We start from the raw sequence: 111,749 nt of genomic DNA on the forward strand, positions 1-111,749 counted from the left end.
TATAATGGAATACTTTATTACAATAAAAAAGAAAACTGCCGTTGCGTGCATCCACATGCAAAAACATGGATGAATCTCACAGACAGAGATAGATGAAAGAATTTGGACAAAAAGAGTGCAAACCATCTGATTCCATTACTAAGAAGTTCAAAAGCAGGCAAAACTCATCTATGATAAATCAGATAGAAATTAGAATAGTGATTACTTTTAGGGAGAAGAGGCAGGGGGAGATTTCTAGAGTGTGGGAAACATTCTACGTCCTGATATGGGAAGTGGTTATTTGTATACATCTGTAAAAATTCACTGAGCTGTACACTTGAAATGTGTGTGCTTTACCATACGCATATTATACCTCGATTAAAACAAACTTTTAAAAGAGAGAGAGAAGAGAAAAAAACTTAAATAATAAATAGCTTGAATTAATTTCACATGAGAGACATGAAAAAAATAAAACCAGGTAACATGGAGAGATTCTTGAAGGTAGGAGTAAGGTGTGGGCAATAATAGGTGGGGGGGGGGGTGCAGAAAAGGCCCTCTGCAGAGGGGGCTTAGATCTGGCACCAGAATGTCAGGAAGGAGGCTGCCCTTGTGAAAATCTGAGGAAAGAACATTACAGAAGGGAACCAGCAAGAGCCAAGACCCTGAGGTGGGGGCGTCATGGCATGTCTCAGGAACAGCATGGGGCCCGGAATGGGTGGAGAGAGAGAGCAGTGGAAGAAGGGCCAGAGAGGCTGTCAGGAGCTGGTCAAGGAAGGTCCTGGAGAACCTGCTGTAGAGCACAGGGAACTCTACTCAGTGCTCTGTGGTGACCTACATGGGAAGGAAATCCAAAAAAGAGGGGATATATGTATGCATATAGCTGATTCACTCTGCTGTGCAGTAGAAACTAAAACAACATTGTAAAGCAACTGTACTCCAAAAAAAATTTTAAAAAAGAAGAAGAAGAAGAAGAAGGGCCCCGGAGGCGGAGGAAGGGTTTGGATTTTATTCTAAGTGTGATCTGAGCCATCGGAGGGTTTAAGTAGAGGAATGACATGACCCAATTGACTTGATTTTAAAAATCAAGGCCACACACCTAGTCGAATGGGAAAACAAAAAACAAAACAAAACAAACCCTGATAATACCAAGGTGGTGAGGACGTTGAGCAATAGGAACTCTCACACGCTGGTGGTGATGTAAAACGGTGCAGCCGCTCTGGAAGGCACTTAGACCGTTTCTTACAAAGTTAAACATACACTTATCAAACTACCCAGAAATCCCACTCCCTGGTATTTACCCAAGTGAAATGAAAGACTACATTAAACCAAAGACCCATATGCAAAGGTTTCTATCAGCTTTATTTATAATCATGTAAAACTGGAAACAACCCAAACATCCGCAGTTGAGGACTGGATAAACCAGTTGTAGTACAGACACACAATGGATGCAGCACAAAGAAGCAACAAGCGATTCATACCTGCAACAACTTGGATGAAGCTCAAATGTGCTGTGTTAAGTGAAAGAACAGACACAAATAGTTACCTAGTGTGTGATCCCATTTATAAGACATTCTGGAAAAGGCAAGCCTATGGTGATGGAGGACAGGTTAGTGGTCACCGGTGGTTGAGGCGGAGAGAAGGGTTTGACTACAGGGAGCTACTGAGGGAATCTGGTGGGGATGATGGAACTGTTCTGTATCTCGGCTGTGGTGGTGATTCCCAGTTCTGTGCATTTTTTTAAACTCTTAGACTAAACACCAAAAAAAAAGAGTGAATCCAACTGTACATAAGTTTTAACATAATTTTTAAGTGTAAAAAGTAAATACAGGGCTTCCCTGGTGGCACAGTGGTTAAGAATCTGCCTAGCAATGCAGTGGACACGGGTTCAAGCCCTGGTCCAGGAAGATTCCACATGCCGTGGAGCAACTAAGCCCGTGCACCACAACTACTGAGCCTGTGCTCTAGAGCCCGTGAGCCAAAACTACTGAAGCCCGAGTGCCTAGAGCCCATGATCCCCAACAAGAGAAGCCACAGCAATGAGAAGCCCACACATCACAACAAAGAGTAGCCCCCACTCACCACAACTAGAGGAAGCCCGTGCACAACAATGAAGACCCAACGCAGCCAAAAATAAATAAATAAAATAAATTAATTTTTTAAAAAAAGTAAATACATTGGGTTATACTTTCCTATTAAAACATAAAGACTATCTGAGAAGTTGAAGCCATATTGATTTAGGGCATCCATCCAAGAGTGGGGGTCCAGGCCTCCCCAAGCATGAATTGGAGAAAGTGTCACACACTCACATTCTGCTTTGCCTCTGGACGTTAAATGTTTCTAGAGCCACTTATCTGCTTCATAGAGGACTGTCTTAGAAGCAGCTCCAAAGACAAGGATTCACATGCAATTGGCTTGTTAAGGAAGTGTTCGTACAGGAGCTGGACAGGGGATGAGGCAGGAAGGCAGGGAGGAGAGAAAGGCAAGCAAGAGCGGGATTTCAGAAGAGTCTCAGCGTCAGCCTGATCCCACCGGGAGCTGAGGAATGTAAGTGACACCTCAGAGTTTGCACCTGGAGGCATGGGAGCTGGGCTTTCACACTCTTGCACCAGGTGGTCTAAGGCTAAGAGCCACCAGGGGAAAAACTCCCAGACACTTCTAGGTCCCTGCACGTGCTGGTGAATGGCTCTAGTAGCCCAAGGGCAATCTGCTGATGAAAGTCTCACAGGAGTCCTACCAGAAGAAAGCACCCAGAAGCTGGGGATGGACACACAGAAATGGGAAAGGCAGACCTGAGGGGGTTTGGTGGGGCATCAACAATGTCCACTCCATGGGCAGCATCCACCAGATATTCACTCCCAAGTCTAGAAAATGTCAAACCTGAGAGCATAGACCTGTAACAGTAGCCAAACAATCTGGGTTCGAATGCTGGATCAGACTAGCTGTGTCACCTTAGGCAAGCTGAGCCTCAGTTTTCTCATCTGTAACATGGGGATAACAATAAATCTCCTCAGAGTTGTTATAAGAAGCTTTGAAAAGTATTTAGCTTGGGCTTTCATTCTATTTTTCAAAAATTATTGGGACTTCCCTGGTGGTCCAGAGGTTAAGACTCCACGCTCCCAAAGCAGGGGGCCCGGGTTCAATCCCTGGCCAGGGAACTAGATCCCATGTGCCGCAACGAAGATCCTGTGTGCTGCAACTAAGACCCAGCACAGCCAAATAAATTAATTAATTAATTTAAAAATTTTAAATTACTTCTTCCTGTGCTGGTCCCCACACTTTCAGAGAGACAAGAAATCACTTGAACTTGTTCCATGGGTGATGAAGCTGGCGTGAGTATCCCAAACCATTTTGTGTGTAATTGGCTTAATATTTGGAAAATTTTTAAAAAGATCCACTTAGATCCTCTCCTCATAATGTATACAAAAATAAATTCCAGGTAGAATACAGTTACTCAGCAATCAAACATTTAAAACTTAGGAGAAAATAGAAATGAATATTCATCAAATGGGGAAAGATGTCCTAAATTCAAAAGCAGTAGGGAAAAAAATCACAAAGGTAAAGATTGATCGATTTGATTCATGAAAGTTAAACCCCCTCCACAGAAACAACTCACAAATGAAACATATAGGCAAACAACAAATTGGGATGTTGGCAGCAGAAACATCCCTAGTGTAGAGAGAGTTCTTACAAATCAACAAGTAAAACACCAAGACCCCAATAGATAAATGGACAAAGAGCATTCACAGTGTATCCAAAGAAAAAATACAATGGCCAATAAGTATTAGATTAAAAATGTTCAGTCCTGGGCTTCCCTGGTGGTGCAGCGGTTAAGAATCCGCCTGCCAATGCAGGGGACATGGGTTCAAGCGTTGGTCCAGGAAGATCCCACATGCTGCAAAGCAACTAAGCCCGTGTGCCACAACTACTGAGCCTGTGTGCCACAACTACTGAAGCCTGCGTGCCTAGAGCACATGCTCTGCAACAAGAGAAGCCACCACAATGAGAAGCCCGTGCACCGCAACGAAGAGTAGACCCCGCTTGCCGCAGCTAGAGAAAGACCACACAGCTACGAAGACCCAGTGCAGCCAAAAAAAAAAAAAAAAAAAAAAAGTTCAGTCTTACTAAAACATAAGAAATTTGAAGAAAATTAAAAAATGTAGTATTCATTTTTACCTAACAAGTTAGCAAATATTTTAAATAAGTAATACAATGTTGGAAAGGGTACATATAATGGACACTCTCATACAATGTTAGCATGAGTAAAAATTGGTTTTAAAGAAATGGATTGCTCTTACAGGTCTTTTCGAGAAGATTTTTCTGCCTTCCCCTTTTGTCCTTCTCGGCGCACCTCAGTCCTAGATGCTACCCTTGGGATCTCTACCACTGTTACGTGAATGGTAGGGTACAAGTGACATTACGGTAAGGGCTCTGTAAAAAAAAAAATTATAAAAGGACACTGAGTACATTTTTAGAGTCTGGCTATCAGTTTGACATATTGAGGTCAATATGTTTATTAATCTGCATTAATCATTTCATCAAAAATTTTAATGTCCCCCAGGAGACAGGAGTATTTAAGAGGAGTATTCATCTCTAAAATGTTTGCAACCCCCAGACCCAGTAGTTACACTTCTAGGATGTGAGTCTAAGGAAATAATTTGAAATACAGTAAAAAGACTTTCATACAAGGTTTGTTTAATCACAGCATTGAGATGTAATAGTAAAAAATGTAAAACAACCCAAATGTCTAATTGGGAATGATCAGTAAATTGCGTAGACAATGGTGTATTACTCAATAATTAAAAGTAAAAATCATGTGGTGAGGTGGATGGACCTAGAGTCTGTCATAGAGAGTGAAGTAAGTCAGAAAGAGAAAAACAAATACCTTATGCTAACACATGTATATGGAATCTAAAAAAAAAAAAAAAAGTGGTTCTGAAGCACCTAGGGGCAGGACAGGAATAAAGACGCAGACGTAGAGAATGGACTTGAGGACATGGGGAAGGGGAAGGGGAAGCTGGGATGAAGTGAGAAAGTGGCATGGACATATATACACTACCAAACGTAAAATAGATAGCTAGTGGGAAGCAGCCGCACAGCACAGGGAGATCAGCAGTGCTTTGTGACCACCTAGAGGAGTGGGATAGGGAGGGTGGGAGGGAGACGCAAGAGGGAGGAGATATGGGGTTATATGTATATGTATAGCTGATTCACTTTGTTATAAAGCAGAAACTAACACACCATTGTAAAGCAATTATACTCCAATAAAGATGTTAAAAAAAAATAACAACCAAACACTGGGGGGGAAAAAAAGTAAAAACCATGTTTGTAGGGAGATTTTTCTTTTTTTTTTTTTAATAAAGTTATTTATTTTATTTATTTATTTTTGGCTGCATTGGGTCTTCGTTGCTTCACGCCGGCTTTCTCTAGTTGCGGCGAGCGGGGGCTACTCCTTGCTGCGGGGCGCGGGCTTCTCATTGCAGTGGCTTCTCTTGTTGTGGAGCACGGCTCTAGGTGCACGGGCTTCAGTAACTGCAGCACGCAGGCTCAGTAGCTGTGGCTCGGAGGCTCTAGAGCGCAGGCTCAGTAGTTGTGGCGCACGGGCTTAGTTGCTCCGTGGCATGTGGTATCTTCCTGGACCAGGGATCGAATCCATGTCCCCTGCATTGGCAGGTGGATTCTCAACCACTGCACCACGAGGGAAGCCCAGGAGCTTTTTCAATAGTGTGGGGATATTGTATATTCACTATGCACTCAATTATGGGAAAAAAATGAATGGGAAAGACAGAAGTAAAAGGTAATAGTGGTTGTTTCTAGGAAGTGAAATTACAGGTAATTTTTATCTTCTTTCTACTTTGCTATACATTTTCCAAACCTTCCATAATGCACATGGATTACTTTTCTACTTTAAAAAGCGGGGGGCGGGGGCATATTCTAAAAAGGGAATTTTAAAAAAAGAAATGACAGATACCTTGTCCTATAAGGAACAATTTATCCTTGTGGGCGTAGAGATATGGGAGGAACAGATCACTTCTGGATGATCCCTGGGGGCGGACCCAGGACTGGGGGCAGGAGGTGGCCTTAGAGAGACAGATGACAGCTATGAATGTAAGGAGAACCTCAGAGGGACAGAGCTGTCCTCTGGTGGAGCAGGCTGTTCCAGGAGAGAGGAAGCGCCTCGTGGCCAGGGGTATTCAAGCAGAGACTGGATGATTCCTTGTCAACAGTGCCATAGAAGAGATTCAAGTGTCTGAAGGAGGATTAGAATAGATGAGGAACGTTCCAGTCTACAAGCTGGGGAAGTGTGGGTGACAGTGGCAGAATCTCAGTCAGTGGGGCAAGGTGGCCAAGGAGATGTTTTTGCTCAGACAGGGAAACTTGATTGGAGGATCAGGGTCCTCCCAGGTCCCAGCCTGGGAGCAGGAATGACCTGGGATGCCCATTTGTGCTTTAGGCTTTCCATCCTGGAGTCTCAGCTGGCTAGAGAGGGGCTCTGAGTGTGGACTCTTAAACTTGCTGGGCAGGTTTCAACAGCAGGTTTTTTTTTTTTTTTTTTTTGCGGTACGCAGGCCTCTCACTGTTGTGGCCTCTTCCGTTGCGGAGCACAGGCTTCCGACGCGCAGGGCCAGCGGCCATGGCTCACGGGCCCAGCCGCTCTGCGGCATGTGGGATCTTCCCGGACCGGGGCATGAAACTGTGTCCCCTGCATCAGCAGGCGGACTCTCAACCACTGCGCCACCAGGGAAGCCCAACAGCAGGTATTTTTGAGGGTGAGCAGTATTACTCTGCCCTGCCTCAACTTCCCCCTGTGCAGAGGGTGTGTTCATTTGAAGCCTGGGCCTCAGGGACAGGGTGGGTATTGAAACAGGTGGGAAGGAGGCAGGGCACAACCTTTGAAAGAATGACATAACCCGAGGACATGACATAAACTGATTAGAGCCAAATGGGTCCAAGATGGCAGACAAGTCGACTTTTTCCACGAGACCTTGGGCCTCAGTATACGCTCAATCAGCAAACTAAATGTCACACCCACAGGCGCCATGACAGTTCCAAGACCAACTATAAGGATCAAAAAGTGGGCGGTGGCCCAATTCCTGGAAATCCCCACCCCTTCCTAAAATAGCTGGAATGCTCCTCCCACTCATTAGCCTATGAAATTACCCACCCCTATAAAAACTGACAACTCCCTACCCTGGTGCATTTCTCACCTTCTGAGATGGCCCACACTCTGTGGAGTATGTTTCTCCCTAAATAAATACACTTCTTACCTATCACTTTGTCTCTCACTGAATTCTTTCTGAGATGAGACATCAAGAACCTGAGCTTCATTAAGTCCTGAAACCAGGTGTGTGATCTCAGTTGGAAGACTGAGTTTTGGCTGGGTTCAAGTTCCAGCACTTGGACTCAAGTCCCAATCTGAGGTGCACGGTTTCAGCTGGGGACCACGAAGGCACAGTGATAAAGTAAGAAGATGTTGAGAGATAGGTCTTGGTCCTAAAGAGGCCTGTGGGACGCCACAAGCCAGGCATACTGGGGAGGACGCTCTGCTGATGTCTGCTCATTTTTGACTGGCGGGTCAACCCTGTATGCTCATGCACATCCAACAGCAGGTCCAGGACAGAACTGTTCATCTCTATACTCTTCTCCTTGACTCTGAGGTTTTTCTCCTACATTCTTGCATTCTTGTTCATTCCTGCTCTATTTCTTTCTTTCTTTCTTCTGTTAATCCCAGAAGACCTGTGTGACCACCAAGGTGTATACTTTTCATGCTTTTACTCCCCTCCCTCTGACCCTTACAAATGCTGACGCTTTATTCCCAACTTATAGCTAGACCATCTCCCACTCATAGTCAACACCACTGGGGACGTCTTCTGTGCCATTTCTTTGCGACTTTTGGGGCACTAACACCTGGTTGGGAGACTACCTTGGAAGGGATAGCATCTAAAATTGTAAGTGCAAATATTGACTAAATTGCGTGGTGGATTTTGACTTAAGAGTGGAATTTTGAATAGCTCGGGAGTTAGAGACGTCACCTCAGGCTTGTCTGAAATGGGTCAGGCTGCATCAATCCCAACCAGTACCCCCTGGGTCATATTCTCCAGGACTGGGAAAGATTTGGACAACAGGAATTAAAAGGAAAAAACTTAGTAGGTTATATAATCAGGTTTGGCCACAATATGAGTTAGGAAATTTAAAACGGAGTGAAGTACCCTATGTTCAAATTTTCATGGCCTTGTATCTAGGCAATGGAACCCAAAAGGAATTTAAACCATGTGTAGCTCAGAGGGATAACTCTAGGAAGGACACAGAGGACATTTTAACTGACCCATCCTACAGGGCCATGGATCCTGAACGAACGTGGATCCCTCCTCCCGAGGTACAGGCCCCTTTTGGCTATGCATTTCATAGCCCAGTCTGCCCCAGACTTCAGGCGAAAAATTCAGAAAGCAACTGCTGGTCCTCAGACTCCAATGAATGATTTGTTCCAATTGGCTTATTTGGTTTTCAGTAATAGGGATATGGCCAAAAAGGCTGAATGCACCCAGAGAAATATGAAAAATGCCCAAATGATTTCAGTGGCTTTGTCTGCTCACAGACCACCAAAGGGGAAGCCAGCTTTTCTGGGCCCATCTGGCCCTGGCAGACCATAAGGTCCATGGGTACCCATACAAGGCCAGTGTACCCTGTGTAGACAAAAGGGGCATTGGAGGGAAGATTGTGATCGATGTGCCCTTTGCAAACAGCCAGGGCATTGGAAAAGGGAATGCCCCAGATGCCAGAGAGCGAGAGGGGTCCCTCGGCCATTGATGGTTTTGCAATCAGAAGACTGAAGGGGCCCAAGGCGGAAAGTGGCTCTGCCTAGAGGTACCATCTACATAACTAATATTGAGCCTCAGGGGGTCATTGATGTGGCAGGCCACTTGATAGAATTTCTTATAGACACTGGTACAACCTTCTCGGTCTTAACCCAAAGGATTGGAAACCATAGCAATCATAAGGAATACATAACGGGATTGTTAGGAAAGAGACAGGGGCACACTTTCCTGGAACCCCTTTTGTGCAAGATCAATGGCCAGCTGTTTTTACATTCCTTTCTGTTTGTGCCTGACTGTCCCATCCCTTTAAAGGGAAGAGATTTGTTAACTAAATTAGGGGCTACTCTGTTTCTCGAGGGGCAAGGGAACACCCCCTCATCACCAAATGGTTCTAACAAAAAGCAAAAAGGAACAGATAAAATCTGAAGCTAAAATAGAAGCTTTAGTAGACCCTGGAATGTGCAATATTGAGGTTCTGGGCTTGGCCAAAGATATCCAGACAGTGATTATTAAGTAAAAAGGCTTATATAGTGTCTAAATATAAGGTACAAATTTCTTAAACCTATGGAAGATCCTCAAAAGTGTTTGTAAGTAGATTACCAAAATAGGAGGCCACTATTCTGACTAAACTGACCATAGCTGATATTCAAAGCCTGATAGGAATTTTGGAAGAGGCCTTCTCCCCTAAGCTAAATGACGAAAAGTAAAACTTTCCAACATAGGTGAATGGGTATGTCAGTCCTTCAATATCATAGAGGCAACCACCTAATTCTTTGAAAAAGAAAACAAAACTGTCCTTGTTTTACAAGTGTAGTCTTTACAGGACCAGAGGTGTGGCTCCAAAAATAATCCAAAGCCCACCAATCCTTTTACCACTCCTCAAACCTTTCCTATTTATTTTAAGAGGCTTGTAAATATTAACAAAGGGGAAACAAAGTCAACCTAGGAGGAACGTGTCTGTACCTTTGAGATGCAAATGTCCTGTCTTGTCTTCTCAGGAACCCTTATCTCTGCCACCTTTTTAAATTTTAAAAAGAGGGTACAGTAATTTGGAACTTGTCAAGGATAAATAGAAATCTTAAGTGTCTTTTCTATAACCACTAATAAAAAGGGTTTAGCCGTCCAGGTAGGTGACCTTGATTTGTTCCATCTGCTAGAAGCCCAGTTTGAATCCAACCCCTTGTAACTGATGGCATTTATATTGTACCTGACTCAGGGCTGAAATTTTGGAATGGGAACCATGAGGGCTCTGTGTTTGTTTGTGTGTTCATATGTATCTGTATGTGTGTTGTAGGTGTATGATATTGCCAAAAATGAATTCGTAAAAGAGCTCTACCTAATTGGCTTTTTAAAAAGTTAAGCGCTTATAAAATACTCAGAAATAGAAAATAATCTGGTCAGAATGAATTTCAGGTTCATGTCATCTGGAAAATATTCAGTACTAAACTGATATCTGGTATTGAAGGTGGATTTAGCTTGTTGTTTTGATTAATACAGACAAATTAGAGTCATCCATGTTAAGTATAATACTTCTGTTGTACCTAGGTTTATTACAGGTCAAAAAGACTATTCTATCTGTTACAAATTTGTCAACAAGAAAAGTAACTCAATGTGAGAAAAACTTTTAAGAAAAGTAAGATATGTGTTTTTAGTAAAAGAAGGTGTGAAGAATGAAAAAGAGTTATGCATGATCAGGATTTTCTAAGGTTGGATTGAATTTAGTTGGGTAAATGGATTTTGTTGGGAATGGGCTAGAACAAGACTGGATTTGCTTTCTCCTTCTAAAGTATTCTTGAAATGCTGCTTTTGACAACAGATTGCGTGAGTTTCTTTGCCTTTAAGTGACTTGTATTTGCTTTTGAGATCTTTTGTAACTTTGGTTGAGGAATACTTATTGTCTCACAGTGACCTATGATCTTATTTGACCAAGTGTTTTAAAACTTTCTGACAAACTTCCCAAATATCAAATTTTAATTAAGTTTCTTTTGATTTCCAGCTAACTTTGGGGTACTTTAGAGGGTCCCTGAGGGCCCCTGAGGTATCTTAAAGAGAAATATTTAACTAGGATTATTTGGTATGTTAAGTTAAATGTAATCATTCGTAATTCTGGTTATTGTAACCAAGTTTCTTTATCGATTACACTGTAATCAGATGTTTAACCATGCCTTTAACTCTTTTATCATTTATAGATATTTTTGTACTCTGATGCTGTTACAAAAAGTGTTTCATCATCAAGGAGATTCATAGAAAGGTTATGGAAACAGTTACAACTGTTCCACACCAAGATGACGGCTATGCGAGGATTCCAGCCCATATTGACTTAAAACAAGGAGCTGTCCTGCCCCTGGGGCCCCTAGATCAGGCATCCAGAGATTTTTACTCCCTGACAGGCAGGGTCAATGCCCCTACTCAGCCTTGAAGCAGTTACAGAAGACGGACCATCGCCCTTCTGCTTCCCATAAGAATACGGAAGTAAAATCTCTGCGAGGGTAATGAAACAGGAGGGAAGGAGGCAGGCACAACCTTTGAGAGAATGACATAACCTGAGGACATGACATAAACTGATTAGAACCAAATGGATCCAAGATGGCGGACAAGTTGACTTTTTCCACTAGACCCTGAGCCCATGTATCAGCAAGCTCACATCAGAAAGCTAAATGACACACCCACAGGCGCCATGACAGTTCCAAGACCGACTATAACGATCAAAAAGTGGGTGGTGGGGGCTTCCCTGGTGGCGCAGTGGTTGAGAATCCGCCTGTTAATGCAGGGGACACGGGTTCGAGCTCTGGTCTGGGAGGATCCCACATGCCGCGGAGCAACTAGGCCCATGAGCCACAACTACTGAGCCTGTGCATCTGGAGCCTGTGCTCCGCAACAAGAGAGGCTGCGATAGTGAGAGACCCGTGCACCGCAATGAAGAGTGGCCCCCGCTTGCCACAACTAGGGAAAGCCCTCGCACAGAAACGAAGACCCAACACAGCAAAAAAAAAAAAGTGGGTGGTGGTCCAATTCCTGGAAATTCCCGCCCCTTCCTGAAATAGCTGGAATACTCCTCCCACTCATTAGCCTATGAAATTGCCCACTCCTATGAAAACTGACAACTCCCTACCCTGGTGCCTTTCCCACCTCTGAGATGACCCACACTCTGTCTGTGGAGTGTGTTTCTCTCTAAATAAATACACTTCTTACCTATCACTTTGTCTCTCATTGGCCGGGTTCGAGTCCCAGACGCCTGGGCTCAGGTCCCAATCTGGGTTTTGCCGAGTTCGAGTCCCGGCCGCGTGGGTTCAAGTCCCAATCTGAGGTGCACGGTTTCAGTATGGCTATGGCTCCATAAGAACAGAGAAGGTCCCAGCAAATAGGCACAGTGCACTACACTTTAGTCAGAGCTTCCCCCTCACCTCCTCCCCAGGCCCTCACATTCCCCCTCAGCCATAGCCAGTAATGTAAGTAGATAGGGTAGGGGGTCCCCAGAGAAAGAGAAACAGGCATGGCTTTCTTGACATAACAGAAGCTATTTTTGTCCTAAGCCATTTTGTGATCTAAGGCTGGCCGCAATGCTTGCCCTTGAACAAGTCTCAGTAATCAATGATTTCAAGGGAAGTCAGGGAATGCAGGAACAAAGGAAAAGCAGTCAGGAAACAATAGCTCAGGGATAAAACAGAGTCCTGGTTCCTCCTCTTGGGATATGCCTAACAATCTGACACAGTCTTTGCCCATTGCAGGGACTAAGGCCCCCAACCAGGTGGAGGATGGGATGATGATGTTGACCCTTGTGACTTCAATCAACTAAAGCTTGGACTCTGTCGACCTTGGCCCCGATCCTGTGCTGAGTTCTCTGCTCAAGCCCCTTCATGCATGTACCCTTAGCTTAAAACTTCCCCATTTGTGCTGCTCAGGGAGACACTACTTTGGGAAAGATCCCCCGTGTTCTCCTTACTGGCTGCAAGTAATAAGTCCTTCCTTCTCCCGATCTCTGCCTTGGCTGTGTCTTTGGCTTGACAGCCACCAAGAGGCAAACCCAGTTTTTCAGGTAACAGTAAGTGTATTATCCAGAATAAGCAACAAAAGCCCAGTCCACACTGGCTATGACAGTTAGTTTTATGTGTCAACTTTACTGGACTAGGGGATGCCCAGATAGCTGATAAAACAATTTCTGGGTGTGTCTGTCAGGGTGTTTCTGGGAGTGATTAGCATTTGAATTGGTGAACTGAGTAAAGCAGATGGCCCTTCCCAGCTTGGTGAGCAACACCCAATCCATTGAGAGCCTGGATAGAACAAAAAGAGGAAGGTAGAGTACATTTACACTTCCTCTGCCCTAACACATCAGCACTCCTGGTTCTCAGGCATTCAGACACATTGGGACTCATACCATCAGCCACCCCACCCCTTTAGTTCTCAGGCCTTCAGATTTGGACTAAATTACACCACCAGCTCTCCTGGTTCCTGGAACTTCTCAGCTACCACAACTGTGGGAAACAGTTCCTATAATAAATCCCTCTCTCTCTCATATATATATATATATCTCCTATTGGTTTTCTTCCTCTGAAGAGCCCTGACCACCTTAAGAGAAAGGGGGACTGATCAGCTCTCATGGAATGCAAAGATGGAGTAACAAACCAGACCTCAGGCTGAAGAGGGACATACCTGTACCTGACAGTACCTGGTACCTGGGATTGAAAGCCACTAGGATTCCCTTAACCACCCTCTTCTCTCTGTTTCTCAATGTATCAGATTCCTTCTCTCTCACTTCAGATACTACCATGGTCACCAAGATCCCTTCCCTCTCTTCTCACACCAGAGAGAGGAGCTGACTCATTCCATTACTGATTAAAGGATTCTGACTGGCCCAACTTGGATCCAATGCCACCAGTAATTGGGCTACTCAGCTGTGACCAAGAAGACAAACTATATAAAAGCATGGGTTCCAGCTAGAACCACAAAGTTAGACCAGAGAGGAAAGGGAATTCCTGGAAGAATGGAGGTGCAGATTCCAGAAGGAAGTAGGAATACTGGACATCCAAACAGTCAGCGTCCAGTACAGGTAGGCCTGCCTCCCATTGAACCCAAGCAGGACCCTGTGGGGCTCCTGGGCATGGAAGACTTTCTGCCCCATTTCTTGTTCATAGGGAATAGACTCCAGATTCGAACAGTTGCTAATCAGGGAAGGGAGGAGATGCAGAAACAAGGGAGGAGCAGCCAAGAAACAATAGTGCAGCCTTGGGGCAGGGTCCTGGTTCCACCTCAAGGGATACGCATAACAATATCTTTGAGCTCCTTTACAGAACTACAACTCCCAACAAATAGAAGATGTCAGCATTCTTCATTCCAGAGAAGCTCATCAGGAAACCACCTGAGGCCAGATTAAAGGAACAAGAAAAGCTTACGAGGAGACCGCCTGAGACAGATGAAAGGAGTGCAGGCCCTGCGCACACCCTGATCCTTATCAGCAAGTCCACCCTAGAACCATTACTATAAAATTCCTCACCAAATGCCCCCAGGTTGAGACACACAGCTTTTGAGGGGCACAAGCCCACTGTATCCCTCTTTACCTGGCAAAGCAATAAAGTTATTCTTTCCTACTTCACCCAGAACTCTGTCTCTGAGATTCGATTTGGCACCAGTGCACAGAGGCCAAACTTTCAGCATCACCAGCCATAGTTGAAGAAACAGAGCAATCAGGCCATTTGTCTGAGGTCACACAGCCAGTTCATGGCAGAGCTCAGACTTAAATCTAGGGCTGCTACTTCCTAACCTAGTGACATTCCTACTTGCTCCCTTCCTTCCTTTCTCTCTCTCTCTCTCTTTTATTTTTTAAAGATAAAATATATATATTAAAATAAATATATATATTATTCAGCTTGGGCCGACATAACAAAATATCATAGACTGTGTGGTTTAAACAGCAGAAATCTATTTCTCGGGCTTCCTGGTGGTGCAGTGGTTAAGAATCCGCCTGCCAGTGCAGGGGACATGGGTTCAAGCCCTGGTCCGGGAAGGTCCCACATGCCGTGGAGCAACTAAGCCCATGAGCCACAACTACTGAGCCTGCGCTCTAGAGCCTGCATGCCATATCTGCTGAAGCCCACACACCTAGAGCCCATGCACCACAACAAGAGAAGCCACCACAACGAGAAGCCCGCGCACCACAACCAAGAGTAGCCTCCACTCACTGCAACTAGAGAAAGCTCGTGTGCAGCAATGAGGACCCAATGCAGCCAAAAAATTAATTAATTAATTAATTAATTAATTTCTGAAAAAAAGAAATCTATTTCTCACAGTTCTTCAGGTTTGGAAGTCCAACATCAAGGTACCAACAGATTTGGTTCCTTAATGAAGACCTTCTCCCTGGCTTGCAGACAGTTGCCTTCTTGCTGTATCCTCCCATGGCAGAGAAAGAGAGAGAAAGCAAGCTCTCTGGCATCTTGTCTTACAGGGACACTAATCCCATCATGAGGGCCCCACCCTCATGACCTTATCTAAACTTAGTTACTTCCCAAAGGCCTCACCCCCTCCAAATACTAGCACATTGAAGGTTAGGGACTTCAACATATGAATTTGGGGGGAACACAAATAGTCCATAATAATATACATAGCATAAAATTTACCTTTTTAAGCACTTTGAGGTGTACAATTTAGTGGCATTAAGTACATTCGCACTGCTGTGCAACCATCATCACCATCCATTTCCAGAACGTTTTTCATCTTGCGAAACTGAAGCTCTGTATACATTAAACATTTATTTCCACTTCTTCTTTCTTATAGGTCATCTGTCATTTCTCTTAAGAGTTAGGGTCATCAGGTCTTGATATCAGACAGTCCCAGGTTGAAATTCTGGCTCCACCACATACTAGTTGTTTACTTTTGTCAAGTCATTTAACCTCTCTTAACCTCAACTTTCTTCTCTACAAAGGTTTGGGTGAAGATGAGTAGAGTTCTAAAGCTCCTGGCACAGAAGTTGCACACAGTAGGTGCTTAGTATGTGTTAGCCTCCTTCCTTCTTCCCTCCACCTCTGCCCCCGGGCAAAGTTCAGATAGTAAAATGTCCACCCATCTGGTGATTTCCGCTGGAATGACTCCCAGCAACACTTTTACCCAGAGCTGAAGCCTCTGAATTAATAATGAGTTCCAACAGCTCACCTGAGAATGATTTAACATTTGAAAGCAAGAAGTTCCTTTACTCTAGAAGTGGGAAATGCACTTTGTTAAAGGACCTTCTTCAAGATCAAGTGGGGCTTTTTAATAGGAGTCTTAAAAATATGGCCTGGACCCTGCAAAAAGATTCAGAGGGACCAAGCCCCCCTCCCTCTGGCTGCAGACTTCCCTCTTTTCAGCATCACCGCATGACCAGACACAGCCCCCTCATCCCCCCGCAAAACACCTTGAACACAGATAGTCATGTGTAACCAAGCTTTACTGAGGGGTTTTTGTGATAATGGAGATGTTAAAATCCAAATCAGGAAGCAACTTAAAATTGAGAGCCAGGTATTTCTGTTCCAACAGATCTTTGAATTAGGGGTCCCTGGACCCAAGCCTCCTGCTAGTTACAAACTTCGGGCCCTGGGCTCAAAGCCCCTTGGGTCCCAGCCTAGACACACCTGTCAATGGCAGTGTTCTTTCCTTCTAAGGCTGGAAAGAACCTCAGGATCCTTCTCAACACAGCACTACCAAGGGATAAGATTTATCACATGAAATAAAACTATTAATCTAAACTTTAGACCCTAAATCAATAGATCATAGGGAGGGATCTTCTAGCTCCAATCTACTTTATATCCGTCGAAAGAACCAAAGCTGGACTTCCCTGGTGGCTCAGTGCTTAAGAATCCACCTGCCAATGCAGGGGACACGTGTTCGAGCCCCAGTCTGGGAAGATCCCACATGCCGTGGAGCAACTAAGCCCGTGCGCCACAACTACTGAGCCTGCGCTCTAGAGCTTGCAAGCCACAACTACTGAGCCCGTGTGCCACAACTACTGAAGCCTGCACGCCTAGAGCCCACACACCACAACAAAGAGTAGCCCTGCTCACTGCAACTAGAGAAAGCCCACACGCAGCAACAAAGATCCAACGCAACCAAAAATTAATTAATTAATTAATTAATTAAAAATGAACCAAAGCTTTGCAAGGACCTTGTAAATAGATGACCAAGTGATTTGTGACAAAGATTCCAGGATTTCACGAAGTCCCTGGTTTTCCTCCCAGGTCACAAAAATAGTTGGTACCCATCAGATGCCCTTTGTCAACAATTAGTTAATGATCCAACTTAATACACTAGATGGCTGCTATCTCTAATGATGAGAGTTGGGTCCCGCAGAGCAGTCTGAGTGTACTTCTGTTCTCCCCTGTTCCTCAGACTGGCAGTGGGGACTATGAAGGGCTGTTGGATGTGCCAAGACAGTTAAACAGACAGAGCCATCATGTCCATTTGCTCACACACCTGTCCTTGGCTGGTCCCTGGCAGATTTGGAACAAACTCCCTTCACGTTTCCAAAGAGGCAACGCACTGCTCTGAATGTCCCTCTTATTATTGATCTCCCTAGGTTTCTTTATGGCCAGAAATAAGGCATCCAGTTAGATTAGGGGCTGATATGGCCTCCAAGGCATGACATGTCAATACAACAGCTAAGAATCATGCAGGCACCAATTTTAGTTAGAGTTGATCGAGCACATTCAGAGTAGCAGCAAGGCCCACATTGCCCTTCAGGTACCCCTTCCAGCTGTCATCTGTCTCCATCCTTTCTCTGCTTACCACCCCGCAACTCAGACGGGGGGTCATAAAGTAGCAAACAGCAGGCACTGCCAAGGCTTAGACATTCCACAACTCCATATCTGAGCCTCCATCCCCCCAGTCGCTCTCAGAAGTGTGAAGAGGTGGCTCATGCTGCCTTGGGAGTCAGGCCAACGTGGGTTGTAATCCTAGCTCTACTGCATCCTGCGGGACCTTGGGCAAGTCACTGTTCTGAGCTTCAGCTCCCCCATCTGTAAATAAATGGGTTAAATTGGCACCTCTTTAGGTTGCAGATGCAGAAATCTTACCTCATCTTTTGCCTCGCAAGCCCTCACCCTCTCATTCAGCCTTATCAAGTTTGTGGCAGGTCCCTCCAAAGTGCCACATCTCTTGCCTAGTCTCATCCTCATTCTCTCTTTCCTGCACTTTATTCTTCACTGTTTGGGTCTCAGCTTTGGAGTCACTTTGTCCAGAAAGCTTTCTTTGCCCTACCTCCTCCCACTGCAGGCTGTGTCAAGGGCCTCGGCTCTGGACCCCACAGAGTCCCCTGCACTCCCATCACAACCCTCACCTCTTGTCTGCATCCCCATTAGACTGTGAGCCCTGAAAGGATAATGGCTTGGGGCCTCCTTTGTCTCCACATCCTCAGCATCAGGCCCAGGGCGGGCACTCAGTGAATGAATAAATAAGCCTGTGATGATGAGTTACTGTTCCGGTTACTATTGCTGTGTAACAAGCTACCCCCATACTTACTGGCCTACAACTACTTGCTTAGGCTCATAGATTTCATGGATCAGGAATTCAGAAAGGGCACGGTGGGCATGGTTTTTCTCTGCTCCATGATGTCCATGGTTCGGCTGGGAAGATAGGAGGCTGGGAACTGGAGGTGTCATCACTCACACCTCTGGGGATTCATGCCGGCTGCTGGCCGAACCCTGGGACTTTCAACTGGACTGCTCACAAGTGGCCTATCCCTATGGTCTGGGCTTCCTCACAGCCCAGTGATCTCCACATGGCAGCTCAGAACTCCAGGGCAAGCCTTCCAGTGAGCAGAGTGGAAGTGTGCTGCCCTTTAAGTCTCAGAAGCCATGCAGAGTTACTCCCATTGCCTTCAAAGAATGTACGGACACAGTTTAAAACTGTCCCTGTTTTTCTTTCAGTTTCTGCTTAGGACACAGAAAGCTGGAAAGAGTATCACTTCCATCTTTACAACAATAAAAAGCCAGATAATCTGCATTTTATAGCTTTTCTCAAACCTATCAGAGAGCTGAGATCACAGAGCAATCAACTCGTCTGAAATCTAAAGAAACACAGGTACCTCCAAGGAAGATGGGACATGAGCCCTTGCTTACTGGGGGCAGACGCCAGGTGTCATACAAACTGGTGAGAATTCAAATAAAATTTTAAACAAGCCGCTAAGGCTGAGTGTGGGCTGGTATGAGGGAATTTGCACCCACTCGAAGGCTCTTCTCTGCACACGGCACTGGGTGCTATAAAGAAGGGTGGGAGTGGGGTGAGAGGTCAGAGAAAGCCTGCCTGGTGGTGCAGGCCTAGAGGAAGGGAGCAGCAGCCACTGCTGGAGGAAAAGCCATACGACAGTGGGGGAAGGACAGAAGATCCTGTTGCCCTCATCGCCCATTGCAGCTGAGGAAAAAAATAGAAAAATCCTCATATGAGGAAGGGGCTGGATCACGAACAAGGCCCCACCCAGAGACCCAGGGACACAGTACCTGCGACTGAAGACTGAAGCAGTATCAGGACAGTCTCCCACGTGCACCTTCTACCCTCAGGCTAACAAGTACCCAGTAACAGATAGCAGTGGGTTACAGCTTGGTTGGGGGGGGGGAGGGCAAGAGCACAGAGGAGAGCCTCTTTGAGGCACAGGATTGTAGGCAAAGTCTAAAGCTGACAGTGGGGGTTTCCCTGGTGGTGCAGTGGTTGAGAATCCGCCTGCCAATGCAGGGGATACAGGTTCAAGCCCTGGTCCGGGAAAATCCCACGTGCCGCAGAGCAACTAAGCCCTTGTGCCACAGCTACTGAGCCTGTACTCTAGAGCCTACGAGCCACAACTACTGAGCCCGCGTGCCACAACTACTGAAGCCCGCGTGCCTAAAGCCTGTGCTCTACAACGAGAGAAGCCACCGCAATGAGAAGCCCGCGCACCGCAACTAGAGGAAGCCCAAACGCAGCAACGAAGACCCAACACACCCCAAAATAAATAAATAAAATAAATAAATTTATTTTAAAAATAAAATAAAAAATAAAGCTGAGGGTAGAGCAGGATCATTGGGGAAAAAAACCCTCCAGCAACCCAGCTCCCAGCCTAAACACAAAGCAATGCGAGAGGAACTGGAAGCCTGTAGTGCACTGAAGAGAAGCTCAACTCCTGCCCATGTTGATTCAACCCTCTATGTTAAAGACCTGGTAAAAGAAAAGGCATTTCTAGGCATAAATACTACTTCCTACAACCTCTACTGTCCTACACATGATGTCCAGCTTTCAACAAAAAATTAGAAGACACACAGAAAGCAAGAGAAAATAACATACAGTCAAGAGACAAAACAATCAGAGGACCTGCGTGGAAGGGGAGAGGCAGCATGTCCAAAGGGGGGCCTCTGGAGTGTGGAGTTCTGGAGTTTGGAGTGAATACATGTTTAACTATTTTCAACTCAACCAATTAGAGCCTTAGCTTAAACCCCAGCTGGGCCTGACCTAGGGCTCAGAGCTTATGTGATCATGACAAGAAAGGCCCGTGGAGAGGACTCCAGGGTTTCTGGAGAAGAAAACTCACTTAAAGAAAAGGGAGGGACTTCCCTGGTTGCACAATGGTTAAGAATCCACCTGCCAATGCAGGGGACACAAATTAGAGCGCTGGCCCGGGAAGATCCCACATGCTGCAGAGCAACTAAGCCCGCGCACCACAGCTACTGAGCCTGCACTCTAGAGCCTGCGAGCCACAACTATTGAGCCCACACGCCACAACAACTGAAGCCCACGCACCTAGAGCCCGCACACCACAACGAAGAGTAGGCCCCGTTCACCGCAACTAGAGAAAGCCCACGCACACCAATGAAGACCCAATGCAGCAAAAAAAAAAAAAAAAAAAGGAAAAGGAAAAGGAGCACCTACAAAAGAAGGTTCAGGAGAGCTGTGACTGAATGAGAGAGGGCGCATTCTGAGAAACTGTTCTTACTGCCCTCTGGCCCACGTCCTCCATTCCTCCGTGTTTCTCCACACTGCCACCTACCTGCAGGCCTGTGAAGTGTGCCCTAGGGAGTGGAGTACTAATAAACAGCCATTCCCTGGTAGCTGAAAGCACTGTGTGTGGGCAACACATGAGACCCTCCAGGGGTTTGGAAAGGGCCAGAAACCCCACAATAGTGGGTAAGAGGCACAGCCAGTGAAATCATGAGCCACCTCCAATGTGCCCCAGACTAATGGGGTCTGAGACACACGGATTTCAGACCCCTTTGGGGATCTGGATAGCTGAGAGTTTTACTTTGCATTGTCAAATGGATCCTACTTCCTCTATGCTATCAGTTTTCTTGTTTTTATTTTTATTTTTTGGCCACACCTTGTGGTACCTTAGTTCCCCAGCCACAGATTAAACCTGCGCCACCTATAGTGAAAGCACAGGGTCCTGACCACGGGACCGCCAGGGAATTCCCGCTATTGTTTTTCACATGGGCAACACTTGAAGATTTTGCACATAAACTTTTTTCCGATGATAAAAAGAATATATCTACAACTACCTGATATAAAACTAATATCGGGCTTCCCTGGTGGTGCAGTGGTTGAGAGTCCGCCTGCCGATGCAGGGGACACGGGTTCGTGCCCCGGTCCAGGAAGATCCCACATGCCACGGAGCGGCTGGGCCCGTGAGCCATGGCCACTGAGGCTGCGCATCCGGAGCCTGTGCTCCACAACGGGAGAGGCCACAACAGTGAGAGGCCCGCGAACCACACACACACAAAAAAATGGAGGGTCCTATGACTCCCTCCTCAGGTTCGATTAATTTGCTAGAGTGGCTCAGAGAAACATTTATTATAAAGGATACAGATGAAGAGTCAAGATGAAGAAGTACATAGAGTGAGGCCCAGAAGGGTCCTGAGTGCAGGAGCTTCTGTCCCCACGAAACTGGCCTCCCTCCTGACATGTGGATGTGTTCACCAACCTGGAAGATCATCAAATCCTGTTATTCAAGAGTTTTCATAGAGTTTAACTTCCAGCTCTCTAATCACTTGATCTTTCTGGTGACCTGTGGGACATTCCAAAATGTCACCTCATTAACATAGTAAACTCAGGTGTGGTTGAAAGGGGCTTGTTATGAGTAATAAAAGACACCTTTATTGCGCTTATCACTTAGAAAATCCTAAGAGTTTTAGGAGCTCTGTGCCAGGAACCGGATGAAGACCAAATATATATTTCCAGTATCACAATAACCCATTGCAGAAAATTGAATAGCAAACATAGCGAGAGTACAGAGGATGAGGAAGGAGAGCTGAGGTCGGCAGGGCTGAGTTTACTGCTTATTATGCAGGCAGTAGGGAGCCATAGAAGGATGTAAAAGAGGGGAGGAGATGACTGTGATCTGACCAGACTTGTAAGGGGCCAGTGCAGAGGGTGGTTTATGGGGGAAGACCAGCACTGGGAGAGCAGCACTGAGGAAGCAAGTGTGATTATCCAAGCAAAGCGCATGGCTACTGATCCAGAGCAGGTAGGGGGAGTTTGAGGAGGGGAGGGACAACCAGAGAGGTTTGGGTTAGGTGGGGAGGGACAGGTGGTATAAAAACCAGAAGGCGGAGATAAGGAGGCCTCCACTGAGGGGCAGGGAGGTGTCAGCTAGCTCCTTTCCTCTCGGAAGAGATGTGAATGTCCAACCCTGAGCTCCACCCAGCCGTGCTGGCTCCTGATAACCCCCCACTCCCTCTCCCTCTCCAGTGGCCAGCATTATTCTTCCCATGTGCAGCCCCCTAATTGCTGAGAGATGAAGTGACTGAGGCTGCCCTCTTGCCATGTGACAAATGCCTGTCTGAGCAAGAGCTGGGGGAGGGAGGGAACAGGACAGATGGAGTCCTGTTCAGCTTCCCTGCTCCCAGATCCCCAGGCCCTGCTGCTCCTGTGGGCTTTGGGAACCAAAAGAACCCTGTGTTTAATGAGGCTCCCTCCCCATCCATCATGCACGGCCAGTGCACTGTGACCAGAGAAAACCCAGCAGCCAAGATCCAGGCCAGGATCCCTGAGTCAGAGCAGGGTGAGAGTGGGGAGGGCTCAGCAGAAAGAACACGGCTCAGAACAGTTAAATCTGAGCTGTGTAAATCACCACACCGCTCTGAGCTTCCTCACCTAAATGAGGTTAATGTTCAGCGTGGCAGACGTTACAAGTTAGCAGCTCCACACCCACCTGCTCTACTACCTTCCTAAGAGAACCGTGATTGTTTCATGGTGGGAAGGAAAAAGTACCACCAAAACACTCACTCCTCCAGCTCCCTGGGCAGGTAGGGGCCACCAAGTGACCCGGTTCTGGACAATGAGGTGAGACAGAAGCCATAGTGGGCATTTCAAAGATGGGATGCCTGGAAGTAGAACAACAGGGTAAACACCATCCTCTGAGGTGATGGAGTGGGAAAATCAAAGGTGAATGGGTTCCTGGCAGTTTCATGGAGCCACCACATCAGGCCAGGGCTGCCATATTTGGACTCCCAGTTGAAAAGAGCTGGGGTTTTAACGTCTCTGTGAGGGTAGAAGATGAAGCTCTAGACTCTGTGAGAGGCCAGGAGTTGGAACTAGGCTCCCTATATTAAGTAGAAGTTGGAAATGAGCTATTTCTTCCTTGAATGGTGACTAGATAAAAACTGCCAAATAACCCTGCACTACAGCCTAGAAGTAAATTTCCTACCGTGGGCCATGGAAGGAAAAAAGTTATCTAAGATAAACTGAAATTAAAATAAACTCCATAGATGGGTTTGACAGTAGTCTGGGCACAGCTGTTACCTAGAAGATCTAGGTATTCTGAGACCATCGCCCAGAATATAACACAGAGAGAAATAAAGAGATGTGAAATATAAAAGATAAGTTAGGGAATCCTCTGGTCATCCAATGGTTAGATCTTGGTGTTTTCACTGCCATGGGACTGGGTTTGATCCCTGGTCGGGGAACTAAGATCCCGCAAGCCATGTGGGGCAGCCAAAAAAAAAAAAAAAAAAGATAGGTTAAAATGGAGGATGAGACTTCCCTGGTGGCACACTGGTTAAGAATCTGACTGCCAGTGCAGGGGACACAGGTTCGATCCCTGGTCTGAGAAGATCCCACACGTCGCAGAGCAACTAAGCCTGTGCGCCACAACTACTGAGCCTACGCACCACAACTACTGAAGCCCATGTGCCCTAGAGCCCACACACTGCAACTACTGAGCCTGCGTGCTGCAACTACTGAAGCCCGCGTGCCTAGAGCCTGTGCTCTGCAACAAGAGAAGTCACCGTAATGAGAAGCCTGTGCACCGCAATGAAGAGAAGCCACCACTCACTACAACTAGAGAGAAAGCCCACACGCAGCAACAAAGACCCAACGCAGCCAAAAATAAATAAATAAAATAAAATGGAAGATGAAATGAGACAATACGTCATGCACCTATTAGGAATTCCTATAAGAGACAATAAAGAACGTGGGAAAGGCAATATATGAAAATATAATATATATGAATTTTTCAGAATTGAAGAAAGATCTGAGTCTTCATAGACTAAGTTCAAAGGGGGATAATTAAAAACAAATCCACCCTTTACTGCAGTGAACAATATTACAAATAAAAAGGAAAACTTTAAAGCTGCCAGAGAAGGGAAAAAGACAGATCCCCTTCAAAGAAGCAACAATTAAACAAGCAGACTTCTAATCAGCAACCATTGGAACCTGAAAAGAGTGGAATAATATCTCTAAACACAGTGAAAAAATACTTACCCTAGAATTCTATACCTAGCTAAACCGCCATTAGAGAGTGAGACCAAAGTAAAGATATTTTCAGACATACAAGATTTACTACTCACAGGTTCTCACGGAAAGAATTATTGAAAGGTGCACTTCGACAAGAAGGAAGATGAACCCATGAGGGAGAGGTGGAATGCAAGGTGAAATGGTCAGCAAAGCTTTTGGTAAAACATGATGGTAAATCTAAATAAGTTTTTATTGTAAAAAAATTATACTTAAAGTCTCAGGTTTTATAAATAAGATGGAACCAGAATACTAAACAACAACAACAACAAAGGAGCTGGGAGGAGGACATTTGGAAGGAAGGCAATGCATTCTGAGATTTTTTTTTTTTTTTTACCAATTTTGGATTTTGTTAGAAATCTGTAATGTTAAGTACAGGTATGAAATTCAAGTGTAGCCTCTAAAATAATGTTTAGATTGACCAAAATTAAAGATGGACACAAATTCTTTTGAACTCCTACCATTGTAAAATGCAGTCTCTTTTCCCACCCCTTGAATCTGGGCTGGCTTTATAATTTGTTTTGTTCAAAAGAATACAGAAGTAATACTGGTAACTTCCAAGGCTGAACCTTAAGATATCTACAGCTATTGGAACATTCCTTCTTGAAATCCAGCCGCCATACTGTGAGGAATTTCAAGCAATAATGTGGAAAGGACCAGTAGAGAAGTACCAAGGCACCCAACCAACAGCCTCAATCAAGCTCCCAGCCAGCAGCCAACACAAATTGCCAGTCATGTGAGTGAGGTTGTTTTGGACCCTTTAGCTGTCTCCACTCCCCAGTCACGTGAAGCAAAAGAATTGATAATAAATTCTTGTTTTAAGCCACTTATGTGGGATGACTTATGCTGCAAAAGATACATGAAACAGAATAAAAATAACATATATAGCTTCCAAACAAATAGATGAAAATAGCTAAATAAAGAAAACTTGATCGATCCAAAGGGAAGCTTTAAAGAAGAAAATTTAAGAAGTAGAGAATAGAAACTTTTTGCAAGTTTCTCTCACAAAAACCCTTTCTGGAAAAACGGTGAAGATGTGAGGTTTAATACGATTTGGGTTTTCAGAGAGGCCAGGCTTGGCTGTGGGGATGGTGTTTGAGGAGTGGTTGTGTCCTTTCTCTATTACTTCCTAGGCTCCCAGCTGCTGGCCATAGCTCTGACAGCAGAACCGCCAGAACTCTCTGGTCTAATTAAAAAATAAAATCAAAGAGAGAAAGAAAACTTTTTATTACACTTTCCTAATGGTGGGAAATAGTTTCAGGCATAAAAAAGCATTCAGCTGGCTACTTCCCAGGCGTCAAAAATTAACAGCCACTACGTTTTATTCTGAGGAATTAATGGCAAATTTTACATGGTGGCATAAAATGCAGGGGACAAGATGAAGGGCACGATTCTTCACTGAAGAGCTCACTCCCTCATCTGCAACAAAGACACTGGTTTGGCCACCGGCTCCCAGCAGAAGCTGTAGTCTCACAGAGGACCAAGTGGGTGATGTAGGACCTGGTGGGGGGAGGGGGCGGGGGGGGATCATGTGCAACACCATGGGGAAGGTTCTGAAACCCCCACCGCACAACATTCAAACACTGGTCCTGTCAAACTGGCATCTTTCCTTCCTTCCAGCCACTTCCTCTGCGCCACTCAATCCTCCCTTCCCCCTGAGGGCTGGCTGATGAGAACATCAGACTCAGGGGCAGCAGGCCTGAGTTCTACTCCCCATTCTGCTGTGGACTTGCTGAATGGCTGCTCTCAGGGCTCAGTCTCTCCATCTGTGAAATGGCCACAAGAGCTCTGGGATTCCCTCTGGATCCTGATGTATAAAACAAACTTGGTCTTTGTTTTCACCTATAAATATGGGTAAGAACCTGGGCTCTGGAGCCAGGTAGTGCTGGCTTTGAATCCCAGTTCAGACACTTCTTAGCTTCATGGCCTTAGGCAAGTCACCTCTCTGAGCCTCAGTCTCCGTCTCTATACAATGGGAACAACAGTACACGGCTCTCAGGGCGACTGTGAATCTACATGTCAGGCTGCCTCATCTTCTCTGGCTCTGGGCCCCGCCGCCCCAAGTGAACACCCAGGTGACACAGGCCCAGGCGCCTCTTCTTGTTTCCACAAAAGTGTTTACTCTAAAACATCACCGTGAGCGCTAAAATCTCTGCATGGTGGGGAAGGGAGGGTTTATATCACTCACTCCACAGCAAACAACTGAAAATCCCTTTTGGAGCAAACACCAGTTACTCTCTGGGGAGTGGGATGGAGGTGGCAGGGGGAGCACAGAGAAGGTTTTTTGTTTTAATTTAAATATATTTGGGGAAAAGCAGCATATAATTGGCTGCTATATCATGGCTGTTCTTGTTCTTTATTTGAAATGTTTCTGAATCCAAATTTAAAATTTTTAAATGTATTTATCTTGTATTTAAATATAAAAATAAATATTTATATTTTCCATAATGTTGATGATTAATTTATGAGAGGAGCAGTAAACCTGGGGTAAAGCCACACTCCTCCTGGGGGTTCTGTCTGCCTTAGTGGCCCCAGACCTTCCTCCTGACCACGGGTGCTGAGGCCTCCTGAGCATCCCGCAGATGTCCCGCCTCCTGTGCAGGCGGCCACAGCTGCTCCCATCCCTCAACCCCAACCCCAGCTGTGCAAGCCAGGGTCCTGGGGGCCGCCCTGGCCTCCCCTCCTACTCCAATGTCCAACCCCATCGATTCTACCTCTGGAATCTCGCTTGAGTCTGTCCCCTGCTCTCCAGGTCTGCTGGCCCACCCCCCAGTTCAGCCCCCTGTCATGGCTCATCGCCTCCCTGGTCACTGCACCCGGAGTGAGGTTTCTAAACACAACATCTGATCCCGTCCTCCCTCCTGCTGCTGCAACACTTCACTGGCTCCGAGGACCTCAGGACAACATCCACACCCCTCACTTGGCATCAACACCCTTGACCCAGAGGTCCTGGGTCCCTCCAGCCTCCTCACTCACGACTCCGAGCCCAGAGCTTTAGGCTGTGGCAGCAACCGAACCGCGCAAGCGCCCTGCTGGCCTCAGCTGTTTCCTGCCACCATGCTTCTGCCCATGCTGTGCCCTCCCTCTGGTCACCCTTCCCTCTCTCCATTTCTCTACCTGTGTCCCCATCCTCAAGACCCATAACTACCACGTCGCTAGACCCTCTGCACTTTTGTCACCTCTGTCACACCTTCCAACCTGGTTTGACCACTCAGCAGCTCCGTACAAAACATGGAGTGCGCACCTAATGTGTGCTGGGGACCCAGCACTGAGTTGGACGGTCCCTGCCCTAGAGAGTGCCCAGTCTAGTGAGAGAGACATAGATACAGATGATTAAAATCCTGTTTTGATGATGCTGGTGTTAGGGGAACCACTGACCAAAACCGCCCACCCTGGCCAGGCAAGATAGTAACCATTTGCGTGAGTTATCTTACAACGGGAGGGCCTGGTAAGGAACACGGAACTAACAAGCTACCACCGACCAGAAGAATTCGGGAAAGGTCAAAAGGAGAGAGGAGACTCCAGTCCATATGTCCTACCAACCTCCCAGAATCCTCCTCGCTGGAATCCATCTTGGCTGAGCGATGCGTGCACCACCAGGAAGGACCCTGAATCGGAATGATTGGCCAGAGACAACCCGGAAACTAATCCCATTACCATAAAACCCGAGACTGTGAGCCACGTGGCTGAGCAGTCCTCCTGGGTTCCCTTACCCTCCTGCTCTCCACCCGGGCGCCCCTACCCTATAAAGTCTGTTGCTTTTTTTTTTTTTTTTTTTTTTCGGTACGTGGGCCTCTCGCTGTTGTGGCCTCTGCCGTTGCGGAGCACAGGCTCCGGACGCACAGGCTCAGCGGCCATGACTCACGGGCCCAGCTGCTCCGTGGCATGTGGGATCTTCCCGGACTGGGGCACGAACCCGCGTCCCCTGCATCGGCAGGCAGACTCTCAACCACTGCGCCACCAGGGAAGCCCAAGTCTCTTCCTTTGTCAGCACGTGTGTCTCCTCGGACAATTCATTTCTGAGTGTTAGACAAGAGCCCGCTCTCGGGCCCTGAAAGGGGCCCCCTTCCTGCAACACCATGGCTCCTTTTGCTGTAAACTTGGGCTGGGAGTGTTTCCAATTCTTCGGATCACCGTCCAGAGGAAAGCTCTCTCTGAGGACGAACATTCATTCGGTTGTAAAGGGAAAGCCAGGCTAGGGTTAGGCGTAAAGAGGAGAGAAGGAATAATAAAGACGCAGGCAGAGGATGGGCGTCCTCCAGCCCCATGGACCTGAGCCAGCAGCTTCCCTCGACGCGATGCTCCTCCAACAAGGTGCCTCCCTCAAGCACACAGTGAGTGCTTGCTGTTTACCAGCCCTGTGCCAGGTGCTGGGATGCAGCAGCGAATGAGGGGCAAACAAGGTGACAAAGCCCTCGCCGTCAGCCAGAGAGGGACACAACCCAGGCAGGGACAGGCCAGAGCGGCTGGTGCTGAGGTGGTGGGACCCTGGGGGGTCCCAGCCTGGAGGGTTTGGGGGGAGCGAGAGAGCAAGCAGAGACAGCTTCCAGGGGGAGAGGGCCAGGGGGAGGGAGAGTGTTTGTGAAAATGCTCCCCAGCCATGCCCTGGGTCCCCGGGTGGGTGCAGGTCTGCAATCCTCAGGGATGCTGACATGGGACATGGCTCTGGCCCTTCCACCCCTCAGCTCCCACCCCTGGCAGCCCATCCCAGACCTCCCGCTGCCCCTTGAGTCCTTGTCCCCGCACACAGCTCCAGCCACTCCCTCTGGGTCCACAACCTGACCGCAGCCTCCTCTGTACAGCCCTTCCCTAGCCGCCCGTATCTTACCCAGGGCAGAGAAGCCAGGTGACTGTCTAAGCAGAAACCCCCCATACACCTCAACGTGGCACGAGATGCCTGTTTGCCCTTCTGATGGGCTCCATCTCTGCAAGGGCTCCCTTTGGAGATCCCCTCACCCCTCCACAGAGACAAGCCGCTAACCCCCCATCCCACCCCCAGGGCCGACAAATTACAATCCAATAATTCTCTTCTGTCTGTCTCTCACTGATTTTCTGCTTATAGAGACAGGACAAGGGGTTAGGGGCTGGTGGGGTGGGCGGGGCAGTTGGGATAACAGAACTTGCTGGACTGTCTTTCATAAGCCCTGAAGGGTATGTCTGGTCTCAATTTTAACTGCACTCTTTAGAATGTGAGATACTTGATACCTTTGCCTATAGCTTTGCTCTCAGCCACCATTGTTGGGGCAACAGGAAGGAAACTCTGTTCCACGCCTCACACTGGTACGTGTGCAAAATTATTCACTGCCCTGTTATCTGCAATTATAAAAAACTGGAAACAACCCCAGTGCCTAACAGTAGGGGAGGGTTGTAAATACCACAAGAGCAGGGACAACATCTGCCCGATCTGTTGTTATTCCCTCAGTGCATAATGTGGTGCCTGGCACATAGTAGGTGCTCAGGAAACATTTGTGATTTATTCAGATAGAATAAATCTTTCGCCTTTTACTAAAAAAAAAAAAAAAAAAGAAGGAAGGAGAAAAAGGAGGAAGGAGGGAGTAAGGGGAAAAAAAGAAGAAGCTTTGAAAGGGTTTTTCAGGATCCCAGAAAGGAAACCCTTCTCCCCTTCAGCTGGGTGGGAAGGACGTACTTTGGGAGCTGTTATTGTTCATTTTAAAAACTTCCATCAAATGACTTCAAAATTCAATTCCCTCTTGAATGTTTCCTTTTTCTCATTTTCATCATCTCCCGTCTTTTTAATCCTTGTTGTTCAATTCCCGTTTGCAGTAGTTGATTGAATTGTGGCTCTGGGAACTTGAGACAGTCACTTTAGACACTTAAGAGTTCCAATCACGCCGCTGCCATGCTGGCCCCCCCTTAGGACTAAAGAAACCGTCTCTTATGAGAGCTGATTATATCTTTACAGCCCAGAACGCCACACTCTAAAACACGGGTGGTAAAAATCAGAATTCTCTGTGACTAATGTATGTCCAATGAAAATATTAAAATGCCCATTTAATGGGAGAAGGCTGATTGGAAAAATCCACGTGCTGGTGAAGTTCTGTGACTGATGTTATATAGGGTCCAAGCCTGGAAAAGACTGGGAGCTCACCTGTCTAGGGGCCAAACTGTCCCCTCCCACAGGGAGCAGCAGCCCATGGAGGCACTGACATCAACTAGGCACCTCCTGTGTGCCAGGTTTTGTGCTAGGCACTATTTCATGGAATCCTGAGAACAGCTCCGTGAGGTGAGATTTATTATCACACTTTTTTTTTTTTTTTTTTTTTTTTGCAGTACGCGGGTTTCTCACTGTTGTGGCCTCTCCCGTTGCGGAACACAGGCTCCAGACACACAGGCTCAGCAGCCATGGCTCACGGGCCCAGCCGCTCCGCAGCATGTGGGATCCTCCCGGACCAGGGCTCGAACCCGTGTCCCCTGCATCGGCAGGCAGACTCTCAACCACTGCGCCACCAGGGAAACCCTATTATCACACTTTTGCAAAGGGCACTTCCTGTGGGGTCTCAAAGGATGAAGTGGAGTTAGCTAGGGAAAGAGGAGGGCCCTGGGAAGGAATTACACAAAGAGAAAACAGTACGTACAAAGGCAAGAGGCAGTCAATAAAATAAAAGCAGTTTGATATTGCTGAAGCTTAAAGTGCCAACAGTGAGAGGAAAAGGACAAGGCTAGAGTTGTGGGCAGGGATCAGATGACACAGAGCTTCACAGACCTTGCTGGGTGGGGAAGGGACTGGGAGGCAGGAGCCAGAAGCCGGGAGATGCCTGAGTGGCTGTCACAGTCATCAGGGCGAGAAATGATGGAATTGGAGAGACTGTCATGAAGGCACAGTCAGCAGGACGGGGCGACTGATTGGATTGGACGCTCAAGGAGGCTGAGGGAAGGAGAGGACCCAAGGGTGATGTCCAGATTCCAGTCTGCATGGCTGATGGTGGGGCTGTCCCAAGGGAGACATGGGCCAGGGGAACGATGCTGCACTGCACTGTGGACGTGCTGGGCTCTTGGCACTCACAAGACAGGAGCCCGGGAGGAGAGGGTCTGGCCTAGGTGTGGGTCTGGGCCCAACTTAGAGGCACAGCTGTTGGTTGTCAGCTTGGCAGTGATCCCTAAAGCCACAGGGTAGCAGGGCTCACCTAGGAGAGTGTGGGTGAGAGGCTACAAATGAGTGGCGTGGGCTTCATCCATCCCACAAAGTTCAGTTTGACCTGCACAGTGTTTAAAATATCTTTGAGCCAATGTTTAAAAAGCAAGCCATGCTCAGTTAAAAATACAAATCTTTGTCTTCTCTTGGGAAATCAGAAGATCTGTCAACGTGGGCTAGAGCTCCCTAAGAGCAACCATTGCTGAGAAGTAGCTAAGAAGTTAAGTAGCTAAGAATTCACCACAGACCCCACCCTTCCCTATCGTCTCATAGAATCTGAGGCTAAGTAGTTCTGTTGTCAGTTATTATTGCCCTTGCAATGATTTCTACATCCCACACCTTTATCATAAAGGGTAGTCTCAGAGAGTCAGAGTTCAGTGTTTCAAGTAAAAGAAGAGAGAATATATCTTTGTAGATGCCAAGACAATTCCTTTGCCTTTAATAGGCAGAATGAATCTACGTCAAAAGCCTAACCCAGGCCAGACCCTATTCTCTCATTCACAGGACCTGCTGGCAATCCCTGGCCTAGAGGGAGAAGAGAAGAGGGACACAGGGAGAGAGTGATCAGACAGGGAGAGCGACAGGGGGCGTTGCCAGGGAAGAGACTTCTAAGGAGAGCGTGATCAGCAACGTCTAATGGTGACAGAAGTTGAGTTAGGCATGACAGGTCTGTGACAAGGGTTTGCGTACACAAGGCCACACACATCCACGTGCAAAGAAGAGTGCACAAGCCCACAAGCACACAGGCACATTCATGCACACATGTACACCAGAGCATGCATGCAGGCCATTTACACTCATGGTGTACCTCCCTCTGCACACCCAGAGACATGTGCACGCACACATAAAGAAGAATGTGATCAAGGGGTGTGCACACATAAGCGTGCATGAGAACACACACATGCAGGCACGTGGACACATGCCCTCAGGCACAAAGACATATGTGTCTGCTCAGACACAGGCCCACGTGTGTTCCCAGAGCCTCCCGAATCTGTGCACCCTCCCAGGGATCCACGCTCACACCTAATGAAGCCCTGCCAGTTCCAAACCAGCAACTCGTAACTAAATAAATATGATAAACATCTCATATCCCCTCCAGATGGCTCCTCACGCACACCCACTCCTGCCGCTCGGAGAGATGGCACATTCTATGCCAATAAATCCTCCTGTTTGAAAACATTTGCCTTCTTAATTGGCCCATTTATGGATAAAATATGTTTCTGGGTAGTGATCTGCCAGAACGGGATGCAGAGATGCCCGCCTGCCCAGGGCTCGGCCCGGAGACAGGCCTTGGAGCTGAGGGTGCACCTCCGCCCCGGCCTGCAGAGGGCCAGCTTGACCCTCTCAGAGATAAGGCCCAAAGGGGCAGGCTCCTCTCCCAGTGGCTTTTTCCTCCCTGTGCTCGAGTTCTTTCGTTGGGTTCACATTTTTTGGGGGGGGACCACGCCGCACTTGTGGGACCTTGATTCCCCAACGTGAGATCTTAGTTCCCCAATCAGGGATCAAACCTGGGCCCTCGGCAGTGAAAGTACGGAGTCCTAAGCACCGGACCCCCAGGGAATTCCCTGGGTTCACATTTATTGGGCTTACTGCACACGGCACTGTCCTTAGAAGAATACTCTGCTTCCCACTTTCTTGTCTCTGGCAGGGCATCTGTGAAGGTGTAAGGACTGTGACCACACCCCATAGTAGGGTGAAGGGTGGTTCCCCAAAAGATATGTCCACATCCAAACCCCCAGAACCTATGAACGTGACCGTTTGGGAAAAGGGTCTTTGCAGATGTAACTAAATGAAGGATCTTAAGATGATATCCCCCTTTGATTACCCAAGTGGGCCCTAAATCTGATGGCAAGTGTCTCATAAGAGCCAGGAGAAGACACATACGGAAGGGAAGGTGATAAAGGGCCAGTCTGTGGCTCAGTGGCCCAGGTCAGAGTGGGTAGACAGTTTGATTCGCCCACTGTGTGACCTTGGCCACGTCAATCCCCCTCTCTGAGCCTCCATTTTCTCATCTGTAAAATGGGGGACATAATAACAGCCACTCCTAGGGTTATTGTGAGGACTGATGGAAATAAAATGCACAAGGCCCTTAGCAGCACACCAAGCACCCAGTAAGTGCTTAATAAATGCCAGCTGGTGTTAAATTGAGCTTAGGGACCAGTGAGAGGGAGCACATAGTCTCTGGCCATGGAAGGTCACTTTATGACCAACATGAGGCCAAGATGACAGCAGAGTGGCCCAAGGCAGGCTGGTCCCCTGATAGATGGGGCTGTGGCCCTGCCCCTGTGCTCACCTTAAGCATCCTCCCCAAGGGACACCCAATCCTCTGCTCATGACACCCCAGCCGCTGTGCTGAGAGCTGAGAGGTGTCCAAGAGGGATCTGCATGGCCTGGGACAGGGAGAAGGCAGGCTCCCCCTGCTGACACGCAGCCCACCTTTCCTGGCAGGGTGCAGTAGGTGCTCAGAAGAGGCAGCCTCAGTGACTTCCTCTCCCCTCTTCATGGGCACATCACCTGGATTTATAACCAATGTGACAGCTAAGAGTTCAGAGTCTGGCTGATATGAACAGATCTTATCATTAACCACGAGGGGTTGGCTAAGGTTAAATGTAGGAAGAAAAGGAAAGTGGCAATATTGTCACCAAACCAGATCCATTGAGCTCTCATCGTTCTGCAGAGACATGACCATGTGGGACCCAAGGTCAGGGCTCTGGTCCCACCCACCGCTCCACAGCAGGCAAAGCAGCCAGCTACACTTTTATCATATAATGGGCTACCCTCATTGGACTAAATGATTCTCTTACCAAAAAAATTGGAAACCCCCTGTCCAAATAATTATTTGGACCATGAAATAATTAATTATTTCATCAATTAATTCATTTATTTAGCTAGCAAGTATGGAGACCTACTAAGTGCACGCACACAGTGGTGCTGAGCACAAGAATACAGTGGCCTCTGCCCTCATGGAACTTAGGGTATGGAGGGAGAGACAGACATCAGAGAAGTCAATGTAATGCCTCTAAGATGATGAGAGTGAGGCGGGACTTGTGTGGAGTTATGAGAATATGGAGCTGGGGAGCCAAGGGTGGGAGAAGCAGGCCAGGCAGAAGGGCCTCCCCACTCTTAAGGATAAGAGGCAGGCAGGGGAGCTACCACACCTGGCCTAGATATTAAGAGGTACCCCTGGCAGCTGAGTGGAGAATGGTTCGTAGGGGATCAGGGAGACAGGGAAGCCAGTGAGGAGGCAGTGACAAGCAAGCGATGCTGGTGGCCTGGACCAGAGCCAGGGCATCTTCGTCGGTGTGCAACCTGTGCAACCGCACAGGGCCCTCACCCAGAAGGGCCCCACACTTGGTCTAATACTCTGCTGTCACTGTCTTGAAATTGTTAATAATGTTTGAACAAGGAGCCCCGTATTTTCATGTTGCATGGCCCCTGCAAATTACATAGAGGGTCCTGACCAAAGCAGAGAAAGGATCTTTCTTAAACACTCAGAGTCATAAACCATTTTGCACTGGTATGCTGGAGCGGGCTTGTACCATCTTGGAGAGCCGATTTTTCAATTTTGAGGAATTTTGTTGTCTTGTTGGTAGCCTGAAATTGGCCTTGGTGGGAGTATTTACACCATGGAAATCAGCAAACATTACAAATCAGAGTCTTATTTTTTCGAAGACATTTCTTCATCAGCATTTCCCAGAGTGTGTCCAAGGCCCACGTTGGCAGTGTGCTAAAAATATAGTTTCTGGGCACCCCTTATTCCAGAGTCTCCTGAAGCTGGAGGGCCAGGGCAGGAAGGCTGGGGCCCTCCACAGAGGGTCCACAAGCTTCACAGGAAAGAGAGGCAGAGGAAACCGGGTTTGTGGGGTTGAAAAAGTTAATTCGCCTGAGGTGGGAGTGTGCGGGTCCAGCTTCAGTTCAAGAACTGAAGTCCTGGGCCTGGGACCCATCCCCGCCTTCCCACGTGGAGGCCAAGCCCAAGGAGGAGGTGTCACTCATAGGGCTGAACTCCTTTACAAGACTCCTGGGCGAGGGCAGGGACCAACAGAGCGACCTCCTAGAGGACGAGGGAGCAGCGCACGCCTGCCGCACCTCCTCGCCCGCCCGGTCCCTGGGGCTCAGTAGATAATGACTATTATTATTACGATGGTTGTGGTTATAATGCCCCCACCCACCCACCAACCCCAGTATCCCCGCGTCCGTCTCTCTCATCAGACCCCAGAAAGCAGGCAGGTGGGGATGGCTGGGGTTGGGGGGGGATTCTAAGCCCATGCTCATCCCACCTCCCCCACCCCAGCTCCTCTCGCCCTTCCCTCCAAGGGCGCAGACCACCCGGGAAGAGCCCATCCCCTCCCAGAGGTTCCAGCGGAGCGCGGTGCCTCACTTCCTGGGAGATGGCGCCACCTGCAGGCACCCGGGAGCGCGGCAGCGTCGGTCCCTCAAACCCGGGAGGAAGGGGAGGGAAGGACCCCACTCTCTTTGGGGGCCGGGGCTCCTGCGCTGGACCACAGCATCACACCGCTTACTGGATGGAGTGGTAGCAATGTTTCCCAAAAAGTGTTCGGTGGAAACTACACCCTGCTCGAGAAGTTTGGAAAACGCCCCCTGGAGATTCTCCGTGCACATTCGCCCTGAAGTCTGACGAGTTAACCCTTCAGTTCCCTAACATGAACGCTGAGGCCATGGGAAAGTCATTCTTTCTAGGCCTCAGTTTCCTCATCTGCAGAATGGGAGTGAGGGTGTTACATTAGAAGAGATTACCTCACAGGCTAAGTGGGATTCTCAGACTTTAATGAAAAAGATAATCACTTGGAAGCATGTTTAAAATGCAATTTCCAGAGCCCCACTCCCCAAGACATTCTGATCCACGCAGGAGCCGGCATATGGAATTGGTCCTGGGAGATTCTGATGAATCTCTGATGAGATGTTCTGCCAACGCCAGCAGGAGAAACGCTGCCGAGAGAGTGAGCCTCAAGGAAGCTGGAAAAGCAGGCAGGGGCCTGCCAGAGCACTCCTAGAATGTGCAGGCTATGACTCCGTCCAGAGGGCAGCGGAAGCCACAGGAGTGACGGCTTTTTTTTTTTTTTTTTTTTTTTTTGCGGTACGAGGGCCTCTCACTGTTGTGGCCTCTCACGTTCTGGAGCACAGGCTCTGGACGCGCAGGCTCAGCGGCCATGGCTCACGGGCCCAGCCGCTCTGCAGCATGTGGGATCCTCCTGGACCGGGGCACGAACCCGTGTCCCCTGCATCGGCAGGTGGACTCTCAACCACTGCGCCACCAGGGAAGCCCCTTGATGGCTTTTTAGAAAGATCACATTGGCTCTGGCTACTATAAAGAAAGGATTAGTGGGGGTCGGGCAGAGACATCAGAGAGCTAACTGTTAAAGTTGCCCAGATGAGATTCAGTGGTGTCCTGGACCAAATGGAGCGGAAGAAAGGGGACAGATTTCAGAGGTAAATCTTTTGACTACTTTGGAAGACAGGAAGAATACATTGGAAGTGCTGATTGTTTACTTCTTATCCCAGCGTTTTAAAACCTCAAGGGGTTGTACTTCCCTGGTGGTCCAGTGGTAAAGAATCTACCTTCCGATGCAGGGGACGCAGGTTTGATCCCTGGTCAGGGAACTAAGATCCCACATGCCGCGGGAGCAACTAAGCCGACGCACCACAACTAGAGAGCGGGCGCGCCGCAACGAAGATCCTGCGTGCCGCAGCTAAGACCGGACACAGCCAAATAAATAATAAATCAATAAATAAAACCTCAAGGGGTTGTGTGTTTATTATGCACACAATATATTATGTACACTATATACCACTCAGTGTGTGCATGTGTATATATAGATATAGATGATACAGACATAGATAGATATAGATATAGATATATAAATATAGATATGGCATGTACTCAAAAAAATTTTCTCTGGATGGGGATTCAGAGACCGGAGGAGTTAATTCAATACCTGGCACATACTAAGTGCTCTGTGTTAGCTCTCATGGCAGATTGTGCCCCCCAAAGAGGGCCCAAATGTTATCTCCTGTGCCCCGTGCTCTATTTTTCTCTTTTTCTTTTTTTAAAATTTTTATTGGAGTATAGTTTATTTACAATGTTGTGTTAGTTTTAGGTGTACAGCAAAGTGAATCAGTTATACATATACAATATCTACTCTTTTTTTAGGTTCTTTTCCCATATAGGCCATACCAGAGTATTGAGTAGAGTTCCCTGGTCCTTATTAGTTCTCTATTTTATATATCATAGTGTGTATATGTCAATCCCAAGCTCCCAATTTATCCCTCCCTCCCTCATGCTCTTTTAGAACTAAGCCTGCCCTCACTGGATGGTGGAGTTCCCCTCCCCTTGAACCTGTGTGGGTCTGCAATTCATTTGTAACCAGTAAAACACAGTGACGTGACTCCGCATGACTTCCAAGACTAGGTCATAAAGGTGAGGCACCTCCACAGGACAACTACTCTTAGAGCCCTGAGCTCGGACTACATTGAGGCCTGCATGCTGTGAGGAGGCTCGAGCCGCATGGAGAAGCCACACATACCATGCCACTGAAGAGGCCTCCAGACGGTCCAGCTGTTGATGTCACCAGCCTCCGGGGCTTTGCAGGTGAAGCCCCAGTTACCATGGAACAGAGACAAGTCATCCCCATTGGGCCCTTCCTGTATTTCTGACCACAGAATCCGTGAACATAATGAAACAGTTGCTTTTCACAACTAAGTTTCAGGGTGGTTTATTGTGAAGCAATAGATAAGCGGAAGTGCCATCGAATATACCATGGGATCCCTGTCTACACATTCTGCAAGGGACCCAAGTGTCCCCCCCATAGCTGCCCAAGTGGAGGAGGAAGAGAAGGAAACAGAGGTAGTACTGGTGAGATGGTTTGGGGGAAAAGAGGTGGGGCCTCGGGGTGGGAAGGGCAAGCCAGCCCCAAAGGAGTCCCATCTTCAAAGCCCCTTGTGGAAGGAGCCTGCAGCCCAATTCCACTTGTATGATTCTGACCCCACAGCTCCATTCCAGGTCACCTGGATGATTCTAGATCCTGTTGCCTATGGCCTTTCTACTCTCAGTAGGAAGATTTCCGAGAGAGTTGGCCTCCTCTTTGGACCTCAGCACTTGGTCACATTCAGAGTGGCACCTTCTAAAGGAGACAGGGGAGTCCCTGCGAACCTACCTCTCCCCCACCAACATGGCAGGGAAGGGCTTGGGGTCTGGACTCTTGTGGCTCCGCGGCTCGCCAGCTCTGTGACCTTGGGCCAGTCACTTTATCCCTCTGAGTCTATTTTCTCAGCTGTAAAATAAGACAATGAGTGGTCCAGCCCTGAAACAGTTCTTGTGTGGCTTAAATGAGATGAAGCAGATTAAGCACCTGGTCTTAGTAAATGCTCCCTTAATGTTTGCCATTCTTTCAAGACTGTTGTTCTTGTTGAAAACCAAAAAGTCCAGGCAAGTAACATCAAGTAACATCACTGTGAGCAGGAGAACACACGTCTGCTTTCCCCTACTGCAGCCTAAGTTGTCCGGTGGGAATTTGGGTCCAGTTCAGCATGAGCCTCACAGAAATCTAGCCTGGAATGGGTGCAGAGTCTGGGCTGCGGGACCCAAAGATTTATGCTTCTATCCCAGCTCCACCTGCTTCCTCTGTTTATTGGGTAAGGCCAGGATGCAGCTTAGCAGGAAGGAAGGAAGCTGTTTCTGCAAGGTGGGTACCCAGGGCAGACAGGAAGAGACCTGGATGGGGAGACAGGGACTCAAGTCAAGTTCATGTCTTTTAGCTCTGCCTGTACTTGCTATAGGACTTGAAGTGCCTTGGCACCTCAGTTTCCTCATCTGTAATTCATTTCATAAATACTTACCAAAAGTCTATTGATTCTGTGTCATTGTCCCACTCAGACCCACAAGCAAGCCCAAGGTGGCCTCCAGGCCTTTGCACATGTTCTTGAAAACTATCCTCCCGGCTCTCTGTCTTTCACATCTTTTCCCTTGCTGAGTCCTTAGCACCCCTCAATCTTGGCTGAGAGAGTGCTTCCTCCCACAAGCCCTCCTGGGTCAGGTGCCCTCTTCTCAATTGGTTTCACTGCATTGATTATCCAGCCTGTGCTGGCAATGATGATGAAGAGGAGGATGGCGATGGCCTGTCTAATTTTCCCACCAAGAGCTTTATGAGAGCCGGCACAAAGGTGCCCAAAATACAGCTGTTGAATGAATGGCCTTCATAGCACAAGAAATTCATTCGCTTCTTCTCTCTGTCACTTATTAGCGGTGGAACCCAAGGCTTCTCTAAGCCTTGGTTTTCACATCTAGCAAATGGGGCTTGTAATACCTCACAGAGCTTCCAAAACCCTGCTGGGTGCCTTACAGGCCATGATCTCACAGCTGTATGAGGCAGCACAGTGGGTTGAATAGTGTCCCCTAAATTAATGTCCACATGGAACGTCACAGGGTGACCTCATTTGGAAATAGGGTCTTTGCAGATGTAGTTAAGGGTCAAGATGAGATCACATTGAATTAGGGTGGACCCTAACGTGATGACAAGTGTCCTTGTGAGTGACAGAAAAGGACACACAGGGAAGAAGGCCATGTGAAGATGGAGGCAGAGATTAGAGTGATGCAGCTATAAGCCAAGGAATGCTAGGAGCTACCTAAAGGTGGAAGAGATGAGGAAGGATCCTCCCTAGGCCTCTGGAGGAAGCGTGGCCCTGCTGATACCTCGATTTTGTACTTCTGACCTCTTGAACTGTAAGAGAATAAATTTCTATTGTTTTAAGGCACCTAGCTTGTGGTCATTTGTTACACCAGCCCTAGAAAACTAATACAGGCAGGTGTGTTATGACCTGCATTTTACAGATGAGAAAAACTGAGGCTGAGGTGTGAGGTCACCTCCCCAGGCTCACACAGTCCCTGGGCACTGCAAGGGCAGGATCTGAAGCTTGTGTGCCAGACTCCAGAGCCCTGTCCTCTTGGTATCTATATACCTTGGCCTGCTGCTGCGGTGGTCTGTCCACACACCCACCCAGTGTCCAGAATTATACTCCACGGCACCGCTGCTTCTAAAAATGCCACACTCACTTCACTAAGGGAAATGGGAGGCAGCCTAGAAAGCTTCTTCTCTACCCCTCCTCTGGCCCCCAAATCATTGCCTGAGCAACTGATTTTCTTTCCTCCTTTTCCCCTGCCCTCCCTCCCCTCCTTCCTTTCTCCCTTCCCTGCCTGATTCTTAAGGGCTGCGTAGACTCCTTACTCTCAGACACCCAAGATCCCTGTCCAGCCCCAACCTCTCCACTTCTACCTCCCACCTCTTCCCAAGCAAGCCCTTCCCGGAGTCAAATCCTCCTGAGGCAGCCCCTCGGCTCCCTGCCCCCTCGTCTCCCTTCACAAGCTCCCCTGGGTCTAGAACTCCCCATCCCTCTCAGGCACACAAGCCCAAGTGCAAATTCCACTCCGTCCTGGCTAGGCAGTCCTCTCTGACCACGCACATCATTCACACAAACACCTTTGAGTACTTGACCTGTGCCAAGGAGATCCAGGAGGCAGGAAATGCAGTGACCTCACTGTCTGGGGAGTGAGTGGGGAATCACAAGAGCCGGGGTGGGGTGGGGGGCGGGGGGAGCAGGGGAAGCTGCAAGCCCGCGCAGGATGAGGCGGGCTGTGTGCAGAGGAAGGCCCAGGGGCTGGAGCCTGCATAAAGGGGAGACACAGGGGGAGGTGAAACGGGGGCAGGTCACGGAGGGGCCACGTAAGCCATCCTGCCTTATCTCGTCCACTTGAGTGCTCCAAAGTGTAGTCCCAGCCCACCTACATCAGAATCACCCAAGGCGTTTGTTAAAATGCAAATTCTTGGGTCCCCACCCACCTCTGGGGATGGGGCCCAGGAGACTGAATTTTTAACAAGTTCCCTGGGTAATTCCAATATACGTTTAGTTTTCCAACCACAGAAGAGGAGAGGGTGGAGGCAGATTGAGGGGTTTGAAAGGAACCCGTCAGGATCCAATCTGCTTTTTAGAAGAAACTGAAGCACATAGTCTCCCGTCTGTCTGGTTTTAGGTGTCTGCCTCCAAGGCGGATACTTGATGCCACTTACTCAGCAACCATCCCCTCTTCTTCCTTCCTGGGTTTCTGGAGAAACCCACTTTAGTCCAGATATCAAGCGGGCAGTAATGGGCTCTGGGAAGGGAGGCCCCAACTGCACCCCGAGTGGAGGATCCTGATTGGACCCCTTTGTCTGGTCCCCACTTTCCCAGATACCTTTGCAGCAAGAAGTGGCCATGTGACAATTATGGCCCATGAGACACAGGGGTAGTTTGTGTAGAGTCTTCTGGGAAAGGTTTGCCTCCTGCTAACCTGGGCGGAGGTGAAAGAAAATCTGGCTAGTGCTGATCCTCCTGCTTCTAGACCCCAGGTGTGTGATAAAGGACCATCTCAAGACCAAGAGGCAGCAAAGCCGGATAAGGAAAAGCTAATGTTCATGGGGAGTGGAGCAGAGGGATACAAAGAACCTGGTTCTTGAGGACACGGTTGAGCCACTGCTACAAATCCAGACCCCCCCACGCCCCCACCCCCCCCATCCAAACCCCCGGCCAACATAAGACTTTGTGTGTGTGTGAGGCCACACTGCATGGCACGTGGGATGTTGGTTCCCCAACCAGGGATCAAACCCATGCCCCCTGCAGTGGAAGCACAGAGTCAACCACTGGACCTCCAGGGAAGTCCCCAACCTAAGACTTCTTGCCCTGAGATTATTAGAATATAAACATCTTGAGGGCAGGGCCTTGGTCTGTTGCATACACTCCCAGTGCCTTGAACAGTGCCTGGCAACAGGAGGTGCTCAATAAATAAGTTTTGAATGGATAAGTAAATGTCTTTACTGCTTACATCAGTTGAATCTTCTGTAGCTTGTAGCAAAGGAATCCTGATACGGTCGCTTCTCTCTCCAGCCTGAGAACCTCCAGAGAGCAGGAGAGGGACTGGGCATTACTCAACAGTGCATCCCACAGGCCCGGCACAAAGCTCACATCTAGTAGGATTAAGCAGCTATTTCTCAGAGGAGCCCCAGACACTGCCCAAGAAGTAGCTTCAGGCCTGCCAGAGCTGGAGGCTTGCATGTGCCAGCTCCCCTCACCTATTCCTGGGGTGAGAAGCCCCTGAGGCGGTTGACGAGAAGAGCATAATGTCCACTCTACATTTCCCACACTAACTGATGCCTCCAGACCACCAACTGCAGGCTGAGAAGGTGGAATCTGGCAGCAAACGTTGCCATTAGATTCTTGTTGAGGTGGAAAGAACTTTTGAGAACGTCCAGACCCAACATCCAGGCAAGTCATGAATTTTCAAGCCACTGTGGTCAAGTCCTGATTCTAAGTGTGGCAGCCCTGGGAGGAGGACCAGTGAGGGGTGAGGGGCAGGGCAGGAGCAGCTTCTCAGACAGGACATCTGAAATGATCTGGTCCCACCTCGCTGTCTCACAGATGGGAAAATGTGATCCAGGGCAGGTGGACAGCTTGGCACCCAGTGAGCGATGGCGTGTTTAATTGTGAACTCAGGTTGCCTCCTTTTTTTTTTTTTTTTTTTTTTGACTTTTTTTTCTTATTTTTTTATTGAAGTAGAGTTGATTTACAGTGTTAATTTCTGCTGTACAGCAAAGTGACTCAGTTATACACATATATACATTCTTTTTTATATTCTTTTCCATTATGGTTTTTCCCAGGATATTGACTATAGGTCCCTGTGCTATACAGTAGGACCTTGTTGTTTATCAGGTTGGTTTTAATCTCAAGAGGTTTGGGGATGGGTACTGGAGGGCGATCCTCTCAATTCTGCCAATTTGCATGCAGAATTAGGGATGAATAGGCATAGATCCACTTTTCTGAAGGAGGGGGCCCACAGTGTTCATCAGATTCTTAAGGTAGTATAAAACTAAGGAAAACTAGAGACAGTGGAAGAGGCCGGGTCACAGTCACAGGGCAAGTCACAGCAGACCTGAGACTAGGACTTGTGTGCTAGATTCTCAGTCACTGCCCTACGCTTCCACCCCACAGGAAAGGCACCAGATGGGCCTAGTCAGTGGGCACACCAATTTTTCCAACAGGTGGAGGGTCTGTTGTCCTGCTGGCATTGCCCATGGATGCTGACGGAGAACTAGGGAAGACCCTGGAGCCACACAAGAACAAACTCACTCCTGAATTGTGCCCAGAGGGTCCCCAAGCAAGGTGAAGGTCACAGATCCATGGCTTCTGGAACCTAAACACATTTCTAGTAAGACACGCTCTGCTCTTGGTTCAAATTGTTGATACACATCATGCTCAAGTCTTCCATGTTTCTACAGACTCCACTGGATACCACGCTGGCTTGCAAAGGGCCAACTCCCAAAGCAAATGACAGAATGATTAAACACAATGGCAAAGTATGAAAATTAATCGAGATATTTAATAGATGGTGCAAACCATAACTTCATCTGAATATAAATGTATGCACATGTTTCCAATGAGTTATCTCTCAGTTATCACAAACAGCAACAAGGACCTTAGAGCTATGTTAGAAAAATGTATAGCTGGAATTTAACAATCTCACACGCTCTCAGAAGAACACCATCCATTTCAAATCAGTGTCACAAACTCCAAAAAGACCAGGTGAGTGGGAGAGAGGAGTGGGCCAGAGTGGGAAACACGGGGGCCCGTACACACGTGATGGACAGAAATACAGCTCTTGAGGAAACCAAAATCAGATGCATTATTACAACCAAGGACAAGGAAAAGCCTATGGCCTTAAAAAAATGATTCTTCTGCCAGTACCATACAAGACTTACAAAGAGATGTGCAACAAGTCAGCTGACATAAAAGGACAGAGGCTACATTTTCAGATCATTTCAACTGCAAACGGTCGACCCTTTCCACTGAGGTTCAGCAGTGGAGTTAGCGTAGTCCAGAAGCTCAATGTTGGATTTGCAAATACAGTTTATTTTACAGAAATTCAACATTATAAACAGCAGGCACCTCCCAGCCCCCCACCCCGCTCCCCCCAACCCGTACCGCTGGGTGCAGACCATGCTATGCAGAGTGAGCAGTGATACAGCCCTACTGCTTTGGAGGGAGATTCGAGAGCGATGGAACCTGCCTGCACCACGGCCTGCCTGCCCCACACACGCATGTGCCTGCCCGCCTCGCAGGCCACCAGAGTCTGTCTGGGCCCAGCCCGCGCTGGACCAGTTAAATGGATCCAGCCCAGGTCTCCAATTCCTTCATGTCGTCGTCTTCCTCTTCCTTCTTCTTGGCTGTGTGAAGAGAGGAAAGACTGTTTAGTTTAGGAAGGCTGGCTGCAGTGCTCACCACACACTCTGGCTGGATGCCAGGGCTGCGCTACATGGTGTCTACAAAACAGCCCCGCCCCTGCAGCCAGCCTCATCTCCAGGCTATCAGCAGACTGCTTCTCTGTGCCTAAAAGCTGCAACATACAACTCCAGATAACCAGGCACACCTTCCCCAGCACCTCCCCTCCCCTGACACTGGAGCCAGACAAAGCGGGGAGGACTCTACACTGAGAGTCCATCAGGCTCCATGCATGGCCTCAGTCCCAGAGCATGCAAGGTTGGGGAGAGCGGGAAGAACCCCGGAAGAGCTCTAATCCCCGCCCGCCACCCCCTTCCACCTCAAGGGCTTAAGCCACCTCTATACAATGCTGGCAGCTTGCTGGACAGCCTCCGGACCCCCTCTGCCCTCACCCCACCCCAGGCAGCTGACTTGACTAGAGGGGCCACTTCCCCTTGATCTGTGGGAGAGTGAGGTGACACAGCCTGGTCACACCCCGCTCCCTGGCCTCTCTCTCCATGCCAAATCAAGCAGCTTCACCTTTTCTAGAAGTTCTGTGTGGAATACTTCTACCCAAGGGTGAAACAGTGCGGGGCGGCGGGAGGCGCGGGCAAGGAAGAAGGAAGTGAAGGTTTTATAGAACCAGGTTTCTAAAAAAGCCAAAGCTGTTTCCTTCCTACCGTGGCAACCTCTGAGGCCCTGGCTTTTACAGGTGTGCACAGCACAGGATACTAGACGGGGAGCAAGAGCTGTCAAACTCTCCCCTTGTTTGGTGACACAGGGAAAGTAATTCTACAATAATGGTTCTCAACTGGCTGTGACCCGCCCCACCCCCCAACATCTGGCAAACTCCGGTGACATTTTTGGTTGTCAAAACTTGGGGAGGGGGATGCTACTGGCATCTAGTGGGTAGAGGCCATGGGTGCTGCTAGACATCCACAGAGCACGGGACAGGGCCCCCTCCCAGTCCCCACCCAAAGAATGGTCTGGCTATGTCAACAGTGCCAAGGTTAAGAAACCCTGCTCTACAGAGAAACTAGGAAAGAGCAGGTGACACTGTCTTTAGGGCTGTCACAACAGATCCTATCTGGTTCTCAACTCTGGGCAACTCAGGACCCAAACCGAAGCCAACCAACCACAAGATTACCCACCACGTGGGTCATGGGTATGTCATGACCGTGGCTAAGAAGTACTCACTGGGTTTTGATGGTAGGGATATAGAGGGAACATTTGGTAGAGGGACTGTTTCCGGTCCACTGATTTCCAGCAAATTCTTGTCTAGTTCCTCCTGTTCTAGTTCTTCTAATTCTGCCATGAGCTCATCCTGGTAAAAGCAAACACAAAAATGAGAGACAACCTGGGAATCCCAGCCCCTCCAGTGGTACCTCTTAGCTGATGGCTCAGCGGATGGCTCATTTTTTAAAAGCCCCACAGCCCCTCTGAGAAGGTCAGAGGGGAGATGAACTCCAGGTCCACACTCTGTGACTCAAACATTCTAAACATACTTCTACTGGTGAACGTAACACACTATGAGCTATTATTGCTGTCTACATCTGGGGTCCCTGCACCAGGCTGTGAGCATCCTGAGAAAAGGGATTGCATTTTATCATTCCCATTTCTTCATCTCAGAACTGGGCGCACTGAGTGAATGTTCAGGAATGTCTGCTGAGTTGAAATGAACCTGACTAGTCCATCAAACTCCAGTCTGAAAACATGAAAACCCTGGTGCTGGGAGCCAAGGGTAAGAGCCACAGGCTGTTTCCTCAGCTATACAGTGGGAATCAGCACAAAGAATTAGGTTTGATGAAGAGAGCGTGACCTTCAGTGGACTCAAATCTAAGGCAGAATGAGGTACAGGGCCTGTAACTGTATTTTAAAAACCTAAGAGACCCAACGTTCTAATTGCCACAGCAGAAATTGGTAGGTGGCCAAGTTCCAGACGGATCCTTCAGGGGGGATCAGGTGTAAATGTTCCTTCCTTGGCTTCACCTTTATCTCCCATCAGAGTTGTCTGAGGGCAAATCCTGTAAACTTCTCCAGGGCATGGTGACCTCAGCTGTCCCAGCTCTGAGCCCAGGACTCACCACGGAAAGGTGCAGGTAACTACCTATTGAAACCAATATTGACCTGAAGTCTGCTGAGGGGTCCCAACAAAGGTTCCTTTTACTCCACCTAAGCTCCCCAAACAATGAAAGCAGCCCTCAAAACCCAGAATTAGGGAGGGTTAATACCATGCCCTGTTTATGCTCAAGTCTTTGGAGAGACGAGAACTGGTGATTTCCAAACCACATATTCCCTGCCAGAGAGGCTTCAAGAGCACATCAGAGGCAGCCCAGGAATCATTTGTGAAGCCTGTGTGATCTGCATGAAACCACTCACCTCGTCAAACTCTTCTCCAAACCCTACAGGTTTTGAAATAGCTGTTGAAATCTCTTCTGCAAGTTCCTGCTGGTCAGCAATGTCCTGCATTAACTCATCAACTTTATCGATGTCCCTTTAAATGAAACAGACAGATGTCATGTTGGACAGTCTGTGTAAAGAGGGCCTGTGAGGCAGAAGCAGAAGCCCTGCTCCCCGCAATCTGCTGCCCAGCCCCAGTCCCACAATTACTCCCTCTGAGGAATTCCTTTTTTGTCTCTACTTTGTCTTCCTCCTCCTCTTTAAAATAGAGGATCACAGAATCAAGAAGATGGAAGCATCCTTAGACATTGCCTAGTCCAACACCTTAAGGAAATAAGGCTTGGCAAAGTTAGGTGCCATTGTCAGGGTCTCTCATGCAAGCTGGTAAACACATTGGATGAGACCATGGGACTTGAACTCCTGGGCCAGTAGCTCTTCAAGCTCAAGGGCAACTCTGCACCGAGGGAGATAAAATCACAAATCATAAAACAGAGCCACACCATTTGACAGGCCCTTCCCATCTACACAGATCCACTTATGGCTCCTCTACTAGGCCCCAAAGGAAAAGCAAACAATGCAGAATTATTTTCTGTAACACTGTCAATCATATAAACTTACAATTAATCAATATAATATACACATGTATACTTCAAGGCATGCACAGTATTCACTGAGACGTGCTGTGCGCCAGGCATCTTGGAGAACATGGACATGAAGCAGACATGGACCTCGCTCAGGAAGCTCAGTCCAGTGAGCAACCCCTCAGACGATAGCTCAGTTATTTGAAGGCTACTTTTCCTGCAATCCCACACTTCTAGAACAGGGATCAGCAAACTTTTTCTGTAAAGGGCCAAACAGTAAATATTTTAGAATTTGTGGGCCATACAATCTCTGTCACAAAAATTCAACCCTGCTATGTGCCACAAAAGCAGCCACAGACAATATGTATTAATGGACACAACTGTGTTTCAATAAAATTTTATTTACAAAAATTGACAGCAGGCCCACAGGCTGCATTTGGCCAGTCACTGTTCTACAGCGTGGCTGAGTACCCAAAGGAAGCAAAAAGGTGCTCCAAGCACCCCCAAATATACGATGCCAAGTTCAAGCACTAAAACAAATGCAGAGTTTTGTTCCGTTTGGGAGAGGCCCTCATTTGGGGCCTAGTGTTACCCTGGCCTTTAATTACAAATATAACAAGCTCGGTTATCTAGTTTCTTCGGCCACTGTATATAAGAAGTAGCCACATAAAGGAAGGAATGCTGAGGTCAAGAACACTGTCAACATGATAGCCAAAGCCCAAGAGCAAGGGGGGAGGCAGAAAATTCCATCAAAAACAGACCTAAGAAGAGAGGGAGTTAAAGCCCTCAAATGTACCACATTTTTCAGGACCCCTGACAGCATGAGGCGAAAGTCACGGGCATTGATTCTAATCCCAGTTCTAGCCAAGTTTACACAAACCCAGGGCAAGTCACCTCCCCTCCCTGGAACAAACTTCCCCACCTTGATGATCAGAGGCTTGGGTGAGAGAACCTTCTAAGGACCTTTCCAGCTTGAAACTCTATATTCATCCCAATAACCCTGAATTACTCAGAAAACACTGCTTCGTTCCATGAGATCTGCTTCCGAGGGCAGCAGGGCACATAATCCATTTTAGAAGGAGTTGCAAAAAAGAATGCAAATTAAAACAAACTCAGGTGCTTGAATGGATAAGTCAAGGGGTCTGCCCAAGGCCATGGCCCGGGATTGAGGCACTCCAGGGCCAGCACTGTCCTTCCACATGGGTGCCCCCCTCCACCACTGGGTGGCCACGTACATGTTGTCGTGGGCAGCCTTCATGGCTTTGGCGGCATAGCCCATGTTCTTGAGCACCTCGGTGTTGGTGTTAGCGTTCTCCAGGGCCTCTCGCTGGAACTCGATGGTTGACAGTGTGCCGTCGATCTGTGCCAGCTGCTTTTCATACCTCTTCTTGCGCTTCAGTGCCTGGAGGGCAGCTGCACAGGGGGAAGAAAACAGGGTTTCAGAGAGCCCAGACACAGGGCAATGTCCTAGAGTTCACTGAGTCTTCTCCCTAACTGTGATGGATGCACTTCAGTTTCTGCTTCCACTATAACAGAGGGCTAATAATCTCTCCTACACAAAAAGCACATTCAATTTCCTAAGGAAACTATACTAGGGACTTCCCTGGTGGCACAGTGGTTAAGAATCCACCTGCCAATGCAGGGGACATGGGTTCGATCCCTGGTCCAGGAAGATCCCACATGCCACAGAGCAACTAAGCCCACACACCACAACTACTGAAGCCTATGTACTCTAGGGCCCACGTGCCACAATTACTGAGCCTGCATGCTTTAACTACTGAAGCCCACGTGCCTAGAACCCGTGCTCTGCAACAAGAGAAGCCACCACAATGAGAAGCCCGTGCACCGCAACGAAGAGTAGCCCCTGCTCGCCGCAACTGGAGAAAGCCCATGCGCAGCAACGAAGACCCAACGCGGTGAAAAGTAAATTGTAAAAAGAAGAAAATTATACAAAATTCAAAGACTTCAAAATGCAGCCAGGCACATAAGCAAAAGTTCACACTCTTTGGTAACCACACACACACAAATCAAAGCATGGAGGGCACCCAGAAAAAGAATGCGCTTTGAAGTCAAATTGCCTTAGGTTCAAACCCCAGCTCTCAGACTTAGTGAGCTACTTAGCCTCCCTGATAGGTTCACTGTGAATGAGATAACATAACAGAAACACTTAGCACAACATTAAACACAGTGCACACCCAAAAAACCAGCAGCTCTAATTATTATAAGGCAGCTTTTTTTTTTTAGTCCTCAGAAGTCATTGCTAAGGTAAAGTATCTTTTTTAAAAAAATTAATTTATTTTTATTTTTGGCTGTTTATTTTGGGTCTTCGTTTCTGTGCAAGGGCTTTCTCTAGGTGCGGCAAGCAGGGGCCACTCTTCATCGCGGTGCGTGGGCCTCTCACTATCGTGGCCCCTCTTGTTGTGGAGCACAGGCTCCAGACGTGCAGGCTCAGTAGTTGTGGCTCACGGGCCTAGTTGCTCTGTGGCATGTGGGATCTTCCCAGACCAGGGCTCGAACCCGTGTCCCCTGCATTGGCAGGCAGATTCTCAACCACTGAGCCACCAGGGAAGCCCAAAGCAGCTTTAAAGTATCATCTTATGTCAACTAAATTACAAAATAATAAATAACGACTATAGCAAATACTGGATCATTTGGGGTTAAAATGCTATCTCACACACAGCTGACAACTGTAAATTGTTATAATGTTTCTGAAAAGTAACATGGCAACACACAGCAACAGCCATAATATTGTTTCTGCCCTCTGACCCAGTAATTTCCTTCTGGAAATGTATTCAACAAAAGCCAAAAGCCCCATGCCTGAAGATGATAACTATAGCATTCCCTATCATAGAAAACAGCACAAGTGAAATAAAGACAGAACTCCCTGTCAGGGACTAATCTAGAGTCTGACCATTTGGTCAAATCAATGCCATCATCACTCTCAGCCTTCTGGTGTGTTAAGCCTACAGGAGATAATCTTGTTTTAAGGTTCAGTCAGGGCAAGCAATTTGATCAAGATGACTTGGTAGCAGAGCAAGGGCCAAACCACACCTCCCGACTCAAAACCCAGGCTTCCCTCCCCTTACTCTTTTAGTTCCCCTCTTTACACTGAAAAGCATCTTTAGCACACATCTTAGCTGGGCATCGAAGCCAGGAAGGAGGCTCTGCACAGAATCAAGCAGAAGGAATGGGCTGCCGGCACCTGCCTCGGCCTGGACAGCACTAGCCTCACATACATATGTAGACACATATGCACCCAGGCACTCGTGCCCCCCCAGCTCCATGCCAAAGCCACCTCCTGCAGGCTGTAGGCAACAGTCAATCACCTCCCCAACAGGGCTGTGGTTTCTCCATATGTCCCCTGAATAGGTCCCGTACTACTTCCACTAAAGCTCCCTGTTAGCCTAGGATAGCACCCTGAGAATCATTTGCTAAGGAAATAGGGCTTTGGCTTATACGTAAGCAGTCCATAGTTCCTTTAAAAGCATCAGACAAGGGCTTCCCTGGTGGTGCAGTGGTTAAGAATCCACCTGCCCTGAATGCAGGGGACACGGGTTCGAGCCCTGGGCTGGGAAGATCCCACATGCCACGGAGCAAAGAAGTCCGTGTGCCACAACTACTGAGCCTTCACTCTAGAGCCCACGAGCCACAACTACTGAAGCCCGCATGCCACAACTACCAAAGCCCGTGTGCCTAGAGCCCGTGCCCCGCAACAAGAGAAGCCACCACAATGAGAAGCCCATGAAGCCCGTGCACCACAATGAAGAGTAGCCCCTGCTCGCCACAACTAGAGAAAGCTCGCGTGCAGCAATGAAGATCTGGTGCAGCCATAAATAAATAAATAGATAGATAGATAGATAGATAGATAAATAAATAAATAAAAATGAAAAAATAAAAGCAGCAGACAAAAACCACCAGGAAAATTCCTCCAGCCAAAGGATAAAGCAGGCTAAAGAAACACTGCTCAAAATCTGAAGAACAATGAAATGTGCCTCATTAAAAGCTGAAAAGCCATTCAACCTGTTATCTCCTTCATTCTGGTATGAATGGCCAGATGGCCTATGACTTCAAAAAATCCAACCTGCAGTCACACCCAGGGGTCCCCAAGACCCTTTACTGAACGTCTTCACCTTCCGCTAGTCCTAAGCCATGCCTGCCAAGTAAGTACCTCACAACAGCAACCCTTTAAGGTAGAAATGACCACCCTTCTTAGCAGATGAGGAAACAGGTTCAGAGAGGTTCTGTAACTCAGGTTACCAGATGGTAGGCAGCAGAGAGGGGATTAAGCCAGGTATGGAACTCCAAAGTCCATGGGCTGCCATACTAACTGTTATGCCTCCCCATGAATGAAAAAGACAGGACCCTGCCCTGGAGGCACCATCCAGTGCAGCAGGGAGCGTCCAGGGAACTGTGGGATCACAGAAGAGGGAGTACATATCCAACCATGCCATTCCTTTGCTTAAGAACCCGCAACAGCTCCCTCTGCCCACAGGACAAAGCCTCCATGTGGTTTAACGTGGCCTGCAAGGCCCTGCGGGAGGCAAGGGACTGGGATTCTCGCCACAAGCCTCGTTCCGGGAGCCTCAGCACCAGTTCCGAATCCCTTTGCCATTGACCATCATGGCACATGGAAGGCATCGGGGAGAGTCCTGGTATACAAATGCTCAGGGCCTGGGGCTGCTTCCTCCTGACTTCGTGGATACTGTGTTGCTTTTCCACAGAAACCGACTTAGACACACCCTAATCAACAAGTGATTCTCAAGCCTTCTGAGGCCAATGTCCCACACGTACCCCTTTCCCAGGTCCTCCTCAGCCTCCCCCATCACCCACAGCATAGCCCAGCCTATAACAACTTGTTCACCAGTCAAGATTCAATAGGTGTTCTGAGCGCTGGCTGCATGATAAGCAAGCAGGGCGGCTGCTGCAGTCCTGCCCGCCTCCTCATTCAATCCTCCCGCATGGTCCAAGGGCACAGATCCCAGATCCACACCAACAAGACTGGGGATCAGAAAGGTGGAGTGGGGACTTCCCTGGTGGCACAGTGGTTAAGAATCCGTCTGCCAATGCAGAGGACACAGGTTCGAGTCCTGGTCCAGGAAGATCCCACATGCCGCAGAGCAGCTAAACCCATGCGCCACAACTACTAAGCCTGCGCTCTACAGCCCGAGAGCCACAACTAACTGAGCCCACGCGCCGCAGCTACTGAAGCCCGCGTGCCTAGAGCCTATGCTCCGCAACAAGAGAAGCCACTGCAATGAGAAGCCTGAGCACCGCAACGAAGAGTAGCCCCCGCTAGCCACAACTAGAGGAAGCCCTCGAGCAGCAACCAAGACCCAACGCAGTCAAAAGTAAATACATTAAATCAATAAATTAAAAAAAAAAAAAAAAGAAAGAAAGGTGGAGTGGCTCATCCTGCTGTTATGAGAGGAGGGGAAGGCTCAACCACTAGTCTGTATAAACCCCCAGGTCTCTGCTCTTCCCACATGGGCTCGGGATGATGGCAAGTGACACTGGGACAGTTCTCAAGAACGAACAACAAGATGACATTTGCCTTGCTTCTCAGTGTCCTGAGTGTAGCGGGAGCCTTGATTTTATACAGTTAGCTAGCTATGTTCTGATTTTTAAAACTATTCCTTGCCTGTTAACATCATAGGTTTAGAACTGCTTTAACTTTTGATCGAATACATTTTCAATTGGCAGTGACTCCTTGCATGGCAATCTGGCATTTCTCTGATCTACACCCCGCTGCTAAAATCCCCCAAGCAATAAATTATCTGGAAGCAAACACCCAAACATACCAGGGAGGTAAGCAAGAGTCCCCCATGAATGAAATAATGTTTATATTATTCATCTTTACAAACTATCATCCAGCACAATGACTGGTACACAGCAAGTGCTTAATATATATTAAACTGAATCTCCAATTTCACCTGTTTTTTTAAGTTTTTCATATACTCTGCAGTATATGAAAATACTGTGGGGTACACCCATATGTTATCTCCTGTGTACCTCTTACTCAATGGAGAAAAGATAACATCTCATTGAAACACTGGCTAAAACAGTCATTGGGCAGCATTCTTTCCCTGCCTTCGTCCTGGTCCATAAAACAGGAACTTTTGCAAGGGCCCACCTTTCCCCCTGTATCCTCGCCACGAGGTGTGCCCTGTCTGAGGGGAGGAAAAGGTCCCGAGTGAACAGCCTGGCCCTCCAGGGCTCCCCTTCCTGCCTGCAGGGTTCACACGGTCTCTTCCCCTCCTTGCAGTGAACTCTCCAGGACCGCCATTTGTTTACCCCAATCTAAATGCTGTGTGTATTTCTCAGCTAGTTGAGAACCTCAAAGTGAAAGGGTACATGATTTGTTTCCCCCTTTCCATACATGGTTCATGAGTAGAGTAACCTTGAAATTTGACATGGGGTCAGCCTTTGGGCTGCGAGAATATGTGTAAACATAAATATTCAGAGCACTTGAACCATCCCGTATCTTACAAACATGTGGCACACTGGTGAAGTATAACTTAGGGCAAGCTAAATGAGTAAAAATGCCTCTCTTCCTGCAGACCGTTCCACTTCAACTAAAACAGCCTCCATCCCAATCTTATTGCTGACCACAAAAATTTGCTTCTATATATAGCCAAAGCCTAAAGGGCCTGACCCAATGTTTTTCATAAATATGTACTAGCTCTTAGTATCTTGCCTTATACTTCTCCAAATTCCTGATGGTTGGTTTAAAAAAACAAGTACTTAGTTCTCAATACAAGGTTTTAAAGAAATGTAATCATGTGAGGTGATGCACGTTAACTGAATGTATTTTGATAATCATTTCACAATATATACATACATTAAATCATTACATTATACACCTAAAAATAATATAATGTTATATGTCAATTATATCTCAATAAAACTGGTGGGGGGGGAATGGAAAAAAAATAAAAACAAGTACTGGGTTAACAAGGAGTTCATCTAAACCAAATATTCAAAGAAGGTGTCCAAATAAATCCCTTTTCTGCCAAAGAACCCTGCCCCCCCACCCCACCCCCGCCCCCACCTTATCATTCATAAACCCAATGCTTTAACAACTGAAATCTACCCCAGGCCAATAGAAGTTTAAAAGGTTGTTTTTAGATGGAAAAAAATAGTCCTCGGAATCTCCATATTTAATTATGCCTTTGCTGGTTCCAAGAGAGTAATTACAGCGGCAATTACAGAATCTAATAACCAGCTTTATTGGCTCCGAAAGCTGAAGCAAAAACAACTCCAACCATGTTGAAATAAACATTGGTCTCCAGACAGTTGCTTCATTAGAAACTCTAAACAGCTATTCGAAGCAAAAATACAGAAGAGATACCCTAAGAAGCAGAGAGACCAGTGGAAAAGACATTCACCCAGGACCAGAAACTCCTTCTGCAAGGCATCTGTTAGTGACTGGTACAGAAACCATTTTCAAAGAATGCATCAGTTCGGTACAACTAGGTCGGGCATTCCTTTTTCCTGGGCAAAGGCAGACTTAAGACTTATCTTTGAAGAGTTGCTGAGGAGGGCAAGTTTGCCTGCCCTGATCTGGGGGCATTCAGAATAGAGGCCATTAGCCCAGGGCATCTCAACAGATGCTAAGATCTCATAACTGTACACTAATGACTAATACATTGAGATTCAGGCACTGGGGAGAAGGAGGGTCCAGTAATATCCTCTCACTGAATGAATGATGATGTCTAGAGTCCTTTCAAAGACTCAAGATTCTACATCTGAATTCATGCAGCAGAAGGTCCAAGGGCTGGGAGAGGAGGAGAGCGCTGGTTCTTTCCCACTCTCAGCATGAACTACACAGAAAACACAAACACACTCCAGGGGACACTTACCCACAAATGCAACGCTAAGTGAGAATTCGGAAGAACCTTCAGTGGCTTGGTCACGGCAGAGCTACTGGCGGGCAGGGAGCCAGTGAAGCTGAGGGAGCCCTGCTTTGCCCACCTCCAGCAATCAGTCAGATGCTCCTTGCTCACTGCGCCCATGAATAAACCTCAGATGTTCAGTGTACCCTCAGCCAGGAGAACCACACCTGGCCCTCAAGCCACTAGTTGCTTTGCTGGGGTCACCTGTCATCTGCCCTGTGTATGGGCAAGAAAAGACCTAAAGTCAAAACTACAAAGTTCACCACCAATGTCAAAGAAACCCATCCTCCCACAGGGACGGTTATCAGTAAGCATCCCTGCACCACATGGCACTGGATGTCCTGCCAAACCCTGACCAAATGAGAGTTACAATCTTGGCATCAAAGGTAGAGGGGGCTTGAAGGACTCTCGGAGATCCCAAAGTCCAACCCATCTCATTAGAAACTGAGAAAAAATGATGCCCAGAAAAGGTGACACGGCCTGCAAGGATCCCACAGTGAGTTAGAGGAAGAATCAGGACTAGAACCCAGGTCTGCAGCCCAGGGCTCTTTCCACCACCTCAACTCTGTTACCTCCAAATTAAGTCGCTATAAATGAATCAGCAGCTCCCCCGGCATAAGGAAAACAGTCTCCTAATGCTCTTTCATCCAACTATAAACTCTGTCTTTTGCAAACCCTATTTAAAAGCTCACGCTGGGACTTCCCTGGTGGCGCAGTGGTTAAGAATCCACCTGCCAATGCAGGGAACACGGGTTCAATCCCTGGTCCGGGAAGATCCCACATGCCGTGGAGCACCTAAGCCCGTGCACCACAACTACTGAGCCTGCGCTCTAGAGCCTGCGAGCCACAACTACTGAAGCCCGCGCGCCTAGAGCCCCTGCTCCGCAAAAAGAGAAGCCACTGCAATGAGAAGCCCACGCGCCGCAACTAGAGAAAGCCCGCGCGCAGCAATGAAGACCCAACGCAGCCAAAAATAAATAAAAAATAAAACTAAACTAAAATAAAAGCTCATGCTGACACATCAAAGAACCGGAAAGCTACCTGATATGCTCTCCTAAGTCCCCATTTAGAAGAAAAAGAAAAACGAACGGAAAAGAGGTGCTGGTCTGCCTGGTTCCAGAGGACTCTCCCCAGAATAGGTGCTGCTGATCCTGCCTGTAGTTTCAGAAGGCGGGGGCAGGACTGGGCTCTCACTTCTCTACCTTGTATAAAGGTGCCAGGAACCTACAGAAAGGTCTCCAAAACCAAAATGCCCAGACAGAGTCGATTTTGTGTTCATCGCCACTCAGTGTCCCAGGCTCCCCTGTGGAAAAGAGGGTCTCATCCTGCCAAAGCCTTAGAATGCTGTCCCTGACACTGCTGTGTTTATTCCCCCACAGCTGGAGAGTTCAGGCTAGAGGTGTAGACAGCATTTTTCAGAGCAGCCTCCTTCTCTGTGTTGTATCTCCCAGTTCCCCTAATTTGCCCTCCGTGGCCTGGAGCTAATACACTCCATTTAGCAATGATAAAATAAGTACTTGTGCATGACCAGGAAAGCAGAGCCTGAAACCCTGGCTGACTTCATCAGCAAACACACAGGGAGTATAGTACTCCCTGTGAGGGAAAATTCTAGAGAGAAAGAAAAAAGCCCCTTAACTGTTTAACATGGACAGAGATGAAAGAAATAAGCCCCACTCAATTAACAATCTAACAAACTGCTTCAAAGTCATTTAAACAGCAAACAGAAAGTATGTTCTGTAAAGAAAGGTAAAGCCAAGATAAGACACGGTCAAATAAGCTTAGGAGATGCAGGGTCACATCAAATTACAATGGTCATTTACGGAGTCCAGTTGTCCAGCTGTGAGTTTCAGCTGCACTATCAAGTAAACCCTAAGCAAATTACTTAACCTCACTAATCCTCAGGTAATAATAAAACCCACCTCATGTTATTGTGAGGATTAAAATGAGACATGTATGTGAAGCTCCTGGCACTGGGCCAGACATGCATACGTGTTCAGTTCATGTTGGTCACTGGTATTACTACCTGCAGGACTTCTCAGAGCCTATTTTAGTAGAAAAAGAACCAATACCACTACAAGTCCCTGTGCCACGCCCCCCCCCCCCAAAAAAAACAGCTTGGGAAAAAACAATTTAAAACCACCTTGATTATGTACCCAACACAAGCTCCATCAACCTCTGTCCTGGTTGACTTGTACCAGCACTGGGGCACAGAGAAAAGAGCACAGGGCTTGGTGTCAGAATCCTGGCCCTGGGTCACACTGGCCTGGGGTAAATTATTTCACCTCTTCATCAAATGGAAAATGGGAGTGATATAGCTACCCCAAGGACAGGTGAGAAAGATAATCTCTGAAAATACTCGATAAACGTGAGCATTTTCCTTTTCTGCCTCTCTCTTTCCTTGCCCGTGTCTGACATTCTCTCTGAGGAGCTCTGTATCTTCCTGTCCCTCCCCCAGCCCAGCATGTCCCTCCAAGAAACAGTATACAGCTGAGGCACGGTGGAGAGAAATATATAACAGCAGCTAACACCTATGGGGGGCTTCTTGGATGCCAGGCACCATGGCTTGTGCTTTATGTGCTCACTGGTCCCCCCAAAAAATCCTACCCTACGTGGTAGGTACTGTAGTGTCCCATCTCAAGATGGGGAAATTGAGGTTCAAAGAGTTTATCGCCTGCCCAAGTCATACAGTTAAGCAGTGGCAAGCATGGGATCAGTGCCAGGCTGCCTATCTGTAAAGGACATGTTCTTACTCCACGAAGGAACGTCTACCCTGCACCAGCTGGCCTGCTTCTGCCTGAGTCTGGGGATCTGAGAGCCTCTGTGCTTCCCCACCCAACAGATTCTACAAGCCAGCAGTCTAGCACCAAAGGCATCCAAGGGGCAGCTCAGTCTGCCCAGAAACTCTCAACTAATCGATAATCCATGAGAGTAGGCAGTAAAAGCCTCTGACTAACAACAACAACAACAAAATTCTAGTGGATTTTAAATTGGTTAGACATACACGTGATAAAATCCAACCATTTAATCAACCCCTCTGCATTTGGGATGACAATTCTACATAGTTAGGGAGTTTGTAGGGAGGCTTTTGGTTTTGTTTTAAAGAATAAATGTCTTCTTTCCTCGTGCTTGCCTTATCTCTTCCCTAGACCACAAGCTTCTTAAGGTTCTCAAGAGCCGAACAGCACTGAGACAGGGAAGGGGGGGCATTCCAGAAAGTCCAGCGTTGCCCTGTCATTTCTTCTGAGGCCAGTGGGCCGGGCCCTCTGTCCTCTCTCCCTGTAATGGCCTCCAGATCTTTTCCAAGACCGAAAATGACCTCCCCTCTGTATTCTAGAGGACCCAGAGACCACAGCTGTAAGAACTTGGTAAGGTTTCTCAAACCCCTGTCACTTGTCCACTCTTTTTTTCTGTGTTAACCCTGACTGGAATGCCTAGAACTCTAAAACCAAAGGGTCCAGGGCTTGTTTAAGGGACAGCGAGTCTGGGACCTCCTCTGGGACCTCCCCTGTGACTACATTTGGAGAGAGGTGGCAGTGACCCAGAGTAAACAGCAGATGAGTCCAGAGTGGGCCAGTGGGAGTGGCCTGGGCCATGAGGAGGAAAAGAAAATGGCCAAGGGGAGTCAGGCTCTCCCAGGGGAATAGCGCAAAGGCCTGTGTGGCTGCACCCTCTTATCCCCGAAAGGACAGATGATGGCTTCCCACGGCTCTGCTGCAGCTGGGTTCAATTTGGGCAGGAAGAGGAGGGGTTCCACTTCCTGGAAACAGCAGGCATCCAGGAAGTACCTCCTTGTGATAAGGGTAACTCGAGGCCAGGCTGGGGAACTAGGATCCCAGGAAGGAAAGTGACCTGCCTTTGGTTTTTAAGGGCCACAGTCAGATAGCCTATGTTCTGGGATCTAAGGCAAGGTTCTTTCCTGTATGGCAACCAGGTCACAGAATTTCATTTAAACAGCTATCAGAGGCTAAAATTGCGCACCCATACAGTCCACAGATTTGTCTTAGTTGTCCCATGTCTTAACGTATAAATTTGATTTGAATGCACATTTCACACAAAAATCCAGATTTTGGGCTTCCTTTTGAAAATGCAGATTTTCCGGCAACACTGAGCCCACACTGCTGTCTGGCAACAACCGAGTGGCGCTAAGTAGCAGCAGCGCTTTTTGAAGGGGCACATACTCTCCAATTCACCTCTGCCCACCACCTTACACCTGACCACCCCACAACATCTTAGTTCTGGAGGACAACCCCTTGCCTTCAGGCAGTTAAGGTTATGCCCAGTTTAAAGACAGGCAATGGAAGCCCCAAACGTTCAACAACTTGCTCAAGGTCACATGGTTAGAGGTAATGGCCAAGGAAGAATCCAAGCCAGGTGCCCTGCCCCTGGACAATGCTCCTTCCACTACTCCTAGGGAGACCTCTGACTAGACAGAACCTGCAACCCAGGTCCTGTGCTCCTGGATTCGGCTTCCAGATCTAACTCTGCCAAGACCAAATTACATCACTTAGCAAGGCCCCTCATTTCTTAGGGCCTCAGACTCCTCATCAAGGATATGAGAAGAGTGGATCAGTTCCCTCCTGAGGGCCTCCTCCAGCTCTAACAATATGTGAAACTATACAGCTCTAAGATTTCCAGTGATTGGTTGAAACAAACACAAAAGGTTGTTTCTGATTGACCCTGTGTGATCCGGAAAATGTAATTAACATCAATACATTTCCCGAGTATTTAACATAATCAAGTTTTTCCTGTCCAATGAAATTAGGAGTATCTCTTTTTCACAAACTGAGTTAGAAAAATCAGAGACCACTTCCAGCCTCTGAACTCTGCTGCTCTAGCTGGGTGGAGGAAGTTAACACTCAGATCAAACAATAGCCACAAATATCAACCACAAATGTCATTCAGGGAGAAGAGGTAACTGCAGTTAGACTGCAGGCCCCGATGCCCTCATCCTCCATCTCTTTGTAAGTTCTAGGACTGCTGACATCCTCTCTCGGAAATCCCTCTCTTCTGCCAGCCTCTGGGGAGATACCCTTGGCCTGAGGTTCCCCAGCCCCTACAACGATTTCTTCTTGGCTTTTTTTTTCCCCTAGGTTCTTTCCCTCCTCTTCTCAATTCCTAATAGTTGCATGGAGCTCAAATCTTGGCCCTGCGTTTTTTTTTTCATATACTAACCTGAGCTAACACCTATTCAGAGCCTTGTATTTTATTCCTTCATTTAATCCTCACAGTAAGGAACTGAATTAGTCTTTTTAGCCCGTTTATGGATGAGGAGATTGGAGGCTGGAGAGATCCAGTAACTTGCTAAACTCTCAAAGCTTGTGAATAACTGGCAGACTCAAATCCACACTCCTGCTTCTAGCCAAGAAGAATGGTAGGGAATGGATCTACCTCCCCACCTAAAAGAAATGAAACAATGGTTTTCAAGACACTGGACATCAGGCAAAAAAGGACAGCAATTCTGGGAGATGAGAAATAAACAAGGTGGGGCTTCCCTGGTGGCACAGTGGTTAAGAATCCACCTACCAATGCAGGGGACATGGGTTCGAGCCCTGGTCCGGGAAGATCCCACGTGCTGCGGAGCAACTAAGCCCGTGCGCCACAACTTCTAAGCCTGTGCTCTAGAGCCCGCGAGCCACAACTCCTGAAGGCCGGGCGCCTAGAACCCGTGCTCTACAACAAGAGAAGCCACCACAATGAGAAGCCCGCACACCGCAACGAAGAGTAGCCCCTGCTCAACACAACTAGAGAATGCCTGTGCAGCCAACTTCTTGGGGAAGACCCAACACAGCCAAAAACAAATAAATAAATAAATTTATTTTAAAAAAGAGAGATAAACAAAGTGAGCCCTACAATTGCCCCAGTTTTTTGCTTTGAGTTTCCAGACTTCAGTGCAAGGAGAGAAAACCCAGGCAGAACCTGGCAGACTTCCTGAGTTGAAGAGATAAGAGTCGAAAGTCTGGGGAGACCAAAACTGCTAGAGTTCACAGGAGAGAGTACCAGAGAGGAGAGAGCTGCAGAGAGAGAACAAACTCTAGAGATCTGCAGAGGGTCCCCCTCAAGTATTCAGTAGAATACTGATCAGTACGTGTGCATGAAGAAACTACCTGTGGCCAGGGAAAGAACCACTTGAAAGGATTAGAGAAAACAGTACCAGGTAGGTGTTCACATGGGGCTAGATATAGTGCCTGCTCCTTAGCCATACTGGAAAAGTCATAATTCACAGGACTTTGGGTAGAGTATTCAGAAGGGTCTTGTCTCAACAGCAGGAAATAACTAGCCTTATACAAGATAAACATTGCTGTGGGCCCACCTAACAAATCTTAAAAGCAAGACCCAAAAGGACAAACTGTTACCAAGGAAACTATGCCCAAACAAAGCTTGAGAATATTTATAGGAATACAGAAATATCCAACACCCAACAAGGTAAAATTTACAATATTTGACATTGAATCAAAAGTTACCTTCAAAGAAGCAAATGAACGCCATCCACAATGCAGAGAAAAATCAATCAATTGCAAGTAGCCTAGAACTAATACAGATGTCAGAGTTAGCAAAGACTAAAGTTAAGGAGACCTACAGAAGATATATTTTTAAAAAAGACGTAAATTGAGCTTCCAGACATTAAAATTATTGGATGGGATTAACAGCAGATTAGAACTGCAGAAGAAAAGATTTGTAAACTTCAAGACATAGCAATAGAAACTATCCAAAAATGAAACACAGAAAAAATTTTTATTTATTTATTTATTTATTGTTTGTTTGTTTATTTATTTATGGCTATGTTGGGTCTTCTTTGCTGCTCATGGGCTTTCTCTAGTTGCGGAGAGCAGGGGCTACTCTTCATTGCAATGTGCGGGCTTCTCATTGCAGTGGCTTCTCTTGTTGCGGAGCACGGGCTCTAGGCGTGCAGGCTTCAGTAGTTGTGGCATGCAGGCTCAGTAGTTGTGGCTCGGGGGCTCTAGAGCGCAGGCTCAGTAGTTCTGGTGCACAGGCTAGTTGCTCCACAGCACGTGGGATCTTCCTGGACCAGGGATCGAGTCCCTGTCCCCTGCATTGGCAGATGGATTCTTAACCACTGTGCCACCAGGGAAATCCCGAAAAAAATAATTTTAAAAATGAAAAGAGCTCAGTGAGCTGTGGGATGGCTGCAAGCAGCCTCTGTAAGTGTAACTGGAGTCCCCAAAGGAGAAGAGTAAATAAAAAAATATTTCAAGAAATAATGGCCAAAATTTTTCCAATGTGATAAAACCCAAAAATCCACAGATCCAAGAAGCTCAACAAACCCTGAGCATGAGAAAACTATACCAAAGCACATCATAATAAAACTGCTCAAGGGACATCCTGGTCCTTCCTTCCTGAGCAACTAAGCCCGTGTGCCACAACTACTGAACCCGCATGCCCCAACTACTGAACCCGCATGCCCCAACTACTGAAACCATGCGCCTGGAGCCTGTGCTCCACAACAAGAGAAGACACCACAGTGAGAAGCCTGCGCTCCACAACGAAGAGGAGCTCCCGCTTGCCACAACTAGAGAAAGCCCGTGCGCAGCAACAAAGACCCAACACAGCCAAAAATACATAAATAAATAAATTTATTTTTAAAAATAAAATAAAGTAAAAGATCCAACTATATGGTGCCTACAAGGAATATACTTCAACTATAAAGACAAATAGGCTAAAACTAAAAGGATGGAAAAAGATATACCTTGGTTACACTACTCAAAAGAAATTCAAGTGGCTATATTAATTAATATATCAGACAAGCAAATAATATTTCCAGGGACGAAAAAGGTCATTTTATAACGATAAAGGATCCATGTATCAGGAGGATGTAACAACTGTAAATGTTTATATACCTAATAAGAGTTTTAAAATACATGAAGCAAAAATGGATAGAACTGCCAGGAGAAACAGACAAATCCACAATCACAGTCAGATTTCAATACCCCTCTTCCACAACTGATAGAATGAGTAGACAGGAAATCAGTAAGGATACTGAAGGCTTGAACAACAAACTTGACCTAACTGACATTTGTAAAACACTCCACTACAAACAGCAGAATACTCATTCTGTTCATGTGTATAACAAAACATTTACCAAGATGGATCAAATTTTGGGCCATAATACAAGTCTCAATAAATTTAAAAGGATTTAACTCACACAAAATATGTTGTCTGACCACAATAAAATTAAATGAGAAATCATAAACAGAAGATCTCTGGAAAATTCCCAAGTATTTGGAAACTAAATAACATATTGCCAAATAACCCATGGGTCCAAAAAGAAATAAAATAAGAAATTACGAAGTATTTTGAACTGAATGAAAATGAAAACACAACATATCAAGATTTGTGGGATGCCATTAAAGCACAAAGGGAAAATTTTATAGCACTAAATGCCTATATTAGAAAAGAAGAAAGACTTCAAATTAGTGATTTCAGCTTCCACCTTAAGAAACCAGAAAAAGAAGAACAAATGAAAACCTAAAGAAAATAGAAGAAAGGGAATGAGGATCAAAGTGAAAATCAATAAAATAGAAAATAGATAGATGTTAACTACACTTATTATAGTGATCATTTATTGGGTCACCACTTATTGTGGTTATCATATACACACACCAATCAGTACGCTGTACACCTAAAACTAATACAATGTTATATGTCAATTATATCTCAATAAAAATTAAATAAATAAAATAGAAAACGGAAACAATAGAGGTCAATGAAACAAAAATCTGTCTCTGGGCCTCCCTGGTGGCGCAAGTGGTTGGGGGTCCGCCTGCCGATGCGGGGGATGCGGGTTCGTGCCCCGGTCTGGGAGGATCCCGTATGCCGTGGAGCGGCTGGGCCCGTGGGCCATGGCCGCTGGGCTTGTGCGTCCGGAGCCTGCGCGTCCGGAGCCTGTGCTTCGCGGCGGGGGAGGCCACAGCGGTGAGAGGCCCGCATACCGCAAAAAAAAAAAAAAAAAAAATCTGTCTCTTTGAGAAGATGAATAAAACTGAACTTCTAGCCACACTGATCAGAAAAAAAAAAATTACTAATATCAGGAATGATAGGTGTAACATCACTACAGATTCCACAGATGTTAAAAGGAGAAGAAGGGAATATTACAAACAACTTCATGCCAGTATTCTGACAACTTAGAATGACAAATACCTTGTACAACCCAAATCCATGCTCCTTCTACTATACGAGGAATTACACTTTGCTCATGACACTGCTACAAAAGCAGGGACAAAAATGATACAGTCCCAAGGCTGAGGGCACTCACAAACCAGCAGACAGATGGACAATGCGATATGATGAGAGGTACGCACAGGGAACTGTGGGCGCCCCAAATAGGAGAACCTAACGTTTGGAGTTACCACACGTTTTAAAGAATGGTAAGAGATAGCCAAGAGGCACCTATCCCAGGCAGGAAGAACAGAGGGCAGGAGAGAATGAGGGAGGGAGGAAACAGAAAAGCCCAAGAGAGAAACGCAAGAACAAGCTTTATGTCTTGTTAATATCCCAGAGTTAGAGGGAAGCCAGTGAAAAATTTGAAGCAGGCCAGGAGCTGATCAGATTTGCCCTTCACAAAGTCCCCTGGCTGCTGTGGAGAAAAAGGACTGGCAACCCACTACAATAACCCAGAGGGTTTGGATTTAAGGGGCTGAACTAAGGCCACAGCAGAGGGGCTGACCAGGGGAGGATGAACTTGAGAGATACCAGGAGGGAAGACCCCATGGGCCTATATCACTTGTTTGAATGTACAGGGGAAGGAAATGGAGAAGGAGTCAGGAATGACTTCCAGGCTCCCAGCAGGGGCAATCAGGTGATTGAGATACCATTTCTCAGAGAGACTAGGGACTCAGGGGAGAGAAGATGAGGCAGGAAGGGAAAGACCATTCTCAGCAGGTCTTTCTGTGGAGATATGAACTTCAAAATTCAAAGTAGTGCCTGAAATTTGAATTAACTTTCTCTAAATCCATACGGCAAAGACAAAGAAGTTCAGGGACTTCTGGGTGGGTCAAATCTAAGTAATTTCTTACAAAACTGTAAAGAGCACAGGATTCAAAGGTAACCTGATTGCTACCATTTCTGCATGTGTGTCAGGAAAATATATAGGTATATGTCTGTCATTTGCAGAGACTATCTCTGGGCTTTTTAATCGGTTGCCTCATGAAGGGACACTGAATGGCTGGGGCAGAGGAAGCACTTTAAAAATTATGGACCCTTTACATGACTATCTAACCAAAACAAACAAACAAAAGTAACTTAAATAAAACAGCCAATTTCTTCCCCATCCGCAGATATGAAAAGGCAGTTCTATTTAAAACAGCAAACATTTACTAAGAACAACTTAACAACGCCCGGCACTGCCACTGTGGTCTGGTACCGCAGTGGAGTGAAGGCCCTGACTGAGCTCCTCCCAGTACCCGCCAGGTCCAGGGCTTACTTGGGTTGACCAGGTTCTTGGCTGCAACAGACAGGAAGCAGAGCCTGCCCTTGGTTTCCTTTCCCAGGCTGGAATGAAATGCTTTTCCAGCTGTCTTTTCTTCCTCTACTTCCAGCTGAATCCATGCCAACAAGAGCCCCCTTCTGCCTGAGCAACCATGACAGCACCCTGGCAACTTAGATGACAACAGAGGTCTGGGGGCTGGGGTCTTTAGTGGGGAAGTGGGCGGGGGGGAATGCCAGCAGAAAAACACTTTTCAGGGTTTCTCCAAAGTAAGAGAGAAAAACAAACCAGCCTCCTCTCCTTTTAGAATCAGAGACACATGAGAGGGTTGTAAAGACAAACCACCTTCCTTACCCAAATGGCAACAAGGGATGGAGGACAAGAGGAGCCACAGGAAGCTGGCGCCTTTCTGGAAAAAGACAATCTTGCCTTAGTCCACAAAAAATGTGGGCACAGAACCTCAGAGTCCTGGAACCCTATCGCATATCTCCATCTTCACAGTGCCTGTAATTTAATTAGAATGTGAGCTCCTGGGAGGATGGACTGTGTCTCTCTATCTCAGCATCCTTGGTACACAGTAGGTGCTCAGTGAGGGATGGTTGGCTGGACAAACACACTCTTGGGGAATAAATCCAACCTTGTTTGTACAGAGGAGGAAACTAAGGCCCAGGGAGGTTCAGGCACAGAGTAAGTGCTCAGTAAACCCCCGCTGAACCAAAGCCTGGTGGAGGGGTGGGCCTAGGACCAGAAACCAGGTCTCCAGTCCTTTTCCACAGGCCCTACCGGGGCTGAGAAAGAATGGATGAGCAGGAGCAGTGAGCTCTACCAGGGACGAGGAGAAAAGTGCAGGGGCAATTGTTTTCCTAAGGACCAACCCCCTCAAACTCCAAGCCTTTGCAAACAGACCCTGCCTCCCTGGCCATAGGGGTGGAGTAGGCTTGTGATGCAAGCTGGGCTGCAGAACAGCCCCTCCTCCATAAGTGACTGGTCTAGTCATGAGCACATGACCCAAGCAGCCAATCAGATTCCTTCTCCAAAATCTGCTAGGAGATTCCAGAGGAGAGAAATGGGGGTAGAAGGAGGCAGCGATTCTTTTACCCCCAGGATCCAAAGCTACAAGCCAGAGCAGCCTGTGGCCATGGCCCAGACTCACGGGCAGTCAGTCAGTAAATCAATAAATGAGCAGAAAGAGACCAGCTCCACCCTGCCCTTTCCCACAGTCATGGGTCAACAAGTCCCCAGTCACCTGCAACTAAAACCAAACTGGCCAATTCAGAAAATGAGGTAGAACAGAAAAATAGCAGGGGAGAGAATCTGGAGCAGGGATTCTCAACCTGGGTTCCAGAATCCCTAACACGACATGCAACATTTCCTATGTACTGTATGTGTAGTTTTCTGAAGCACTTACTGGATTTTCAAAAGGATCCATGACCCCCAAGGAGTTAAAAATGAGGGAGCTAGAGAAAAAGGAGACAGATATTCCCAAAGCCAGAACCTCCTGGATCTAGCAGGAGTTCTTGATTGGTCCACCAAGTTCTGCAGGTCAATTTCCTTACTATTTCCATCTCCCAAACCGGCTGCCCCGAATCTCCTCCATGCCTTTACCACTGCAACAGCCTCTGCACAGATCTTACTGCCTCTAGAAAGATAACAACAGAATTGACATTTTCTTCTAGCTATCCTCTGCCCTCAGCACCTTTTTGTGTGTGTGTGTGAACTGGGTTACCCCAAGTTCTCAGTAGCGTGACCATACATCCTGGTTTTCCCGGACAGTCCCAGTTTATATCTGCTGTACCAGGGTAAATATTAATGGCATCTGCTTCTCCTCTCGTAAGTGTCCTGATTTGGATGATATAAGGTCACCCTACCTCCCAGGACGAGAACCTCTCTGTTTCCTTTTCTTCCCAGTCACAGATCCTGTCCCATGGTGGGGAGATGCATACAGGGAAGTTTCTGAGGCTCTCAGAACAAAAGGAAAGTGAAGCTGAAGTGCATCTCAAGAGGACAGGGCCATTTCCTCCCCTACAAGCACCCTGCCAGCCACCTAGGTCAGGGGGATAAGGTGGGAGTTTGGCTAAGGTCCTGTTTCCTGCCTCTTATTTCTACACTCATTCTGAGAAGCAAGTGGTCAGCAATCCCCACCTCCTCTCCCGTAACCACTTGTCACCCCTCTCAATTCTGGCAGACCTGGATCAAGGCTGGAACATGAAAGGCAACTTCAGACTCTCCCTCCTTAAGGGCACAAAAAGCCTCTCTACCCACACACAGATCATCGGCCTAAGCCGCAGCTTCTAGCTCCTCAGCACACCGAGAGAAGGCCCCTCCCAGCAGCTGGAGCAATGAGGAACCAAGAGCAAGAGGACTGTGTCCAGGGTAGGGTCCTGTGGGGTCAGCTGGGTGTGTGTTCTTGGGGGCAAGGGGACTGTGTTGGGTGCTTGCTCACTAGGCTGCGGACTGGGATGTGTGAGCTGGGGAAAGGAGGGGGAGGGGAGTGTGTGATGGGGTTAGGGGTTGCCCACTCTGGTCCCTTCTCCACTTGTCACCAGTGGTCTTTCTTTTTTTTGTTTTCTTTTAAACTTATTTATTTATTTATTTTTCACTGCGTTTTGTCTTCATTGCTGTGCACAGGCTTTTCTCTAGTTGCAGTGAGTGGGGGCTACTCTTTGTTAAGGTGTGCAGGCTTCTCATTGCGGTGGCTTGTAGAGCACGGGCTCTAGGCGCGCAGGCTTCAGTAGTTGTGGCTCGTGGGCTCTAGAGCGCAGGCTCAGTAGTTGTGGCACATGGGCTTAGTTGTTCCACGGCATGTGGAATCTTCCCGGACCAGGGCTCGAACCTGTATCCCCTGCACTGGCAGGCAGATTCTTAACCACTGCGCCACCAGGCAAGTCCACCGACTTTCTAAACACAGACTTTAACATTTCACTACCCTGCCAAGAAAACACTCTACCGACTTTCATTCTCTGCAGCCTCATTAGGCTTCCAGTTCTCCCCAAATGCTCTTCTCGTGCTTCATCTGGCTACCTTCCACTGGTCTTGCAGGGCTGCCCAGGCAGTAGCTTCTTGATCACCCCACTCCCCCAGGCCAGGCTAGGACCCTTCCCCTGCATGCTCCTGCACAGGCCCTCACTGAAGTGCCCAAAAACACTAACACTGTGCTGTAGCTGACATCCCCCTAGACAGCCCAGTGAACCTCCTGGGCACAGTCCCTGACATAGATGAGGTATTCAAGCCCAAGTGTCATTTGAATGAATGAGGGGGAAGTGATGTCTACAGTCTGGTCCGTCACTCTGCCTCAGCCAGCGGTTTTCAAGGACCCCTGGGCTTAAGGAAAATGTTTTAGAGGTTCTTCAAACAACCAAACACTTTCTACCAAGCCAGAAGGGTTTAAACTGCCCAAGGACCTGCCATCATTGCTTCTCCACAAGAGTTTATTTGAACCATGTCTAGCTGCTAAAAAAGTTAGAAAACTACCTCAATGGACTAAAAACCCCCAACAACAGCCTGAGATCCTGACAACTTTGGGAGAGAGCTCTAATGAGATTTTTGTCCTTGCCAGATCTCCACAGGTCTACCTCCAGGGTCAATGCGAGAGGAAAGAAGGAAACTGTTCCTGGCTCCAACCTCCTGAGAATATAATACAAAGAATGATAGCCTCTCTATTTCTGGTCTTTGCAAAGCTTCTGAACAGATGTGCTAATAATGGCCGAGAAGGCCTCTTCCTTATACCCCACCCCCCACCCCGCACTCCAATACCTTTTATTATTTTGTGATTCAAGTCAAATATCACTGCAATTAACTTCTTGGGACTAGCCAAATTCTAATACTGGAATGAAATTCATTTTTATCAACAACTGCTTCAGACAACTGGGCCACAATCAGGTAATCCTGATGTACCATAATGTAGGAGTCAGGCAGACCTGGGTCCATATGCTGGCTCTATTGTTTACAATCTGGGTGAGCCTTAATTTCCTCACTTATAAAATGGTTGGGACTTCCCAGGCAGTCCAGTGGTTAAGACTCCGAGGTTCCACTGCAGGGGGCGCGGGTTTGATCCCTGGTTGGGGAAGTAAGACCCTGCATGCCGCCCGGTGCGGCCAAAAATTTTTTTTAAATAAATAAAATGGTAGTAAGACAATATCCTGGCATGAACTACCGTGCCTATCACCTGAGAGAGGCTCAGCAAACATTAACTGAATCAGAATTTATATGAGGGGAAAAAAAATCCCATTTCAGAAAGTACTATAACAGTCACTCCTAAAAGGCTTTTCCCAAGACTTATTAAGTGGCTGACCTTGGGCAAGTCACTTAACCTCTCTGAGGCTCACAATCCGTATGTGTAAAATAATATCTGCATCTCACGGGGCAATAAGGCAGCACATGCAAGATACTTATGTAGCACAATACATAATAGTGGATGCTCAATAAATCTTCATTCCTTTCCTCTTCAAAATGGACAGAGTAGAAACTGAGACTCAGAAAGCTAAGTAACTTCCCCCAAGATTGCAATTAGAAAGTAATGGAGCCTGAATTCAAACCCAGTTTGTCTGACTCCAGAGCCCTTATTATTACTCCTCCCATTTTACAGATGAGGACAAAAGCTCAGAGAGGACAAATAGTTTCTCTTAACGGCAGACATCAAATTTAAGCACCTTTCTGCTCAATGGTTAATCCTGGCCCCCCAAAATTCAAAGAGTAAAAACAGATCAGGCACAACAATGTGAATATACTTAATGCCACAAAATAGTACACTTACAAATGGTTTAAATGGGGACTTCCCTGGTGGCGCAGTGGTTAAGAATCTGCCTGCCAATGCAAGAGACACGGGTTCGATCCCTGGTCCGGGAAGATCCCACATGCCGCGGAGCAACTAAGCCCGTGCACCACAACTACTGAGCCTGCGTTCTAGAGCCCGCGAACCACAACTACTGAGCCCATGTGCCACAACTTCTGAAGCCCGTGTGCCTAGAGCCCACGCTCCGCAATGAGAGAAGCCACCGCAATGAGAAGCCCGTGCACCGCAACGAAGAGTAGCCCCTGCTCGCCGCAACCAGAGAAAGCCCGTGCACAGCAACGAAGACCCAACACAGCCATAAATAAATACATTTAAAAAAAATGGTTTAAATGGTAAATTTTATGTTATATATAATTTACCACCAAAAAACCCCCAGATGGGTTCATAAGCTTGCTATCTGGTCTTCCCTCTTGAACACTGTAGCTTATAACCATATATGCGAGTGAGAATAATAAAACTGGAGGCCTAACTCCAAAGTGCACAGAATTAGCAAAAACTGAAAATCACCTCTATTCCCTTAAACAATACACAACAGTGCTAGACTATATTCTGATTATTTAGAAAAGAATGCAAAGAAAGGAATGTCAAAAAGCAGGTTTCCCATCAAGGAAAGCAATATGTACCTCAAGTGTCCCCAAGTAGTCAATTAGAAAACAAAAGGGAGGATAAACACTAAAGATTCTCCAGCCAATTAATATCCTTAATCATGGCCACAGCCGCCCCCAAGCCCCCTTGCTGTGGGGCTCCCAGGCCCTCCCCTCAGATGACTGGCCGCCTTCCCTGCCTCTCCACTCTCACCTCTGCATCTGCCTTGGCACTTTGGTTCTCCTGCTCCAAATGCGGGGAACCATGCAATGCACGGGCCACTCGGTTCACTGCCTCACCACCACTCTCTCCCAGCCAAGCTTCCTTCCAAATCCTGCTGAGCACTCACTCCTCCAGAACATCTTTGTAGTCCACCAGATATGAGACCTGGTTCTGGTTCCAGCTCTGGTCAAATCAAAGTTTTAGTTTCTCCATCTGTAAAATGAGGGTGGGGAACAGACCCAGATGATCTAAGTCTCTTATGTTTCCAAGATAGAGTAGCTCATCAGATGCTGAACAAAGTTCAGCCAGACTAAGGCATCTGCCCCTCTTTCTTTCCTAGCTACTATTTACACATGGACCAAGACAGAGCTCTGTCATGTTCAGATATCTTCATGATGACCTTGTCTCAGGTATTGGTCTTCACTACTTCAGGAGACTCTTTAAAGAAAGAAATCACCTAAAAAAAAAATAAAAAATAAAAAATAAAAAAAAAAAGAAAGAAATCACCTTGTGTCTACTTTGGAATGGCCTTCTCCCCTCCTACCAACCAGAGCCATATGACTTTATTAGTAATTAAAACAAAACAAAAACTTGTTTCTCACACATGAAAAACGATCAGAAAAGTCTGTCTTGGGTCTGTTTTCACTTAAGAGACAGAAAATTTCTATGTTTTAACTATTCAACCAAGGGAGGCAGAGAAATTCAGGCCAAAATTAACTCACAGAAGACTTGTAGCCTTGTGAGTCTTAAAACCCAAGAGAGGGGCTTCCCTGGTAGCGCAGTGGTTAAGAATCTACCTACCAATGCAGGGGACATGGGTTCGAGCCCTGATCTGGGAAGATCCCACATGCCGCAGAGCAACTAAGCCCGTGAGCCTGCGTGTCTAGAGCCTGTGCTCCGCAGCAAGAGAAGCCACGACAGTGAGAAGCCCGCGCACCGCGATGAGGAGTAGCCCCAGCTCGCCGCAACTAGAGAAAGCCCACGCACAGAAACAAAAACCCAACACAGCCATAAATAAATAAATAAATAAATAAATAAATAAAATTTAAAAAAAAAACAAGAGAGAAGGGAGGTCAGCTCCTAACAGCCTGGGGGCCAAAGAAGTGGAGCGGGGAGTGCCTCTTGGTTTTGCTTTCCTCCACGCTGCCGAGCTCTCCCCGGCTTCCCAGCAGAGAAGGCAATGCTGAGCAAACCCCATAGATGTGGATTTTCAGCTGGGCCTGCACCTCTCCAAGTTCCCAGCATGGCCTGAGAATGCAAACAACGGGCTGAGAAGAGACTGAAAATCCATAATCTGGCCCCTTTCCTGTATTTCTAGATAGTGAGGGAAGTGGGGAAAATTGTGTGTCTACATAAATACACACATCCTCTCCTCTCCCAGCAAGAGGCAGCCTCTCTCCTCCAAGCTGCCTCTCACAGCCCTTCTCTTTCTCCCTTGGATTCTAGTCATAATCCCTGACAGGTTGTGAGCCAAGATAGGCCAACACTTACCCGTTTCTGTACTCCCAGCACAGAACCCTGCACTACTAGGTGTTTAGGAAACATACGTTGAATGAGTAACAGAAGGAAAATATAATGACCTCTGAGATTCTTAAAGAGGCCAGAGGAGACAAATACTACTCTCTTCTCAAGTCCTGAGATACTATAAAAATCAAGACTACTAGAGAGCTGGAAGTGTCCAATATCTTGATCTGGGAGGTGGTTACGTTTGTAAAAATTCACAAAGCTGTCTAATTAAGATTTGTCTGCTTTACCATAAACAAGTTATACCTCAATAACTTGAAAAGAAGAAAAAATCAGGAAGCACCAAAAATTGCTTTTTTTTTTTTTTTTTTTTTGCTGTACGCAGGCCTCTCACTGCTGTGGCCTCTCCCGTTGCGGAGCACAGGCTCCGGACACACAGGCTCCGCGGCCATGGCTCGCGGGCCCAGCCGCTCCGCGGCATGTGGGATCCTCCGGGATCGGGGCACGAACCCGTGTCCCCTGCATCGGCAGGCGGACTCTCAACCACTGCGCCACCAGGGAGGCCCCCAAAATTGCTATTTTTATGCCAACTCTTTCCTAGATCTCTTTATAGACTTCCTAGCCCTCCAGAGTCCTGTAAAATGGGCCAGAAGTAGGAATCATTCAGACCCCTTGCACAGGAGGATCCTGCGAGGCAGAGAAAGACAGCCTGGTTACACAGAGTGTCAGGAATGCAGCAACAAAAAGGCCGTGAGGTTTGGATCCTCCAGGCAGCCCACAAAACCACCAATAGCCAGTTATAACTCAAAAGAAAACAACCCTCTAAAATAGTAGCTGTCTACTCAATCTCTCCTGTCAGCCGGCTTTCTTTCACGGCAACTTTATTTTTATTTTCAAAACCATTCTGGCAGGGCTGGGAACGTGCCACCACAGCATTTGTTGAGAAGCAGTGAGGCACAACTCACTGGAATGAGGCGATAGGAGCTATGGGTTCCAGTCCCAGGTTGGCTTTCATGAGCTGTGTCACTTTTAATAGGTCACCAACCTATCTGGACCTGGAATTTCCCTCTGTACACAGGACAGATGAGCTCTAAAGTTGTGTGATTTTCCAGAACTGTTTAGGAGACAGGAATGTAGGGTGAAAGTTAATAAAAGGGACAGAACTGTTTTAATGGGCACTAGTAGACACTTGAAGTTTTTTTTTTAATTTATTTTTGCTGTGTTGGGTCTTCGTTTCTGCACGAGGGCTTTCTCTAGTTGTGGCAAGCGGGGGCCACTCTTCATCGCGGTGCGCGAGCCTCTCACTATCGTGGCCTTTCTTGTTGCGGAGCACAGCTCCAGACGCGCAGGCTCAGTAGTTGTGGCTCACGGGCCTAGTTGCTCCGTGACATGTGGAATCCTCCCAGACCAGGGCTCGAACCCGTGTCCCCTGCATTAGCAGGCAGATTCTCAACCACTGAGCCACCAGGGAAGCCCGACACTTGAAGTTTTAAAGGCCTTAATTTAGAACCAGGTGGGTAAATGTCTTACATATCCCTAAGAGACTTAACCACTCATGGTGGTGCCAGATTTACACTAAGCACAGGAGGCCTTTGCAGCGAAGGCCATGGCTCTCCCTAAGACTACAACTACATCTACAACTGCCATCCTAAAGAGTAACTTTTTTTTTTTTTTTTTTTTTTTTGCGGTACGCAGGCCTCTCACTGTTGTGGCCTCTCCCGTTGCGGAGCACAGGCTCTGGACGCGCAGGCTCAGCGGCCATGGCTCATGGGCCCAGCCGCTCCGTGGCATGTGGGATCTTCCCAGACCAGGGCACAAACCCGTGTCCCCTGCATCGGCAGGCGGACTCTCAACCACTGCGCCACCAGGGAAGCCCCTAAAGAGTAGATTTAATTAAAATGACTCAAGTCAGGCCAGCCCTTAGTAGCTGGTTCCTTTCTCCACTCCCCTCACACAGGAGACAAATCCCCTGTGTCCCCAAAGGTGGGTCGGTGAGGAAGTCAAGTCCTACCACAAGGAATCACCTCCGGTATGCTTAACTGGTCAGTGCTGAGTTTTTGTCCAGCGGGGCTTGAACCTGCTCAGCCCCAGCAGAAATCTGTGTCTCTGATTTGCCAAAAGGCTGGCAGTCTAGTCAGAGACAGGCTATTGATCCAAACGAGGAGATGCCCTCTGGCATCTGTGCTGTTCGCCTGGATGGAGGTTCAGGGGAGCAGCTAAAAACCATTATTCAGCTCCGGCCTCTGAACCAGGGAATCAAAATGGAAAATGTCCAGCACCTTCTACAAAATAGTCTGTGGCTTCCCCGACTTTTACAATGAGCAGGGATGTACCCAAAGTGTTAACAGACAAAATGAACGCTGAGCTACTCCATCGTTTTACACAGAAAAACTGCTTGGAGCAACACCTCGTTCTCTGGTGGATCACTGTAATATGGCACTTGTTGACTCAGAATGTTAGAGCAGGAGGGAATCTTAGCATTCTTTTAATCTGTCCTTCTCGTTTTATTGTTGAGAAAACAATTGCCCAGAGTTGGGCAGGCACTTGCCCAAAGATACCAGTGGACAGAGTCAGAACTAGGACCAGGCTGCTGCTGAAGTCCTAGGGCTCTGTTCAACCAACCTGCATGCAGGGAGCACCCAGGGAACAGGCAAGATTAACAGGAGGCCAGGAGCTCAGGAAACAGGGAGGAAAAAAAGAGTGAGTTCTCAGATTCTTGTGACTAGGATAGGAGAGTCCAGGCTAAACCTGAAACGTATTGCCTCAGAAACAGAGGTCCTTGTCATCAGCAAAGAGAGTAACTAGTTCTCTCTTGGCTCAAAGATAAACAAAGGAAAGATTAAATAACCACAAAAATCACAACTAATTGAGTGAGCCAGCCAGGCAGCTGAGGGTGAAATGCCCAGTATGAGGTAGCAAAGGACCTTATGAGGCTGGGTCAAACTGGTTTAGGTAGGAAATATTTATTTGCCTGCTTACCTTTGGCATGCAATCTGAGATACTCTCAGAGTGGAAAAAAGTTGCCATTCTGCCTCTACCCAGCTGTCCAGGATGTGCTGGCCTTCGGAAAAAGCAGAAGGGGAACCAGGAAGAAGTAACGAGAAAAAGGGTGGTGAGCCATGTGTCTTCCCTTATAAGGAAACAGCCCCTATACCTACCTCATTCCTTCAAGTAATAATGGGTAGAAAGCCTACCAATGGGAAACCTCACCGGGTGCTGCAGAAAGATGGCTGCTGGTCCCCAGCACACTGCTCTCTAGACAGAATGTGTCTATCTGGTATGTGCCTCACTAAATTCAGCCTAACACAGATTCCTCAGCTTGGCATCCAGTGCCTCCTCAGGGAGGCCACAGCTTACCTTTCCAACTCTTCTCCACCTGAGCCACCACCGCCCCTCTCCCACACCCCATAATGCTCCCACCCCTCCCATATATACACAGTGTATGCTAATCTCAGTACCTTGGCTCCCACAATCCCCTCTGCCTGGAATGACCTTGACCCCCTCCTCTGTCAGAAATCCCATTCATCTGTGCCCCATTCAGCTGTGTCCTATACAGTCCCTTCACATGGAGTCTATCACAGCAGGCACTCAAAATGTTGGCTACATTGGGTGGGACTTAATCTAACAACCCTTTTCCTTTTCCACCGTCATCGGACAGAAACAAAGAGCTCCATCCTGGGATGCCAACTAGAGTCCCAGCTCCTAAACCTGAGAGTAGCTGGCTCTCTTTCAGGGACTATTTGTGTGGCCTGGCCTCTCTGCCCCTTATCTCTGAAATAAGAGTAATAGTTCTTGTCAGAGAAGCTGAGTGCCTTGAGATGAGAGGCTTTGGAAACACAGATTCTCAAGTTCAAGGCCATTATTTTAAACTCCCCTTAGACCCATGCACCATTTACCAACTAATGCTAGGAACTTAAAGCTTGTTTCCAGCCAAATGCCTCTTCTTGTATCACAAATGCCCCAGTGTACAGCTGTTCAGAGAGCTACAGTGAGGACTCTGAGTAGTCTGTTGGCTTTTTATTTCCACAGAGTGTGAAGACTTCCATCTCAAGTGTGGCGACAGTTCATGGTTTCAAGAAAAGCCTGGAGTTTTAGGCCTGTTGTTCTCTCAAATCTCATGGTATAATTCATCAACTGGTTCCCAGTCTATGATTGGGAGTCCATGGGGTTCACAGTTATCACTCCACTGCTCTGTGAATGCGCCGACCCAGCACCACCTGCACTAAATGATGAATATATTGCACAATAACAAAAACAACCACCACTTGACCACGTACTACTGTTCATGTCAGACACAGTCCTAGGACGAAGACACAAAATAGTGGGTATTCAGTAAATACTGGTTGAACGGAATAATGTACCTCTCAATGAATGGGTACTAAAAGCACAACTATTATCACATGATTGTACCAAATATTTTTTGGATCTAGACAAGGGTCCTCCAACCTGAGAAGACTGAGGGCCTCTGGGATGATGAAAGAAGTCTTGGATGGGAAGGATTCAGGTCTGGACACTATTACTAGTTACACTCCCAGAAAGCAGAGCCAGGATGCCCTGAGCTATCTCTAGACCTTGGTTTCCTCAGCAGAACAACAAAAAGGTAGGATTAAAAGCACTCTAACAGGAAATGCAAATGAAACTACAATGAGGTACTACCTCACACTCGTCAGAATGACCATCATTAAAAAAATCTACAAATAACAAATGCTGGAGAGGGTGTGGAGAAAAGGGAACGCTCCTACACTGTTGGTGGGAATGTAAATTGGTGCATCCACTATGGAGAACAGTATGGAGGCTCCTCAAAAAACTAAAAATAGAGTTACCATATAATTCAGCAATCCCACTCCTGGGCATATATTCAGACAAAACTATAATGCAAAAAGATACAATATACAGACTACTATGTATAAAATAGATAACTAATAAGGACCTACTGTATAGCACAGGGAACTCTACTCAATACTCTGTAATGGCCTATATGGGAAAAGAACCTAAAAAAGAGTGGATATATGTATATGGATAACTGATTCACTTTGCCATACACCTGAAACTAACACAACACTGTAAATCAACTATATTTCAATAAAAATTAAGAAAAAAAAAGATACACGCACCCCTATGTTCACAGAGGCACTATTTACAATAGGCAAGACATGAAAACAACCTAAATGTCCATCGACAGATAAATGGATAAAGAACATGTGAGATACACACACACACACACACACACACACACACACACACACACACACACACACAATGGAATACTACTCAGCCATAAAAAAGAATGAAATAATGCCATTTGCAGCAACATGGACAGACCTAGAGATTATCAGGTCAGGGATTAGCAGATGCAAACTATTATACAGAGAATGGATAAACAACAAGGTTCTACTGTATAGCACAGGGAACTACAGTCAATATCCTGTGATAAACCATAATGGAAAAGAACATGAAAAAGAATATATATATATATATATATATATATATATATATATATATGAATCACTTTGCTGTACAGCAGAAATTAACACAACATTGTAAATCAACTATACTTCAATAAGATAAATTAAAAAACAAAAATAAAAAAAGCACTCTAACAGGTCCTCCCAGCTCTGCTCTTTAAGATCCCTTACCCTTAGGCCAGCCTCTGAATCTCTAGAGCTGTACCTGTGTGGCTTCACTAACCCTAGAATAGTGGTCCTCAACCCTAGGAGCTTTTGGCCCCCAGGGGACATTTAGCAGTATTTGGAGACATTTTTGGTTGTCACAACTGGGAGATCAGGGGGTGCTATGGACATCTAGTGAGTAGAGGCCAAGGGTGCTGCTAACCATCCTGCAATGCACAGGACAGCTCCCCACCACAAAGAATTATCCAACCCAAAATGTCAATAGTGCCGAGGCTGAGAAACACTGCTCTAGAGACCACTGAGAAAAGGAGCTTACTGCTGTAAAAGAAAGGCTGGGGAATGCACAATGCCGATGTTGTAGCAGCCTGTGAATGAATGAATACAGTGAATAAGGGCTCTCAAACCATTCCAGACACGTATGAACAGTCTCCTCTCCATCTTCTCTCTGGCACTAGTCCCACTGTGTATAAGATGATTCAGTCACTCTAAGAACCTGAAACCTTATCCTCCTCCACCGACCCATACCCATTACTGACACACAGCCTTTTGAGATCGAGGATAAATAAGAGGGAGCCAGAATGGTGCACGATGTGGCAGGAAAGCACTAGACTTGGAGCCTAATGAAGGCTAGCCTTGGCTCAGGCCCTAGGGAAACCACTTAATTGCTTTGAGCCTTAGTTTCCTCCTCGGCAAAGTAGGTTAAAAATCACTTTGCCCCATCTGCCTTTTAAAGCTTCTCTGAGTTTCAAAATAAGATCATGGATGTGAAAGTGTTTTGGAAGCCACAGAACCCAGCACAAATGTGAAGTACTCTCCTGCAGAATAACAGGTGCTCATACTCTGGAGGGAATATTGTAAAAATTAATTTCCAATAACAAGATTTTGTCCACTGGTGAGTTATAAGCACTCCAGGTTATTTATGGAGTCCTGCCCCTATGGAACACCAAAGATACTAGAGCCCACCATGATGCAGCCCACCTCAGGATGCCCAAGGTTCCTGGGTCAGCCCAGTGACTCCAGTAATCTGAACCTCAGCTTTCTCATCTCTAAAATGGGGGATGGGGGGGATAACACCACTTAATACATGAGGTTGTTGAAAAGATCAAACGTGATCAAGTTTGTAAAGTGCATGGCATTTCCCAAAGATGGGGGGGAATATTTTCATTTTCTGAAGATTTTTGTCCTGAAAAAAATTTTTTTGCTTCAAAATACTTTTTTTAGAATGATGAAAATAACTTAAGGTGTTTTCTACAATGCTATTTGTCCTTTACAGCTCCAAAATTACCTCTAAAATCTAAGCATAAGAAGAGTTGTCAGGAACTTGCCTGGTGGTCCATTGGTTAGGACTCCACGCTTCCACTGCAGGGGCACGTGTTCGATCTCTGGTTGGGAACTAAGATCCCGAATGCCTCGTGATGAGGCCAGAAAAAAAAAAACGAAGGGTGGTCAGCAGCCACCTGCCCTTCGGCCCTGCCTCCTAAGAGCAACAAGCTGAATGCCAGGCTGATACCAGCTCCTTCCTTGGCTATGGCCACAGAGGGCTACCAGCACCCAACTCAACACCCAAATCTTCTAAGCAACCTGCAACCACTTACTGCCCTTGTGTAAGATTCTAAAAGGAGAAAATGCTCTGAAGAGGTGAAAGCAACTGATCCAGCTGATGGAAAATTAAGAAACTAGTCTAATGAATTCTGGGGACACGGAGCTGATCAAACTCCTCACCCAAATGGGGAGCCTTTCAGGTGGCCTCATCTGAGTAGCAACTCCTCTTCAAACCTCTGCAGAGAACAGCAGCCGGGCTACACACGTGCACAAGTCTTGTGTTTGCTTTGACAACGATCAGGTCTTATACATATTACAACTCTTACACAGATTACAAACAAAGAACTTACAGTTCCTGCTTTAGCAGACAGTAAAGAACCCACTCCTCAGGTTTATTAGTTCCTACTTCCTTTTGCAGGAAGTAAGACAACTGTAAAGCAAATTTGTAATAATCATCAGAATAAGCTGCACTTTAAATTTAATATTCTAAAGCTAATTATTTTATGACTAAACTAAGTTAAACATTTATCCATTCTTATGTCCCCACCAAAGGGGCTTCTGATTCAAATAAAGTACTTTTTAACAGTACTGCATTGGGCTTCCCTGGTGGAGCAGTGGTTGAGAGTCTGCCTGCCAATGCAGGGGACACGGGTTTGTGCCCCAGTCCGGGAGAATCCCGCATGCCGCAGAGTGGCTAGGCCAGTGGGCCATGGCCGCTGAGCCTACGCGTCCGGAGCCTGTGCTCTGCAACGGGAAAGGCCAGCGTACCGCAAAATAAATAAATAAATAAATAAATAAATAAATAAAAGTACTGCATATATCCCCATGTTCCTGGTTTTCCTTTCTCAAAACTTTTCCTATTAATTCAAAGTTTCAAGCACTCACACATTTTGAGTTCCCTGCTGCTTTAACATTCTACTACTCTCCAAAATAACTATTTAACAAAACACAGATTCAAGTAACACACAGAGCTGTTTTGACTCCCTCCACTGCATATCCTATTCTCTGAAGTCTGAATATGCTTCTAGAACAGATCATACTGTACCTTGATTGTATCTGTTTACTTGTCTGTCACTCTAGCTAGATTATGAGCACCTCAGAGGCAATGACCTGTCTCCACCTGCATGTCCCCAGTAAACTAGGACAGTATCTGGCACACAGCTCAAGTTAATATATATTTATCAAATGGGTGCATGAAGGAAGCCAAAGTTCCTAGCAACCCTCTTTTAAAATGGACCATCTGAAGTGAAAACTGAAATGCAAATGTCTATTGGGATCTCAAAGTCAGAGTCCTGTAACAGTGTACAATATCCAAATTCGTTTCAAAACCCCTTCCCTCAAATGCACTCTACTCTTTACTCAACACAGCTAGAAGAGAGTAAAAGTTCTTCTGCAACTTCCAGTTGTAACTCTAGAGCTGAGGTGGTGCCTGTACCAAACATGAAGTGCTCGCACCCAAACCCCACCTCTCCCCACCCTGTCGCTGCCAACTCCTTTAAGGCCTAACGCAAAAGGTCATATTGTCATCCCCAACCCTAAACTGGGGCAAATCTCCCCAACTCAAATCTCCACCAAGCTCCATTTAGGGTGTCCTTGCGGTTGACACTAATGGCCAATTTTGGACTTTAATTACTGCTGTCCGAGGTTTATCCCCCCACCAGGAGTTGGGCCTCCAGGAAGCAGGACTACAAGGCAGGGCCTCACACTTCAGCAGAAAACCCTGACTGGGTGAATGTCTGAACTCCTGCTTTGGGACTCACAGAGCGCTCTGAGCAAACTCAACTGCCCTGATTGTTCAACAGGAGAAAACTTTCCTCAGCAGGTTGTGCTGTGCCTCAAGCTCCAGGCCAAGCATCCTAAGCAACCTGGAGCTTGATGCTGGGGTGTTTTGTTTTGTTTTGTTTTTTGGTTTCTTTGGTTGGTTTCGAGGGTGAAAAGGAGATGACAGAGCTCTTTGCTGGGTTTTAACCCAATTAGGAATCCTGCTCAAAAATTCACTATCGGGCTTCCCTGGTGGCGCAGTGGTTGAGCGTCCGCCTGCCAATGCAGGGGACGCGGGTTCGTGCCCCAGTCCGGGAGGATCCCACATGCTGCGGAGCGGCTGGGCCCGTGAGCCATGGCTGCTGAGCCTGTGCGTCCGGAGCCTGTGCTCCGCAACAGGAGAGGCCACAACAGTGAGAGGCCCACGTACCGAAAAAAAAAAAAAAATCACTATCACCTTAAAATCCAGAAAAATGTCATTTTATAGAATCAAATAGGGCAAGTTTGATGATGAAATTTCCTGTTTCACCATCTCACCTCACTCCCTCTCCCCTAGCTGAGAAACTCCTTGTATTTTCTAGCTTTACTTTATCCATAAAGAAACACTCCTGAAAGAAACACTTTACCTAGGATGGTTCTAAGACTCCAGTCAGAAAATGTATGGGCTGTTTAGTCATGATAACTTTTTTCTCTGAGAGAGCCACAGATCTGTCCAACAGTAGGATCCATTGCACCAGGCTGTGTCTTTTTCACTGCCTGGAAATCCACATGGGATCTCAGATGGCTCCTAACACAGCACAGACACTCAGAGAACATCTGTTCCTCCTGATGCAGGAAACTAGTGGATCAGAACAGTATCAATGCCGTATAAACAGAACAGGAAACAGTCACAAAGCCACTGAACCAAGAAATCAGAACTCACTGAAAAATAATTTCTGGTGGAAAAAGATATGACTTTAAAAAATTCACTTCCTAGCCCACTCCAGGTGGAGTTATCTCCTCACCTGGGGTCCTCATGGCACTCTACACAAGCTCACTGGGTGAAAATTCTTTCTTCACCACCCCACCAGGAAGTGGTACTCCCTGAGGATGGGAACTACCCCTAACTTATCACAGAGTTGTTGGTGCCTGACAACCAGTGGGTCCTCATGACCAACAGCTTTACTGAATGCATGTCAGTTATCTAGATGGCTGGCTTCTTTCATGAAGAAGGCTGCTACCCCATCAGCAGGACATGTGTTCACGTTCTTTTCCTTTTTCCTTTTTCATTTTTAATATTTATTTATTTATTTGGTTGCACCAGGTCTTAGTTGTGGCAGGCAGACTCCTTAGTTGTGGCTCGCTGGCTCCTTAGTTGCAGCACGTGGGCTCCTTACTAGCAGCATGCGAGCTCTTAGTTGCAGCATGCACACTCTTAGTTGCAGCAATGCACTTGGAATCTAGTTCTCTGACCAGGGATTGAACCCGGGCCCCTTGCATTGGGAGCGTGGAGTCTTAACCACTGCACCACCAGGGAAGTCCCTCAAGTTCTTTTTCAAGGGAAGGAAGGCAGACTTCACTGAATTCTCCAACCATTCTGTGGCCTCATCAGATTACTGAAGGTATTTGGGAATAGCCTGAGCTGGATAAGAGTTCAATCTTTGGGCCGCAAAATAAGTGAGCAAATTAGCCAGGCAGACAGCATCCCTGAGTGTCCAGGAAAGAAAGAATACTGGCATGGACATATGAAAAATGCCCAACATTCTAATGTAACCCCTACAATAACTATAGAGAGGTGTCTCTTTAATGTGCATACAAACAACCTAGAGATCTCATAAAAATGCAGGTTCTGCTTCAGTAAGTCTGGGTGGGGCTTGAGAGTCTGCATTTCTAACAATTTCACAATGTTCCCACAGACCACACTTTGAGTAGCAAAGTTTTGTTGTTATTACTTAACCTTTTTAAAAATTGAAGTATAGTTAATTTATAATGCTGTGCTGCTTTTTGTTCTTTTAATTGAAGTATAATTGACCTACAACACTATATTAGTTCCAGGTACATATATAGTGATTCAATATTTCTATAAATTACAAAACGATCACCATGATAAGCCTAGTTATCATCTGTCACTACACAAAGTTATTACAATATTACTGACTATATTCCCCATGCCGTACATTTCCACTGACTCATTTATTTTTATAACTAAAAGTCTGTACCTCTTAATCTCCCTCACCTATTTCACTCATGCCTCCCACACCCCTGCCCTCTGGCAACCACCTTTTTGTTCTCTGTATAAGTAGCAAAGTTGTATAGTAAATAGTGTATCCTGTTTTTGCAGCTGAAGAAGCTGATGCTCAGAGACAGGAGGAGACTTCACTGGCAAGCAGAGGTGGAATGTGAACTCAGGCTTTCTGATCCCAAACCCAGAGACTTTTCTACCATACCATTCCACTAATTTTTTCAGCTAAACATCCAGAACCATGAAGATGTGTAGCTTTCCCGCATCCCTCAAATAAGCCCTCCCGCCAGCTTTGCCATGTAAGGAAGAGGGAGGAGGGAAAACTAGAAATAGAAGCTATGGGAGAATCAAGCCAGCCAGATGCTCTTGTTTAGAACTTAAATCATTCAGTCCTTCAGCTAAGACTCCTTAAGAAGGACCAAACAAACTTCAGGCGCTCCTAAATGCTCATTCCTTCACTAACGAAAGGCCACAGGGAAGTGTAATTGTTTAAAAAAAAAACAAAAAAACCAACTGTGTCAGTGATATGGGGATTATCAGGGCCATACAGCACACAGAACCAAATTAATTCCTAACAAATGGCTAGTCCTGTGTGTGCTGGGCTGTGCTGCTCAGACCTCAGCCGGCATATTCAGAGTGGTCAGCTTTGCCCACTCCACACCTTAAGAGAAAAACTGATGAACACGAGCCCACCCAGAGGAGGGTAACAAGGAAAGAAGAGAAACACCAGGCAAGGAACCGTCAATGGAACACAGAAGACCTGTTGAGACGTAAGCCCCATTTTCCTTGATCTGTCTTCCCAAAGGGGGGATTAGACCTGTTCTCTGCGGCTCCAAGAGGCAGAATTAGCAACCTGTTTTCCCAGTGAAGAAAACAGTTCACCACTGTCAGAGCTGGGATCTGCCCGTAAACCTTCTAACTCCAGATCCCACATTCTTTCCTCCAGCCCAAACTGCTTCCCTACAGAGCTACCACCCCAACCTGGACCAGAGGTAGGCAGTACAGGAAGACAGATCTCAGTTCCAAATAAGAAAGGTGATTTCGTAGTCAGAGCTGTCCAAAGACAGACTATGCTGTAGCGTGGGAGGATAGAGCACCTAATACAAATCCTATCAGCAGAGAGGTTCAATCAGAGGTTAATCACTTGGCAGGAATACTGCAAAGGGAATTTGGGCACTGGATGGGTGACCGGGTGAGATGAACCTGCCGCCCCTCAGAGATGAATTAATCTCTTCCTGCTGTATTTTCCTCTAACCCTTCGTTTGTATGTAGTTTGCCTTTCATCAGTTACTTGTGCATGTGTGTGTCATCTTCACTGAACTGTAAGCCCTTGTGGAGTCTTATCCATCTTTATATCCCTTATTGTGCCTAAGACTATACCTGGGAAACCAAGGAAACATTTACGTGACTCCTCTGTGCCGGGCACTCTGGTATGCATTCTGTACATATCACCTTATTCCATATCCTCACAACAACCCTAAGAAGTATTGTTATTACTCCCTTTTTATAGATGGGGAAACAGACTCAGAGGATAACTGCCAAGGTATTGCTGGTGAGTGGTGAAGCTGGCACTCAAACTGGGAATCTTCTACTTACACCATCATGCTGCCTTCCTCCTAGAAGGAACTAAACAAACATCTGCTGACTTAAGCCAAACACCTTAAAATACAGGCCAGTACTATATCCAGCTAGGTCTGTTGTTGTTTTCTGCTGTTATGCTCAAATTTTCCTTCTAATTATAACCATCCATTCTCAAAGTGACCACTATAAAGTTGTTGTTTTTGGATATCCTCTCTCTCACTTTTTCACAGACAGTGGCAGAGCAAGAGGACCAAGTTTTCACAAACCTTGCCTACCCAAAGGAATCCCTCAAGGCCCCAAGAACTCCACCCCCTCCTCCCAGTAGGCCCTAGCTCCATCTCAGGGCTCTGGACCACTGTAAACAAATCAGGTCCTGGCTTTCTGCCCCAGAGGTATACGGCTCACACACATCTTCACAGGCTCTTCTCCAGAACCTCGTTCTCCACACTCAAACCCAACTCACGGCAACTCAGAACTTCCCTGAGCAAAACAGTCTAGCTCAAAGGTCCTCACATTTAGCTAAACTTCCAAACAAAATCTATCCTGAATTTCAAATTACATTAGAAACCTGCTGGCAGGCACTTAAAAATATTTAATCTTCCTGCCAAATGGGGCAAAAAGAGATTTTGTAATTTGAATCAGAGGCGCCAGCATGTTTGGACAGCCAACGCATAGGCTTCTCTGACACTCCATCTGTCTTCAGAAGTAAACCAAAGCCAATCTGGCCAACCATCATCTCTTTAAACAAGAAACTTAAGCATCACCAAGGGAAATCCTCATTGCTCAGTTCCCTGGGTGGGTTTCAGGTTTTCCATCCCTGGGCCTCTGGGATAGAAGATCCTGCTGGCACATGCACCATTAAGATGCTGTGCTTTTCAACCTGACACCTTGATTGCAGAGAACCAAAAAGCCACATTCACTATAAATTTAACTTATTAAGATGTCTTCCCATGTGTTAACATTTATTAAACATCAGAGAGCCACCCCGGCTCCAGCAATAAGCAGGACTTAATGAAGATATATATCCCATCAGCGTCTGGCCTCTCTGCATCCATCAGACATTTTCAACTGAACCTAAATTAACCTGTAAATGAACTGATTTGCATCCATAAACCCAACAGAAATATACCAGTGTAGGGTGAGATATCCAATCTCCATTTCCCAATCTCACACAATTCTCTTGTTAAACTAAAATATGATCCTTTCTACAACCTGGTTTCATCTTTATTAAAATGGGAAAACAGGGAAATCTGAACCACCTAGGGTAGATATTTCATAACTAGTTACAATGCCTTAAGAAGAAAATAATCTTTGATATATGATCATCTTTCTTAAGGAGACCACCAACTGGGCACTATTTGGAAAGGTACCAAAAGAGACCTAAGCTGGGGAGATTTTCGTCAGTTCACCTATACTGCAATCCTGGTTCCCATCTAGTTCTCAGTGAAAGAACTTTTCCACTTGACCAAAGAGGTTTGATCAACAATAACTTTATCAGAAAAGGAAAAAAGTATACTTACTCAATATCCACAATGTGCCACACTCTTTCATATACTGAATATTATCTTAGTTAATCCTCACCACAGTCATGTGAGATGAATATTATTTCCACTTGATAGTAAAGGAAAAATGACAATATTTAAGTGCCTTGGATGGCAGGGCCTGTGTCTGGTTTCTCTATATTCCCAGCAGTAAGCTCCCGGCACTGAGCATGGGACCTAGGACACAGTTTAAGAGCCTGCCACATGCTTAAGAATGAATACATCACTAAAGGAAACAAAAAGAAATTTGGAAAAAATATGCAATCCAAATTTTGCTTTAGGCCCTAACTGAAACCACTGCCTGGAACACACCTGCCTGACGCAAATAATCTACCTGAGCAGCAGAGGTTTGTTTCAAAGGACAATTTATCATCTTTCCAACATCTACTTCACAAAAATAGCATCCACATTTGGCTACACACTTCACAGGGCAGGACCTAGTCCTGTCTCACTTCTTTTTCCCCCCGACTCAGCACCACACCTTGCACAGGTGGGTGTTTAATGATCTGAGTGATGACAAGGTCATGATGATGCCTTCAGCCATCATGGGAGTAAACAAAACACAAGATGCCCACAGCCACCAGAAGAACTGGTCTCTGAGTCAAGTTACATCCTCTCTCCAGCCTCATTTTCCTCTCCGGACAATGTGAATAACAGAACATACCCCCAAGACTGTCTGCAATCATTTAATAAATACTTACTGAGCATTAGCTACATGCCAGCACCGTGCTAGGTACAGGGGACACGGCAATGAACAGGACTATCACATCCTGCCCCATGGAGCTCAAAGTCTCGGTGGATATCATGAGACTCATAAGAAAAAAGGAGTTTTACAAACTTCAAAGGACTCACAGTTATGAAGAACTGCTCCTCCTCTGTGTTTCTGAAGTTGGTTAATGGCATCACCATCCACCCATTGTCCAAGCTGTAAACTTGGGAAATGTCTTCAACTCCTCCCTCTCCTTCATCTTGCCCATAATTCTGACCAATCACCAACCTTCTTCTGATTCTCCTTCCGAAAAGTCTCTGATATGTATTACTTCTCATCTAGTTTTCCATGCTTCCACTCTAGGCCCTTTGTTCCCACCTGAAGAGTACAGAGTACAGGTACAGAGTAACCTGCCCAAGACACACAGCTAGTGACAAAGCTACAGCTCAAGTGCCTTGTCCATGAGATTCCACCCATATCCCTTACTGGATTCCTGCCTCCAGTCCCTTCTTGGTCAGCAGACACTCCTTCCTTTATTGCTACTGCTGCAGTGCTCTTTCAGAAATCCAAGCTGGTCTGTCTCTTCTGCTTTAAGACAGCCAGTGCGCCTCACCATCTCCAGGTCAAAGTCTAAAGGCTACAGGTCACTCCCCAGTGTTAACCATCTGCTGTCCTGCCCCACCGACTCCCACCAGGAGATGCACTCACTCAGGGCTCCCCACACTCCTTGCTGACCCACTTCACATCTCCCTCCTCAGCCAACCACCTTTGCCCTTTCCGCTCCAGACAAGAATATTCTCCTCTGCAGCCTGAGCCCCATGTACACACTCATGTTTCAGCACTGACTGGTATGTTTCCTTCCCTCTCTTCCTCCTCCCTCCTCCTCCTTCTCCTCCTCGTCTTCCCTCTCTCTTTCTCTCTCTCTCACACACAAACTCAAAAAACAAACAAACAAAACAAACAAAAAAACCCCACCATACACACACTTCCAATCCTGAGTCCCTGGAGGGCAGGCACAGTGTATTTTCATCTCTGATCCTCCAAGTCCCAGCACAGTTCAAGTCAGTAAGTAACTAAATGAATGGTATGTTGTGGTGTTAACACCTCTGAGCACTATCCCTACAAGCAAATAAGACCTTCCCCCAGAGGACACTAAAAAGAACGGCAGTAGCTCCTGTCCTCTCAAGCAAACTCAAGAAGACACACTGCTTTCCAAAAAGTTATTACAACTAGCTGAGATTGGTCCGCCAGTCTGCTGGCAGCCTCTCTCCAAGCCTCTTGAAAGCCAATTCAATCACCTCTAAAACGGTAGAGACAAAACTGCTCCAGACCAAAAGACCACAGGAGAATTGGCTCTCTCAGTTCGGAGATGATGTAAACTGATGCTCTCCTCCACCCGGCAATGGGCAAAGCATTCCCCAAATGCAGCCTGGTCAAAACACTGACTCTAAATTACTTCTGTGAACAACAGAGGATCCTGACTGAGGGAGAGTCATCAAAGAAAAATGCCAGAGACAGCAAAATCTAACCCTGCTCTCCATCTGCAGAGCTACAACTGGACTCCAGGCCACAAATGCATGGCTGCCTCTGTCCTCACTGGTCTCCCAGCTCCCATTCTCACCCCCCACAGCTCTACTTTCCAAAGAGAGGCCAGATGGTGTTTTTTAAAACTATGTGAATGATAAGGACACGCATAACACCCTCCAACAGCGCTTTCCATCCACTTGGAATAAAATCTAAACTCTTTACCAGGAAGTTCAAAATCCACCCCACACCCACTTATTTTATACCACTCTCCTCTTCAATCACTACATTCTAGAAACACAGGTCTTCTGTTTCTTAAAAGAGGCCAACCTCCGGGCGTTTTGCTATGCGGCCTGCTTGCCTGGAAGGCTTCTCCCCTAGATTCCTACAGAGCTGGTAAGTTCTCAAGGTTCAGTTCAAACTTGACCTTTTCAAAGAGGACTTCCCAGACCACTCTATCTAAAGTGACACCCCAGACCACCCTATCTAAAGTGACACCCCTTCCCACCCCATCACTCCCCATCCAATTTTTTTTTAGCACTTTTCAACACTAGACAAAATGTTCTTCATTTATTTCCCTGTCTTCTCCCTCATTAGGGTGGAAGCTGTGTTTTGTTCACCCTGTGAATACAGTGCATGCAGTAAGCCCCCAAAAAGAATGTCCAGAGTATCCACTGACTATCAGCAAAGGATCCTCAGGATGGGTTATTCTGTTCTTCTGTTAAAATGGAGAAAACATCTATTTAACCCCTACTGTATACTGGACACTGTAAATCCATATTTTCTTTTCAGAGGTAAATTCACTAGCTCGAGGTCACACAGCTAGTGACTTGCAGACTTCTGAGTTAAATACTTGTTTGTAAAGCTCCTAAACCCCTCTCACCTTTCCTCCTTCTCAGGGGGAGGGTTGTTACGCTATGGCTCACTCTCATATTGCCATAACAACGAGAAAAATCAAATATTCCTAAACTGCTTTACAGTTACTAAAGCGTTTTCACATTCACCTCACTTAAGAAGAATACAAAGCACTTGCCCAGAAAGCCATACAACAGTAAGTAAAGTGCCTCAGAGTTCAATATCCCTGCCCTGAACCACAGTGGGGACTGGAGGAGGAGTCGAGGCCAAAGGAGGAATGGAATCCTTATTTCTGGTACACAGGGACCAGGAAGCGGTGAGTCACCGGGTGAAGGCTTGCGCTACGTGAAACTCTGATAAGGCAACAAGAAGTGAATCACAGGGCTGGAAGGCACTTTAGGCCTCATGGAGTCCAAAGTCCGGCTGACGGATGGGGAAAATGAGGCTCAAGAAGAAAAGGAACTTGCTCAAGTTCACTCAGCAAATGAATAGAGCCCAAACCAGGGGGTCTCCTCTCCCCCAGTCCCCTTTTCTCTCCATCCAGGCGGCTTCTTAAGAAGAATTCTGAGTCAGGGGGATGGGGAGAGACCAAGGAATGCTCATGGACTCCACAGAGGGGTCGGGAGAGGGTAGGGGTGGGACCAGGAAGGACACAAGTGTTAGGATGGAGGGCAGAAATGAGCCAAGGAGGCGGCGGCAGTATCTGGGAAGGTGGGTGAGGGCAGGCCAGAGGAAGGAGGAAAAGGCGGAAGAGAAACAAATAGAGTGAGGGCGGAGGAAGAAGTGCTGTGAAATTAGAGTCGAAAGGGCCTGGCAGAATGGGGAGAGCCTGAGACGAGACGGCTGGAATAGCAGTCTGACGATGGAGGAGTCTAGGGCTCCGGGAGACACTGAAGGGAGTCAGACGGGGAGGGGTCCCGGACCGGGAAAGGCAAGGAAGGGAGTCTGACGGGATAAGAGTTCCAGAATCTGAGCAAACACTGGGGCAAGTCTCACGAAGGTGGAGTCCGGGTCAGAGGAGTCTGAGGGGGCCGGGCCGACTCACCGCGCTTGTTTTTGGTGCCGTGCTTCTTGGCGGCTGTCAGCTCCTGCTCGATCTTCTTCTCCAGGAATTCCTGCTTCTTACTTAGCATCTCCTCCGTGTCCCGAAGCCTCTGGATGGCCTCCTGGGGGGTCGGGCCGCCCTTGCCGGCCTTACCCCCTCCAGCCCCGAACAGCTTCCCGAACACCGACATGGTTGCTGCTCGTCGCGCCGGCCTGCGCCGCCCGCTCCGGCTCGGCTCGGCTTCGGCGCCCTCTCCCCGCTCCCCGTTCCGCCGCTCCCTGCCGCCGCAGGCCTCTCCGCCACCTCCGCCCCGCAGCTGGGCCCAGCCGCGCCACCTACCACAGGCCCCCACGCCCGGCCCGGCCGGCGTCAAGTTAACACGCCACTGACTACAACTCCCGGTGGGCAACGCGCCGGCCGTCCCTCAAATCTAACGGAGGGTGGCGCGCTGCATGCCGGGAAGCTATAGTCTTCCTGCTTAAAGCTCTCTGCGGCGCACTTTTAGGTCTAGTTAGGGTCAAAGGGCGAGGTCGCATGCTGGGAAATGTAGTCTCCTTGGAACCAGTTCTGTAGCGGTAGAAGAACAGGAAGAGAAGTAAGAATATTTTATAAAACAGTAATTAACGTTATGCACATTCTATGATCCAGGCATTGTGGAAAATGCTTTACATGCATTATCACATTTAATTCTCACAAGGCTGTGAGAGATAATACTGTTACTATTTTTGTAGTTGAGTAAGCAAGACTCAGAGAAATTGAGTGACTGACTAGCTTAACTTAATAGCCTTCGCATATGCTGTTTCTCTACCTGCAATGCCTGTCTACTCCGTATTCACCTAACACGTTCTTCGAAACCTAGTAGAGGCTAACAGCAAAGCTAGACTGCAAAGGTTCAAAACCCACTTTGAATACGTACTTGGGCAGTTACTTCCTCTACTCTGAGCTTCCCTTTCCAAAACTGTAAACTGGAGATAGCAACAGGACCACCTCCAACCTTGCGTGAGAGAGGGAATGTAAGATGCTTACTTAGCATAGGCCTAGCACAGTAGGTGCTCAGAAGTGTATATTTTATTCTGGGTCATCATTATGCACGATAGCAATTAAACCGGGAGAAGACTCAAAACTTTCAAAAGTAGCACAATTGAGGATTTTTTTGCCCCTGCATTACAAAGGGCCAACTGGTTGTGGGGTCACATTTCATTGTTTTTCCTTGTCTTTTGCTGTCAAGAATCACTTCTCCGGATTTCCTTGGTGGTCCAGTGGTTAAGACTCCGCGCTTCCAATGCGGGGGGCGTGGGTTAGATCCCTGGTCAGGGAACTAAGATCCCACATGCCGCGCAGTGTGGCCAAAAAAAAAAAAAAATCACTTCTCCATCTATTAGCACTGAGGCTGTGTCTAGTAGCCAGTACTTCGCCCAAGCCCACCAATCTAATTTGCTGCTTCCAATCTTTTGCATTTGTTAGCCTTGCATGAAAACAAAGAGTAAAGCAGTTCTGAGTAAACCAGTTCTGAAGTGCTCTCCAATGAAGAAAAACTTGGCTTCTTTTTTATCCCTTCCTGGACTCTGTTGCTTAGGAACAGTTTCAAATAAATGAGAGTTTAATGGAACTTTTCCTCTATTATTCACATAGAGGAGCCTTGTCTCCTCCCCAGACTATTATCTACATATAGACAAAAATATGCCTTGAATGTTGTCCTTGTCATTGTGGTTGTTGTAATCTGCCACAACCCCAGCCTGCACCTAAAGGTAACTATTCCCAGAGGATGAGAGATTTCATTTCACCCAACTTTCCAGGTTGGAAGAAATTTTTCAAATGTGAGAGACATACTAGAACCGTCAAGAATTCACAGCAGTATAAATTGTGAAACATAAATCACACTTCTGTTTGTTTTGTAATTGAGACATTGCAATGTTTTTATCAAAATAAAAAACAAAAACGAGGTGAGTTCCATCAAGCCATCTAATGGGTACAGCAACCCCTCCATATCTAAGAAATCTGCCTCTCCCCCCTTATCTAAGTCATGCTGCAACCAGGCACACAGGTAGCAAAACATTTGCTGGGTTTGAGCCATGGCCCAAAGATTATATGAACAGTCTGACTCTGCAGACCTCACCAACATCAGTCTCATATTGCTGTGGGGTAAACCGGGACGATAGCAGAGCCCCTCATGTCATAACTCTGGGAGCCCAGAAATACATCTTGGGAATATGATAGCAGAACATTCCGATTTAATCCTTAGTACCAACACCAATTAATTGGTGTGTGGGTCACTCGGATTACTGGGTTAAGAAGAATTCTGAGTCTGCATCAGGACATCTCTTAAAAATGTTCTGAGATCAATTCATGATGTCTGCGGACTTCCCTGGCAGTCCAGCAGTTAAGACTCTGCACTTTCAATGCAGGGGGTGCGGGTTCGATCCCTGGTCGGGGAACTAAGATCCCACAGGCCACGAAGTGTGGCCAAAAAAAAAAAAAATTCATGATGTCTGCCTAGCATGTGGGATGGGAGGTAGTGACAACATGGGCAAGGTAGCTGGCATCCTGGATTCAACTGCCTTGGTAGAGATTCACAGGGTGTATTGGCTCAATACTGGAGAGCCCTGGGCTTCCCTGGTCCTGATTTTTCTGGTCCCTTGGGCAAATGCACAGCTTTTCAAACTGTGACCGACTGGTGTTAACTCATTAAAAACTTTGTGAAAAGAATGAGCTACCAGTACTTGCAACAACTTGAATAACTTGCAGATATTATGCTGACTGAAAGAAATTAGACACAAAAGCCTGTATGATTCCAATTATACAAAGTTCAAAAACAGGCAAAACTAATTTATAATTTGTGGTGATAGGAGTCAGAATAGTAGTTACCTCCTGGGATAGTATAGACCAGGAAGAATGACCATTGTGGGGTGCTGACGGGTTCAGTATCAAGATCGAGTGGTGTTCACATGGGTGTACACAAATTTATATTTTTATACTTAAGATCAGTGTCCTTTACATACCTTATGTACTTAACTAAACACGTTACATTGCAATGTTAAATATCTCTGGTAAGAGCAGCAATAGAGGCATGCAGTTTTGATTTGTTTCCAAGTACCCTGCCTTCAAAAATCTCATCTTATTTCCATCCACCACAGCCCCATGAAATAAGCATTACTATACCCTCTACATGTTATAGCTGAGGAAACTGAGAACCATAGAAGTAGAAACTGCCCAAGGTCACATGGTTAAAGATACCCTGACATATATTTGTAATTTTCTTTAAAAATATGTCAAGGAGGGAATTCCCTGGCAGTCAAGTGATTAGGACTCTTCACTTCCACTGCCAGGGGGCCGGGTTCGATCCCTGCTTGGGGAACTAAGATCCTGCCAGCCGTGTGATGCAGCCAAAAAAAAAAAAAAAAAAAAAAGTCAAGAAAAGCTGAATTAATAAAGCCTATTATGAAGAATGGGTTTTGAATATGACTCATAAAAGTTATTATGATTTGGTCTCACATAATTATACCAAGTCAAATACAGAGGACTTTGCTAATTTTTAGCTATAAAAACCAAGCATAGTATATCCAACACCCTTTCCTGATAAAAAACACTCAACAAACTAGGAACAGAAGAGAAGTGTTCAACCTAAAAAAGTCAAGTCTTGTACACTGAGAAGTACAAAACTTTGTTGAAGGAAATTAAACATCTAAATAAGTTGAAAGACATCCCATATTCATGGATTGGAAGACTTATTATTGTTGGGTCACAAAACTCCCCAAATTTATCTACAGATTCAATACAACCCCTATAAAAATATGAGCTGCCTTTTTTTGAAGAAATGGATAAGCTGCATTTTAAAATTCATATGGAATTTTAAAGGGCCTTGAATAGTCAAAACAAAATTGGAGGACTCACACTTCCCAATTTCAAAACTTACTGCAAATCTACAATAATCAAAACGATGTAGTCCTGGTCACTCTCACTTTCTGAGATGGACTGCATTCTGTCAATGGAATGCATATATTTCTAAAGAAATCTGCTTTCCCTCTACTTGGGCTCACTCTTGAATTCCTTCCTGAGCGAAGCCAAGGACCCTTACTTGGTGGCCCGTCCCAGGAACTCGCCTGAGACCTGGAATGTGACCATCCTCTTGCACCCCATTTATTTTTTTTTCCTGCAACACAGCTGGCAGTACCAGGGAAGGAGGTAACTGGGGGAGGAGGTAACTGGGGGATCTCGGAGTAACTGGGCCCAGGAGTCACGCTTGGGTCTCTCATCACAGCAGAGAGAAGCTCTCTCTGGTCCAGGAGCTCAAGCAGAGAAGCCAAGTCACGGCCTGGCCCTGGGGATGAGGGCGAGGGTAAGATTGGGTTAGCCACTTGCTCAGGATGACAGTTTTGCTCCTTGACAAGCAAATGCACACCTGGTGGCAGGAACTTTCAGGAAAAGGCAAAACCCAGATGGGACCTTGTAGGCATCATTCTGGCAGGGAATACAGACCTTTGGTTCTGCATCAAAACCCACACTTGGCCTTCTCAAGATGGCCCCCAGTGGTAGGGACAACCTCCTGCCATGCCTTTCGCTGGGCTCCCTTGTTGGAATCTCTGACCTACTGTGACAATGTGTATCTGGTGCACGACCACCTGGATCTCACGGACCAGAGGGACACACATCCCCACGCCTCGTGCTGGTGACACCATCTCCCTGAGGGTTTCCACGTTCAGCCTGGGAGCCCACCTCTCAGTCCCATGTTCTATATGCCTGTTCACGGGGAGACCTGCACTGGCCCTCAATGTTCCAGCCTCCTCCCAAAGCTCGTGAACATCCCATGACCAGTGGCAGCTATCTGGTCGTTATTATTTACCCCAAACAATGCCCTGGCAGTCACTCTGCTGAGCATGCTGCCCTGTGACTCTCCTTCCAGAAGAGAATCTGTTTTAAAGTTCAAGTACACATTCCTCAATTCAGAGCGGAAGTTGAGCGACCTTAAAAGTGAGCCACCGGCTTGGTTTCAGGTGGTTCAGACGGACTAGGTGCCCATGAAGAGCAATGTGGGGGAATTGGATTTAGGTGAGGGATTTTTTTGTGGGGGAGGGAGGGTATCTGGGATTGCTCCTTAAAAATATCTTCGGCACACACACAAAAAACAATTTGTAGCTACATATGGTGAAGCATGTTAACCAGACTTATTGTGGTGATCATTTCACAATATACACAAATATTGAGTCACTATGTTGTAAACCTGAAACTAATATACAGTCAGCCCTCCATATCCACAGGATCTGTATCCATGGATTCAACCAACTGAGGTTTGAAAATAGTAACAACAACAAAAACTCAGGAAGTTCCAAAAAGCAAAACTTGAATTTGCTGTGCACCAGCAACTATTTATATAGCATTTACATTGTATTAGGTATTGTAAGTAACCTAGAGATGATTTAAAGTATACTGGAGGATGTTATATGCAAATACTACACCATTTTATAATAAGGGACTTGAGCACCCTCAAATTTTGGTATCTGAGGGGGATTCTGGAACGAATCCCCTCAGGAGAGCAAGAGATAACTATAATGTTATATGTCAATTATACCTCAATAAAAAAATGCAAAAAAGCCCACCCCCATTAACAGATACAAACTACTATACATAAAATAGATAAGCAACAAGGATTTACTGTACAGCACAGGGAATTATATTCAACATCTTGCAATGACCTATGATGGAATATAATCAGAAAAGAATATATAATCGAATCACTATGCTATACACCTGAAACTAACACAATATTGTAAATCAACTATACCTCAATTTAAAAAAAGTTCTCAGTAAAACAACAAAACCCAGACAAAACAAAACAAAAACAGTGTGGCCCTGACATAAAAATAGATATATAGATCAATGGAATAGAACTGAGAGTCCAGAAATAAACCCATACATCTATGGTCAATTGATTTTCAACAAGAGTACCAAGACCATTCAATAGGGAAAGAACAGTCTTTCAACAAACAGTGTTGGTACAACTGGATATTCAGATGCAAAAGAATGATTTTATATCCCTACCTCTCACCATATACAAAAAAGGACTCAAAATGGATCAAAGACCTAAATGTAAGAACTAAAACTATAAAACTCTTAGAAGGAAACATAGGTATAAATCTTTGTGACCTTCAATTAGGCAACAGTTTCTTAAATATGACACAAAAAGCACAAGCAACAAAAGAAGAAAATAGATACCTTGGACTTCACCAACATTAAAAACTTTTGTGCACCAAAGTCCATTATCAAGAAAGAAAGGACAACTCACAAAATGAGAGAAAATACTGGCAAATTCCATACCTGACAAGGAGTTAATATTCAGAATATATTAAAAAAATTTTTTATTAATTTATTTTATTTTTGGCTGTGTTGTGTCTTTGTTGCTGCGCGCGGGCTTTTCTCTAGTGGCGGCGAGCAGGGGTTACTCTTCGTTGCGGTGCGCGGGTTTCTATTGCGGTGGCTTCTCTTGTTGCGGAGCACGGGCTCTAGGCGTGTGGGCTTCAGTAGTTGTGGTGTGTGAGCTCAGTAGTTGTGGCTCGAGGGCTCTAGAGTGCAGGCTCAGTAGTTGTGGCACGTGGGCTTAGTTGCTCCGCGGCATGTGGGATCTTCCTGGACCAGGGCTCAAATCTGTATCCCCTGCATTGGCAGGCAGATTCTTAGCCACTGTGTCACCAGGGAAGCCCCAGAATACATTTTTTTAAAAGGGACTTCCCTGGTGGTCCAGTGGTTAAGAATCTGCCTTCCAGTGCAGGGAACACAGGTTCGATCCCTGGTCGGGGGACTAAGATCCCACATGCCGCAGAGCAACTAAGCCCATGCGCTGCAACTACTGAGCACGCAAGCCACAACTAGAGGGAAGCCTGCGTGCCCCAAAGAAGAGCCCACGCACCGAAACAAAAGATCCCGAATGCCACAACAAAGATCCCGTGCAACCAAGACCCAACGCAGCCAAAAATAAATAAATAAATATTTTTAAAAAAATTATCTTAAAAAAAAAAGCTATTACAGCTCAAAAACAAAAAACACAAACAACCCAATTAAAAAGCACTGAATTGTACACTTTAAATAGTTAAAATGGTGAATTTTACATTATGTGAATTTTAACTCAAAAAAAAGTGTGTTGAAGTAATGAAAAGAAAACATGTTTGGGGGTAGGGGATTAAGAGGTACAAACTATTATGTATAAAATAAGCTAAAGGATATATTGTACAACATGGGGAATATAGCCAATATTTTATAACTATAAATGGAGTATAACCTTTAAAATTGTGAATCACTATATTGTACGCCTGTAAATTATGTAATACTGTACATAAACCAAAAGAACATGTTTTGGTGCCTACTACACAAACCTAGTTTAAAACTGGGGCTCTTCCATTCAGCCATATGGCAAGGTGCGTCATCTGCCTCGGTTTCCCCATCTGTGAAAGAGACACTAACTTCCATACCAGGCCACATTCTGAGGATTCATTGAGAATACAGGTAAAGGGCCTGGCACAGAATATGCATCCAATATATATTTACACAATAAATAAACAATAATGACAGGAATAATAGTCAATAACATCTATTGAGCCCTCATGCTGAATCAGATGGCTTACATAGAATACTTCATTTAATCATCCCAACTATAGCTTGATGAGGTAGGTACAGATTACAGCTGAGGAAATAGAAGCTTTGAGAGGTTGAATGACTTGCCCAAGGTCACACCATTATTAAGTAGTGTGGCTGGCATCTGATACCCCAGCAAGTAATAGAAAATCTTTATTGAGCACTTTGTTCTAAGCAAGACACCAAACTGAGCATTTTACAAGAAATAGCTCATTTAGCCCACACAACTGCATGAAATGAGCATTATTATCGTCCCCATTTTGTACATTAGATACTGGAGAAACAGAGAAGTTGAATAGCTTGCCCAAGGTCACACAGCTTGTAGGGGCAGAGCTGGGATTCTTACTGTAAATACAACCTGCTTAGCCACTATGCTTATACTGCCTACATCCAAATGAATAAATGGACAGAGAGATACACATGAAACCGAGCAAGAGCTCGTTTGCCCGTGAAGCAGAAAGCTAAACTCTGACAGCGTGCATTTGCAGCAAAGTAAGGATTTATTTTCAGGGCATCAAGCAAAGGAATGGGAGACAAGTCTCAGATCCACTTCATCTTGGTCTTTGAGTTAGGGATGTTTTAAGGGGGAAGAACAAAGGAACTAGGATTAATCATCGTCTTGTGACATTTCTTTTTTTTTTTTTTTTTTTTTTTGCGGTACGCGGGCCTCTCACTGTTGTGGCCTCTCCCTTTGTGGAGCACAGGCTCCGGACGCGCAGGCTCAGCGACCATGGCTCACGGGCCCAGCCACTCCGCAGCATGTGGGATCTTCCCGGACCGGGGCACGAACCCGTGTCCCCTGCATCGGCAGGCGGACCCCCAACCACTGCGCCACCAGGGAAGCCCGTCTTGTGACATTTCTTAATCATGGTTTCAGGAATCAGGAGGTCTCCTTTTTATAATTCTCTGTCCAGGAGGTCCATGGCTTGAGGATCTGTGGGCTCATCTTGCCCTAGAGAAACAACCTGAGTTTGTAAGTTAATGATGACGTAGTAGCAATTTTAGTACATTGATGATGTTATCAGCAATAGCTGACCCTGGTTGATTAGTGTTCAGTTAGCACAGGATTGAGGCCAGAGGGGACAAAAAAGGGATTGAGGTCAGAGGAGACAAGCAGGGGAATAAAGTTTTGGATAGAGAGATTAATCATAAACTCAGTACGGGAACTCGGTTTTAGGGAGACTCGGTTTCACACATAAACAAACACATAAATAAAGTGTGATGGACATGGGAGCAAGTGTGACCTTCCTGGGGAACAGGCCAAAGTTAGCAATAAGGGTAGGTCAGGTCCAGCAGAACCTGGACAGTGGGGAGTCGGGGGAGATTGTGCCCTGGAGGGACCTCTGCACTTGAGCTAATGGTGGGTTATAAGACGTACTTCATACCCCTTCAGCTGAGCATGTGCAGGCCATGTGACAGGCACCAGGCCCTAGGGAGCCACATAGTTTCCAGTAATGGATTGATGACTCCTTGGTCCTCATGCCAGAGAAACCCACATCCTCACCCAGGTGCAGGCCCAACACAGAGGTAGACTAGAAGTCCCCCTCCACTGGAAAAGAAAGGTCCACATCCAATCTCAGAATATCCTATTGGCTCTACCCTCAAAATATATCCAGAACCCCACCTCTTCTCATCATCTTCACTGCTGTCACTCTGACTCATTTCACCATCATTTCTTGCCTGGATTTTTGCAGTAGCCTCCAGTGGTAGGCAGAATATTGGCCTTCCAAAGATGTCCACATTCTACAGAATGTCATCTTAAGTGGCAAAAAGGGCTTTGCAGAAGAATTAAATTAAGAATCTTGAGATGGGGAGATTATCCTGGTGGGCCCAATGCAATCACAAGAAGAAAGCAGGAGGGTCAGAGTCAGAGAGAGAATGGAAGATGCTACCTTTCTAACTTTGAAGCCAGAAAGGGGTCACAAGCCAAGGAATGCAGGTGGCTTCTAGAAACTGGAAAAGGCATGGGAATGGATTCTCCCCAAGAGCCTCCAAAAGGAATGCAGCCCTGCCAGTAACTTGATCTCAGTCCATTAAGAACCGTACCAGACCCCTGACCTCCAACAGTGAAAGATAATAAACTTGAGTTGTTTTAAGTCACAGAGTTTGTAGTAATTTGTTACAGCAGCAATAGGAAACTAATACACTTCCTCACTGGCCTTCCTGTCTCCACCCTTACCTGCTCCAGCACATTCTCTAAATGGCAGCATGAGGGGTCCTTTAAAAAATACATGTCAGATCCACTGCTCACAGCCCCCCCACGATGGCTCCCCACATACCTCAGAGTAAAAGCCAAAGGCCTTTCAATGTCCCTCAAGTCCCTACATGATGTGTCATGATCCTCCCATCTCCTCACTGCCTTTCCAACTCCTCGCTTCAGCCACACTGGCCTCTCTACTGTTCTTCAAACACAGCAGGGCCCTCCAGCCTTAGGACATTGCTTTGCAAGGGCTGTGCCCTCTCCCTGACATGCTGTTTCCCAGATAACCACATGGCTCATTTCCTCTTCCTTGAGTCTTTTCCTAAATGTTTCCTTCCTAGTGAGGCTTTCCAGGCCACCCCAAATAATGCTGCAACCTGCCCCACACCCCATACTCCCCAAACCTCTACTTGCCTCTATTTTTTCTCTTTTCTACAGTAATTTATCACCTCCTAACATATTATATAATTTGCTTATTTACTTTGTTATTTATCTTCTGCTTCCTCTACAGTGGAACAGTTCACGGTGTACCGCCAATGCCTAGAACTATGCCTGGCATATAGTAGGTGCTCATTAAATATTTGTTGAGTGAATAAATGAATGGACTGAGGTAGCTGTGGCCTGGGGGTCAGGAGAGCTGGATCTGAACTCAGTTTGCCATGACAAAACCCTTTCGCTTTCTGGGCTTCAGTTTACTCTCTGTGATTCTATACAGAGAAGTTGGGCCTTGGCCTCCTGCCTCAGGTTCTGTGCCTGACCATACACCAACCACCCTTGGCCAGTAGGGGGTCACCCCCAACCCTGAGGTAGATTTACTAAACTCCCTGACACCACCACCCATCAGGTCCTGAGAATCCATGGGGCACTTGCTGGCAGCCTTGGGGGTTGGGAGCATCTGCAGCTGCCACCTCCACTCCTTCCTCCCCAGGGGTGATAAAATTGGTGCAACCGGTTCTCCTGGGCCAGACAGGATACCTGCTCTGTCAACTGAGACTTCCAAGCCACTGCCTTTGTCATTTGTCCCAGATATTCTCAGCTCCCTTTTAAGACAAAGGAAAGAGTCCTTTATACCAGACATTACTGCCCAACTCTTTCTCAGCCTATGTGGCGGATTCTTACTGGGGGAAACTTACCCTTGGCCTCTGTGAGGTGGGAGGAGGGGATGTGTGGAGGGGACCTTCTTCATTCAAAATGTCTCAAGAAATATTGATCAAGCAATTCCTGGGAAGTTCTAGGCGCTGTAGATATACCAGTGAATAAAACAGAAAAAAGTCCTTGTCCTTGTGGGTTTCTAATGAGGGGAAGAGACAATAAAGAAACGTCTAATATAATGTCAAGGGTGATGAATAAAAATGAAGCAGGGTAAGGGACTAGAGAATGATGGGAGTGGGTGGGGATTATTTTAGACAGATTGGCCAGGGAAGGCCTCTCTGAGGGAATGACTTTTGGTCAAAGGTGAATAGAACGAGGGAGCCAGCCATAAAAAATCTGGGAGAAGAGTATTCTAGACAGAGGGAATAGCAAGTGCAAAGGCCCCAAGGCAGGAACTAGTTTATATGATGGAAGAACAGCTAGGGGGCAGGTGTGGCTGGAGTGGAGTGAAATAAGAAAAGAGTGGTAGGAGGGCTTCCCTGGTGGCGCAGTGGTTAAAGAATCCACCAGCCAAAGCAGGGGACACAGGTTCTAGCCCTGATCCAGGAAGATCCCACATGCCATGGAGCAACTGAGTCTGTGCGCCACAACTACTGAGCCCGCGTGCCACAACTACTGAAGCCTGCATGCCTAGAGCCCGTGCTCCGCAACAAGAGAAGCCACCACAATGAGAAGCCCACACACCATAACGAAGAGCTGCCCCTGCTCGCCACCACTAGAGAAAGCCTGAGCGCGACAACGAAGACCTAACGCAGCCAAAAAATAAAAAAATAAACAAAAATAAACAAAATAAATAAATTTAAAGAAAAAAGAAAAGAGTGGTAGGAGACGAGGGCTGCATGGTATAGAACCTTGAAATCTGTAGGGAAAACTTTGGATTTCACCCTGGGAGGGATTGGAAGCCACTGGAGGGTTTTAAACAAGAAAGTGGCATAATCTGATCAGGCTCTAGAGAGATCCTTTGGGCTGCTGTCAAGAGAATGGATCATGGTGGTGGAAGAGAGAAAGCAGGGAGACCAAAGAGAAGGCTGATGGGCTTCCCTGGTGGCACAGTGGTTAAGAATCCGCCTGCCAATGCCGGGGACACGGGTTCAAGCCCTGGTCCAGGAAGATCCCACATGCCACAGAGCAACTAAGCCCGTGCGCCACAACTACTGAGTCTGCGCGCCTAGAGCCCGTGTTCTGCAACGAGAGAAGCCACCGCAATGAGAAGCCCATGCACTGCAATGAAGAGTAGCCTCCACTCACCACAACTAGAGAAAGCCCACGCTCAGCAACAAAGACCCAGTGCAGCCAAAAATAAATAAAATACAATACATTAATTAAAAAAAAAAAGAGAAGGCTGATGATATGGTCATCCATGCAGGAGAGCCTGGTGGCCTGGATAGGGTAGTGTGGCCAAGGAGATGAGCTGTGGCTGGAGCCTCAGAGAAGTGGTTCCAAAAATAACCATCTCATCAGAGCTGGTGAGAGCTTTAGAAATCCTAAGAGTGGGCAGGAGTTCTGGAGTCTGTCAGTCCTGGACTGGAGGCCCAGCTCCACACATTCCAGCTGTGAGTCCTTGGGCAAGTTGTTATACCTCTCTGAGCCTTGGTTTCCCCACCTGTAAAATGGACATGATAAGAGAACTTGCTTCCAAGGGGTGTCTTGAGGACTCAGTAACATATAAATAAGGCACAGAGCACAGGGCGTGGCACTTAGTATACAGTCAGTAAAGCCATGACTCAACTCCCCACATTTATTGATAGAGAAACTGAGGGCAGCTCTGGCTTAGAGGCAGACAGAGGACTGGACGAAAAGGAAGCAGAATTTACAGGGTTCCTCAAAGTCATATACCCACAGAGTCTATAAATAAGATGAATGAGTAAAGTGGGCCAGGGACATGAAAAATCATGTGGCCCTGCCTGGCCATCTTGCTTTTCCACTTTTCAGACACGTGTAATATATGTGCTCATCTAAAGGGCTGGCTAGCCCAGCTCCACCTGACTACTGCCCCATGGTACCAGATACTCCATTTTCCTTATCTTTTTTTTTTTTTTTTTTTTTTTTTTTTGTGGCCACGCCGCGCACCTTGCGGGATCTTAGTTCCCTGACCCGGGATTGAACCCACGCCCTCAACAGTGAAGGGCCGGAGTCCTAACCACTGGACAGGGAATTCCCCCCATTTTTCAATAGAAGTCAGAAACCCAGATTTGTATGTGAAATCTCCCAACTTTAAATTACATTTTCTAATTACTTGTAGAGTATAGGAACACAGTAAATTTTTATATATTGTCTTACTATTATTTCAGCATCCTTGCTATTATTTCCTCCTTTCCAATCCTTATAGCATTTATTTTTCTTGCCTTGTTCCTTTGGCTAGACCTCCAACATAATGTTGAAGTCATGATAGCAGGCACCATAGTCTTGTTCCTGACACAGAAGGAATGAATCTTACTTTTCATGATTGCAGTCCTCTAATTTCATTATTTTTAAATGTTGGCTCATTTTTCAAACATTGTGAATGCCAAAGTCTATCAACCTGTGGGCTGCCAATTTGTGATCTCTGCTTTACCAGAATTCTCTCCCTCAGTTGCAACAACAGTCTCATTGGGTAGGTACTATTATTCTCCCCATTTGACATATGAGGACCCCAAGGTTCAGAGAAGTGAAGTGATTTGCCAGAGTTACACAGCTGGGAAGAGGCAGAGCCAGGATTCAAACCCAGCTCTGCCTGATGCCCAAATCTGTGGGACCCTGGATGCCCAGCTCAGTTCCCCTTTTTACTATACCCTGTCCTGCATCTAGGGGCTGTGGGGTCCTGGAGAAGCTCTGTCATCAACTTTGAGTGACTCTTGACCATGGGCCTTCCGCTCTCTGTGCCTCAGTCTCTCATCTGCCAACCTGGGACTCGTTCAGCTATGAGAACCCCAATAGTGCTCCAGCCTCCTCCCCCACAGTCCAACTGCATATCTGTTAAGTATCAGACCTGATCTTGATATGGCCCTTGTTTGGGGGCCTGGCTCTGTCACCTACTGCTGTGTGACTTGGGGCTGCTTAACCTTGCCTCATCTCAGCTGTAAAATATGATTAAAAGTAGCACCTACCTTGGGCTTCCCTGGCGGCGCAGTGGTTGAGAGTCCGCCTGCCGATGCAGGGGACACGGGTTCGTGCCCCGGTCCGGGAAGATCCCACATGCCGCGGAGCGGCTGGGCCCGTGAGCCATGGCCACTGAGCCTGCGCGTCCGGAGCCTGTGCTCCGCAACGGGAGAGGCCACAACAGCAAGAGGCCCGCGTACCGCAAAAAAAATAAATAATAATAATAATAAAAATTTTTTTTTAAAGTAGCACCTACCTTAAAGTGCTTAGGACACACCAGGCATGATATAAGTGCCTAGTAAACTTTAGTCCTCATGATTATTGGTAAGTGCATGCATGTGTACATTGGCAAGAAGAAAAGAGAACTATAATTTAAATAGTTGTATTAGGATGGAGATGTGGTTTTTAACATTTTTTACTATCATGGTTACAATTTTTTACTTTTTTTGCAGTATGCGGGCCTCTCACTGCTGTGACCCCTCCCGTTGCGGAGCACAGGCTCCAGACGCGCAGGCTCAGCGACCATGGCTCACGGGCCCAGCCACTCCGCAGCATGTGGGATCTTCCCGGACCAGGGCACGAACCCGCGTCCCCTGCATCGGCAGGCGGACTCTCAACCACTGAGCCACCAGGGAAGCCCACTGTTACAATTTTTTAAAAAATGTTTAATGCCACCCATGACTCTTCCATTATAGAGAATATATTCATTGTAGAGAATAAAAGTCCTTAACCCAACATCCAAGGCTCTCTCTGATTAGACATCAACCCATATTTCAGTAGAGCAGAGTGGCTAAGGCCACGTGGAGGCAGGCCACCCAGCCTGAATCCCAACTCTCTGACTTATTAGCTGTGTGAATTTGGGCAAGAAACTTTACCTCTCTGTACCTACGTTTCCTCATCTGTAAAATAAGGAAAGTGACAATTCTCACCTGATGGGGCTGAGGTGATACGACATAAAAAGCTTATAGCACAGTGTTGATCACATGGAGGCCTGAAGCATATTAGTGATTATCATGATCTACCCACTCCCCCCAAATCCCTGTCAACCTAGACCATTCAAGAGCCCCAGAACACGACACACCTTGAGCACTGTCATACCTCGAGGTCTTTGCTCATGCTCTGCTCTATTTGGCATGCCTTCTTCTTCATTTTTAAAAAAAATTTTGAATTTTATTTATTTTTTTATACAGCAGGTTCTTATTAGTTATCCATTGTATACATATTAGTGTATATATGTCAATCCCAATCTCCCAATTCATCCCACCACCACCACCACCCCGCCACTTTCCCCCCTTGGTGTCCATACGTTTGTTCTCTACATCTGTGTCTCTATTTCTGCCCTGCAAACCGGTTCATCTGTACCATTTTTCTAGGTTCCACATATATGCGTTATATACGATACTTGTTTTTCTCTGACTTACTTCACTCTGTATGACAGCCTCTAGATCCATCCATGTCTCTACAAATGATCCAATTTCGTTCCTTTTTATGGCTAATATTCCACTGCATATATGTACCACATCTTCTTTATCCATTCGTCTGTCGATGGGCATTTAGGTTGCTTCCATGACCTGGCTATTGTAAATAGAGTTGCAATGGACATTGGGGTGCATGTGTCTTTTTGAATTATGGTTTTCTCTGGGTATATGCCCAGTAGTGGGATTGTTGGGTCATATGGTAATTCTATTTTTAGTTGTTTAAGGAACCTCCATACTGTTCTCCATAGTGGCTGTATCAATTTACATTCCCACCAACAGTGCAAGAGGGTTCCCTTTTCTCCACACCCTCTCCAGCATTTATTGTTCGTAGATTTTTTGATGATGGCCATTTGCATTTCTGTAATGATTAGTGATGTTGAGCATCCTTTCATGTGTTTGTTGGCCATCTGTGTATCTTCTTTGGAGAAATGTCTATTTAGTTCTTCTGCCCATTTTTGGATTGGGTTGTTTGTTTTTTTGATATGGAGCTGCATGAGCTGCTTGTATATTTTGGAGATTAATCCTTTGTCCGTTGATTCCTTTGCAATATTTTCTCCCATTCTAAGGGTTGTCTTTTCGTCTTGTTTGTAGTTTCCTTTGCTTTGCAAAAGCTTTTAAGTTTCATTAGGTCCCATTTGTTTATCTTTGTTTTTATTTCCATTGCTCTAGGAGATGGATCAAAAAAGATCTTGCTGTGATTTATGTCAAAGAGTGTTCTCCCTATGTTTTCCTCTAGTTTTATAGTGTCTGGTCTTACATTTAGGTCTCTAATCCATTTTGAGTTTACTTTTGTGTATGGTGTTAGGGAGTGTTCTAATTTCATTCTTTTACATGTAGCTGTCCAGTTTTCCCAGCACCACTTATTGAAGAGACTGTCTTTTCTCCATTGTATATCCTTACCTCCTTTGTCATAGATTAGTTGACCATAGGTGTGTGGGTTTATCTCTGGGCTTTCTATACTGTTCCATTGATCTATCTTTCTGTTTTTGTGCCAGTACCATACTGTCTTGTTTACTATAACTTTGTAGTATAGTCTGAAGTCAGGGAGTCTGATTCCTCCACCTCCGTTGTTTTCCCTCAAGACTGCTTTGGCTATTTGGGGTCTTTAGGGTCTCCATACAAATTTTAAGATTTTTTTGTTCTAGTTCTGTAAAAATGCCATTGGTAATTTGACAGGGATTGCATTGAATCTGTAGATTTCTTTGGGCAGTATAGTCATTTTCACAATATTGATTCTCCCAATCCAAGAACATGGTATATCTCTCCATCTGTTTAAATCATCTTTAATTTCTTTCATCAGTGTCTTATAGTTTTCTGCATCCAGCTCTTTTGTCTCCCTAGGTAGGTTTATTCCTAGGTATTTTTTGTTGTTGTTGTTGCCATGGTAAATGGGAGTGTTTCCTTAATTACTCTTTCAGATTTTTCATTCCTAGTGTATAGGAATGCAAGAGATTTCTGTGCATTAATTTTGTATCCTGCAACTTTACCAAATTCATTGATTAGCTCTAGTAGTTTTCTGGTGGCATCTTTAGGATTCTCTATGTATAGTATCATGTCATCTGCAAACAGTGACAGTTTTACTTCTTCTTTTCCAATTTGTATTCCTTTTCTTTTTCTTCTGCTTGCTGTGGCTAGGACTTCCAAAACTATGTTGAATAATTGTGGCGAGAGTGGACATCCTTGTCTTGTTCCTGATCTTAGAGGAAATGCTTTCAGTTTTTCACCATTGAGAATGATGTTTGCTGTGGGTTTGTCATATATGGCCTTTATTATGTTGAGGTAGGTTCCGTCTATGCCCACTTTTTGGAGAGTTTCATAAATGAGTGTTGAATTTTGTCAAAAGCTTTTTCTTCATCTATTGAGATGATCATATGGTTTTTCTTCTTCAATCTGTTAATATGGTGTATCACACTGATTGATTTCTGTATATTGAAGAATCCTTGCATCCCTGGGATAAATCCCACTTGATCATGGTGTATGATCCTTTTAATGTGTTGTTGGATTCTGTTTGCTAGTATTTTGTTGAGGATTTTTGCATCTATATTCATCAGTGATATTGGTCTGTAATTTTCTTTTTGTGTAGTATCTTTGTCTGGTTTTGGTATCGGGGTGATGGTGGCCTCATAGAATGAGTTTGGAAGTGTTCCTTCTTCTGCAATTTTTTGGAAGAGTTTGAGAAGGATGTTATCTCTTCTCTAAATGTTTGATATAATTCACCTGTGAAGCCATCTGGTCCTGGACTTTTGTTTGTTGGAAGATTTTTAACCACCGTTTCAATTTCATAACTTGTGATTGGTCTCTTCATGTTTTCTGTTTCTTCCTGGTTCAGTCTTGGAAGGTTATACCTTTCTAAGAATTTTTCCATTTCTTCCAGGTTGTCCATTTTATTGGCATAGAGTTGCTTGTAGTAGTCTCTTAGGATGCTTTGTATTTCTGTGGTGTCTGTTGTAACTTCTCTTTATCATTTCTAATTTTATTGATTTGAGTCCTCTCCCTCTTTTTCTTGATGAGTCTGGCTAATGGTTTATCCATTTTGTTTATCTTCTCAAAGAACCAGCTATTAGTTTTATTGATTTCTGTGCTGACCTTTATGATTTCTTTCCTTCTACTAACTTTGGGTTTTGTTTGTTCTTTCTTTCTCTAGTTTCTTTAGGTGTAAGGTTAGATTATTTGAGATTTTTCTTGTTTCTTGAGGTAGGCTTGTATTGCTATAAAATTCCCTCTTAGAACTGCTTTTGCTGCATCCCATAGGTTTTGGATTGTCATGTTTTCATTGTCATTTGCCTCTAGGTGTCTTTTAATTTCCTCTTTGATTTCTTCAGTGATCTCTTGGTTATTTAGTAACGTATTGTTTAGCCTTCATGTGTTTGTGTTTTTTACGTTTTTCTCCCTGTAATTGATTTCTAATCTCATAGCGTTGTGGTCAGAAAAGATGCTTGATATGATTTCAATTCTTCTTAAATTTACTGAGGCTTGATTTGTGACCCAAGGTGTGATCTATCCTGGAGAACATTCCGTGCGCACTTGAAAAGAAAGTGTAATCTGCTGTTTTTCAATGGAATGTCCTATAAATATCAATTAAATCTATCTGGTCTACTGTGTCATTTAAAGCTTGTGTTTCCTTATTAATTTTCTGTTTGGATGATCTGTCCATTGGTGTAAGTGAGGTGTTAAAGTCCCCCACTATTACTGTGTTACTGTCGATTTCCTCTTTTATAGCTGTTAGCAGTTGCCTTATGTACTGAGGTACTCCTATGTTGGGTGCATATATATTTATAATTGTTATATCTTCTTCTTGGATTGATCCCTTGGTCATTATGTAGTGTCCTTCCTTGTCTCTTGTAACATTCTTTATTTTAAAGTCTATTTTATCTGATATGAGTATTGCTACTCCAGCTGTCTTTGATTTCCATTTGCATGGAATATCTTTTTCCATCCTCTCACTTTCAGTCTGTATGTGTCCCTAGGTCTGAAGTGGGTCTCTTGTAGACAGCATATATATGGGTCTTGTTTTTGTATCTATTCAGCAAGCCTGTATCTTTTGGTTGGAGCATTTAATCCATTCACATTTAAGGTAATTATCAATATGTATGTTCCTATTACCATTTTCTTAATTGTTATGGGTTTGTTTTTGTAGATCCTTTTCTTCTCTTGTGTTTCCCACTTAGAGAAGTTCCTTTAGCATTTGTTGTAGAGCTGGTTTGGTGGTGCTGAATTCTCTTAGCTTTTGCTTGTCTGTAAAGCTTTTGATTTCTCCATCAAATCTGAATGAGATTCTTTCTGGGTAGAGTAATCTTGTTTGTAGGTTCTTCCCTTTCATCACTTTAAATATATCATGCCACACCCTTCTGACTTTTAGAGTTTCTGCTGAGAAATCAGCTGTTAACCTTATGGGAGTTCCCTTGTATATTATTTGTCGTTTTTCCCTTGTTGCTTTCAATAATTTTTCTTTGTCTTTAATCTTTGTCGATTTGATTACTATGCGTCTCGGTGTGTTTCTCCTTGGGTTTATCCTGCCTGGGACTCTGTGTGCTTCCTGGACTTGGGTGGCTATTTCCTTTCCCATGTTAGGTAAGTGTTTGACTATAATCTCTTCAAATATTTTCTCTGGTCTTCTCTCTCTCTTCTCCTTCTGGGACCCCTATAATGCGAATGTTGTTGCGTTTAATGTTGTCCCAGAGGTCTCTTAGGCTGTCTTCATTTCTTTTCATTCTTTTTTCTTTATTCTGTTCCGTGGCAGTGAATTACACCATTCTGTCTTCCAGGTCACTTATCCGTTTTTCTGCCTCAGTTATTCTGCTATTGATTCCTTCTATTGCATTTTTCCTTTCAGTTATTGTATTGTTCATCTCTGTTTGTTTGTTCTTTAATTCTTCTAGGTGTTTGTTCTTTCATTCTTCCAGGTCTTTGTTAAACATTTCTTTCATCTTCTTGATCTTTGCCTCCATTTTTTTTCCGAGGGCCTGGATCA

General features: G+C 46.3%; 1 protein-coding gene across 1 annotated transcript; it reads right to left on the reverse strand.

The window, feature by feature from the left end:
- Positions 1-44,063: 44,063 nt before the first annotated feature.
- Positions 44,064-92,092, reverse strand: CHMP4B (charged multivesicular body protein 4B). The gene is made up of 5 exons (XM_060078785.1): positions 91,748-92,092; positions 49,178-49,355; positions 47,341-47,455; positions 46,159-46,285; positions 44,064-44,927 (listed from the first exon to the last, which is right to left on the reverse strand). The coding sequence occupies exons 1-5, from the start codon at positions 91,935-91,937 to the stop codon at positions 44,863-44,865; spliced, it is 675 nt and encodes a 224-aa protein (XP_059934768.1). The 5' UTR covers positions 91,938-92,092; the 3' UTR covers positions 44,064-44,862.
- Between the last annotated feature and the right edge of the window lie 19,657 nt (positions 92,093-111,749).

This window comes from Mesoplodon densirostris, chromosome 16 (assembly GCF_025265405.1).
Source record: "Mesoplodon densirostris isolate mMesDen1 chromosome 16, mMesDen1 primary haplotype, whole genome shotgun sequence".
NCBI classification, from domain to species: domain Eukaryota; kingdom Metazoa; phylum Chordata; class Mammalia; order Artiodactyla; family Ziphiidae; genus Mesoplodon; species Mesoplodon densirostris.

What these genes read in the sequence shown, in the direction of transcription:
- CHMP4B (XM_060078785.1), bottom strand. Translation starts at nt 91,937, where the DNA reads ATGTCGGTGTTCGGGAAGCTGTTCGGGGCTGGAGGGGGTAAGGCCGGC. An exon ending in AAGGCTGCCCACGACAACAT is followed by an intron (nt 47,456 to 49,177) that starts GTACGTGGCCAC and finishes TTTCATTTAAAG; the next exon opens with GGACATCGATAAAGTTGATG. An exon ending in TTGGAGAAGAGTTTGACGAG is followed by an intron (nt 46,286 to 47,340) that starts GTGAGTGGTTTC and finishes TGCTTTTACCAG; the next exon opens with GATGAGCTCATGGCAGAATT.